Below are 127,747 nucleotides of genomic sequence, written 5' to 3'. Positions count from 1 at the left end.
GGCTGAAGGGCCTGTTTCCATGCTGTATTACTTGAGTCATTAAGTAATACAGCATGGAAACACCTTGGTAGAAGATCTTCAAAGAACATAAGGGACATGCATGTTTTTTCTAAAATCTTTTTTGGCTCTACAGAAGCAAGAGGATTGTCAAAGAGGTGGGAACATAAGAAGGTGCAAATACCATATTCTCAGAATTATACAATGATTATATCGAATGGCAGGGCAAGTTTGAGGGACCAGATGGCCTAATCCGAATCCTATCTTCTTGTGTTCACTCTTTATGTCACTCTGAGAGTGAAAGATATTTTGTCAACAGTGTTCTAAAATACAGAGAAAGGGAGAGAATGGAGAGAACGGACAGGGTGGAGACCAAGAATGTCCAGGTGATACAAATGCAGATTGTGCCATCCAAGACGGGCTTGTAAAGGCTTTTGTGGAGGGGATATCAATAGAGGAGGGCAAGTGAGGACAAGGGAGAAGACAAAACACACACAAACAGATGATGCTGGAACTGTGAAATGCAGAATCCTGCAGTTGACCTGAAACATTAATTCTGTTTCTCTCCCCACAGATACTGCCTGACCTGCTGAGTATTTTCAGCATTTTCTTTTTCAGATTTCCAGCATCTGTAGTTTTTTTTGCTTTTGGATATCATACTTAGCAGAATATTTACAATAACCTGATGAGTCCTTTAATGTTTCATATCTGCCACTCAAATGCTAACAGACTTTATAATAGTTCAGGATACATTTTTATTATATTTGTGTTATTTTCATGAATAAAATACTAAAGCAAAACTATATGTGACGGAGACACAAGAGGCTGCAGATGCTGAAAATCTGGAGCAACAGACAAAAAGCTGGAGGAACTATCACCTTTCAGCTTCTCACTTCATTCCCACTTTCCTATCACCTACCCCCTCACCTGGATCCACCTAATCCCTGCCAGCTCCTGCTCTACCACTTCCCCCCACCTTTTTGAACTGGCTGTCTTGCCTCTTTCTTTCCAGTCCTGATGAAGGGTTTTGACCCGAAATGTCGAATGTCCAATTCCCTCCATAGATGCTGCCTGACCCATTGAGTTCCTCCAGCTCCTTTGTGTGTTGCACTATATGTGATGGAGAATTCTAGTATTTATCTTCACTAAATATCTTTTCTTAGTATGTGATACATTTGCTGAAGATTGTTTGGAGTGATATTGTATGACAGTCAGCAAACCACAACTCATTTTAGTTGCATCACTTGGCATCACAAATTGAAATCACAAGGCTCCCTTCCCCAAGAGTAAATAACGTTCCAAGCTCAGTAAATACCCATTCATCCATCAGGGCTTGCACAAGTTATAAACCTCATCCTGATCTCCACGTTCTGTTCCAGGCATGTTGTCTGAGAGCAGCAGGACCTTTACTGCCCATCAGCCCACCCCTGAAATCCTTTGGAGGGCTGACAACACATGCAGTGTCCCACCCACCAGACTTTGCTCGCTGTAAGAGCAGTATGTGGTTTAGTGTAGTTCTTCATTCTCTCTGATATTCAAAACTGGTTTCAAACAATTAAAGCTGAAAAAAAAATACATATTTTGAAAATGTACAAAGCATAACTAAAGCACCTAAAATCTTTGGAAATAAAGTGAAATAATTTAAAGTGGTCTTTTTTTAAATTATGTCATAATTCTGCGCCCAACAATCCCCATTGAAGGTAATGGGGTCTCAGATTCTTCACCAGGTCAAACCTGGCACAAGATCCTAAAGGCAATTCCTGCAATAATCTCAGGAAGATTGCACAGGGAGTCCAGTGATGGTTCAGCCTTCTGAGTCTGTCAGTCACTCGCCAGTGTGGACATTTGACTGTGTGTGCACCAGAGTCCTGGACTAAGCAGCTGAATGCCACTAGTTCCAATTTGCCACCTTTCTTTGCTTCACACCCTTTTTTTTAACAAACCTCGCTTCATCTATGCTGGCAAAGGTACCACATCACTCTCTCCCAAATCCCACATCTCCAATCTTTCTGCTCGACATCCTCCGCCTATATGGTGCTGATACATCTTCCTACATAAAAAAAGTCAGAGCAGCTTACTATTTTTATAAAGTAACAGTACATATTTTTCACTTTTTCGGGTATTCAGGAACACAGGATTCAGCCTCTCAGGGCTCTTCTGTCAATAAATTAGACCATGGCTGATCAGAACTTCTGCTGATGAGGCAGAGCAGTGACCTGAAACTGGAGGAGTGGTGGGTGAGGACTGAGAGATAACGGCAGGAGAAGATTAACTCCAGAAGGACACACAAGGCAATGGAGTATGTGAGAAAGTTGAAAGTGATATGCTGGAGCATTAAAAGCCTAAAGGGTTTAGGTCAATGGCTGGTGGTGCAGAGTGCAGGATTCAAATATATTAATGAAAGTAGTAGGGTTGGGGAGAACACTTGAGAACCAAGCCTTAAAAGGGATCACATAGATGATGTTTTTAAGGATTAAAAGCTGACGTGGACTTCGCATTCTACTTGTACTATTACAAAACTGTATTACTTTGGAAATGTTTTTAAAAGGAATATATGTGATTGAGTTGTCAAAGGATTTTGCCTATTGAAAATATCTCACAGTCATAACCAGAGGGGAATTTAAGAGAAGTGGGCACTCAGGTATTACTCACCCTGTGATAAGTTTGCTGTTTGCAATGTCATTTATCTTAAAATCAATCATTGCTGACTGTTATCTGTAAAGCCCATGTGCAAGGCAGAATTATCTGTTGCCATAACAACAGAAAATTGTGGTTCCTTATACGTTGAAGCAAGGGACAGGTCCATAGAGACAGAATGCAATATTGCAGTTTGTTATATTATTAAGCCAGGAATTCTACTGACGTACAGGAGCATACTGATGCTGCATGAAACACCACCTCTCCTCACTTGTATCCTCCGTGGCTTCAGTGACAGACCTGTCTGTCCAGGCAAGATAATGTTCAAAGAGGCAACAAATGCAAAACGTTCTGCAGAGTTTGGACAGCTGCTGACTGGTGCCTCTCTAAATGCATCTGAGGAAAGTAATAATTTGCACAAACCTTTTCCTCGAGTCACACCGCATTATTTAATGCACTGGTATCAAAAGATTTTGGAGGTGGAATTTCTTAGCTGCTTTTACAAGGGCTGCCAATTATGGGAATATGGGAAAGGATCCAAAACTGCATGGCTCCATAAAGGTAATGGTCACACAAACAATCATCGTCCCACAGCCTCATCTCAACATGCTTTGGTAATGATGGAAGCAATCCTGAAGCTGTTGCCCCTGAGCTGCTATCTGTGATAGAGGTGCTAAAGCAGGATGCCACATCTTTATGGAGTATCAACTAGTTTTCCTACTCATAATAAAGCCAGGAACCTAGGAGCAGGAGGAGGCAGTCAGCCCCTCCAGCCAGAACCACAGTTAGAAAGTGGATTTTGGTATGGTAAATATCATCCAACAGACAGAGCAGTCACTGACACTCACAGACACTGCAGCTTGAGCAAATGTGAAATGATTCTTATTCTCCTGTCTGCCCTGGTCACATCTGGTAAACCGTTTATGATTCTACTGACAATTGTCCATCGAATTTACTGGGATGGGTTAATTATTTGGATACAAAAGTAATGCCTTTAATTGACATTTGTGTTTGGTGGGAACAAGAAAGAAAGATATTAAGGCAAACTAATCACCTCAGATGGGTTTAAACTAGTCTGGCAGGAGGGTGGAACCCAAAGCAGAAGTATAGCAGATGGGAAAACTGAAAGAGCAAAAATGAGCAAGTCCAGTAGGCAGGACGGGGAGCAAGGAAGCTCGGATAAGCATAACTGCATTTATTTTAATGCAAGAAGCCTGACAAAACAAATGAACTCAGCATGGATTGGCACATGGGACTGTGATTAAATAGTTATTACAGAAACATGGTTGAGGGAGGGGCAGGACTGGCAGCTCAATGTTCCGGGGTACAGATGCTGTGACGTGACAGAGGTGGAGGTATGAGAGGAGATGAAGCTGTGGTTTTGATTAGGGAGAACATCATGAATACTTAGAGAGGATATTCTGGGGGAATTTCCTGTGGGACAATATGGATGGAACTTAGAAATAAGAGGGGGTGATCAGCATAATAGTATTCTATAGGGCTGCCAACTATTAGCAGGAATTAGGAGAGCAAATATGTAGGAATATGGCAGAAAGGTGGAGGAATAATAGAGTTGTAATAGTAATGATTTTAGTGTCCCTAATATTGACTGGGGCTGCCAGAGATTAGTTAAGAGATTAGATGGGGCAGAATTTGTTAAGTGTGTCCAGGAAAGTTTTCTGCAGCAATATGTAGATGGGCATACCAGAGGAAGGGCTACACACGACCTCCTTTTGGGAAATGAGGCTGGACAAGTGGCTGATGTGTCTGTGGGGGAGAACTGTGGGACGTGACCATAATTCTATTAGTTTAAAGTAGAGGAAGATAAGCCTGGTCCACAAGTTAAACTCTTATATTGGGGCAAGGCTAATTTTAATGGCATCAAACATGAATTTGCAAAGGTCACTAGGACATCTGGCAAGTGGGAGGTTTACAAAAAGGAGAGTTCAGGCTCAACATGTTCCTGTTAGAGTGAAGGGCAAGGCGGGCAGGATTAGGGAACCCTGGTTAACAAGGGTTATTGAGGCTCTGATCAGGGAAACAAAAGGAGATGTTTTAGACCTGGGCAGCTGAGATCAAGTGAATCCCTTGAGGAGTGTAAAGGATGTAGGAGTACACTCAAGAATCAAGTTCGGAGAGCAAAATGGAGACATGAGATATCTCTGGCAGATAAGGTAAAGGAGAATCTGAAAAGATTCTGTAGCTAGATCAAGAGCAGAAGGGTAACTAAGGCCCCCTTAAGGATCAATCCATCGTCTATGTGTGGAGTCACAGGAGATGGGCAAGGTCTTAGATGAATAATTCTCGTCTGTATTCACTGTAGAGATGGTCATGGAAGCTAATCAGTTCAGGGAACAGTACAGTGACATCCTGAAACATATCATGTTGGCAGCCTTGAAGCACATAAAGGCGCATAAATCCCTGGAGCCTTACAATTGTATCCTAGGATGCTGTGGGAAGCAAGGGAGGAAATTGCTGGAGATTTTTGTGTCTTCGTTAGCCACAGGTGAGGTGCTAGAAGACTGGAGAGTGGCTAACATTGTGTCTTTATTTAAGAAGGCCTGCAAAGACAAGGCAGGAAACTACAGGCCAGTGAAAAACACTATGATGTTGGAGAAATTCAGCAGACCAGGCAGCATCCGTGGAGAAAAGCAGGTGGTCAACATTTCAGGTCAGGAACCTTCTTCAGGACTGAAGATAGGAAAAGGGGAAGCCCGATATACAGGAGGGAAAAGCAGAGCAGTGATAGGTGGGCAAAAGAGGGGAGGCAGGGTGGGCACAGGGTGGTGATAGGTAGATGCAGGTAAGAGACAGTGATGGACAGGTGCGGGGGAGGAGGGGAGAGCAGATCCACCAGGGGATGGGTCACAGGTAAGGAGAGAGAGGGAAAAGAAGAGAGAGAGAGAGGCTAGGAAGAAGAGAAGAAGCGTGGTGGGGGCGGGGGGGGGGGGGGTGTTGGTGGTTACTTAAAGTGGGAGAATTCAATGTTTATGCCATTAGGCTGCAAGGTTCCAAGACAGAAAATGAGGTGCTGTTCCTCTAGTTTGCATTTGGAATTCTCCTGGCAGCAGAGGAAGCCGAGGACTGACATATCAGTGATAGTGTGGGAGGGGAAGTTGAAGTGACTGGCAACAGGGAGATGCAGATCGCGGTTACGGACAGAGCGCAGATGTTCTGGGAAACGGTCACCTAGTCTGCGTTTGGTGTCACCAATGACAAGGAGGCCACACTTGGAGCATTGAATGCAGTAGATGATATTAAGAGAGGTGCAGGTGAATCTCTGCCTCACCTGAAAGGACTGTTTGGGTCCCCGGATGGAGGTGATGGGGGTGGTGTAGGAGCAGGTGTTGCACCTATGGCGGGGGCAGTGGAAAGTCCCCGGGGTGGGAGCAGGATGGGTGGGGGGCAGGGGGGGGGGAATGGAGTGAACTAGGGAGTTGCAGAGAGAGTGGTCCCTATGAAAGGCAGAAAGCGGTGGGGAGGGGAAGATATGCTTGGTGGTGGGGTCCCGTTGGAGATGGCAGAAATGGTGGAGAATGATGTGTTGGATACGTAGGCTGGTGGGATGAAATGTGAGGACAAGGGGGACCCTATCCCTGTTGGGTCTGGGAGGGGTGGGGGTGAGAGCGGAGGTGCGGGAAATGGCAGATACGGGTGCGAGCTCTCTCGACCACAGTCAGAGGGAAGCCCCAGTTAGAAAAGAAGTTGGACATCTCGGATGTTCTGAAGTGGAAAGCGTCATCATGGGAGTAGATGCGGCGGAAGCGGAGAAATTGAGAAAAAGGGATCGCGTCCTTGCAAGAGACAGGGTGGGAGGAGCTGTAATGGAAGGCGTCCGTGGGTTTGTAGAAGATGCTAATTTTCACCCTGCTCTGCAATTTACTTGGACTATCTCTGACGCCTCTCTCTCCTTCCTCGATCTTTCCATCTCCATCTCAGGAGATCCCTTATCCACCGACATCTTCTACAAAGTCAATCCTCGGCCTCCTCCACTGCCAGGAGAATTCCAAGCACAACCTGGAAGAACAGCACCTCATTTTCCATCTTGGAACCTTGCAGCCTAACGGCAACATAGTATTTTTCATCTAGATTTCAGCATCTGCAGTCCTTTGTTTCTCTACAGACCAATGAGGCTAACGTCAGTGATGGGAAAGTTGTTGGAGGAGATTCTGAGAGACAGGATTAATTTGCATATGGAAAGGTAAGGAATGTTAGAGATAGTCAGCGTGGCTTTGTGTATGGCAAATCATGTTTCACAAATTTGAGTTTTTTGAACAATTGACCAAGAGGATTGAGGGGGCAGGATGGTAGACGTTGTCTACATGTACTTTAGCAAGGCCCTGCCTGGTAGGCTGGTTTAGAAGGTTAAACCAGAGCAGGACACACACTGTGAATAACTGGGCCCTGGGGAGTATTGTTGAGAAGTACAAAGTTCCCTGAAAATGGTGACACAGGTAGAGAGGGTGGTGAAGAAGGCATACAGCATGCTTGCCTTCATCGGTAGGGGCAATGAGTACAAGAGTTGGGATGTCATGTTGCAACTGTGCAAGTTGTTGGTGAAGCCACAATTGTGCATTTGTCACCACACTTTGAAGTGGTGTGATTAAGCTAGAGGAGGTGCAGAAAAGGTTCATCAGAGTGTTACCTGGACTTGGGTTATAAGGTGTAGAGAGATATGGGCCAAATGCAGGCAAATGGGACTAGCTTAGATAGACATCTTGGTCAGCATGGATGAGTTGGGCCAAAAGGAAGGGTTTGATCAGACATGTGAAAAGGGTTTTTCCATTCGTAGGGACTTATAAACCGAGGACTATCAATATAAGACAGTCGCTAATAAATCCAACAGTAAGAGTGGTGGGTATAGGGGGTGATTGAGGCAAGTGATGAAGGAGAGGGGAGGTGGCTGGTGTGCAGAATAAACTCTTATCATTGACCAGATGGACTGAATGGCTTGTGCTAAAGAATCAACCCCTAATATACCTGTTTAATAAAAACCTAACAATCTCTATTTTTCCATTTCTTCTTACCTGATCACACCCCTTGCATGCACTTTCTGCCCACACCCCCGCCACGTCCCGCCCCTACAAGTAGGCAGGTCTGCAGTTTTTTGCCTTTAGCAAAGAAGCGCATCCTGACTTTGCCCCTGAACAGCCTGGCTCGAACATCTACACCTATTTGCTCTGGACTCTGTAAATAGCAGCAGGAGTTGATCTGGAGAGCCAGACTAAAGGCCAAGCTTGGAATGATCTTATGGAAACGCAAGAGACTGCAGATGTTGGAATCTGGAGCAGCATGAATTTCACTGGAGGAGCTCAGCGGGTCGAGCAGCATCTGTGGGGGAAAGGAACTGTCGATGTTTCAGGTCGAACCCTGCGTCAGGACTCAGAGTCTGTGCTTTTCACTCAGTTGCTCCAGCAGATTATTTGTTGCTTTGGTATGGTCTAATTTTTGGGAGCTGAGTTCCAAGCTATGTCAATGGAGAGGTCTGATTGTGGATTTGAGGAGTGAGTTTTAACAGATCATCATTCTCAAAATCTGATTTCCTGCAGAGTTTGCATTTGACTAAATCCTCATTGTGTACATTTATTAACTGGCCAATAAATGAACAGATAAAATAATACCCGAGAAAGTGTTGATAGACTTGTGAAAAATCTCTTTACTCATAAAATAATGTAAGTACACGCAGAGCAAAGCTCCAGCCTATTTACGTCTCCCATCACTACTCAGAGACTCCAAGAGCTGACCAAAGCCTCTGTGGACAAACCTTATCCTGTACACTGTGGGTGCAAAGCACCCTGTGTCAGTCAGAGCAGCTCCAGAGAAATTTAAACCAGCTTGAGGTCTACAGAGAAGCATTGGCCTGGAGATTGAGCTTCAGCAGAACTCTCATTCCAGAATTGTTTGTAAGGGAGTTTTGTTTTTAGATCAGGGACAGTTTTTTTCTGGTCCTCATTAAGGTGAGGTTTATCTTGGTAATTCTCATCTTAATGAGTTGAGAAATTGTGGCGTTCAGTGTTCTGCAGTTAGGTAAAGCATGGGGCAGGTGCAGACTAATGATCTCTCTATACTCTTGAGTGATATATCTTAGCCTCAGAAGGGGTGAGTGGACATCTCCACACTAGCCATAGACATCAATTGGAATTTGGTACTACGTCAAGTGGATTTTTAGGCTTGTCTGCCCAAAGTGGACAGGACTTTGGAGCCTCATTATTTAACAACCAGAGATCAGCAAGGGTGGGATTCAAATCAGGGTCCCAAGGGTGCTAATGCAGGCTTAATCAGAGAAAGGAAGCTTACGACCCTTTAAGGTAAGCTTAGTTTGGACCCAGAGGTGGAAGGTTAGTGAGCTAGAGAGAGAAAGCATTCAGTTTGGGATATGAACTCAGATCCTCCCTGGGAGATGACGGTGTGGTGGTCAGTTACATCACACCGCCTCCAGTGGTGAAAAGTCACCTCCATCAGCTAAGGGGTGACAGCTGCATTCAGCCTCGAGCCTGGGATAAGAAGACCGTGTGTGGATGCCGACATCGCACAGCCCTCATCAGTGATAAGGGCCATTCAGCCCATCAGTCTGAGGTAAATTGGAACAGGTCCCACCTCAGTGAGGATACATTTGCCCTGCCACTCTGGACATGAACTCTGGTCCCAGTGACGAAAGGAGTCTGCTGACTATCCACACATCTGTGAGGGAGGGTAAGTGTTCATACCGTGGGCCCAGCACCCTGGGCTGGATTGGATCCAAGCCCTGGAAGTTAAAGGACAGTGTTCTGGCCCATTACACCATCCCTTCCTGGATAATTTTAAGGAACAATGTAGATTTTCTAAAGAATGCTAAAATGGCTCATTTGTAACCACAAATACCAACAACTGCTGCACTGTTTTTTTGAAAAAGATTTGCTCTACAATAAAAGTCCAGCAGCTATTTATTGTCAAATGGCCCTCTGGAGCAGGTGGACGGATGGTGCACTCCTTGTGTTTTTTGTGGTATCTTCTCTTCAGCGATGGCCCATGCACAGCACGTTGAAGGAGACCAGCGGTATCATTGGTTATGCAAGGTTTCTGATGCAAAGGGACAATTGTGATTCAGGTTGGCTGCTTTGGTTCTATCCTCAGAGAAGCTTCATAAAGGCTTTCTTCATCCATGACATTGGACTGGACCAGTAAGTATCGTGCCACCTGATTGAAACAAAACAAGAAATTTTTATTAGAAATAGTCTGATAGGTTGTACAGTTGACTAGAGCACAGGTGAATTCTTCCTACAGTTTATGTCTACATCCTGACTAAAGTCAAGTTCAGCACTGCGATGGGACTATATTTACCAGCTCCCAGGTAAGGTATTCCATATTCAACACCCAGTTCACAGCCTGAGCCAGGAAACCTCATGGACATTACCATTGCCTTTCCTATTGGAAATCTCATATACTTGGAAACTTGGGAGTTCCCCTTCTCCGTACTCTGCAAGTTGTACAGGACTGAATCACAAACAGGAGGTCAGGTTACCTTCTCTGACAGGCATCAATGAAACAGTTGGATCTTTATGACCAGGGCCAATGTGCTGCCCTGGAAAATTAGCAGCTCTCCGAACCTCATCTGGAAATACGGGATTTGAATTGGCATTCTCTTCGTTATCTTACCCAAAAAGACACCTCATTATCCTTCATTGTTGCCTCAGTGATCTCACTCTCACCTCTGAGTCAGAAACATTTGCATTCAAACCTACTCCAGAGAATACAGTGCAGAAATCTAGACCAAAACTTCTAGTGCACACACTGTGGGAATGGTGCAATGTCAGATATACCTTCTTTTGGATGAGATGTTAAGTGAACCACATGTCTACTCACAAAGGTAAAGTTAAAAGATGCCATGTTATTATCTGAACAAGAGGTGAAAATAGTTATCCATGCTGATCTGGTCAAAATGTGTCTTTCAATCAACTTCACCATAAAGTGGTCTTCTAATCATTATCACATTGCAGATTGTGGGATTTTGCTGTGGACAATTTGGCTACCATTTTCCTTATTGCAATGGTGACTGTGTTTCAAAAATACTTCATTGGCTATAAAAAAAGGGACTTGGAGCCATGAAAGGTGGCGGAGAAACACAAAGCGTTTTGTTTTTCTCTGTTGGAAGCACTTTGTTCTTGGTTATCTGTAGGTCATCTGCAAAATACCCATTGATCACAAGGTGGTCAATTAAATGTAGTGAAACAAGTGATTTGTAGCCACAAAACAAAAGAGAAAAAGAAGTTTTTTTAATTTCCTCAATTTTAGGGATCCACTGATAAGACAAGCATTTGTTTCCCATGTCTAATTGCTCTTAAGAAATTATTGGTCATAAATGGCACAGAAACAGGCCTCTCGGCCCAACATCCATGCAGCCAAGGTGCCTACCTGAGCTACTCCCATTTGCCTGCATTTGGCCCATATCCCTCTAAACCTTTCCTATCCATGTACCTGTCCAAATGGCTTTTAAATGTTGTAATTGTACCCGTCTCTACCACTTCCTCTGGCAACTCATTCCATATACCCAACACCCTCTGTGTGAAAAACTTGCTTCCTCAGATCCTCTTTAAATCCTTCCCCTCTCACCTTAAATCTATGTCCTCATAGTTTCAGAATCCCCTATCCTGGGAAAAGACTCTGACAATCCACCTTACCTTTATAAGCATCCATAAAGTCACCCCGTAGCCTCCTTCATTCCAGGAGAAACAGTCCCAGCCTACCCAGTCTCTCCTTTTAACTCAAGCCCTCCAGTCCTGGCAATATCGTTGTGAATATCTTCTGCATCCTCTCTAGCTTAATCACATCCTTTCTGTATATATTGACCAGGACTGCAAACAATATTCCAGCTGCAGTCTCACCAATGTCTTGTACAGCTGTAACTTCTGTACTCAGTGCCCCATCAATGAAGGCAGGTGTACCATATGCCTTCTTCACCACCTTGTCCGCCTGGGTCTCCACTTCAGGGAACTATGTACTTGTACCCCTTAGCCTCTCTGTTCTACAACACTCCCCAGGGCCCTGTCGTTCACTGTGTATGTCCTGCCCAGCTTAACTTCCCAAAATGCATCACTTTGCACTTGTCTGAGTTCAATTCCATCCTGCCGCTCCATATCCCACTTTCCCAGTGGATCCAGATCCTGTTGCAACCTTAGACAACCTTCTTCACTGTCCACCACACCACCAAATTTGGTGTCATCTGCAAACTTCATAATTATTGATAGATATGACAAACAACCTTGGACTAGCACCAATCCCTGCGGCACACCACTGGCCATAGGCCTCCAGTCTGAAAAACCCTCCACTATCGCCCTCTGATTCCTTCCACTAAGCCAATTTTGTATCCAATTGGCTAGCTCAGCCTGGATCCCATGTGTTCTAACCTTCCAGACCAGCCTACCATGTAGGACCTTGTCAAAAGCCTTGCCAAAGTCCACGTAGACAATGTCTGTCACCCTGCCCTTGTCAATCCTCTTGGTCACCTCTTCAAAAAAAACTCAATCAAATTCATGAGACACGATTTCCCATGTACAATGCCACACTGACTATCCCTACTCAGTCCTTGCCTTTGAAATGTTGGTAGTTCCTGTCTCCAAGATCCCCTTCAGTAATTTACCCACCTCTGATGTTAGGCTCACAGGCCTGTAGTCCCCTGGCTTGTCCTTGTATCCCTTCTTAAATAAAGGCAAACATTAGCTATCTTCTTCAACTGCTGCAGTCCCAGTGAATCTAATTCCACAGTTCTGTTTGGGAGTGCGTTACAGGATTTAGACTGAGTAATGATGAAGGAATAGTGATATATTTCCAGGTCAGGATAATGTGTGACTTGGAGGGGAAACTGTAGGTGGTGGTGTTCCAATGCAATGGTAGCAGTGATAGTACTACCTGCTGAGCCACAGGTGACTTAGAGGTGTAGAACATAGATTCCCATGTGGGCATTCAGTGCAGATAGTTTTGGAGCTTATCTCCATCATCATGTAGCTGTTCTATAGCTTCAATGTCTTTGGTAATCCAAAGGTTAAGACTCTAATGATTTGGAGATATGAAATCAAATCTCAAATGCGTGGTAACCATGGAACTACTGGACTGAGGTAGAAGCAATCAGATTCAACCATGTTCTTTCAGGGAAGAATATCTTCCATCTTTAACTAGTATGACCTCTGTGGGACTTTGTTTAACTGCCTTCTGAAATGACCCAGCAAGCCTCTCATTTCAAACAAAATCAGAATGAAGAATAAATGCTGGTCTTGTTCGTGAATCCTATATCTCTTGGAACATTTTCTTTGAAGTGATCCTGCAAAGGTTAAAGGTTAATTAGTCCCCCTTTTCTCTCCCAGTCTCCATAGAAAATGAATCCTCTCTTAGAGAGCTTTCTCTCCTCCCAATTGGTCTTAAAAATAGCACCTTTGGTCAAATCATAATGCAAAAGATGTATAGAAATGGAGAAAACATTTTTAAAGCTCTGCAGGCCATAAAAATTTGATGACTTTGAGAATTATTCAGCATGATTTGACCGTAAAAATGATGTGATACATAAACCTGCTCCCAGCTGCAATTTTGTTCATTAGAATTGCTCCAACTATATTTATCTCCTTGCTCAACAGCGTGCAAGAACCAACTCTTTTGTAAGCTCTGCTGATCTTAAAGAGTTCTAGGGATGTGGTTAGGCCAGCATTTATTGCCCATCCCCAAATAACTGCAGCTGGTTCAGCGAAGGTGCTTTCAGTATCATTAGGTCAGGGGTTCCAAGATTTTGTCCAGTAACAGTGAAGGAACAGAGTTACATTTCCAGTTGGATTGGTGTGTGACGTGGACAGGAAGTAATCGGCTTGCAAATAAATGAGGGTAGGAGGACCTGTGAAAATTGATTATTTGGAAGAAAAAGATTTAAAAATAAAATCTAAACCTGAGCAAAAGATGTGAGTATTATATGACAATTACTGCAGTACCAAGGAAGTGCCGCATTGTCAGAAACACTATTCTTTGAATAAGACATTTAAACTGAGCTCCTGCCTGACGGATCAGATAAATGTTGTGGATCCCTCTGCGCTATTTGTAGCTGGAGTGGGATTTTTCTCACTGGCCTCACCCATATTTCCCACCTCACACAATTAATCAGAAACCATTTCCCTTCTTTCTGTCAGGGAAAGATTTGGTGAAGCCATTTAATTTACACAAAACTTAAAATGAACTGACCTTGGTTTGTTGCTCTATCTTGTAGGAGGTCTGCTGGAATTGCCTGATTTCTCGGATTATGTGAGATATCTGTTAAGGTAAATGGAAAGTGAAAATGGGTTCGACAATGTATGCTGTTTACAGAGCCTTCCAGGCACTTTTCAAAGACAGTTACACTGAATGAAAAATATAAGCTACATCTGAACAGCTTGTGTAGAATAATATTGGAATAAGAGAAAGGGCTATCCATTGTAGCTTACCCCTGTGTACCAGACCTATTACCAATTATCCACTATTCCATTGAGTCTGGAACCTCTTGTGCTTTCTTTTTCTTCTTCTTCCTCCTCCTCAGCAGTCCTTTGGGATTGAGGACAACTTATTTCCACTCCACTTCTGCGGGTTCTAAGGTGACTGACAAGTTCTACGTGAAACTTGCAAATTCAACCGCAAATGGTTTTCTCATGATTTTCGCTGCTCTTTGAAATCTTTATACAACTTAGAGACATTGCAACTTGTGCCCCAATTACCTCCATCATTCCTTCCTGTTCTGTAAAAGGCAATTGAATCCATATTTCTCCTGTGGAATTCAGTGAAAGATTATTTTTAAAAATATGGTTGACTTTTCAATGCCTGCTGAAATGGCTGAGTAATCCATTAAGTTCCAGGGCAATTAGGGATGAATAATAAATGCTAGCCTTGCCAGCACTACATGATTCTGAGAAATGAATTTTAAAAATATTCAACAGCAAAAAGTTGTAGATGCTGTAAATCTGAAATAAAAACAGAAAATGTTGGAAATAGTCAGAGGATCAGAGAGGTCAGAAAAAAGACCACCCACCTGAAACATTACCTCTGTTTCTGTCTCCACTAATGCTGCCTGTTCTGTTGAGTATTTCCAGTATTTTCTGTTTAAAAAAACGCCAATTGTGTGGATTTGTGTGTGATCCGTGTATAGCACTGTAACATGATCCAGTATTAAGTGCTTCGTGCATTAGTCAGTGACATGGAAAAGAGCACAGCTCTGATCTAGTCAGGCAAAGTGGAAAGTAAGAAATAGTAACGCTTTTTTAAACGTCCTGTATCTGCCAGCTCATAAATACTGCAAGTGGAACAAAATTAAACTGATCATTTAATATTCAGTTAGTATCTGCTATATTTGAATGGTATCAAAAATCCTATAACCAGCAACTCTAAGGAACAGAATTACCTGTCACAGGGAAAGTCATCGTAAGGTTCCTCCCCAACTGCTTCCCACCACTAGCCACAAAGACCTGCTCCAGAATCACAGAGTGAGATCCATTTATCTAGAGGCACAATGGACGTGATCCTCTTTGCTCGATGAGTCCAAGAGAAATGCAGGGAGCAGCATCAACCACAATACATGGTCTTTCTTGAACTCATAAAAGCCGTTGGTTCCATCAGTTTAAAGGGTCTGTGGAGAATTCTCCTCCGATTTGGCTGCCTTCAGCAATTTGTTTCCATCCTACAGGTGTTACATAATGGCGTAGAAGCTGTGATTCTAACCAAAGAGTCTGCAACAGATCCAGTCTCAGTGAATACTGGATAGGGCCAGGTTTTAGTGCAATGATCCTGTTAGTCAAATAGCCCTTTGCCAAACAGTATCCTCTGCAATCAATGCCTTCGGTATTGGAGAGGATTACTGGTGGTAGGTAGCATCTACCTCTTTGGATCTCTACAAGTAGTTTCACCTCCTAAGTCTCTTTAATAAAGTGGTTTGGGGAAAACTGGAAACTATTATTGTGTTGGGAGATGCCTTCCCCTGCACTCTGTATAAAAAAAAAACACTCGACCAAACTTTCTGCCAGAGAACAAAGTATATAGCGGAGGAGACATGATTGAACAAAAGAGATGACCTATCCAATGTCCGCTGACCTACCATTCTCATCTTGGAGAGTTGACTAAGCCATCTTCAGCATAATTGGGTGTTCCTTCCTCAATGATGCCAGGTCCGTCAGGTACATTCCCAAGTAAGGAACACACGGAGGGTCACAACTGCAAGACAGCAAAAGAAAAATGTTGATTAGACATTAAACCTTAGAATGTTAGTCATAAAAGAAAAAGTAGAAAGACAAGGATTTCATTGAGCGATAAATACTGACCAGGTACCTTGGACAACTGTATTGCTATTTTTCAAAATAAGACCATAAGATCTTTTATGTCCACTTAACAAACATGAACTAAAACTATGTTGTTAAACCTAAACATAGCTTTAGTTTAGTGTCTCATCTGAAAGATGGAATCTTTGACAGTGTATTTCTCTCTCAGCACTGTACTGGAGTATCAGTCTCAATCTTTCCACTCAAGCTCCTGGAGCAGGGCTTGAACCCACAACCTTCTGACTTAGAGTTGAGAATGCTACCTGCTGACTGATTCTTGAAAGTCAGATATCTAGAAAATGCATCTGGTGTCTGCTATTGCTTAGCAGAACTGATGGTTGGAAATGGATTGGGAAACTCTTACACCAAGGGCAGTATCAATACTTCTGCCCATAGGCAGGCAGGCTCCCTGGGCAAGAAATATATCACCATAAATTAAGAGGATGTCAAGGCTTGTGAAACACATTGTTCACTGCCAAGGTCCAGTCCTGTTTCCCAAGATTCAATGGGATAGCTGGTTGCTGGAGCCAGGAGTATTGTTGGGGGTATGATTTGTTGGTTCGTTAAATCAATATTCAATCCCACTTTCTGCACTGTTGGCTTGATATACAACAAAAGGGCAGCTCAAAGCATGGCTCCCATTTTGTTTTGCCACTGACTGTTGATTTCCTGTCACTGTATCCAACAGCTGTTTGGGAATTGAAACTTACTTTTTCAGTGCTTCCCGGAGATTTTTGAACCGCCCTTCAGAAGACACCAGTTTTTGTAGCTTGTCTATTAAAGCCTTGGTCTGAAACAAGAGAGAGGGAGGAGAATATGATTGGTGTTCCAACTGTTTCCACCTGAATCCACTAAATTACCAAGATAAGCCCCCACCCCCATCATCTCCATCTACCCACCTGCTTTGATACTTTCAGCCATGTTTTCTTCAGCCGGAAGATGGCACTCCTGTTCAATGCTGAAGTTATCACCAGCACTGCATTGTAATTGTGTAGACACTTACAGATGTCCGCCACTGCCACCCATTTCTCAATGGCTGCCGTTCGGATATTCACATCATTGCTCTTCAGAATCTCCGAAGCTATTAAGTTGCTGATCTGAAGAGAATAGTAAGAAGGTAACATTACCCTCAAAGTATCATATAGCTCCAGGCCGTGCACTTTAAAGTGGGTGTGAAGGCAGTACAGAGGAAATTACCTAGGCCCTAGAGACGAGGGACTTCAGTTCTAGAAAGAATGGGATTTGCCTTACAGCAGAGAGGGTTAAGAAGAGGTTTAACAAAGTCTTTCAAATTTGTTAATGAAATAAATAAGGAAAAACTGCTGCCAAGTGACAGTAAGGTCAATGATTTAAGATTACTGGCAAAAGAACCAGAGGGGAGGGCAGGAGAATTTTCTTACACAGCAAGCTGTTGCAATCTGAAACACACAGCCTGAAAGGCCAGAACTTCCAAAGGCAGTTGGATAAAAATTGACAGGAAAACATTTTATATTGCACATAAAGATCACAAGAGTGAGGCAAATTGGAGAGAACCACCACCAGCATGAAGGGCCAAATGGCTTCCTTCTGGGCTGCATGCCGTGACTCTGCGAAGTGGGACATATCATTTTCTTCTCAGGCTGCTGAAAATCTAACAGAAAACAGCTTGAACTGCAAGCCTTTCTGGAATACTCAGAAGGAGGAATACTGTGAAGTAAGTCAGGAGGAGGAGAATTCTCTGTTAGACATAGGGTAAAGGAGGTTTAAGACTACCCAGTGGTGGGAACCAGGATGGGCTGGCAAGTGTAAAACTGATGTCAAACTGACCAGTTTAGTAGTGGGATAGCTTCTTTACAACATGCAGAAGTTCTGGTCTCATTTATAGTCTTGTGAGCCCATATCAGTGGGGGATTCTAAAATAAGTATTTGACTCTTAGGAAGTTTCTATGACTGTTGACAATTCCCTTTATGGAATGTGTTGAGATTGACCCACAATCTCGAGCCTGCTCTGCTATTCCATTATATCATGTCAGATCTCGTACCTTTATCCAAGAAAGATCAATTCATCTCAACCATCAACGTGCCTTACACCAGTGACAAGAGGCACTTAAGTGAAGAAACACAACCTTCGTGGTTTATTGAATGGCTGCACTCACATCATTGAAATGTTTGGTGGTTTTCATAATGTACGGGGCTCTTTCATTCTTCTCAGGTTTCATCCAACCTTGACCAAAAAACTCCCTGCATGGAGAACAAATAAGTGAATATTTTACTTGGTGAAAGTATTGTCTGCTAACACCTTCCTACATCTTGTAACATGGAAAATATCTCACAGGCTGGGACTTCTTTTCTTTAAATAAGGAGAGATTAAGAGAGAACCCAAAAGACATTTTTAAATTACAAAGGATGGAGCAGAGAAGGTGTTTGTACTTGTTGAGGGAAGAGAAAAATTAGAAGCTATCTGCAGAGCCCAATCACCAGCATGATCCAGATGGGCCAAAAGGTCTGCCCCTGACCAGTAAGTTCTGTCACTCCATGAAAAGGCATTCAGCCCCTAATGTGCCAACAAAGCTTTTGGCCCTCTGAGTGTTTGAAGATCAAGACCTCCAGTCTTAGCATCAAGTTCATGATCAACTGGGCAGCAGTGGTCCCCACCCTGCTTAGGACATGGAGTACCGAAGCTGACACCTCAAAGCGCTGGAGAGGTACCACCAATGCTGCCTCTGCAAAATCTTCCAAGTCCATTGGCAGGATAGGTAAACTGATCGTGGGACTTCTCCCAGACCAATGTCCCCGGCATCAGGGCCTGGAGCTTCAACAGCAGGCCACTTTGTTCACATACTCCAAGTAAGAGATTGCCAGGAAAGAGAAAACGCTTCAAGGATGTTCTCCTTGGTAACATCCACACCGACTCATGGGAATCCTTGACTCATAACTAATTAACATGGAGAGGAAGGCACTGAGCACCTGGAGTCTCTTTGTAGGGCGTACATAAACCAGCAGAAGAGTGCAGCACCTCCCACACTACCCACCCAGCTGCCCTGTCAAACACCTGAAGCATAACCTGTGGATCCCATGTAAGCCTCATCTGTCACCTCAGAACTGAAATAAAGGAAGTCAACTTTCATTCCAAAAGAAAGAAGGAGAAGGAACAGTGACTTACTCATATGGAATGCACCCAAAGACCAGATGATCCAACAAAGTCAGCTCTTCAGCAATCTCCAGGGCAGAGAGATTCTCAAAAGTCTCTTCTTCCGTCTTTCCAAAGAGGAGGAAATAAGAAGGAATTTCAATATAAAGGTCATAAAACACAGCAACCTCAAACTGAAGAGAAAAATGGATACCAACCGTGTTCATAATCTCTTCCAGTGGGATTTGGTTATCTCCTGGGTCGTCTTCACTCAGTGTCCTGGGAATTGGAAATGCTGTGTTAGTAAGCAGAGGAATCTGGCAGGTCTTTAAAATACTGAAGGGATGGGCAAGGAAGCTATTCAGAAAGGACATTCAGCACAGAGACACATACAAAATCCAGCAAGACTTTCATAAGAACAAATTGTTTCCCCACGTAGAGAAGTCCACTGCCCTGACACTCACACCAGTGATGTGCCGCACCAACACCTTGGCCCTGCTGAAGTAGTGGCAGTTTGGGTAGTGAAGGCACTCTCACAGCAATATCTAGACGACCACTTGAATCATTATGACAAAGAAAATTATCGACCAAGTGCTGATAAATGGAATTAGTACAGATGGGTAGTTGATGGTCAACATGTACATGATGGGCTGAAGAGTATAACTCTGTGCAACATGACACTATGACTCTGTGACTCTCAGTTACATTAAGGAACAGGTTAGGTAAGGAGCTCAGTCTCAACACTGTGCTCTGGAGTCATTACAGGAGTGATGACATCAAACATGAATGAATAGGTTTTTCAGGTTATACATGTGTTCATTAGGATGGATATCAAGGCTTTTCCATTGTGAGAACACTGAAACTTGGGGTCATAAATATAAGACAGTCACAAATAAAATCTAATTGGAAGAATTTCTTTTACGCAGAAAGTGGTTGAAATGCAGAAGTTGTTTCCACAGGAAGTGGTTGAAACTAATGATCAAGACAGATTTAAGAGGAAGCTAGATAGACAAATGATGGATTAAAAAAAGGATATGGTTGTGTGGGGAGGATGAAAGATTGGCGGAGGTCTCTATGGAGCAGGAGCACCTGTAGAGACTAGATGAACCATTTGGGCCAAATGGGTAAGTTTCTGTGGAGACACAAGAGACTGCAGATGCTGGAATCTGGAGCAACAACAATCTGCTGGAGGAACTCAGTGGGTCAGGCAGCATCTGTGGGAGGAAAGGAATTGTCAATGTTTTGGGTCGAAACTTTGCATTAGGACTCACGCATGGTTTCAAGCCGAAACGTCGACAGTTGCTTTCCTCTCACAGATGCTGCTTGACCCATTGAGTTCTTCCAGCAGATTGTTTGTTGGTCAGTTTCTGTGTTGTAGGTTCAATGGAACACCACATGGAAGAGATATTCTTTCAGTCTGTGATTAGGATTCCATGGTTTGTACCTGAGCATTTTTGTTGGCATTTATCCCTGCTGAGGAAACTTGCCTGATGATATTGGCTGCTGCTTTCCTCTCCTGAGTCAGTAATTCAGGGTCATGAATGACTTCCTCGAGAAAACCAATCACTTTCATTTTCAGCTCAATGTTTGCTTCAAAATCCTTTGGGTGAAAGAGAATAAACAGTTAATGTTCCTGGGCTCCCAATACTGCAGCAACACTCCCTGACCCCTCTGGCAGCTCCCCCCATAACTGCTGCTAAATCAAAGCCGCTTACATTGCAGTGCCAAATGCATCGTATGGAGGATGGTAGACATTTATGAAGCACCTTTCACATTTTTGGAATGACGCAAATGGACTTCTCAGCCATTCCTTAAAAGGTAGTCACTGTTGTATTGCAGCATCACAACACTCAAACGACATGAACAAAGATCCCACAGACAACAATGAAATAAATTATTAGTCAATCCAGTTTTCTGGTAGACTTTTTTGATGCATACATTTCTGTCGAGGTGTGATGTTTTACAATTACTGTCAGGGATCTTTTACTTTGACCCAAAGGGGTGGCTGTGAGTTCTGTGTGGTAACTTATTCCAAGGACAGCAACTTTGAAAAATACACAGCCATTTCAGTACTGCCAAGAAGGTCTGGAAAAGGATGCAGTGGTCCTTGTTGAGGTTTGCCCCAAGCAGCTGTGTACAGAGGACTTTGTGATCTATGGGCTGTTCCCAGGGATGCACACTGAGATAAAACATTAATTGTTACTAGGAAGTCAACAACTTGGTGAAAGACACACATTGGTCTGCCCGAAACCAGTTGGTCTTCCAGTGTAAGATGTCCATAAGTGAATGCTGCTGACTGGCCCATTCCACGGTGCAGGAATATGTGCTGAAGCTCAGTGCAGCCACCACATAGGCTCTATGGAGGACCACAGTCTAGGGTCTGATTGCCACTGTGCACCCACGGGCTGTGTAATGATGTCTCAAAAACTCCACAGGTGCATTAAGGAGGGAACATGAGTGGCACTGACACATTGTAAAAGAATGTGTTGGATTGATGGTAAAAAGAATGTAGAGAAAGACATGTTTTACTGTGTATATATTAGGAATAAAGTATATTTTTGCAGAGTGTGCAAATTGGCTGGTAGATTTCCTACACTGCAACAGTGCTTAGACTTTTTTATTATGTTATTGGCTGTTCAATGTGAAATATCTTTCTGCAGCAAAGACCCTCTGAATGACTGCTCTGGCCTTGCAGTGCCCCACATTGGAGCGTTATACTCCTCTGAGGGTAGACAGTTGCACACCGGCATGCTGGATGTGCAGTTAAACATTGCCACCTTGATCATTTCCCAAACACAGAGTCAAAGGTTCTTGACAATGGCAAACATCAGACATTAGAAGGGAAGCCTGTCATCTGTTTAGCGATTGCATCATATCTGATCCAATGCAGCTTGTAAGGCAAGCTAAGATTGCAGCTCCAATCAAGGAATTCACCATCTGAGAGAGTCCAGTAATACACCTTGTTTAATAGCAGGGAACAACCCAAAGAACTGATCAAAAGTCTTATGAAACCAGTACCTAGACCGAACCTTCAGTGCAATACATTGGCACCCTGAATCAAATAAGGAAAATGTGACCCTCTTTTACACAGATGGAAACTCATGTCAATCTCATTGGCTACAAGGACATAATGGCCAAACACTACCTGGGAATGCTTTGAGACCCAATGCCTCAACACGTTGAGCACACGATTCGTAGCTGCTCTCCGAATGACAAATTCTTTGTCACAAATTCTCTGATCAGCAGGAAAGCCTGGAATCAATCAGAAATAATTAGACAGGGAACGACAGAGATCAGCTCAGCACATCGTCTAATGATAGCTGGCTACTCAGCTTTTGATTAGATCTCTCTCTCTTACTTGAGCTTGGCTTCCCAACTTGAGCCTGACAAAACCTGACTATATTAGGCTCACATAAGTTATGAAAAAACTTTATGCATCCTGTGCTCAGCTTGGTCACTACGCTGGGCCAACGCAGTACTACATGGTGGTGAGTAGTCTGTCACCATGCAGGCGGTGTGCAGTGGTTTCTGTTGGGGGAAGGTCTGCTCACGGAGATGGTGAGCATGTTGAAAGAGGCAGAGAGATCCGGTTTGGGTCGGGTGGTTTTCGGGATAGATAGCAGGTGAGTTGGGTGAAAGAGGAGAAGGTTTTGCTTGGTGACGGTTTTAAAATTTGGACATGTCCCTGGGGCCCTTCATTACTGAGTCTGGTAGATGCATACTGAGTGCCTGGAGCAGGTATCAGATCAGTGGCATGTTTGAACTTGTTTTATTAGGTCCAGAGTCTGGAATTGGGTTTGGGTTGGCCATGGTCAGGTCAGGCTCAGATCAGATTTTAATTTTATACCAAGGCAGATTTGCTATGTCTCACCAAACTTCCGACAAGATACGAAACCGAAGTTGTGCCTGCTCCATCATTCAATAAGGTCATGGCTGATCTTTTACCTCAGTGTCACTAACTCCATGTCCCTTTATTGCATCAACATCTATCTGGGATCGATTGAAGTAAGCAAGTAGGTCGAAAACGGTCCTCAGTCACACATACTCCATGTACAATACATTAGCAGCTACTTTCAAATTTCACTACTGAATTCACTAGAACTAATTTCAGCAGCAGAGTACAACCAAACTGTAATGTGCATTTGGTACATGTGAGTCAGGGCAAATTTCTTCCTCTCAGCTTGTTTTTTCAGACTATTTTCAGGTTTGGTGTCTGCTCCTTTAATATTCATTAATATGAGTGGAGTTACTGCTGCCAGGAAATTACCCTGGAATATGTCAGATCCATGCAGAAGCTCATAGATCCTGTCCAGTGGTATATTCCACACAAACCCATCTTCTGTAACCTTTGTTCCAGTTTAAAGGATGCAGGCAGTCCCCAGGTTACAACAGGGTTCTGTTCCTGACAATTGTTCATAACCCGAACTGCAGGTACTGTAAGTTGGAAATGAGCAGTAACTGTGTGGGGAAGGATCTCAGCAATGGCCGTGACAGGAGACTGAGCAGGCGCGGGAAGACCGGCCGCCAGCCGGCCTCACTGACAGCACGTGAGTCTGCTCAGCTCCACCCAGCCTGCAACTGTTGCGGCTCAGGGGGAGGGGAGGGGAGGGGTGGGTTGAGGAGAGAAGGCACACAGAAATGCCCCGTTCCCACCCAGCAGAAGATGCTGCAGCCCCCCAGCAGCCGGCAAATCCATCCCCATCCATCCCCATGGTAACCCGGAGAGGACCTGTATTGTGCCAGAAGCTCAGTCCTGCACAGCAGAGTGAATGAATTGCCACAGGGAACTTCTGCTTACTGCATCCCTCTGCAGAACTAGAAGCCTTTTGCAATATCATTTCTTTTCAGACTTGAGTACACGAAGCTTTTAAATAATAAAATATAAATAAATATTGGGAAACTGACCCGTACATCAATGTAACCAGTAAATGGTTTATTTAATTTCTGAATCATTTTTAAGTTATTTAAGATCTATTTCCTCACCGGTGTTGGATTAGACGCTGATTACAAAGGTCGATTTTTAATGATAAACTCATTTTCAGCTGTACTGGTAAAACTGTATGAGGTTACCACACCTCAATACATTTTCAATGCCAAAAATAAGAAATTGTGTTCTAAAATAGATTGCAGTGGGTCAGGAACTTTTAGGACTGAGACAATGGAAGTGACTTTGGGCTGAAATTTATAACTTCAGAAATCTGGTCGAATTTTAGACCATTAAGTTAAAGCAGACTTAAAAACAAATCTTTAGGGAATCAATGGGCACAGACGAGCCAGCACTGCAGAGTTTGTAGTGACTGTCTCCCTGGTGATCTAATTGATACCTTCAGGTATATTTTATATGCTCTTGATTGACTCTTTTTATATCTAGCTAACTTTTCATTTACAGGAGATTCTGAATGATAGATATTCTGGTAGCTCCACAATGGGAGATATAACTGGTGAATCAGACCAGCTGACTATTGTACAATGGGCCCAACCTGCAGGAGAGCTCAGGCAGAGATACACAGCAGAGAACAGTCAGGTACAGCAGTGGTAGGAGGGTGAGGAATGGAGGGAGGGGAGAGTTACCCACCCTGTCTTCAATGTCACAACCTCTCTTGGTAAGAGGGAATTTTTACTGGATTTCATTGCCATAATTTCTTCAAATCTGGTTTTGCTATAAATTAGCTCCTAAAAGTTATGGATTTGCAGGAATCTCCCAGCAGAATTACAGCACGGGTACTTTGAACATACCATTATCTAAATTAATAGTAAAAGCAGGCAGAAATGGGATTCTACTTGGCTACTTGACACATTTTCTCCCTCTGGATGTATTGATTAATCTTTGAAACATTCTGAACTGTTCCAGAGCCTGTGTACTTAATTTACACTCTTTGCGTTGTTTTCTGCATTAAAAAATGTCAATCCCATTTATGTCTTGGCTATGGTGAATTTAAATGCACAAATCAGAGCTCCCTTCTTGTGCTGGGTATTTTTAGAATCAATTACCAAGGGATTCTATCAGTAAAGATTCAGCATTGATAAATCAGACCCCATGTGCCAAAATCCAGAGGCTACCTGCACTGGCCAGGGACATCCGCCTGAACTTCTCCTTGGTGGGAGTGCCCTCGTTGGCACCTGCTGTCGCAATGGCAAAGGCTGAGGTCGCTGACAGCGCGCTGCGGTTGTTCTCCATCTCCCGACTGGACGTGACTACTACTCCATTATTGTAGGAAAACAAGGAGAATTCTGCAGAGTCAAAATAGACCACAGGTAATCCACAACCCCTGGCTATCTGCAACCATTAGTTTCTTACGTGGTTTAACTTATACTGGCTGTGAAGCTTTTATATAATGCAGATTATCATTCTCTAGAATATAAAACTGGAAGCAGGAGGAAGCTGTTTAACTCCCCACACCTGCTTCACCGTTCAACAAGGTAAGGGCTGATTTCCTCAGCACCATCCTGCACTAACCCCATATCCCTTGATCCCTTTGACATACAGCATTAATGGTTTTATCTGTCCCTATGCAATACAGTGGCTATATAATAATGTGGTATATCATTGTTGATACAATATTGTAATGGCATATTCATAAAGTAAGAGTAGACTTTTAAAAAAAGAAAGAAATGAAATAGATAAAGAATCCTCCCTGAAATACATCTCTGCAGGGCAGTCTAGTCAGACTTATAAAGAAATATAACCTTCTCAGAAAGAATTGTAAAGAATCTCTGGAGTTGGAGAAATGATATCTGAATACATCTATGAAAATGTCGTTGAACAGAATTTGACGCTGTTAGATAAGGTAATATTGGAAGGGATGACCAACTGTTGGTCAAAAAGGTTGGTTTTAAATAACATCTTAAAGGAGCAGAGAAAAGCAGAGTGCTTGACAGGGGAATTCCAGATAGTAGGACCTGAGGGGCTTATTAATAAATAAATACAAGAAGCTAGAATTGGAAGAATGCAGTGATCTCAGAGGTTGGGGCTGAAGATGGTGAAAATGTTACGGTTGTAGGTGGTCATGCCAACAGACAGAGTTATAGGGGCTGGAGGTGGTTGCGGTTTCTGAAAGTACTGTTGGAGCTGGAAGAGATTACAGGGACAGGGAGAGGTAGTAAGTCTGGAGCAGGATACAGAGAAACAACATTCCAGGAGTGTTTGATCTCCTAATTAGTTGATGACAGATTATTTGCTTCTTACCTGAGGAGTTCTTTGCTTTTAGTTTTTTCGGAGTAGTTGGTGATTTTGTTGGTGATGTTTCAGTCTCACCCTCATCGCTCAGGCCTTGCTCAATCTCAGAATCCTCCTTAACTGTCCTGGCTGCACCTACTTGCAAATGGGAGATTCATTATATGTTTGGAGGGTTGAGTGCTCTCAAAAAATCCATTCATTTCTTTGCCCGGATTCCAACCAGAAATAAAAGACATCTCTTTTCAACGGGGAGCTGTGAAATAATTGGCCTCTAGTTGCAGATTTCAATATCTTTCTTGACCTTAAAGGGGCTTGGCTGTAATAGGTGACTTGAGAAGTAACCAGTTTACAGTAAAATCCTTTTTGCCCTCACCAACTTTACTCATACAACTTCACAGGTAAGCTGTGAAGTGGCCATTATTTCTGTAGTAACTGATGTGTACACTGACTGACATCACACACAGCTGCAAAAGGAAACATTTTCTGTCACCTGGTGTTCACCCATATCATTGTACATAAAGTGCAAAGGAAAGCCAGCCCCTCCAATTCACGCACACCATCCCACCACATTGTCAATCATACATTGCGACTAAACCAGCATGAAGCAGTGCCTCCTTCTTGAACTGTACAGACTGCAATAGTTCAAGAAGGCACATCTTCATATTCTGAAGGATTATTAGAGATGAGAAGCAAATGTTGGCCAAACCAGCAACAGCTATACCCTGAGAACCCCAACACCAAGATACAAGTTGTAGAACTATCCCCTTCCTGATGTTGGTATCTAACCCAATGGCACTGACAACTCACCTCCTTTGCTGGGACCAGAATCTTCAGCTTTGTCAGATTTGGTTTCTTGCTCATCGGGGAGTTTGTTGGAATAGTTGCCGGATACGTAGAGTTTGTTGATATCCAGGCTGGTCTTGCTGAAGGGGGATGGTGAGGAGTACATGCTTGCATAGCCATTGGATGAGCAGGTCATGGTGGCAAGATCCAGGGCTTTCCCCCCAGTAATAATGGGAATATTAAGGGAAAGCTTCCTCCTCCGAATTGGCGATGATGTCTTAGAAATGGAAAGGGGCGGCGGAGAGGAAAATTTCCGACTCGCTCGTGGGGACTTTGGGGGCTCCCTGTACAGAAGCTTATTATTTTGGCTGCTTGCAAGAAAGAGTTCAAGTGACCTACATTTGAGAGAAATTCTAATGTTAATAGAATTGTTGAGATATAACTGCTGCATTTTATTTAACCAAAAGCATCATCACACAGTTAGGGCTGGCTGTGAAATCAAACACACTTTGCTGAGAGTTAATTTCATCATTATTTCTTTCAGACAATTGTAAGAGATTATGCTTGTGATTGCTGTAAAAGGGTACAACAAATGTCTTTACAACTTCTCAATAACTGCTCCAAGTTTTTCTTCTAAAAACATATCATGATAATTAACTATAATCTGTTGTGATTGTCTGGAAGAGATAATGATAAAGAAGTTAACACCCTTGTTGTGCAGACACAAGAGACCGCAGATGCTGGAACCTGGAGCAAAAAACAAGTTGCTGGAGGAACTCAGTGGGTCAGCCAACATCTGTGGAGGGAAATGGACAGTCAACGTTTCGGGCCAAGACCCTTCATCTGGACTGAAAGAGTAGAGGGGAGATGGCCAGTATAAAGCAGTGAAGAGGAGACGTGGGGCAAGAGCTGGCAAGCAATGAGGGGATCCAGGTGAGGGGGGGTGATTGGCAGATAGAGTCAGGTCAGGGAGGGAAGGGTAGAGATAGTGATAGAGATGGCGACCTTGGCTGTACCCATTTACAGGCAAGCAATGGGCCTGTCCTGGAAATCTGCCTCACCCTGCATCAATATTGGTAAATGCTTCCATGAGATGAGAACTCAACACATCGTTAGTGTAACCAATGAAGAAGCTTTTATGAACAAATTGTTGACATCACTGTACATGTGGTCAGAATAATTTTTTTACACACACACACACACACACACGCACACATGCACGCACACATTCACATACACACACACATGCACACACGTGCACGCACACATTCACATACACGCACACACACATGCATGCGCGCACACACATGCACACACACATTCACATGCACACACACACACATATGCACACGCGCACACACACATGCACGCACACACACATGCATGTGCACACACACATGCATGCACACATTCACATACACACACATGCACACACATGCACGCACACATTCACATACACACATGCACACAAATACATGCACACACACATTCACATACACACACTCACGTGCACACATATACATACACACACACACTTACACAAACACACACACACACACAAATAGAGTGGGCTTAAATGTGTCACACAATAACAGGGTCATGTGACACACACAGACGTCACCTTGCAGGTATTGCACTTATTGGCTTCTTGTAAATGGTGATGAGCTTGTCCAGCACCACATCGGCTGTAGTGAATACCCGGTATGAATGCAGGAATGTGTTGAGGAAGTCTATACTTAAGAAGCGCAGGTCAGTCAGGCGCTCCAGCAGACGTTCCACAGTTGCATAGCGAATCTGGAGAACTTTGCAGGAGTTGAGGGTTTTGCTGAACCTTATATCCACATCGTCACAGTAAAGGCTGGTGTCAGACCTGTCAGTTACAATAAAAACTGCATGAGGATCTTATTAGGAAAGAGTGGGCTATCGATGGAATGGAGATGACAGTTCCTTATAAAGTTCCGGATGACGTTTGACAGATTTTTGTTAAAATGTGATTTCAATGGATATGGAGCTGAGGCAAGTAGTTAACGTTAAGATGCAGATTGCAAATGACAGTTGATGTGGGGTTAACTGTTAATTTTAAGCCTGAGACTGGCGGATAACCAACAGTGGTGGGAAATGGGTAAAAGGAGGGATTTGCTCACTCAGAGTCATAGAACAGTCACAATTAGGCTGCAAAGGCTCACCTTTCCCAGTACTCTTAGTGACAGAAAAGGCTTGAAGAGCTGCCCCTACATACATTTCTTTTATGATAATATTGACAATCTAGTTAAAGTAGCTTCTTTTAAATTCTGAATCCAGATGTCAGCTCAAGTTCAGGTAGACCACTCTGCAGGGTGGAAATCCTCAGCAGGGACAGTCCTTCCATTTTGGTTTCAGCAATGGGGTTGTCCCTTTCTCCCTGTCCTCCAAATGGTGAACTTGCCTCTAAAGATCTGCAACACGCCGGTGTTATATTCCATTTCATTTTTGTCTTTCATCTCCAACTAGTTGTTGATCTGATTGCAGTTGAAGCTGCCACTTTGCAATGGCTGTGCCAAGTCAGCTGGAATCAGAAAGGAAATCACGTCCCTAGCACAGTGAGTGATAGCTGGTCATGTACTTTCACACAGGGAGATGCTGTGATCTGAACTGTAATGCCTGAAAGGATGGTGGTCACAGATTCAGTGGGAACTTTTAAAATGTCTTGGATAAATACTGGAAGGAAGAACTATTACCTGGGAATGGCAATAGTTGGTTAACTCAGTCTGGAATGGGTATCTTGCCATTGGTCACTGTAGTAGAAGTAGAGTATTTGCACAAACTCAACCCAGGAATCCCCAATAACCAAGGCAGGAAGGAAATCTTTCCCAGGATATCACACAGGTAGAGATGGAGCTGTATTCCATTGTCCATGACAGAGCGAGATCAAGGGTCCTACTAGACTTCTTTGGGACTGTTTTTTGTTCTTTCATGGCATGTGTGGGTCACTGGCAAGGCTGTCAATCATTATCCATCCCTAATTGCCATAGAAGGTGATATGACAACAGGGTGCTTGGTAAGGCGTGCTTGAGGGCAGTTAAGACCCATCCATAGTCTGTCATTGGACTGGAGTCACATATAGGCCAGGCTGGGCAAGGACAACAGACTTCCTTCCCTGAAGGGCATTAGGTTTCTTACAATAATGCAGCAATTTTTCTTTTAATATATTGTTTATTATTCCTGATTTATTGAATTTGTCTGGCTGGATTTGAAGTCATGTTTGCTGATTTCTAGCCCAGTAACTTAGGCATTACGTGGCCAAATTCTGATTGCATTAAAGTGGGCAAGGGAACATTCTTTGCATCCCATTGCCTCAGTGAGGCGAGTGGAAATGCAGGGAATTGTCACTTACTTAATCATCTGCGGAACTGTGACTTTGGAATTTTCTTCAAATGCATTCATCATCAGACCATTGCATCGAATATTATCTATGCACTAGAAAGAGAGAAATATTTCAGTAGGTAAAAATCGAATAGTGCAGATCTTAAGAAAAAAACAAAACGTTGGACAGAAATTTTTGAACAACTTGGTTGCTGACTTGAAATGTTAACTGTCTCTCTCTTCACTGGCACTGCCTGACCTGCTGAGATGCTTCCAGCAATTCAGAACGAAAGGTGCTCTCATGGGATCTAAGGACTGAAATTACTGCTAGAAAATTAAGCAATTGCATGTGGCGGTACAGCAATAATTAAAGACCCAAAACACCCAAAATATTTCACAGGAGCACCATTAAATAAAGTTTATTACCAAGCCACATGAGGAGATACTAAAATAAAACCTTTGCCAATGAGGCAGGATTTCAGGAACATTTCGAAGGAAAGAAAGGTAGAGAGGTTGCTGGAGGGAATTTGGGCCCAGTCCAAAAGACACAATCTTTTTTCACTACAGTACTTTGGAGCAGCGTTAATGGAGTGTGGTATCTTCAGCGGTCCCATCAATTGGACAAGACTTAAGAGCAAGTTCAAAGGATCTAAGATGTCTCATTTCACTGCAAAGGAGAGCAAGAGTCATTGTTCAATACTTTTCCTCAGCCAGCACCAATTTAGAGATCCTTTAGCTTATTAAAACTTTTCTGGACAAGCTGGGTGAGGGTTGGTTGTCATGATTTTCAGGATGTGGGCATTCCTGACAACGTGGCGCTCACTGTCTGCTTCCAGTTCCCTGATCCCATGTGGAAAATCCCAGAGATGAGAGCCAGGAACTGGTCAAGTACCTTGATGCAAGACCAGCAGGGTAAATGTGGAAAGGGCAGGAGGATGGGATTAAGTGGAGAGCCCTTTCAACAAGCTGGCACAGGGGAGATGGGCCAAGCAGTCTTTGTCCCATATGATTCTGTGAGGATTCACTCACCTGGCTGATGTCACTTGTCCATGCTGCTTTCTCCTGCCGTGATGAGGCCACCAGAATTACAGTGAACGACGGAGCATCTTTCGGTTCCACCACAATCTTGAAATCAAGGTGTTCCATGTCCTGACCTGCTCCCCGTGCTGGCAGATATAAAGAGAGAAGTTTCAACCCAGCAGTGGCAAGGCGACTGGCCCTTTTCATCTCCCACATTCTTGGACTTGCCAGGGGTCTCACATCATCCCCAGAAAGTCAAACCACTGCTGCCCAATCCATGGATTGTGCATCAGCCAATAGATTTCCCATCTTGGGAAATGGATTATTAAACCCTGGGAGAGTAGAGTGCCAGCTTGGGTCCTTATCATACCTGGCCTCTGTTCAAATCCTAATTGAGACTGAATGACCAATCTATCCTGAGAAAAGCTGGACCAACGAAGTACTTACACACAAGAGCACCACCCACTGCAGGTTCCCCTCCAGGTCACACACTATCCTGATTTGGAGGTGCATCATAGTCACTAGGTCATATCTCGGAACTGCCTCCTCAACAGTCCTGTGGGAGCACCTTCACAGGAAGGATTGTTCAGGTCAGGATAGTGTCACCAGGAGGGGAGCATGGAGATGTAGTTGTTCCTGTGCATGTGCTGCCTTCAGGACATCACCCTAAAGGCTGTCGGTTCAGGAGCTTTCTTGGTGGAAAGCTGCAATTCAGCATCAATTTTAGCCTTTAGTGCTGAAACTCTCTACCCATTTAACTGAGGCTGTGCCAAGGCACGGTTCAGCGAGAGCACGTAACAGAGTGAGACTGAAGTCAGCCTATGGCTCCAGGAGTTGGTCGACTGATCTACTGTACACACACAGACCCCTCACAGGCACACACAAGTACAGAATCATGAGCAGACTCACACATACAAACCCAAACTTAGACATACATACACACACACACACACACACACACACACACATATACACACACACACACACACACATACACTCGCAGATTCACATTCATGTGTGCTCACATTACACTCACGTACACACACTCAATAAATATTTTAACACTTTTTACATACTTTCATCTTCTGTAGTCTCTGGATCCTCCACCAAGGTGCAGTCAATGAGGGAGAGAACACCATTCTGGAATGCAATTACAACCACATGAGAAGGCAAACAAAATGTGACTTAAACATAAGTTCTGTTCTTTCTCACAGTGAGTTCATCCCTGTAATGGTACACATCATTAGTGAAAGGGCAGACACACAGCTGATGATAGTTAACAGAGTGCTGTGAAATGGCACATTTTTGTAACAAGGGTGAGGGGTGGTTGTATGAACAGTGATGAGGTCATAAAGAGGATGTGAGAAACAGAGAACTGGAGGCTAGATACATTAACATTGAAAGTTTAACTTCCCCAAAGGCAGCTGCTCTAGCCTAGAGCAGAGTCCCGTACATCACTCTGTTCAGTTGGTTGTTGGCCAACTAGATGAGCACAAAGGATACTGTAGTTGGATGAGTATCACTTGGGCAGGAAGAGGAAGGGGTGACTAGGTGTTCCTGATTGGTTAGCAGAAGCTGCTTCAGAGTATGACATTGGCCTGGACTTCAGCTTTCCGTGGTCTGAATCCCACCCTAGTACAGTCAGAACGTTGTGTCCTCCTTGCAGACCTACCCTACAGCTTCCTGCCAGGTGCTCTCTACACTCCAGGTTGCTGGTGGTGCAGGTGCAACAGGTTATCATGTTGGCCTCCATTGCCGGAGGGAGGTTGTGCTGCAGCTGTACAGGGCACTGGTGAGGCCGCACCTGGAGTACTGCCTGCACTTCTGGTCTCCTTACTTGAGGAAAGATATAATGGCTTTGGAGGTGGTGCAGAGGAGGTTTGCCAGGTTGATTCTGGGGATGAGGGGTTTAGCCTATGAGGAGAGATTGAGTCACCTGGGACTATACTTGCCGGAATTTGGAAGAATATCTCATAGAAGCATATAAAATTATGAAAGGGATAGATAAAATAGAGATGGGTAGGTTGTTTCCACTGGTAGGTGAGGCTAGAACTAGGGGACATAGCCTCAATCTTCAGGGGAGTAGATTTAGGAAGGAGATGAGGAGGAACTGCTTTTCCTAGGGTGTAGTGAACCTGTGGAATACTCTGCCCTGGGAAGCAGTAGAGGCTACCTCATTAAATATATTTAAGACACAATTAGATGGATTTTTGCAGGGAATTAAGGGTTCTGGGGAAAAGGCAGGTAGGTGGATCTGAGTCCACAGCCAGCTCAGCCATGATCTTATTGACTGGCGGAGCAGGTTTGACAGGCCAAGTGGCCTACTCCTGCTCCTATTTCTTGTTCTTATGTGCCAAGGAATGTTCTGCTCTCCCTCAAGCACTGAGAGTGGGGAGAATCTGGGCATACCTGGTAAAGTTTCCAGTGAGATCCCCAACATTGGGGCATACACACATCTCTAGTTCCAGTGATCAGAATTCCCTCAGTGGTCACCAGAGAGATGGCAGTTTTCATAAATTAACAGAGAGTTCCAAGACCTGTGAGGCCACTGGGAAGAGAAAGAAAAAGTAGTGGGGAGATCCTTGAATGGAAAGAGAAACGGGTGAAGATCGCATGGCTGTGGAACTGAGTCCGAGTGATCACATGGCTTCCTTGAATGGAAACTCTAGACTCTTGCTCTGTACAAATGCTGGGGCTTTGGGGTTCGGGGAAGCTTTAGCCCAACCCTAACCCTAAAGCCCCAGCCGTTCATTTCCATTTAGGCTCTCACCAGGCTGGCACCATGAAAGAGCCAAATTCCCTGAGTAGCTTCTGACATACTTACTCGTTTACTGTCAAACAGCATCTGAAAAACAAAACCAGTCACAGTGAGTACCACATGGTGGGACGTGGAGGCACAGAAATGTCTGAGTGGATGGGAGAATGCTCCATTACAGTGATGTAAAATTACATTTGAGAAGGTTGCAAGAGGGGGAGGCCATTCGTCCCTCTAGCCTGTTCTACCTTAGAATAGATCTTGAATGATCTGTGACCCAATTCCATTAACCTGGCCTTTCCTCCCTCCCTCAGTTCCACAGCTTATTAAAAATCCTTCAGCCTCAAAGTTAAAATTAAATTGTTCCTGAGCTGCACAGTTTGTAACCAGATTTCCAAGTTTGACCTGTGTGTGGATGGGAACCCCCAACTTCACTCCAGTCAAGCCTGATTCCAACACTCAGACTTTGCTCCTCTGCTGAGGTGAGGAATCCCTCAGGATCACAATTTTGACATTAGTGATAATGAGTGAAAGGTATCTCCAAAAGCACATTTCACCTTGTCACTGGCTTCACCATTCTGAACAATCTTTGAGACCAATGAAGAAAGACTTCACCTGATATGGGGTGGGGGAGAGAGGAGAAGCTGGGATTGTTCTTAGAGCAGAGAAATTGGAGGAGAGATTCAAAAGATGTTTTCAAAATCATGTGGGGTTTTGATAGAATTGGTGAGGAGAAGCTTCTTGCAGCAGAGTGAAGAGGAGGATTTATTTTTACACAGAAAATCTCTGTGATCTGGAACATGCTGTATCAAAGGGTGTTGGACTCGCTAGGATCTTTCATAGAACAATGCGGCACAGGAACAGGCCCTTCGGCCCACCATGTCTGTGCTGAACAAGATGCCAAATTAAACTAAATCTCTTCTGCCCGCACATGATCCCTATCCGTCCATTCCCTGCATATCCATGTGTCTATCTAACAGTCGTATCTGCTTCCACCAATGCCCCAACAGCCCGTTCCAGGCACCCACCATTCTCTGTGTAAAAAAACTTGTCCCACACATCTCCCTTTAACTTTCCCCCTCTCACCTTAAATGCATGTCCTCTAGTATTTGACATTTCTACCCCGGCAAAAAGATTCTGACTATCTGCCCTATCTATGCCTCTCATAATTTTATAAACTTCTATCAAGTCTCCCCTCAGCCTCTGACACTCCAGAGAAAACAACCAAGTTTGTCCAACCTCTCCTTATAGCTCATAACTTCTAATCCAGGCAGCATCCTGGTAAACCTCTTCTGTACCCTTTCTAAAGCCTCCACATCCTTCCTCGAATGGGGCGACCAGAATTGCACATAATGCTCCAAGTGCGGCCTGACCAAAGTTTTATACAGCTGCAACATCACAATGCTTCGACCAATGAAGGCAAGCATGCCATACGCCTTCTTTACCACCCTACCTACTTGCGTGGCCACTTTCAGGGAGCGATGGACCCCAAGAGAAATTTGATGGAGGGATGTGAGGACTGTGAGGAAAGGCAGCATTGACTGGAGAAGATTTCTTTCAAAGACCTAGCACATGCAGGATAGGCTGACTGGCTTCTTCTCTGTGTACATCTCTTGTTTCAGTGCTAAATCCAAGGATTTTCATGCTTTTATTAAGTATCTAGATGGAAGACTGGAAGTGAGCAATGGTCACCTACTTTTGTTAAATGGAGTTTCCCACCCGATCCTCTGGTGCAAATTATCAAGTGTTTGGAGAACAGGAAGCATTGTTTTTCGCCCTCCTTCTTCAGTGAGAGTGACCCCAACCGACCACGAGTGATTTTCCCTTTCTCTGTCATTGGTACTTGGATAAGCGATCCTAGGTTAGAGAGAATGTCAGCAGGTTACCACGTGCACCATAAAGCAAAGACAAACATATCACCCTCCACAGGAGATCACATGAGCTGCTACCTACACTGCAGTTTATTGAGCATGGTAAAATAGCGGTTATGTTTCTGGATTAATAACCTAGCAAATTTGAGTTTGAATCCCACCAAGGCCACAGGTGAATTTAAACTCAGCCCATTAAATAATTCCAGTTAATTAAATAAAAGTGAACACAATATTATTGTAATCTTGTACCCTATCTAATATCCACTAGGGAAGGAAATTTGCCACCTTACTTGCTGTGACCTAAATGTCTTTTAACTGCCTTCTAAAATGGGAAAGCTCCACTAGCAAGGCATGACACCACAACTGTGCCATGTGACTCGTTCTGTCCTGAAAAATTGTTTCACATTTAGTCCGCTGCTGAACCTCACTGCTGGCTTCATAAAGGGGTGTTGTAGTCACACTGAGTCTCCAATATTCAATATAAAGACAGCAGTTCTTGGATTTATAAAGCACCCTTCACATCAACAACTCTCAGAGCTCTTCATGAATGGAATCCTTTTCAAGGGCAGTGACTTTAATGGTCTGCTCATTCAATGGCTCATTCAAGATCCCTCAAACAGTCATGAGTTGAAGGAGCAGTTGGTCTGATGTTTGCCAGTTCTATGCATAGTCAGGATCTATCCACAGGATCTCCTTGCTTGTTTACTGGAGCAGCTTCTTTACATCCACCCAAGAAGGTTTTCAGCTTTACTCTTCACTTCAAGAATGTCACTTATGGTGGTGTATCGCAGTCTTATTCAGGGTGTGTAAGACATTAAACCCAGGCCCATTTCCCTGCAGGTGGACATACAAGATGCCATGGCCACTATCTGAAGAAGAGGAGCACGGTTCTCCTCAGTGCCCCAGTCAACATTCCTCTCTCAACCAATATCATTAAAACTGTTTGTGTGATCTTGCCAGGGGCATTTTCTTTAGCTGTGACAACTCATCACAGGGACTTAATTCGCTCCAAGCTGATTTAAGTTCATCTAACTGCATACACCTTCAAGCAGCGTGGCCTGAAATCAGCGTGTCAACTAATCCAACAGAGTCCACTTGCCAATGTAAATGCAAGTGAATGGCATGTGATCCGTTTAATTAGTGGTGTTTCAACAGCCAATCCATCTAAACTAAAGTGCACAAGTGCACTGGATCAAAGGTACATGGGCCTAACTCTAATACGAGACCATTTGCAACTCGTGTCTATGCCTATCATAGAACCAGACTGAGCTGTATGCCATGTGCCGTCAGTGCCGTCCTGAACAATACAATTTCCCATTACCTTGCCGTACAAATGTCTGACTGGTGTCTAAAAGAATCTCACAGCCCTCCACAATCAACCGCTCGATGGCCAAGTTCTTGCGAATGTTTTCTGTTTCACTCACTTCGTCGTGCATTATTCTGTGGTGAACACAAACAGGGTAAGTCTTACATTGCCTTACACACACAACACAGCTTCATGACAGGACAGTGGTAGAGCTCTGTCAGTCGTCATTAGTGGACATAAGCTGTCTCCTGGTGGGGGGTCGGTGATATAGGTGGGTGCTGCACTCCTACACCAGACAGGGGAAAAGCAGGGTGTACCTCACCCTGAACACTGTCCACCAACCCACACTGATAAGTGTATGCAAGGGTATTGGTCTCAGCTTCAATGGTCCCTTCGTGGAGCAGACTTTCAGCACTCACTGTCACAGTGAGGTGGCAGAGTGCAGCACGATAACCAGGACTAGAAAAACATTAACTCCAGAAGAAAGAAAATCGAGAAGGAGAGGGAAAGAAGGGGATGAAATTGGGAGAGATAAACTTGAGGAAAAAGTTTCAAATACCAACAACAAGTGTTTTAGAACAAGAACATAGAACAGTACAGCACAATGCAGGCCCTTCGGCCCACAATGTTGCACCGACCTTTAAACCTCGCCTAAGACTGTCCAACCCCTTCCTCCTACATATCCCTCTATTTTAAATTTCTCCGTATGCTTATCTAGTAATCTCTTGAATTTGACCAATGTACCTGCCTCCACCACCGCCCCAGGCAGCGCATTCCATGCCCCAACCACTCTCTGGGTAAAAAACCTCCCTCTGATATCTCCCTTGAACTTCCCACCCATTACTTTAAAGCCATGCCTCTTGTATTGAGCACTGGTGCCCTGGGAAAGAGGCGCTGGCTGTCCACTCTATCTATTCCTCTTAATATTTTGTATACCTCTATCATGTCTCCCCTCATCCTCCTCCTCTCCAAGCCCTAGCTCCCTTAGCTCCCTTTTAATTTATGAAGACAGATAAGAGGATGAAGTAGCAGACATTCAGCTGACATTTTTAAATCAAAGTTCTTTCCTTGTGATCTTGGAAAATGTAGGAGAAACTCTGCTGCTCAATTCAGCCGTGATCTTCAAATGCTGCCAAGATCGATGGGACTTTCCCCCATTAATCCCATGGCAGTGCCATATTAAACAGCTTACCCTGCTGTAGAAACCTTCTGATTTTCATATTCCCAAGTGGTGACACCGATGAATGTCCCACCCTCCAAACCCCCCGAGGACCCTCTGTGAGGGTCTCCTGTCGTCCACTATGGAACTGGAGCTTAAGAGGAAACTATTGTCACTTTATCTGGGGTTTACAATTGCGGGGGTAAGTAGAGCCTCCAGACCAGCAGTCAAGTTGTGAGAATCAAAAAAACTGCAGATGCTGGGTATCTAAAATAAAACCAAAGAATGCTGGCAGCATCTGTGGGGAGAGAAACAGAGTGAACATTTCAGGCTGAAACATTAAATGGCTGAATGTTTCTGGCATTTTCTGCTTTTTAGTATCAGATTGTGAGATTATGTCCTCACAATCGTCCCAGTTTCCTTCCTCCCACACTCAGGTCATTAATTTGTGTATCCTTTTATTCTCCCTTCCTCTTCTCACCATTTCTGTGTCTCAGTCTGTAAATCTTGGCCCTTTTAAGGAGAATTCTACAGATTCTCGGCCTCAGGAACAGGCACCAATCCCACACCAAACAAAGCCAGTGAGTGTTGGATTAGAATAACTGGGAATTTCAGGTCCTCCTTGGAGAAGGGTGGTGAGCGTTTCAAGCCCTTGCCGGAGGCGGCCATTGCTGGATGGCGTTACTAACCGTGAGAGTTCCTCCAGCTTTGACTTTGCATACTCCAGACTCTTCCTCTCCACATGCTCATGGGGTGTGTGAGCCAGTAACTCGTGCAGAGTCAGGATGTATCTGGGGATCTAAGGAGCAGAAGTCAGAAAAATCAAATTATGGATTAGAAATCCACAAGTTGATGTTGTATGTGCAGGCTGTTTTTGAGAGATCACCAAACAGATTTTGTTGTCTCGCGCCAGAGACCACAGAAATGAAATTTGTCGTTGACTGTAATGTACAATGGACAATGTAAAATCAGAATCCTGTTTAATACTGCACCTGATTGGACCAGTGGAAAACTGAATGAGCTGCAGAAGTGACTGCCAACTCACCATTGCCTACTTTGTGTTACTCTACTTCCCGACCAACATCTCTCTCTCATCTTTAATTTGTACCTATGTAGTATTCCCTATTCTCTGCATATTCAACACACATTCTTCATTTTGATAATCAAAGGGTCACATGGAATACGAAATCTGATAGAAGAAGATCAGTGTGTTACTGAAAATGTTGAGGTGTTCCCTGTTTATAAGGTTGACCTGAACTGGATCAGGACTTTGTAACTCGTCAGCTATTCGGGTAGTTTTGTTTGGACAGTTTTTGTAAATTGTTGCTAGCCACGATGTTGTCTTTGCAAATGTCCCTTAAAGGAACAGGACCCTTCCACTAGCACAGCCAGCAGTAAAGATGCCAGTAATGTGGTTCTACACCATAACCCTGTCAAAAGTGCAGATTTGAATAAAATCTCCCATCTAATCCTTACATCCTCAAAGCTTCACCCTTGTCACATTTGAAATTGTCCTGAATGTAAAGTATCTAATCTCAATTCTCACCTTGATAAAATAGTAACGATTGGGCTTTGACGCTGTATTGTTATGTTTCTGCACTGGTAATCCAGAGTCCGGGGTTAATTATCAGGAGATATGGCACCACAACGGCAGGGAAATTAAAATCCAGCTAATGAAATGCATGTCAGATAGTGGTATCCTTCAGGGAAGGAAATCTACCAACTTTGTGCTGTCCAGTTTATGTGTAACTCGAGGCTCATAGCAACGTGATTGCCTTAGCTCTCCCCTGAAAGGGACAATATCAAGCCACATCAAAACCAAAAAATTCTTTTATCATACAATAGTGGTTCAAAAAGATTCCTGGTCACCATGAACTCAAGGGCAAACAGCAAAGTAATAACTGTTGGCTTTGCCAGCAATACTTTCATCACCACATGAGAAAACAAAATTAAATGCACCAACAAGCAGTGGCTTAAAAAGGTTCCAAAAGTGGTGAGAATCCATTCATTTCCTATCACATCCTGACTCTGAAAACCTGGCTTCTCTCCAAAGACCCAAGCCTGTGACTTACAAGCAACTACAAGTCTAGGGACAAACTTCCTGAAGTATCAGAAATGAGGGAATGCTTGAATTGTCTAGTGCTCAAGAGCAAGCAAACAGATACAAAAGATCAAGATTTAGTTCTGGTGCAGAAAGTCCTTGAGCCAATTAACAGACAGATGCAGATCCACCTTAGCAGTGAAAGGCTCACCCACCCCAGAGAAGGAGGAGTAGGATATAAGCACATGTACCCCAGCCCCTCCTCTGAGCTCACCTGAAACATTGGATAGGTCAGGAATGTCTCCAGTGTCCTCTCTTCACAGTCCGGCTTTGCTTCATACTGTTTCAGAAGTTTGTCAAAGTCCCTATTTTGCTTGCAGCTGGCCAGGATCTGCAGACTGTACTGATGATTCCTTACAAACTCCTGATAGATGTTCAGCATCGGAAGGAGAATGTCGAACAGGTCAGCTGTGGGATGGTTCAGAATATGCATGGTCAAAAACTTGGTGTGGTCACCACCTATAACTCTCAACAATTCTGCTAGACTACAGATGGACTGGCAGTGGAGCGGTCGAACCTCACGTTACGCCTTGGCACACCGGATGGAAAGATCCGTTCATTGTGCGGATAAGGAAAGAAAATCTTGCCTTTCGTGAGCCCCAGATGACCCTTGCGGTGACTGTTGGAAACACACAGGCAATGTGCGCAGCGTGCTCCCACAAGTGAAATGAAATAATAGCAAATAATCAGTTTAGAGTTGTTGATGAGGGGATAATTCACGGCCAGGATACCAGGGAGAATCCCCCTGCTCTTCTTCTGACATACAGACACCTAAGGAGGCAAACTGGGGCTCAGTCTAACATTTCATCTGAAAAGTTAATAGTTTTGACAATGTAGCGCTCCCACTTAGCTGTTCATCAACAGTCAGTAGCCAAGAATTCTAAATTTAAACTGCCATGTGTAAAAATATTACTTTCCAACCACCTTCTGTGATTTTTTTTTGTTTGAAATTTTCCTTCTGTGTTTGCATCTTCTCAAGTCTACGTCCCAGACCTGAAACATTAACTGTTTCTCTTTCCACAGATGCTGCCTGGCCTGCTGAGTGTTTCCTGCATTTTCTGATTTTAGTTGAAATGACCTCATTGCAAATATTACAGTGACCTTAAAGAGCTCTATCAGATCATCTCTGAACTTTTTTAGTTTTATGTATGCAGTGCTTATGTATCCCAATAACTGTCGGTAACATCCCAGTGAATTTACATTACCACATCCATTCTATACAAGGTGCCCAAGTCTGTACACAACATTTCTACTGTGGCTTAATTATGGAACAGTACAAATTCAAGGTTACCTCTTCACATTATATGTTTCTTAATACTAAAACAGCAATTCTAGTTATTTTTATTTATGGGCCTTCTACACACATCATGACCTTTGAACCCTTGTGTGGACGTTGGACAGCATTTAAAGTTGTATTTTTTCCTCTGTCTTAGACTCCAAGTCACATTTACCTGCAGGTGCCACCCACCTGCTCCTCCAGTTCTGTCCTACTATAATCCATACAATCCTGGTCACAACCTGACGCTCCCAAAACACTGTAGAATAATTGGATTCCAACATGATTCTTAATTATTTTACTTATAATAAATGGAAGCAAGCCTGATGTAGCATTTTATGGAATTCTACTAAATGGACCATTTCTTTGGGTAAAACTTTTTAAGCAGACTCTTTGATTCCCTCCTGATGGGCATCTTCTCTCCATTGGACCGCATACCTTTTAATTCGTTGTTAAAGGTTTCTCAGTGGTTGCTTCATCAAAGGGAAAAAAACAACCAGATATTTTACCCTGGATGAGGAATTGACCTCTGATTGAACTGAGCTGTGTTTACTGAACAAACAGCTAACCTTGTTCTGTTAAAGAGGCATAGCTCCATCTTAAGAGTAGAGTAACATATTGCGGATTGAACAGTATAATTTTCACATCCTTACACAGGAGCCCATTATCTGAGTTACCACTGGCAATCCTGATGATATAATTAAGCAAGTAGTCACCATACATACCTAATACCAATGTGGGCCAGCTGGAAACTCGAGCCTTCAGTCCCTGGTAAAATATTTGGTGCAAGAACATAATTGTTTCACTGGAAAAGAGAAAAATATAAATATAAAGGAAGAGAATGGAATGCGTATTTATAGAACTTCTCTCTGTAATCATCCAGTATTTGTTCCCCTCATCTTATCTTAAATCCCTCTAATTGGTTGCACAATAAACCTTCTCAACATCAGTGAACAAAATGCATGTTTCTCACTCCTTAAGCTGGTAACCCCCTACTGATCACTTCTGAGCACATCCTTCCAAGCTTCAGACAACTCTATGGTAAATTGGTTTATTATCGTCACATGTCCTGAGGTACAATGAAAAACTTGTCTTGCATGCCATCCATGCAGATCATTTCATCACAACAGTGCATTGAGGCAGTACAAGGGAAAACAATAACAGAATGCAGAATAAAGTGTTACAGTTACAGAGAAAATGCAGTGCAGGCAGGCAATAAGGTGCAAGGACATAACGAGGTAGATTGTGAGGTCAAGAATCCATTTTATTGTAGTACGGGACCATTCAATAGTCTTATAACAGCGGGATAGAAGCTGTCCTTGAGCCTGGTGGTACGTGCTTTCAGGCTTTTGTATCTTCTGCCCGATGGGAGTGGGGAGAAGAGAGAACGTCCGGCATGGGTGGGGTCTTTGATTACGTCGGGTGCTTTACCAAGGCAAGTGAGAAGTGTAGACAGATGATGTGTAATTCACAAAGAAAAATTGCTTTGAAATGCAGTACATTTATTTTGTAAATCTTTCACAGTGTATGGCTGCATTTATTCCCCATCCTTTGGGAATATGGTGGGGAGCTGCAACCAGTCATGACACTTCGATGCAACTCACTGTCTTTCAGAATTGTTTCAGGGTGATATTGTCGTGAGTCTGAAGTCATACTTCAGCTAGAATGGGTGAAGGTCACAGAATTCCTTCCCTGACGAACATTACTGACCCAGATGAGTTCTTATCATAACATGGCCACCAATACAGTAATTGCAGGTTTATTTAATTACCTGAATTTGTTACCCACCTGCTGTGGTGGATTTGAACTCAAAGCCCAGGATTGCTAGTCCAACAACTATTGTAGTCTCTAGCTAGATACCTGTTTAGAAATATGCTGCTGACATCATCGTGGGCAATCGGAGGCTTCTTGGAGCTGGCTGCCATGCGGAGGGGTCGGAGGAAGCAGTTCACAAGGATGTGGAGCTGTTGGACATACTCAGCCTCAGCCTCCAGCATACTGAACACAACCTGATTCCTCTTCCTCATGCTCTCCGCGTGCGGAGAGCGGATGTAGTCCTGAATGATGGTCTTCCACTTCCTCCTGCACAGCCATCCTCGCAGGAAGCTTTGGACCTATCGGATACAGCAACGATTTTAACTGGAAAGTAGGAGCAACAGTTAAGGAACCAAAATTGCCCAGATGATAGATAGCGAGGAAGAAAGGCGTGGACTGTGGGCGGGTGTCAGTGGACTGGTCAGGTCAGGTAAATGGAATCCAGTTTGGAAATGTGTGAAACAACATATTTGTGGGGGGCAAACTAGGCAAGAAATGCATAATAAATAGGGGACGCAAGGGACAGAGGGATCTTGGAGCGTAATGTCCGCAGATTCCTGAAGGGCAGGTAGATAATGTGGTGGAGAAGGGCATGGTATGCAATAAAATCAACAATATCTTACTGCAGGATATCTCAGTGCCTTGGCTGTATGCCTGCCTTACCTTCTTAATTTTCTTTATATCAACATCTTCTTCATTCTGCGTCACCGGCTGGGTTAGTTGGATGCGATCGTTGTTTTTGAGCAGCGAAGCGATCTGTTAAAAGAAAGCAGAGTGAATACAATGGCCTGTTGCATCAGCTCTGGGGGCACTCAGCCAACGGCTCATGAACGGGAGTCACGCCAACATTCCCAAAGAGGGGTTCTCGGCAGAGTAATTAAGAGTGAGACTCCTGATTTACTTCCTGAGTTTCTTTGATCCATAAGGGAGTGACCTTGCAGAAGTGACATCCGGACACCAGTGAGCACAACCCTGGTCTGGATCGTATCCTACCTCAGCCTTCAGTCGCTCAACTTCAATCTCTTGATCCTCAATCTGCTGTCGCAGTCGTTTAGCGACTGTTTTCTCGGTCTCTACGATCTGCAGCAGGTGGAGGTATTTCTGCATCAGGGACTCGTGTTCTGTTGCAAGGTTCCTGTAACTGTTCCAAAAATGTAGTCGTTAACAGATGGAATAAAGGGAAGGGTGATGCTTGGGTTTCTAATCTCACATAAAAGCACAAGAACAGAGATTGCATTGGACCCAAGAGATTGTTGGGAAGACTATTGTCCATTGAGAAGGTCACATAACAGAATTACTGACTAATCCCAGCAATCAGTCTCTCTCTATCTATAAAACCAGGGCTTGACAGCATCCTGTAAAATTCCTGTAATGGTGAATCAGAGGTTAGGATGACAGAGCATATCATTTTCAAGCATTAAATGAATTAAATCTTCTTAACTGAACTGGTATCGAGATAGTTCCAGTGCAAGGCCAGTAATTAGCCTGCTGCCCACTGATTCTTCCTGACAGGGATCTCACCTGAAACGTGAACTCTCCACCAAATGTGGAGTGTAAGATGTGGAACTTGGTGCTGCATTGGGCCATCAGAAGGCTCTAGTCCAACATTTGCCGCCCAGACCAGGTTGTCACCAACTTGCTTCTTTGACCATACACAACAGTTTTGGGTGGGCAATCAGAAAACTTGTAAAATGTCTTTAAATGACCCTCTTTCTACCACTTAGCTTTGTTTCTTATGATGGTATTAGTCAATTAAGGTTCAATCCATTTTCATCAATAGCCAAGTCCCATTCTGGCTACTCTGGCTTCCAGTTAACCAAACAATGTTAAATTACTCACTCTGACTTTCTATCCCTGCATGTCCTGCCCTCCCCTGATCTCGGTAATCCTCTTCAGCCCCACTATCCACTGGGAACTCTGTGCTCCCCCAATTCTGTCCTCTTGCTCATACCTAAATGTTATCTCTGCACCATTGGCCACTTGATTCATATGTGAGGCAGTGAGGGCTGACTTCATTCATGGGCTTGGCAGGACAGGTCCTGGGAGACAAGAACTGGGTCCTTGGAAAGGATAACATGTTGCCCATTCATAGCTGCTTTGAGAGAAATGTCCTTACTCAGAAAATTGTAAATCTTCTCCAATCTGCAGAAAAGAAAGACTTGCATCCATATAGTGCCTTTCACATCCCTGCTGTATTAGAGAATATACCGATGCACAGCAAGATCTCACAAACAGTAATGTGAACACATTCACTTAATCAGTTTTAATAACTGAAGGGTACATATTGAAAGAGTGCCGTGGGATTTTTCATGTACACTCGAGAGGGCAGGTGATACTTCAAAATAACAGTACCTTCCAGTTACACACTGGGAAATTAGCCAAGACTTTTGTACAAGTCTCTGAAGTGGAGCATGAGTTCTTCTGTCACAGAGACAAGAAGGCTGCCCACTGACCACAGAGAACATAAGGAATAGAATTAGGAAACCATTCACCCCCATGTCTTCTCCACCATTCGATAACTGTAGATCAAGGTCATTGAGACTATTGGATTGATGGACACTCAGGGAAATATGGAAAATGGGGATAAAGCAGGAAGATACAGGTGGTAAGAGGATCAGCTAAAATCTTATTGAGTGGCAGAACAGACTTAAGGGATGAATGGCCTCCTTCTGGCCCTGCTTATGGTGTTCTGGCGATGGCTCTATGCACATTCACCTGGAACACTAAGTTTCATGAGGCTGGGAGCCAGCTGGGACAAACTAAAAAAAATGGTTTTTGTGCATTGCATCCAACAGCACAAAATAACCAGTTGAAATCTTTTGCCTCAAGTCCCTTACTGAAGACTTTTCAATCCTTGCTTCAACAGTTCAACGTCAAACACTGCCTCTCTGTAAACAGTAAACATAACAAAATGTCACAGAAATGAGTACTCCAGCTGTGTAAGGATCTGGATGGGTTAGTCAGCAAGGCTCTTGACTTGCTGATTGAAACCATGGAAGGCCCACTTTAGGGGCTTGTTCCTTGATGGCCTTTAGTTACTATGGCTACTAAAAGCCTTTCTGGACATTGTTTGTCCTACCTTCCAATAATTGGCCACTCAAGCAAGTAAAGAACATTCCAGAAGGAGAAAGTGACACCGATCTTAAGAAATAAACTTCAGCCTGCATACCAATCAAACCTCCAACCCAACTGCAACACTTCATCCTTCCTGTGTGTCACGTGGTCCGACAACCATGTTAAAAATGTAGCAGGGACTTACAATGGCCTCTTTAAAACAGGTCTGTTTTGGGATTGTGGCATTGCTGACTTTTCTCAACTTGTTTGGTCAGTTCAGTTAAGAGTCAAATATGTTGGTGTGAGCCTATAATGTGAGTCACATGTAGGCTCAGAACCACCTAAAGAAAACAGCTTTCTTGTCACAAGCAACACACAAAGTGCTGGATGAACCCAACAGGTCAGGCAGCATCCACGGAGGGAAATGGACTTCACACTTTGTACGCTGCTCCAGATTACAGCATCTGTAGCGTCTTGTGTCTGCAGCTTTCTTGTCACCGTGACTGGGAAAGGTATCGGAAGGGTAGCCATGGGACTTACAGCAGAACCCTCAGGAGAGGAGGGGAGGGAGAAAGTAATAAAGACATTTTCTTGAGAATCAGCAAGAGCAATCTGACAGGTGGTGAGACGACTGCAGCATATGGGCCGTCAAAGTGCCGATACTGTCTGTATGAGGTTTATAATTAGCACAATTAATATTTGTGTGAATTTCATTGCTAACCTGAGAGGATCTCAAAATGCAGTAATCAGTAGGTGTAAATTAAATGAGATTGTGAGGATGGCAGTGTTGTAATGAGGCGATGTGTTGCTCTACACACTTGTGCCTGGTTGTTTGTACCCTGCCTTAGAAGATAATTGTTGGCCTAAAGTTGCGGAAAGACCAAAGTCCATCTCATTCTCCTTCAGCAACTGAGCCGGGCAACTCTTAATGAACTGGCATGGATACCATGGGCTCAATGGCCTCCTTCCTCTATTTCTCTATCTTGGTGGTTATTTAGATAGATAGATAGATAAGTTTCTTTATTAGTCACATGTACATCGAAACACACAGCGAAATGCATCTTTAACGTAGAGCGTTCTGGGGGGCAGCCCGCAAGTGTCACCACGCTTCCGGCGCCAACATAGCATGCTCACAACTTCCTAACCCGTACGTCTTTGGAATGTGGGAGGAAACCAGAGCACCCAGAGGAAACCCACGCAGACACAGGGAGAACATACAAACTCCTTACAGACAGAGGCTGGAATTGAACCCAGGCCACTGGCGCTGTAATAGTGCTACACTAACCGCTACACTACTGTGCCTGCTCCATTAATGTTATCAAAGCAATCAATCTCTACCTCTGTCTAGACTGCACTTCCTGAAAGAAGCTGTTTCAAAATAACTTAACAAAGGGAAATAGCTATATAAAGCAAAAACTTGCTGGACATTAGATGTTCTGCAGGGATTAGTTGGTAGTTCTTTTGAGAGTTTGTATAGACATGATGGACTGTATAACCTCCCTCCGGGTAACCTCCCTCTGAACTGTATTGTTGGTTAATCTATGCTGGCAGTGACGTGATGCAACAATAATGGAGTAGTTGACTAATCACAGTGATGAATCTCTATTGATGTGGCTGCAACAGAGCCAGACCAGAGGTGAGCAAGCCCAGTGGTGCTGGATAGTGGAACTGAAGTCCAAGCCCACTGTTTCTCCTAAGGTGCAACACTCCCCCTTGTCTGTCTCATGTTACTCCTATACTGCAACCATTTTTTTTTCTGAGACATATTAAACATTATTGTTTTACACAGCAGAATAATACCTTGTTAGGGCTGTTTGCCACAGGAAATCTATTCAGAGCCTCCCGAGTGTGATTGATGCCAAGCTACCTCCTGTCACAATCTGCAGCCTTTCACACAAATTACTAACCTGGAATCACTCCCAATGTTCTCCAACTAATATTTATTGCAAGTATTATCATAAGAAGTGACACTCAGAAGACCTATTCGTATTGCCAACAGCTTAAAATCAACCATTCTGTGAAACAACCCAGTTGCTATGTCTGTCTATCCTAAGACTACATCTGGGATTTGCTGGATTTCCATCAGCCCACCATCAGTAGCACAGCGCCAGGACTCAGCCGTCTGTGTGACTGAAGGAAGGAAGGAATATATTGAAGTATTTTGAGGAGGCAACAGGGAAGGTTGTTGAGAACAGCACATTTGATGCAGTTTACATGGATTTTAGGAAAAACAAAAAAACCCAAACTGATCAGGAAAGTAATCCAGAGAATTTCATGCAAAGATTACAGCTGAGGGCAAGTACTGAGGGAGGGTCACACTGTGGGAGGGACGGTACTGAGGGAGGGTCACACTGTGGGAGGGGTGGTACTGAGGGAGGGTCACACTGTGGGAGGGGTGATACTGAGGGAGGGTCACACTGTGGGAGGGACGGTACTGAGGGAGGGTCGCACTGTGGGAGGGACGGTACTGAGGGAGGGTCACACTGTGGGAGGGGCGGTACTGAGGGAGGGGCACACTGTGGGAGGGGCGGTACTGAGGGAGGGTCACACTGTGGGAGGGACGGTACTGAGGGATGGTCACACTGTGGGTTGGGTAGTACTGAGGGAGGGTCTCACTGTGGGAGGGACGGTAGTGAGGGAGGGTCACACTGTGGGAGGGACGGTACTGAGGGAGTGTCACACTGTGGGAAGGACGGTACTGAGGGAGGGTCGCACTGTGGGAGGGACGGTACTGAGGGAGGGTCGCACTGTGGGAGGGGCGGTACTGAGGGAGGGTCGCACTGTGGGAGGGGCGGTACTGAGGGAGGGTCGCACTGTGGGAGGGACGGTACTGAGGGAGGGTCGCACTGTGGGAGGGGCGGTACTGAAGGAGGGTCTCACTGTGGGAGGGGCGGTACTGAGGGAGGGTCACACTGTGGGAGGGGCGGTACTGAGGGAGGGTCTCACTGTGGGAGGTACGGTACTGAGGGAGGGTCTCACTGTGGGAGGGACGGTACTGAGGGAGGGTCACACTGTGGGAGGGGCGGTACTGAGGGAGGGTCTCACTGTGGGAGGGGCGGTACTGAGGGAGGGTCACACTGTGGGAGGGGCGGTACTGAGGGAGGGTCTCACTGTGGGAGGGACGGTACTGAGGGAGGGTCTCACTGTGGGAGGGACGGTACTGAGGGAGGGTCGCACTGTGGGAGGGGCGGTACTGAGGGAGGGTCACACTGTGGGAGGGGTGGTACTGAGGGAGGGTCTCACTGTGGGAGGGACGGTACTGAGGGAGGGTCACACTGTGGGAGGGGCGGTACTGAGGGAGGGTCACACTGTGGGAGGGACGGTACTGAGGGAGGGTCACACTGTGGGAGGGGTAGTACTGAGGGAGGGTCTCACTGTGGGAGGGACGGTACTGAGGGAGGGTCACACTGTGGGAGGGGTGGTACTGAGGGAGGGTCACACTGTGGGAAGGACGGTACTGAGGGAGGGTCACACTGTGGGAGGGGCGGTACTGAGGGAGGGTCACACTGTGGGAGGGACGGTACTGAGGGAGGGTCGCACTGTGGGAGGGACGGTACTGAGGGAGGGTCGCACTGTGGGAGGGACGGTACTGAGGGAGGGTCGCACTGTGGGAGGGGCGGTACTGAAGGAGGGTCTCACTGTGGGAGGGGCGGTACTGAGGGAGGGTCACACTGTGGGAGGGGCGGTACTGAGGGAGGGTCTCACTGTGGGAAGGACGGTACTGTGGGAGGGTCTCACTGTGGGAGGGACGGTACTGAGGGAGGGTCACACTATGGGAGGGACGGTACTGAGGGAGGGTCACACTGTGGGAGGGGCAGTACTGAGGGAGGGTCACACTGTGGGAGGGGCGGTACTGAGGGGGGGTCACACTGTGGGAGGGACGGTACTGAGGGAGGGTCACACTGTGGGAGGGGCGGTACTGAGGGAGGGTCACACTGTGGGAGGGGCGGTACTGAGGGAGGGTCACACTGTGGGAGGGGCAGTACTGAGGGAGGGTCACACTGTGGGAGGGACGGTACTGAGGGAGGGTCGCACTGTGGGAGGGACGGTACTGAGGGAGGGTCACACTGTGGGAGGGGTGGTACTGGGGTCCTATATCGTCACCTGGCCAATATTTACTTTCTGAGCAACATCACAAAAATAGATGCTTTCTGTTGTCTGGGATCTCACCAGATCTGTTACTGTGATACGGAGACTACATTTCAAAAGTTTTCATTGGCTGCAGAATGCTTTGTTATGTCCTAACTTTGTGAAAGGCGCTATAGAAGTGCAAGTCTTTTGTCTCTTGCTGCCATTCTGTAGCTGTCAATGGTGAAACAAGATGGTGTCGGGCTTCACAACAACAGCAGTTTATACTCATGGATAAAGTCCCTTTAATATTGTCCCGCGTATTTCACGTCAGCATCATCAGACTAAACTGGCTCCAAGCCACACAAGGAAATATTAGTGTGGATGGCCACAGGTTGGTCAAAGTGGGAGGTTAAGGAGGAGAATTTAGGGTAGAGAGTCAGAGAGATTAAAGGAGGGAATTTCAGAAGAAGAGGCCTCGGCAGCTAAAGGTGCAGTCACCAAGAGGGGCGCAATGGAAGTCAGAGGATCAGGAGTCTGTAAGCGGAGAGGTGCAGATATTCCGGCGATTACAGAGGTAGGAAGGGGCGGATCCACAGAGGGATTTAAATACTAGAATGTTGCTGAACCAGGAGCCAGTCTAGGCCAGTGAGCAAAGTGGGCAATGGGCAAATGTGATTTGGTGTAAGTTGGATGCAAAGGTTAAGAGGAACTGCAGGGTAGTGTCAGAGGGTGGGGGGAGGGAGAGGGAGGTGGGAGGCTCACCAGCTGAGCTGCAACAACTGATCCTACCTTGCATGGCCGATTGCTGTAACCCAGTCATCACAATCCTTCATGTCCTCTGTCCTCAGCTCCAGGGCTTTCTGAGCGTCATGGCCAAAGTTAATGGTGAAATAATACTGTGGGAAACAAGGGAACAAAATACCTCAATGATCTCAGACCAACCCCACTGATCAGATGTACTCAAGGAAGTTTCATCACATCGCTGTCCGCTTCCAATCCCGTCATTGTCACCAAATCCCATCCTCCAACAGCCGTGGAAAGCCAGCAGACCCTTCATCCTGTTACTGAGGAATCCTGACCACCAAGCAGCCCCTCCTCCATAACCTCCTCCCCATATTTCTACAATTAACAAACAAACTTACATGCTCATTGCAATTAAAAAAAGTCCAAGCAGTTTTGTCATTGTCCTTGGATTTTTCAATTAAACATTAGCAACATCTGTAATCATCACTATAATAATTAAGAAGAGAATATAAAGTCAGCAATGTAAAGGAAAGACATAACAAGTACTCGAAGATATTAAGTTTTGCCGTAAATGACCTCTGAAAGTAATGAAGCATAAACAGTCCCAGTATATGATGGTGCCACTTCAGAGGAAGGTTAACCTGTTCCCCAGTATGATTCCATCGGATAAAAGGAGGGGTCATTTTCTGATCTCTGACTCAGAACTGTACTGAGGGAACATGGCACTTTGGGAGGGGCAGTGCTGAGGGGGCAACACATTGTCAGAGGGGCAATGCTGAGGGTGCATCACACTGTTGGCGAGCCTGTTGAGAGTATGCTGCACTGTTGGAGGGGCAGTGGTGAGGGGCACTGCTTTGTTGAAGGAGCTGTTCAGAGGGAGTGCTGAAGTGTAGAGGGGCAATACTGAGGGAGCACTACACTGTTGGAACAGCAAGACTGTAAGTATGCCAAACTGTTGCTGAGAATGTTGCCACAGTCTTAGGGAGATAGTCCTGAAGGAATGGAGCACTGTCAGAAAGGTAGTAAGGAGGGAATTCCACACTCTCAGATGTACAGTCTCTCAGATGAAGCATTAAAGCAAGGCTCCATCTATTCTCAGATGTAAAGATCCCAGGTACTATTTGGAAGAAGGGGTGGGAAGTTAGATCTGGAGTCCTGGCCCAAATCCATCCCTCACTCAGCATTAGAAGAATGAGCAGATTATTTGGCTGTTATGCATGTGATCTAATTAGTCTTGGGTTTCCTACATTACAACAGTGAACACACCTTTAAAAATCAGCTTTGTTGCTCTGTACTGTTTTGGGACCTCTTGAAAGGGGATGTGAAAGGTTCCTCCTCCAAGAGAGGTGTGGATTTGAAACAGATGCATCTATTTGCAGGTGAGAATCCAAACCCCAAAGCAATTACTGTTCTGTACCAATTGCCGTTAATACAGCGTTAATGCTGGAGACTTTGAAAAGGCCCTTTTAGGATTGGAACCTAAGAGAACAGTGTTCACCAAGGACCATTCTGGGCTTAAACTGTGCTCTTCCCAACGAAGTCATGCTTTACACCCACAGTGAATGGAGCAAGCAGTCAACATCTCAGCCCCAGTCTTCAACAAAACTCATTCCCGTCACAGAAGGATAACAGCTACAGAATCTCAGACATTAAGAGAGAGAGACACACATTGTATGAATCTAACCGTTCACTGCAAGGGAAGATTAGTGCTGTACTGATTAACTGAACAAATACAATCTGGGAAAAGCTTCTAGATCAGGAGATGTGGAGGAAAAGCACTATTCAGGGTGCAAAATCATTGCAGTGAGGACTGGAGTGAAAAACAACCTGCTGGAGAAACTCAGTGGGTCAGGCAGCATCTGTAGAGGGAAATTGTCAGTTGATGTTCCGTTTTTTGCTCCAGATACCAGAGTCAGCAGTCCCTTGTCTGCACTGTGGACTGAATTGTATTCAGCTATTAGTAAATCCTATTAGTAGATAGTGTGGATAATAGTAGGAATTTTCTATGGTACGTTGGGGAGTGGAAAGAAGAGTTAATCTAAAATTGGACATTAGCCTTTGATGCTCGGGGGTTAGAGTTTAAAAATAGAGAAGTATTGTTACAGGGTGTTGGTGAGGATGCACCAATAATTCTGTGGATAGTTTTGGTCCTTTATTTACAAAAGAATATACTAGCATTGGAGGCAGTCTGGAATAGATTCACACACCTTATTCCTGGGATCAGAGAGTTTTCCTATCACAAATGGCTAAAATAGTTATTCTCTGGAAATTAGAAGAATGAGGAGTGATCTTATAGAAACATATAAGACCCTAAGGGACAGGACAGAGTGTATGTTAAGATATTTCCATTAGTGGGAAAGTCTTGAACTTTACAAGTTACAAGATAAGGGGGTAGTCTCAAAACTGAGATGCATAGGAACTTCTCACAGAGGGTGGTGAAGGTCTGGAACTCATTTCTCCAGAGGGTTGTGCAGTCTAGATGTCTGAAGGCATTTCAAGAGAAGGTAGATACATTTTTAAAGATCAGGGAATTGAGAGCTATGGGGAATTGGCATAGAAGGGGAGCTGAGGACCGGGCAGATCAGCCCTGATCACATCGAGTAGAAGGACAGGCTGGAGAGGCCTGGTGGACTACCCCTGGTACTATTTTCTTGTGTTTTGGTGGAACATATTATAAAACCAGGACTGGAGGTGGAACTAAAGTATCACTGGCTTTTAACATATTACTAAGGCAAGATATATTTCACATCCTTCCAGTGAGTGGGAGCAAAGGTCTGGACCTCCACTACATTGCTATCTCTTGTAGGTCTTACATCGCCGCATGTTAAATCATCCTTCGATAATGTCAGAGCTGTCAACTGGAGAACCTCCGTCTCCCCCAGGAGGTTGTTGATGGACATTGACACATATTTGCTTGCATAGTCATCAGCTGTCAGTGTGGACATTGCCACCCTCTGCGAGGTGGGCTACCGGTCACCAACAACAACACCAGGCACTTGTAAACACAGGAGAGAAACTTCTCATGAGCATTATCAGACTCTGACCCACCTATGGAGACATTGGGAAATGTGATGAGGTAGGTTTTTAAGTGCACATTAGAGAAGAGAGAGGTCCAGATGTGAAAGTATTCACAGGAACAGCTCCTTCTCCTCCGCCACCAGATTTCTGAACAGTCCATGAACCCATGAACACTGCCTCATCGTTCCTTTTTTTTGCACTATTTATTTATTTTTGTAACTTATAGATTTTTATGCCTTGCACTGTACTGCTGCCGCAAAACAGCACATTTCACATCATATGTCAGTGATAATAATTCTGATTCTGAGAATTTAGGAAGAGAATTCCAGAGCTCAGGGACTAGGCAGTGAAAGCAGAGCGAACAGTGGCAGAACAATTAAATTCAGGGATGTGCGGGACTGGAGGAATGTGGAGATCTCAAACAATTGTAGGGGAGGTTAGTGGCAGATAACTAACCGTGGGAGGCATCCCTGCCTTAAGCCCTCTAATAGGAATAATCCGCACCAAGTACGAGATTTGCAAATGCTAATCCTAAGAAAGAGCACAGCTTGAAAGAGCTTTTGCTCACTTTGAACAACATTTTTCTTTTAACCATTGTAAAAATCCGTTTATTTGAGCTGCTAGAGAAAGCCCCATCAATACAATTCTTTCTGCGAAGGAGCTGGCACAAGAGTAGAGAGAAATCAATGCATTCGAAAGTTACTTGGGTGTGGGAAAGAACATAGGGATGTGGACGTGTGAGCAAATAGTGCAGAAGGCACTATTGAAACTGATTCTTCTTCGGAGAATCCAGTCAATATTGTGTGGCTGTGATTCACACTGCACATGAAAAGTTGAAAGGGCTCTTTACAGAAAGCAACAATAGCATCTTTCAGTCAGGAGGAACAATGTTTAGACCACAAAGCTGCACACTTTATATTCTCAAGGAGTGTGAAAGGAGAAATTCATGAATGATTAAAGAATTGCCTCATTACCGGCAGGGTTATTTGTAAGGGCCGATGTCTGTGACTGCCAATGTATCACAACTGTCATTGTAATTAGAATTATATGCAATATTCCACATAAGAAACAGAAGCAGAAGGCCATTCAGCCCCTCGATGCCGTTCCCCCATTCAGTAACTGACCTTCATCCTTAACTCGAGCTATTTCCTTGCTATCAAAAAAAATTTGGAAGGTTACATCCCTTTTCCTCCTGTCCCATCCACACACCCCCAACTCCTCATCCCCAACACCATCACCACGTATCTTTCATTCATTGGTACTTAGGCTTCAGGAACTAACTTAAACGGAGGACCTGTTTGCCTGTCAGGAAGACCCAAGTGGTGTTGATGCACTATTCAGTTAAGAGAAGGGGAGACCTCCTGCTCTCCAATACACCATCGCCTCATCTATCACTGCCAGATTTAATTAGTCATTTCCCTCATTGCTCTTTATGGGATCTTGCTATGCATTCATCTACATTCTAATGGTGATAGGACCTCAACAGTAACACTGGCTTTTAATGAAAATACCACAGAATAGGATATAATTTCAACTTCCATTCATTCCCTGTTGGAATGGAGATTCTTAGGGAGCACCTAAACCTGCCGTGGGTCAACATTTCCCTGGCACATCAGCCACTAAAGAGCTTCAGAAGTGGCCAGTTTGGGGTCTACGTTCATGCCTTCTTTATAATGCAGTTGAAGCACTAGTTGGGAATAACATCTTGTGGATTGTTAAGGGGCTGACTGACAATTAAATTATCTCGTTAATGAGACTATACTGCTGTTTGGGACTAGCATTTATTCTGCCTCTGCTAACAACACCCAGTGCGATAGGGAGTTGTCATTGCTGATGGTTTTGAGCACTCTTTAAAGGCACATTAAATACTATTATAGATCAGGTGGAAAGCTAGGCAGAGTGTTGGCAGATGGAACTTGTGCAAGGTGATGCATTTTGGGAAGTCAAATTGGGGTAGGACACTCAGGAATGTTGATGAACAGAGACACCAAGGAGTCCAAGACCATAGTTCCCTGAAAAGGACAACATAGATAGGCTGGTGAATAAGGTGCATGGATGCTTGCCTTCATAGGTCATCAAATATAAAAGTTGGCACATTATGTTGCAACTTTACAGAACACTGGTTAGACTGCATTTATAGCACTGTGTGCAGTTCTGGTCACCACACTACAGGAAGGATGTGGTTGCTCTGGAGAGAGTGCAGAGGAGATTCACCAGGATGTTGCCTGGATTGGAGGACTTTAGTTGTGGGGGGAGATTGGAAAGGCTGGGCTTGTTTATCCCAGAGCAAAGGAGGCTGATGGGTGACCTGACAGAAATATATCAAATTGTAAAAGGTACAGATAGGGGAAGTAGTCAGAATCTTTATCCCATGGTGGAGGTATCTAAAACAAGAGGGCCCAGAATTAAGGAGATAGAATGGAGATTTAAGGGGGATTTGAGGGAGAAGTTTTTAATGCTGAGAGTGGCTTATATCCCTCTGTGATAGAATCAGATACAATGACTACGTTTAAGAAACATTTTAGACAGGCAAGGCATAGAAGGATACGGACCTAATGCATTCAAATGGGATCAATGTCGATGGGCAAAAAGGTTAGCACGGACATAGTGGGCCGAAGAGCTGTACAACTACAACCCTGTGACTCCACTGACCACTTGCAGCTGGAGGTTTGAAGAAGATTTTTGAACACGTTGAGAGAGTTTCTAGGACACTTTATCAAGAGTTCTTCAACACTTGAGCAATATTTATTCAAGAAATTCACCAGAGGATTTCATTTTGAGAGTCAATCCTGTTCAATTCCTTATAGAACTCATGGGTCATTTGCACCTGGCTGGGGACCCAATGGGACCCAATGTACTAGTTCAGAACCTCAGGGTGTGTTAAAGCACCTTACGGTTAGTGAAGTATTTTTAGAAGTGTAGTCACTGATATAATGTAGGAAATTATGATTATTGAAACCATATGGAGGAAGGGTTTCACAACATTTCTTCAGAGTAATGCCCATATGATCTTTTACATCCACCTGGTGGACTCTGGTTTAATGTCTGAGGGTTAGCACTCCTAACACTGCAGCACACCCTCAGTCCACACTTTGTGTTACTCTGTCCAGAGTGGAACTTGATGCCACAACCTGCTAACCCAGAGGAGGGTGCTGCCCACTGAGTCACAGTTGTGGATATGTCTGCTGTTCAGTGAAGACATAATAGTTGTTGATAACAGTGAATGTCTTGTTTTATATTAACAGAAATTTTTCCAACAATATACTTTATTCATGAAATATGCAGTTGTACGAACAGAACCTGACATTTTCTTCACTCACTGTGCTAAGTACATCATTACATATGCCTATAATATTTTAAGTATGTCAGCTTGGAATCAATTTCTCAGTCCCAAACATGGGCAATGAGTTTGAGAGGTCATTACCAAGGCCTGTGTGCTGTGGTGGGAGGACCCTCTGCTGGCATTTTCCCCACAGAGTCTTTGCTGCAGCTATACTGAGCTTCAGTGCATCCCTCAGCAAATACTCCTGCACCTTAGAAGGTGCCAGGCAGCGGCATTCATTTACAGACGGTACTTGCACTTGGAAGACGGAAATGTTTCGGGAGGATCAAATTGCATCACTCACCAGGTTGATGATCTTTCAGCAGCAGTCAATGTTTGTCTTGGAATATTTAATCTTAGCATAATTTATGCAAAGAATGTATGGAGTTAGGAAGAGATTCACGTGGAATCTATGATCATAGCAAACATTTTTAAACAGGATCAGAATCGGATTTATTATCACTACTTAGGTGACGTGAAATTTGTTTTACGGCAGCAGTACAGTGCAAAGACATAAAATTACTATAAATGACAAAATAAATAAATAGTGCAAAACAAAAGGAATAATGAGGTAGTGTTCCTGGGTTCATGGACCATTCAGAAATCTGATGGCGGAGGGGAAGAAGCTGTTCCTGAATCATTGAGTGTGGATCTTCAGGCTCCTGTACCTCCTCCCCTTCGGTAAAACCAAAGTTCCGCAATTTTTAGAAGAAATATCTGTAACATTTTACACTGAGCACTGCTGTACTTAAGCATTTGACACTACAATGCACTTATTGACTTGTTTACTGAGTCTGGAGACAGAGTTTAAAATTATCCAGCATGGGGTTGATGACATCACCATAGAGCAAGCAGCACTGTCATGTATCCCTGGAGTTATCAGACCATACAACCCAGTTAAAGGGAAGATTCAAAGTGAGGGCACTGCCTCTGTACACACAACAGTTTGGTGAAGGGTTCTTCATCTCCCTTGATATGAGACTCAGTGCTCAGTGCTGAGGGAGCCTCAGATCTTTTGCACCATGAATTCCCAAATTCAGCAGACCGAAATTTTTTAGTCTATAGTTCCCAAAGCTCCTTACCACTGGGACTGTTGACAGAAAGTAATTGTTGTGAATAATTAGCAGGTCTATCACCATTGTATCATGTAACCTCACGGAAGAGTGAAGGTGAACTAGGTGAAACCATGTCTTTGATATATGTAACCAGTAATTTCACTGTTGCTATTGCACAGCCAATGAATTTCTTCAGAGAGGAGGGAGTAGAGGAGGTTGATGGATGATAAAAGTATGACTGTAAGCCACCAACACACCTGAGGACTTGGTTAGTAGTTAGTGTCCTTTCTAACTATTCCAAACTAACAATTGTGGTTCTGCAGAGTAACTCACTGTTCATGACCAACCTGGGACGTTTTCGAGCGAAGCATTAAAGCTCAAAATGTGTTGCCTGAGTTCAGTGCTAGCACTCGGAACCAGAGTGTTGTAGGTTCAAGTCCCACTCAGAGCTTTGAGCACAATAGTCCAAGCTGAAGCTCTGGTGCATGACTGAGGGAGTGCTGCACAAGTGGAGATGGCATCTTTGGGATGAGATGTCAAACTGAGGTTCTGTCTGCCTGCTTTTGTGAAAGTAACAGATTCCATGGCATCAGTTTGAAGAAGAGCTGGGAGATCTCCTCATTGTCCTGGCCAGTATTCTAACACCACCGAGACACATAATCTGGTCATCAACACATTGCTGCTTGTGAGGGCTTGCTATGCACAAACAGAATGCTATGTTTGCTACATTACAATAGTGACTACACATTGACAGCCATAAAGAGTTGTGGCCTGTTCTGAGATGGGAAAGGTGCTAATTGTAACCACTTCCTTCAATTACATCTGCTGTGGGAAATGTATTCCTCAGACTGAGCACTGATGAGGATTATCCATCAGGGTGAACCTCCTTTCTCACACCACCGTTACTGTGCACACAAATTGGGGCCCCTCTAACCTTTCTATTCTGTATCAAGAAAACAAGAGCAGGAATCAGATGGACATTAATGGAAAGTAGATTATTCCCAATGTAACAGCTTTCTCGTAAATTATCCTGCCTCACAGATTAGTATCTAAAGTGGGTGCATTTTATCCAGCAGCTTTCTCTTCTATCAGTATAATTATCGTTTAAGTACTTGACTTCCTGTGGAATTGTTCGATGGCAGTGTAGGGTCTATTGCACAGGTAGTAAGTTTACCTATTAAGGTTGAAGTGTGTGTGTGTGTGTGTATGTGTGTGTGTTTGTGTGTGTGTTTGTGTGTGATGTGTGTCAGTGAGTGAGTGAGAGTCTGTGTGTGAGTGTGTGTGTGTGTGTGTGTGAGAATCTATGTGTGTGTGTCTGTGTGTGTGAATGAGACTGTGTGTATGAGTCTGTGTGTGTGTGTGTGTGTGTGAGTGAGAGTCTGTGTGAGTGTGTGTGTGTGTGAGTCTGTGTGCGTGAGTGAGAGTGTCTGTGTGTGTCTGTGTGTGTCAGTGTATGTGAATGTGTGTGAGTGCATGTGTGTATGCGTGAGTGTGTGTGTGAGTGTGTGTATCTGAGTGTGTGTGTGAGTGTGTGTATGCGTGAGTGTGTGTGTGAGTGTGTGTATCTGAGTGTGTGTGTGAGTGTGTGAGAGAGAGAGAGAAATATCAGGGAGCATCACTTGTCTTGTCCGTGCACTTTCTCTGTACCTTTTGCTCCGTTTGCCCGGCTCTCTGTAGGTCCCAGTGTGGAGATGCTGTCCTGAGGGACTCACCAACTGTGCTGAGTTGATGCTGAGCACCAGCAGCCTGTATTCACAGCTCAGTAACAGCAGCCACGGTGTCAAGAACGGAGAGGAATGTGTCCAAATTACAGCCATTTCTAACAAATACTGAATTCTGGGTGCTATTTACTGTCATTGAGGAAATATTAATGAGTGAATTGATTAAAAACAATTTATTTATTTCAGTTACAAGATGTTCTAGTTAATTATAGTTCTGAAGATTTGTTTCCCTGGTAACCAATTAAAGATTTCCTAAATGCACTTTTATGTACTGGAGTGTATTCTTCTGGCTCCTTGTAAGTGGATAACATCAGGAGAAGCTATCTTTAGAAGTCAGATGGTGCTGGCACACTTCCACTGGTGGATACTTTGATTGATAGGATTCAAGCAAACCTGCTGGACTGAAGTCCATTTCAAGTTTCTTTGCATGTGCAGACATTATAATTGGGTCTAAATGAAATTATTTTGGCATAACTAATCCTTTATTGGGTCAGTGTTTGTTAGATTGTCCACAGCTCCTTACCTGTGTGACCCGGAAGAACTCTGTTGTCAGTCGAGCTCTGTGGTTGGCACTCCTGCTGCTGAGTCGGGGAGTGGGGCGGTGACTGATGTCAGGTTCTGCAACTAGGATTTAAGGACCTAATCTACTCCAGGTGGCACCAGAGATGTGCCATCTTTTAGCTGAGATGCTCTGAGGCCTCTTTCACTGTTCAGCTGGATGTGAAGATCCAATGAAACAATTTCAGAGGGCAGGTGAGTTCTCCCTGGTATCTGCGCAATAGTTATCCCTCATTCAACAGCAGGATAGACGGATTATTGGGTCATGATATCTCTGTCAGCTGACCTGTGCACAGATTGTCTCTACGGCGATGATATTTCAGGAGGAATTCACTGCCAGGTGTATTAATAGGGCATCCTGAGGATCTGACAGACTCCCTGCTGTACTCTCACCTAGCCTGCAAGTGAAGCCATCCATCAGTTGCTCAATCCCCACCCTCTGATTCTGCTCACTGATTCCCACTACATACGTGGATCCACGGCAGTGGATGTCTTCCCATGGACTAGGGAGTGCACAAAACAGTCACTCGGTGCTAATGTGCACACCAGCCTCCTCCCACCCCACCTCCCCCAACCCCCCCACCCCCATCAGCAGGTCTTCTCTTCCTTTCTCACATGTGTTTATTAAAATTCCCCTTTCTTGCTATTTGCCTGTAACTCTCTCTGTGACTTCTTTGTGACGGGAACTTTAAGGAACCTCTACTATTTTTCACAAACAAGGACAGTTGCCTAAAAACTGGATCTGTAAGGTCAAATGTGCTCTGCAGTATCATGTGTGCTTTCTACACCAGAGGTTAGGGCCCAGGGAGGTGAGCAGAACCAGAGTGTAACTAGCACGCACTCATCCCGATTGAACTGAGGAGGAGTTGATTCCTGTGTGTCATGTGGGGGCCCTGGCACTGGGGACATCACAGTCCACTCCGGTTGTGGTCTGAGATCACACAAGTTCACTCTGCAGCCACTTAAAGAAAGCTGAGTGAAAGAGATTCTCCTCTGAAGTAAGAACAGAAGATGCTGGAAATACTCATCAGGTCAGGCTGCATCTGTGGGAAGAGAAACCAAGCTAACGTTTCAGGTCAAAAGCCATTCCTCACCTTTTGCTGATGACCTGAAATTTTCACTCTGTTTCTCTTCCCACAGATGCTGCCTGACCAGCTGAGTATTTCCAGCATTTCTTGTATTTATTTTAGATTTCCAGAATCTGCAGGTTTTTTTTGGATTTTCACTCTTTTCTAACATTCTGTGGATATAGAGTGACCGATACATACAGCAGGAAAACAGGCCCTTTGGCCCACTGACTCTATGCCAACCAACAACTACCCATTTCTACTAATCCCACACTAATCCCATTTTTGTTTCTTCTCCGCACATTCTCACCAACTCTCCCAGGTTCTACCACTCACCTACACACTAGAGGCAACTTACAGTGACCAACTGTGCAGCCACCATTCAGCCTTCGTGTGATGGAGACAGAACCGTTAGCAAGGAGAGAGAATCCTTCAGTGATTAATGACAAGGATCTAAAGACACAATGAGGTTCAACTTCAATCCTTTATGCGCAATGTTTAATGAGGTCAGCCTTTCTGCAGTAGTTCATTTGCAGTTATGACCGATCAGTGCAATGTTAGGTGACTCTGCTGTCAGTTACCCTGAACCTGAATGGGGCTGTGTTCTAAACTGACGGGAATGGGAGAGAAACATTCTGAATCCAGTACACGCTCCCCATGATGAGGAAGTAGGTGATGGTTTCAAATGTTTTATTCCCGGGCAACAGCACTGTGAACCAATTGTAATAAGTACTCCTGGGCCACCGGAGGCCACTCAGCTTATTGACCCTGCTCTGCCTTTCTATCTGATACACTGACTTCCTCGACTCCATTCACTTGCATTTGCTCCACATCCCTTCGATCCAGGCAAGCCGCCTATCCATCTCAGTCTTGGATATTTCCTGCCCTTTGATTAGAAAAATTAATGGCACCTGACACTTTGCTTTCAGGGTATTCCAAAAAGCTTTTGAAATACGTTGTAAATGTGGTCATTGCTGTGATGCAGGAGTTGGTTTTGGGAGAGATCATTCCGGATATACCTACTGCTGACTGGCACAATTCTGATTGTGAGACTGTGCACTTACCATAAATGTTCATGTTTGGCAGAGAAAGCTGTGTCTATATAAAGGTTGTAGAAGGAGGGCAGGAGAACAAGGGTAGCAGGATCCCGAGCTCTGTAATTACTGCAGATTTCAACTGACAGTTACACAAAATGTTCAGTCTTTGCGTTTTTTAAAAGCTCTATCATGCAATGCTAATTCTTCATAAATCAGATGAAGAAATGCTCCTTGAAGCAGTGGTGAGTGGTTGTTTCTCAGACCGAGGGAAGTTTGCAGTGGTGTTCACCTGGTAGATGTCTATCACCTGGCTTGGGTACATAGGGCAAGATTTAAATGAAGGAAAGGTAATGAATGGTAATGTAGACAGTGACAAACTTCAAGGGGTCAGAGGACAGGAGAAGACCAACAGAAGTGTGAAATGATGGAGGGGGAACAGGGACGGAGAGACCAGACAGTGCGTCCACACACGGTTCACAGGATAGATTGAGGAGCATTGTATGCACAAGGTCAGGTTCCCAAAGGCATCCACCATGTGATCTCCTTCATGAAGACTTGAACCTGGGTATGGATTCCTTTCCACTAAAAATCCTTGGGTTTAATAATAGAAGCATAGTGTACACAAATGAGGGAATTGTACCCAACCATAAGAACCCTGATTTGACCCAAACTGATCAGCCCAATTCTGGCACTGCACTTTCAGTTGGATGGATGTCAAGACTTTTGAGGGGGTCATCAGGAGGTTTACCGGTATGGGCCGGGGTGTGAGGAACCGGCTCAGTGCACTGACCGGAGAAGCTGGGGTTGTTCTCTTCATTCAGGGAAGGTTTAGGAAAGATGTGTTCAAAATCATGAAGGGTTTGCTGAGAGTAGGGAAGAAAAACTAGTTTCTCCTGGCAGGAGGATCGATAGTTTGAGAACGTGGATTGAAGCTTTTATTGTATTCATTCTTTGGGACCTGGACATCACTGCAAGACCACAACTAATTGCCCTTGTAAAGGTGGGGGTGAGCTGCCTCCTTGAACCGCTGCAGTCCTTCTAGTGAAGGGGCTTTCACAGAGCTGTTGGGAAGAAATTCCAGGATTTACACCCAGCGATGCTGAAGGATTGGTGATATATTTCCAAATCAGGACAGTGTCTAACTTGGGAGAGGAAGCTGCAGATTATGGTTCCTAGGCATCTGCTGCCCTTGGGTCTTCTTGGTGGTAGAGGTCATGGTTTGGGAGGTGCTGACAGAGTAGCTCTGGTCCATGTTACAGATGGTACAATTACAGCAGAGGGAATGAACGGTTACAATGCTGGTTGAGATGCCAAACAAGTGGTCTGCCTTGTTCCAGATGGGGTTGAACTTCCTGAGAGCTGTTGAAGTTGCAGCAAGTGCAGCGTTCTGTCACACTGCTGACTTGTAGGTGCAGATTTTGGGAACTGACTCACCTACCACAGGAAACCCAGTCTCTGACCTGCTCCTGTAACCATTGCGGTTATGTGGCCGATCTAGTTGGGTTTCTGGCCAGTGGTAACCTCAGGATGTTTATGATGCAGGACTTGGCCTTTGAATATCAGGAGTAGATAGTTAGAACCTCCCTTGTTGGCTTATGTGCCAGTGATGACATCAGGAGGAAGCTGAGATGCATTATTCAGTCAGCATTTCTGCCTGAACGTGGTTTCTTTAGCCCTCACGTGTAGAACCCTGCCATTATTGTGAACCTTCTCCCATGAGTTGTTTCACTGTCCACACCAGTGGTAAGAATCAGCAGAGATTCAAGCCGATACATTGATTGTGAGATATTGTTCACATGTAGTCCTGTGTTGAAGCTCCATCAGGCTAGCATCATTCAGGTGATGCTGGTCCCACACCTGCACCCCTCATTGAACCAGGTTTGATCTCCTAACTTGTTAGTGAAAGTAGAATGAGGGAAATGCCAGACCTCAGGTTACAAGGCTGTGGTGGTATATAGTTCTGCTACAGCTGCTAGTGTCTACAACACTTCACAGAGGCCCAGTTTTGAGCTGCTCAGTATCTCATTAGCATGACAGAAGGTATTCTCAGTGTTAAAACAGGACTTTGCTCCACAAGGACGACCTAGTGCTCTTCCAGCAGTGCTTTCATGGACAGATGCATCTGCCAAAGGTAGACTGGTGAGGATGAAGTCAGCTATCCCTTGTGTTGCTTAGATCCAGTCTGGCAGCTGGTGGTAGTGGTCCCAGGGCCCTCAAGGTGAGGGGTGAAGTCCCCAGCCTACATCCTGTGCCCTTGTCACTTCCAGTGTTTCTTCCAAATGTTGTTGCGTATGAAGAGCACTAATTCATCAGCTGAGGGAAGACAGTAGCTGGTCATCAAGAGACACTTTGCTCACTCACATTTTACCTAATACCATGGGGTCTGAAGTCAACACTTGTCTACCACTTTGGTAGGTCTGGTGGAATCCCGGAACAAGGATGATTCTTTCAGTACCACTGTGTCAGACTGTGACTAGACTGTGAAGCAACAAGAGATGGTGCAGAGGAGAGCTGCCTGGATTAGAGAACATGTCTTATGAAGATAGGTTGAGCGAGCTAGAGCTTTTCTCTTTGGAGCAACAGAGGATGAGAGGAAACGATAGAGGTATGTAAGATTATGAGAGGCATAGATAGAGTGGACAGCCAGCACCTTTTCCCCAGGGCGGCAATGGCCAATACCAGAAGACATCTGTTTAAGGTGAGTGGAGGAAAGTTTAGGGATGTCAGAGGTAGGTTTTTCACACAGAGAGTGGTGGGTGCCTGGAACACACTGCCGGGGGTGGTGGTAGAGGCTGATACAATAGCGACATTTAAGAAACTCTTAGATAGGCACATGGATGTAAGGAAAATGGAGGGTTATGGGCTGTATAGGGGGGAAGGATTAGATTGATCATGGAGCAGGTTTATATAGGTCGGCACAACATGGTGGGCCGAAGGGCCTGTACTGTGCTGTACTGTTCCATGTTCTATGTTCCAACTCCCCCAATTCAGACACCAGTCCCCGAACGTTCACAAAGTCAACTTGGCGGCGTGTCCAACTTCAGTGCCTGGGTCAATGCTGTGTAGTTGGTCTGGTTTTATTCTCTGTTTTAGTGCAGCGGTCATGGTGCCCCTAAGCGACTTGCTAGGTCACTTCAGAGGGCATTTAAAAGTCACGCACGTGGGTCTGCAGCCAACTCGGCAAAGTGGCAGAAGAACCCGAGGGAAGATGAGGAGAATTCATTTTACACCGCGGGTTGCTGTGAACTGGAATGCTAAGCCTTACAGGGTGGTGAAAGCAGATTTAACAAAGTATTCCCAAAGGAACTGGATAAATAATGAGAGAAATCTGCAGAGCTCCTGGGAACAAGCGGGGGGGAGTGAAACTTTACCAAAGAGCCAGCACAGGAATGGCAGTTGAATGGCCTTGTTCTGGGCTGTGCAAGTCCCGTGATTCTCCGTAAAGTGATGGGTGGAGTTTGGCAGAGACCCGTTGTCTGCCAAGAATGAACATCGTAAGGAAGGTCCCTTGTTGTTACATAGATAGTAGGCAGGTAAACCATCAACCTGTACAGCTGTACACTGGTAATCAGAACCTAATTTGCGCAGTTAGATCCCCAGAGCCCACTCTTATCCGTTTATTTTGATGGCACTCAGTATGAGGTTTTCTTTTGTTGATTTGTCTGTTGTGGGTTTATCAGAGAACAGCCAGTTTCCTTCAGGCTACAACAGGCTGCAGGGGAATCTGATCTTCCACCATTTAAAGGTTCCCCACACACTTCTCTTCCCACGGTTTAGCCCCTCTGTTGCCGATCCCACAACCATGTCAGCATTATCCTCTGTGTCCATTATTGCTGATCACTTCCCACCTCCATAAATCTGAGCTCAGCTCACTCCCATCACCCGACACCCTTCATCCACTGACTTACACAAGCAATATCTCGATTTTAACATACTTATCCTTTTCTTTACATCCCACTCTGGCCTCTCCCTCTCTCTGTCACCTACAGCCCTACCACCCTATGGGATCACTGCAATCCTCCAATTCTATGCTCTTGATCATCCTGGATTGTGACTACCCCACTATAGGTAGCTGCACCTTCAGATGCCGAGGCCCTTGGCTCTGGTTCCCTCCCAGCTTCCTTTAAAGGATCTACTGTCGAACTTATGGTCATCCATCTTAATATCTCCTTACCTGGCTCAGTGTCTGATTTTGATTTAAATGCCCCTGTGTAGGGTGTTAGGATACTTTCTGATCAGGCTACATGACTGCAGTATTATCCAGAGGCCTAGATTACTAACTATATATAAATGTTGAAAGGCACCATTATTGCCAGTGGATAATTCACCAGCTGCTGGGCTGTCCCAGATCAGAGATCAGGGACCAGGGATATACACGCATTTATTCCCAGTCTGTGCTGCATTCACTGACTTTAAAACTGATTCTCGGGTGTGTTAGTTGCTGGCAAGGCCTCCATTTCCTGGCCACTCTCAGTTACCCTGAGCTGAGCCACCACAGTCCATTTGGTGCTTTTTGAACAGTGAGAACTTCACCAGGGGTTTACAGGGTTCAGGTATCTGGTAAGAAATTCCATGGTACTGGCCCGGTCATAATGAAGGAATGCCCCAGGTAGACCACCTCGGGATTCACCTGAACTTTGGAAGTGATGGAGTTCCCATCGGGATGCTGTGGTCCTTCTCAATTCGCAGGGGAAGAAGTGATGTCACAGCGATCTTACTGCGTTGCTGCAGAATAATAGAACGAAGCGATTCTAGATTCAATGAGACTGTTGCTGTGCAGAGTTCCTATACGTGCTTCACCATGGTAACTGCAGTGACATGGATTTCACTGTACTGGATGTAATTAAAATAAACTAGTCAGATTAACATTCCTGCCACGGAGTCCTGGTTAATATTGATCTGCTAGCACAGCAGTTACAAAATTCAAGTGGCTGTGGGGGCAGGAATTTCAAAGTTTGGAAGATTAGTTAATGGTTTCTCGGTTTCTGGTCTTGAACATGAAAGTTAAGAGGGTAAAACAAGGAAGAAGGCCATTCAGCCCAATGTGTCTATGCTGGTTTGCTGCAATTGGCCCCACTTGCTCAGCTCTTGCCCTCATCGGCTTACATCCAACTGAGAGCCTTTTGCAATCAGATGTTCATGTTACAGTATCGGTGCAAAACCTTTTCATGGTGCTCCCTAACCCTGAGCTGGGCTTGCAGCAGCTACTGGCACGTCCTGAGTCCTTGGCTCATCCGAGGTCGATAATGGAAATATGATCCAGGACTTTGAGGTTCTTGCAGACCAAAGCAGCAAGAGAATGCACAGATCCCATGAGCTGCACATGAGAAGAATGGCTTGGCCATTTCAGAAGGCAGTCAGGTGGTTGATAGGTCTGTAGTCTAAACTGTTGAACCAGACGGGTTTTACAGTAGCTCAATAGCCCCATGTTTACCATTACTGATACCAGCTTATTAGTTTTAGATTTATTTAATTATGGAAATGTTGGTCCTTCTGTTGCCACAGTGGAATTTGAACTCCCCTCTTTGGATCAATATTCCTGAACCACAATGTTGTGTCCTCCGTTCCTCTCTGAAGCCGAGGACTGTTGCGTTATGGAGGTACAAAGTTGTGGAGCCAATGTCATAGAATTTCCTACTGTGCTCCTCAAAAACCCTCTGCAACTGCCCAATGAACCTGTCAGTCTGTACAAAGCTCACTAGGTAAGAGTGGTGGTTCAGGTAAGCCCATTCCCACCAGTTTACCGGTCACCAAAAGTGGGCAACCACCACACCCCAAGAATGGGTCAGTCAACTCGGCACAGATTGGGAATCGATGCTTCTACACACCCAATCCCTGATCTGGTGAAATATCCACTGTCTGACAACCGAGCTTTTCCACACTTAGTTATAAGGGAAAACATAATTTACAATAATAATAGCAAATGACTGCTTGTGGAGAAATCAGACTTTGAACATTATGCAGTGACTATAAACGTATCAGGCTTGGTGCACTTATCACCGTGAATGTTGTCACCTCGTCGCTTGCTGCTCACAATGCGATTCAGTCATAACAAGAAAAACAAACTAGTCAGATGCGATAATTTCAGAGAGACAACACTGTCTGTTCCAAGCATTTAACTGCTAATATCAGAAAGTGACTTTACTCCCATAAGGATTAAAACCACTGAATATATTACAGTAACTAATAACACAACAAGGAACAAGACATTGATTTACATTTCTCTGGCACCTTTCTCTACCTCAGGATGTTGTAAAGTCCTTCACAATGATGTATCTTTGAAGCATTGTAATGCTTGAAATGCAGAAGCCAATATGCACAAAACGTGTTCCCACAAACAACAGTGATAAATGACCCAGTAATAAACTGTTTCAGTTCGGTCACTGTTGTTGACGATAAATATTGGCCAGATCTTCCTCAGTCTTCAAAATACCTGAGAAGGCAGATGAGGCTTCCAGTTAATCTGAAATCTGCACCTCTTACAATGCTGGAGTGGTTCTTGTGTGTAAATGCGAGTCCTTCTGTTTTATTCTTTCAAGCATGGTCTCCAGCTGACAGGCTGACTGGGAGAGAACACGGCCAAAATACTGCTTAAATTTTAAACTAATATATTCTGACCTTATTCTTAGATAATATTTTGATTTATGATTTGTTTTTTTCTAAATGGGAAAACCTCCAATGTTTTGGGAAGCAGAGAGGAAGCTGACAAGAGTACAGGCATCTCTCTGCAGACGAGCAGCCACAGTGACACCAAGGTCTGTTTACACAGAAAGCTCCCATTATAACTGTGCCCAGGAACCCAGATATGGGAGGTAAATATTTAGTAATCTGGAAGCCAGGCCAGTAAAACCACTCCCTTATTCTCTGCTTTATCAGCTGAAAGCTCTTTTAAGTCACACTGATATTGAAGGCACTACACGCATTCATGGGATATAAGGTGCCAATTTAGGTGCTAATAAGGTTGGACAGGGCTGAGGTACAATGTCACATCCATTGCCATGCACTGTCAACAACAACAACTGGCATTTATTTTGCAAGGACAAAGGCACTTCAGAGAAGTGGTTTTCAAGCAGGGATAAGCATCGATGCAGAGGCAGTCAGGAAGGTATGAAGGCAAACGACCAAAGGTCTGGTCAGAGACGGAATGGGAGGAGAAAGCAGAACAGAAGTTTAGAGATGGAAATCCAGAGCTCAGGGCCTTGGAAGCAGAAGACACAGGGACGCAGCAATTAAATTGGTGAGGAATCCAGAATTGGAGGAGCACTGTCGAGCTGTAGGAGGTTGTGGGGAAGGGAGAGGTGAGGCTGGGAAGTGCTATCACACTTCACAACCAATGAAGTACTTTCAAAGTTCTCTTTTTGTTCTCATGTAGGACACACACAGCCTACTTCTGCACACCAATTCCCAATATAACCAGTAATAGGCTTCACCGAAGCTGATTGCAAGGCGACTCCTCTTTATATAAGACCACAAGAGGCTGACAACGTAAACATTTGTGGTTGGTTGGGCAAGGCTCTGCATTCACACGTACAGTCCACTGTCTCATCCCAGAGAGCTAAAGCATCTAGGTACCAGCAAAGGCAGGCTGCACACTCAATGTAACATAATCAATAAAGATTGGTCAGGTGGCTGTCAACATGGCTCTGGTTGGATGATTTCCCAGAATTATCCTGCCCTCAACAGTCCCGCCCCTAACCTTTTGCTATTCGTCAGCTGACGCCCACCCTTGTCTCGTCCTGCCTTCCCACAGCCAATTAAAAAGTGAAGAATCTACATTAAGTAATTGGTTGATGCCTTGCCCTCAGTCAAACAGCCCTTCTCCCTTGGTCCAATAGTTTTGTAATGAATGATCAAAAGGGTTCAAAGAGAAGTGAAAAACCTCACTGCTCTAAAAGCCCCTGTGGTTGTTGCTCAGACCAGTTTTCCAGAGACTAATCATTAATTCCTGGGCACTACAGAGGTTAGCAATGCCACCCAGCTCTTGTGAATCCACGATGTAGCCCTGGTCTCGGAAGAGGGAAAGCAGAGGGGCAAAGTGGTGGAAGTGAAGGGAGGCCATCATTCCAGGCTTGTGTTCAGGGGCAGCCGGAGAAGGGAGCTGCAAATAGCTCGGCTGGGAGTTGGCACTGACTGGGGCACCATCCAGAGACACAAGCAGCAAGCCCCACAACCGAGCCTCCACAGTGTACCAGACAATGGGTGGGGCTGGAGGGGTGGGGGGGGGGTGGTGTGTGAGCTGGGGGCAGACAGGGGCACAGATTCCTTGATAATCATCTGATAAGCCCACCGTCACTGCTCTGTGTGGCTGTGGTGTACCGTCTACAGCAGTACCCCAGCTAAGGCTCTTTCACTTCACCTCCCACAATATCCATCACCAAAAAGACAGCAGGTGCATGGGAACATCACAGCCTTTCATTTACCCTCCACATCATACACCATACCGATTTGGAAATATATTGCTGTTCCTTATGGGTCTAAATGCCAGAACCCTCCACCCAAAAACACACTTGAAGCACCTTCAGCAGCTCAAGGTGGCAGTTCACCACCACCTTCTCAAGGGCAATTGGGGCTGGGCAATAACTGCTGACCTTTTCACCCACACATAAAGATAGTTACAGGCTTAAAGGTGACGCAAAATGGATGGTGAATTGTGCAGAATTACGGCAGATGGATCTGACTGTGGACAGGTGAGAATGACTGCACTTTGGGAGGATTAATAGAGTCATTGAGGGTTACAACACGGAAACAAGCCCTTCAGCCCATCGACTCCATGCCAACCATCAACCACCTATCTTCCATTTTTTATTCTCCCCACATTCTCATCAACTTCCCCCCAGATTCTGTCACCAACTTAACAACTAGGGTCAACTTACAGAGACCAATTTACATCCTGTGGGGGAAACCGGAGCATCCGGAAGAAACCCACATGGTCACAGGGAGAACGTGCAAACTCCACACAGACAGCGCCCAAGGGAGACAGTAGGGAAAGGAAATTTGCTACAAATGGCATGAATTTACAAGTATATTTGAGGAGGGAGGTGTTGTTCACCGGTGACACAAAAATAATAGGTCAGTTAAAAAAGCAATTGGATGCCTGAGTTTAGAAACAGCAGGATGGGATGTAAAAAGAAAAAGGAACCACAAGGGGAATGTATAAACCTGAGCTGTTGTGGACACTTCTGGGCACCACCCTGCTGGAATGGTACAGAGCATTTAAACAAGGAGTTCATCAGGAATAAGGGTCTTCAGCTGCGTGGCAAAGTTAGCAAATTAGGAGCATTTCCTTTGGTCTGTCAAGGTGACCAGACAGAGGGTTGGAACAGAGGAGAGGTTTTCATGGAACAACTCCAGAAACTCTCAGAAAGTGGGTCAGTCACCAGAGAGTTATAGTCACTAACACAAGATCTGGAGCAGAGATGGAGAGAATGGTCTGGATCCAGATATTTTAACTGAGGAGGTGATGGATGGCAATTCCATCAGTAATGTTAAGTGGGAGTTGCAGGGGTCCTTGGGGATCAGACATCTGCAGGGTTACAGACAGCAGCCATGGGAGGGAGAACAGCCCAGCGAGACAGCATGGGCCCAGGGGCCGAATAGCTGAGTTCTCCTGACACAATGAACTGTCAAGAAGGGAGTAGATGGGTTTGTGAAGATTTCCTTCAATACCTTTCGCCTTCCTTCACATTGCAAACTACACTCATTAGGAGTACAGTTGACAGATCACCTCTGCCGAGTTTGGTCTCCTTTGGATCTCCAGAGCTTCCCTGCAAGCAACAGACAGCGAGAGTAAATACTGACTAGGGAAGGATTCCTGTATTCTCCTCCATGTCAATTTCTTTGGAGACTGGGTTGCCCTGAAGAACTGTCTCATCTTGCAACCGCCAGTTCCAGTCGCTGATTTCCATCACTATATTCTAATCTGGTTACTCTGCTATCTCAGTACAACAAAATGGTAGTGACCAGATAAGATGTTGGCTTGGAAGTAAACACTGTCACAATGTTCCTCATCAAGGGGGTTAGCTGTGCCCTGTTTAGTAGCAGCTCTGTACTGAGACAGAGTGTTCGCCTGGAGTCCTGTTATCACAGTTGGTGCAGAACTGGATGACCTCCTGACCCAGCTGAAGCACAGCCTCGATCTCTGGGTGGAGAAGGGGGCCAGGACCCACACCAGCAACCCTGGAGAGTGGACCTGTACACCATCTGGGAAAAGGGGGAGAACTCAGTGGCAGGAGGCCATTCTTACCTTCAACCCTGTTCTATCATTCAATTAGATCATGGCTGCTTTGTATTTTAACTTTATTTACCTCACCATGAAAGCCCATACCCAACAAAAGCCTACTGATCTGAGTGTTGCGATGAGTCACTAGTTCAACATTCAGGAGATTTCCTGCACCTCAACCCCTGTCAGGAGGAGCTTCCTTGCATTAACTCTAAGCAGGCTGGATCTAAGTTGCTCGTTCTAGTCTCCCCCATGGAGGAAACTGTTGCTGCTTCTCTCTAACCCACAAAATTGTTTAAGCATTAAAAGTACCCTGATTAAATCCACACTTAATCACCTACATTCGAGGGGATGGGGAGAGCATTGAGCCAGGAGGGAATGTGGTGCAGTGATGACAGTGCCATTACTGTGCATCTAAGATGAACACCAGGGCTACACAGGCAGGGCACTGGCAACAAAAGTGCTGTGTCAATAAACACCCACTCCTATTTCAGTGGCCACACCTGCATCGATAGCTGGTGTACATCAGGTCTGTGAGTGTTTCTCAGTGCACAGGTTACACCACTGGCAGTGTCACCTGCCTCTCAGGGCTGCCCGGGGGTTTTCCTGAAAACATTCTCCATCACAGTCCTGAGCCCCACCCCTCAGTCCCCGACCCCATCCCACCAGGAACCAGCAGCACATCCCACATTCCCTTCACTGTCCGGCCACCCCCACAGCTCGGAGCCCCCGGCACCACCTTCTCACTCAGTCAGGGTCGGCTCTGGTACATTCTGCATTTCGTCCTCACTGAGGAGAATTCTCAAATTACCAAGGCCAGGGCAGGGGGAAGCTCCCTTTGCACAAGTACCTCTCTATGCTGTGACCTTGATCGCAGTGACAGAGAGTGGTACCTCTCTGCTGCTCAGCCCTGCTAACCTCACTGCTGGATTCCACTTATCTTCTTTGTGTGTGTGTGTGTGTGTGTGTGTGTGTGTGTGTGTGTGTGTGTGTGTGTGTGTGTGTGTGTGTGAGAGAGAGTGTGTGTGTGTGTGTGTGAGTGTGAGTGTGTGTGAGTGTGTGTGAGTGTGTGTGTGTGTCAGTGTGTGTCTGTCAGTGTGTATCTATGTGTGTGTTTGTGTGCGTTAGTGTGTGTCAGTGTGTGTTTGTGTGTGTTTTTATGTCAGTGTGTGTCAGTGCGTGTGTATGTCTGTCAGTATTTGTGTGTCTGTGTGTCTGTCAGCGTGTGTTTGTGTGTGTGTGTGTGCGCGCAAGTGTCTGTGTGTGTGTTATGTGTATGTGTACGTGTGTCTGTCAGTGTGCCTGGAGCTTTTGAAGAACAGAGCTGTACCCCGGTGGCCGCGACGCCCTGTTTTGTTAATCAGGCCGGCAGAGACGTTTCCTGTTCAGCACAGACCCCCTGCAATGATCTGATCTGCAATAACCCTGCGCTTCACTTCCCACGGACACCGCCAGACTGACAGCCCGTCACATTCACATTAATCAGAGCCTGTTTTGATTTATGTATGATATCTCTGCGGCGAATCCAGTCGAATATTTCAATTTTGTTTCGACTTCTTTGAAAACGAACGGTAATCCCTGAGCGGTAGTTGGCTGCAGTTTGGTGTTTCATTGACACTGCGGGACATTAATGTGTCAGAAATTGACACAAATATTGGAGCCTGGAATGAACACAAAATGTGAATAGTGAGGCTGCGGAGAACAGGAGATGTTTAATTTGGGAACACTTTTACCGCTGAGGCAAGGGCGTCATTGATATTTATTCAGCGGCACAGGGGATGTAGAGATTTTTGGCAACCGACCAGCACATTCCCACAGGGAAAGTCTTTTCCACATGAAGATGTTGCCGGTCCCCACCTCTGTAAATCCGGGATCTCAGCCCCCTCAAAACAAAAACACAGGCGTTGTTGATTTAAGTGTTTTGACATCAGTAATAAAAACGGGGGAAGAAATGTAATTGAGGATTGAAGAGATGTCATCCTGCTCGCTGGAGCGAGGGATTGCGAGGGGGCGCAGTCCCCTCTCGCTGCAAGAGGAGGCGCCGTTGAGCCCCCGCGCTTTCTGCCGCCTTTCACACGGTAAACAAGTAACCCGGGCGATACTCAGCGCTCACATTCAGCCACCTTGTCCAAGGAACGGTTAATTAACTTTGCCTATCGAGTTTGATAAACCTCACATCTGGCCTGTTGCATAATTTATTGATTTGCTCCTTTTTAATATTGGATTCTCAGCAGGAAGAGTCTTCACTTCAAAGATTAATTAAAATGTGCGGATGCCGGGCGCTCTCTCTCACTCATCTCGTTTTGCTTCATTAGCAGTCGCGTTGTGACTGATTAACCGTTAAAAATAGACTCTTACCAAGCCAACTACCGATTAATTATTTAGAAATTACAGGTCCAGGTAAACATTAGAAATATGAAGTCATGTGTGCAGAATAAAGTTGTTTTCACGATAATGTTTTAAGGTGGTTTGATTGGGGCTCGCCGTTAATGACATCCCTTTCCTGTAATAGACTTCGGCTCGATTTAAAATGTTGCATTTCCAACCTGCCCCTCTGGTCCACTCTCCGCAGTAATTGTACCAGGATTGTTAGGAAAATAGACAGCCCGATCATCCAGTTGAGGGATTTTACACAGACGAAGATCCCGATAACCAGGAGCCGTCCGCTCTCTGGCAGCGCTGTGTGTGTGCAGATGGGCGTCTTTCAAACAATAAAATACTAGCTTGGAGCCCATGGCGACCCAGGTGCTCTGGGCTGTGCTCTGGCGCTGTGAACTGGACACTGGGTGCTGGATATTGAGCACTGGGGAATGGGCACTGGACATTGAGTGGGCACAGCACTCTCTGGATACTGAGAGTAGGCACTGAGTATTGAACAGTGGGAGTGGGCACTGGATTCTGGATGTGGAACACTGGGAGAGGGCACTGGATAATGATCGGACACTGGGTTCTGATTACAGGCACTGGATATTATTCAATGTGCACTGGATATTGAACACTAGTTAATGGGCACCGAATGCCATGCACTGGGTATTGACCACTGGAGATTGAACAGAGGGCACTGCAGATCGAACCCCGGACGCTGGGCTACGGACGGTCAGGCTGCCTGGCTCCTACCTGTTTCTCCAAGGATTCCTTGGCGGACAGCGATGGTTTGGGAGACGGTGCCCTCTCGCACACGCATCCTTCCAGCAAGTAGAGACCTGAGGCTTTCGAGGCAGAATCATTCTCAAAATAAAACAGCATATTTTGGAGCAGGGCGAACCACTTGTTGTGCCATTTGGTGTTGTCCGAACTCCGCTTGCTCAGGTAGCCCTTCCTGCTCCCATCTTTCTTGGCCAGGAGCCCCAGGTAGGAGAGGTGCCCGTCGTTGAGGCGGATTCCTTTCTGCATGTTTCCGCAGCCGCCAGCGCCAGCCTCACATTAGCCGCCCGAGCAGCTCGCCGAGGCACCGACTGCAGTCCAAGCAGATTCTCGACAGAGATGTGTCTCTACATCATTTCCTTCCCACAGCCCGCTCCCTGCCCCTGCCTGCCGGCTCCCGCTTGGAACGGGGACTGAGCGCCCGTCTGCTCGGAGCCCGGGGACCGCCGGCTCCGCGTCACGTGGCGCCGCTGCGGGGCAACTTCAGCACCGTGGACAGCGCAGGGAGGGAGCGGGCAGGCGGGGGAAAGGGGTACAGAGGGAGGGGAGAGGGGGCAAGCGGGGGGAAGGGGTACAGAGAGGGAGGGGAGAGGGGGCAAGCGGGGGGAAAGGGGTACAGAGGGAGGGGAGAGGGGGCAAGCGGGGGAAAGGGGTACAGAGGGAGGGGAGAGGGGGCAAGCGGGGGGAAAGGGGTACAGAGGGAGGGGAGAGGGGGCAAGCGGGGGGAAGGGGTACAGAGAGGGAAGGAGAGGGGGCAAGCGGGGGGAAAGGGGTACAGAGGGAGGGGAGAGGGGGCAAGCGGGGGGAAGGGGTACAGAGAGGGAGGGGAGAGGGGGGAAGCGGGGGGAGGGTACAGAGGGAGGGGAGAGGGGGCAAGCGGGGGGAAAGGGGTACAGAGGGAGGGGAGAGGGGGAAAGCGGGGGGAAGGGGTACAGAGGGAGGGGAGAGGGGGAAAGCGGGGGGAAGGGGTACAGAGAGGGAGGGGAGAGGGGGCAAGCGGGGGGAAGGGGTACAGAGAGGGAGGGGAGAGGGGGCAAGCGGGGGGAGGGGTACAGAGAGGGAGGGGAGAGGGGGCAAGCGGGGGGAAAGGGGTACAGAGGGAGGGGAGAGGGGGCAAGCGGGGGGAAGGGGTACAGAGAGGGAGGGGAGAGGGGGCAAGCGGGGGGAAGGGGTACAGAGAGGGAGGGGAGAGGGGGAAAGCGGGGGGAAAGGGGTACAGAGGGAGGGGAGAGGGGGCAAGCGGGGGGAAGGGGTACAGAGAGGGAGGGGAGAGGGGGGAAGCGGGGGGAAAGGGGTACAGAGGGAGGGGAGAGGGGGCAAGCGGGGGGAAAGGGGTACAGAGGGAGGGGAGAGGGGGAAAGCGGGGGGAAGGGGTACAGAGGGAGGGGAGAGGGGGAAAGCGGGGGGAAGGGGTACAGAGAGGGAGGGGAGAGGGGGCAAGCGGGGGGAAGGGGTACAGAGAGGGAGGGGAGAGGGGGCAAGCGGGGGGAAGGGGTACAGAGAGGGAGGGGAGAGGGGGGAAGCGGGGGAAGGGGTACAGAAATGGAGAGGGTTAGAGGGGAAGTACAGAGGGAGGTGGAGACAGCAGGTGGGTTAGGGTACAGAGCGGGAGGGGCAGAGGGTAGGGGGACAAATGGGGTACAGAAAGGGAGGGGAAAGGGCAGACAGGGGAAATAGGGTACAGAGAAGGAGGGGAGAGGGTAGATGGTGAAAGGGAGCACACCGGGGGAGAGGGGACGGGGGTATAAAGATGGGGGGAGTGGGTAGAGAAGGAATGGGAGTACAGAGAGGGGGAGAGGGAAGAGGAGGTCAGAGGGGGTACAGAGAGGGGGAGAGGGTAGTGGGGTACAGAGAGGGGGAGGTCAGAGGGGCGGGGAAGGGGTACAGCGCAGGGAGGAAAGTGTATTGGGATTGGTTTATTATTGTCACTTGTACCGAGGTGCAGTGAAAAACTTGTCTTACAAACCGATCGTACAGATCAATTCATTACACAGTGCAGATACATTGAGTCAGTACAGCGTGCATTGATGTAGTACAGGTAAAAACAATAACATTACAGAGTAAAGTGTCACAGCTACAGAGAAAGTGCAGTGCAATAAGGTGCAAGGTCACAACAAGGTAGATTGTGAGGTCAGAGTCCATCTCATTGTATAAGGGAACTGTTCAATAGTGTTATCACAGTGGGGTAGAAGCTGTCCTTAAGTCTGGTGGTACGTGCCCTCAGGCTCCTGAATCTTCTACCTGATGGAAGAGGAGAGAAGAGAGAATGTCCTGGGTGGGTGGGGTCTTTGATTATGCTGGCTGCTTCGCCAAGACAGCGAGAGGTAAAGACAGAGTCCAAGGAGGGGAGGCTGGTGTCCATGATTTTCTGGGCTGTGTCCACAACTCTCTGCAGCTTCTTGTGGTCTTGGGCAGAGCAGTTGCTGTACCAAACCATGATACATCCTGATAGGATGCTTTCTATGTTTCATCAGTAAAAGTTGGTGAGAGTCAAAGGGGACAACCCAAATTTCTTTAGCCTCCTGAGGAAGTAGAGGCACTGGTGAGCTTTCTTGGCCGTGGCATCTACATGATTTGACCAGGACAGGCTGTTGGTGATGTTCACTACCAGGAACTTGAAGCTCTCAACCCTCTTGACCTCAGCACCATTGATGTAGACAGGTGCATGTACACCGTCCCCTTTCCTGAAGTCAATGACCAGCTCTTTAGTTTTGTTGACATTGAGGGAAAGGTTGTTGTCATGACACCATTCCACTAAGCTCTCTATCTCCTTCCTGTACTCCAACTCATCGCTGTTTGAGATACGGCCTACAATGGTGGTATCATCTGCAAACTTGTAGATGGAGTTAGAGCAGAATCTGGCCACACAGTCATGAGTGTATAGGGAGTAGAGTAGAGGGCTGAGGACACAGCCTTGTGGGGCACCAATGTTGACAATAATCGTGCTGGAGGTATTGCTGCCTATCCTCACTGATTGCGGTCTGTTCGTTAGAAAGTCAAGGATCCCGTTACAGAGGGAGGTGTTGAGTTTAGGTCTCGGAGTTTGGTGACAAGCTTGCTTGGGATTATTGTATTGAAGGCAGAGCTGTAGTCAATAAACAAAAGTCTAACGTAGGTGTCCTTACTGTCCAGATGCTCCAGAGCTGAGTGTAGGGCCAGGGAGATGGCGTCTGCCAGGGGAGAGGGCAGAGGGGGAGTGGGACGGCAGGGAAAAAGGGAGAGAAGGGTGAGAGAACAGAGATATAAGGAGGGATGGGGAGTGGGAAGAGAAGGAAAGAAACTGGATATAGGGAGTGAGGGGAGAAGAGAGAAGAGGCGAGGGCAGGGGGAACGGGACAGGGGGGAGAAGGGATTCAGAGAGAGGGGAGAGGGCAGAGAGGGGTGGGAAGAGAACAGTGATATAATGAGGGAGGGAGAGGGGAGAGAGAGGGAGAGAGGGGAAAGAAATGGGATATACGAAGGGAGGGAGGGAGAGGGGAAGAGGATGGGAAGGGAAAAGCAATATGAGGGAGAGATGGATATAGGGAGAGAAGGGGAGCAGCAGTAAAGGGTTACTGAGGGAAGGGAAGTAGGGATTGAGGGAGAGTGTTGGGAAGAGATTTGGGGAGGGAGAGGGATTGGGAGAAAGGGGATGGAGAGTGAAGGGGGATTGGCAGAGAGAGAGAGGGAGAGAGAGGAAGGGGAGAGGGTGACAGAGAGAGGGGTGCAGGAGAGGAAGGGGATATTTAGAGAAGGACAGAGATGGGAATTGGGACAGGGCATAAGGAGGTAGGGAGGGCGTGGAGACATGAGAGGGACACAGGAGAAAAGGGAAATAGAGAGAGGGGAGAGAGAAAGGGAGCAGGATAGAGAGAGACAGGAGGTAAAGGATGATAGTGAGAGGGGCCAGGATAGAGGGCTCGGACACTCGGGAGTACACAGGGCTTGATGCAGTTGTAAACACAGGTCTCCATCATCTCCCTGGAGATTCCTACATTGTGCTTTTGTGAACATAATCCATCTTCGGTCACCAGAGCTCAGTTAAGTGGTGCAGTGCAGAGGCAGGGGCTAAGCCATCATTGCCTGTCATTAACTGCCCTTATGCTCTGATTTGCTGGGCCACTCCAGAGTGAGGGTAAGAGAGTAACCTACATTGCTGTGAGTTTGGAGTCACACACAGAGAGTGGATCAAGCTCGGATGACAAGGTACATTGGCAAACCAGATGGGTTTTCACAACAATCTGGAGTTTTGTGGCCATCATTAATGAGACTATCATTTTTTTTGTTTAAATGTGAAACTTATTTAATTAAAATAAGATCATATTTTGCATGGAGGTCAGTGACCAGTGGTGTGCCTCAGGGATCCATTCTGGGACCCTTACTCTTCGTGATTTTTATAAATGACCTGGATGAGGAAGTGGAGGGATGGGTTAGTAAGTTTGCTGATGATACAAAAGTTGGAGGTGTTGTGGATCGTGTGGAGGGCTGTCAGATGTTACAATGGAACATAGGTAGGATGCAAAACTGGGCTGAGAAGTGGCAGATGCAGTTCAACCCAGATAAGTGTGAAGTGGTTCATTTTGGTAGGTCAAATATGATGGCAGAATATAGTATTAATGGTAGGACTCTTGGCGGTGTGGAGGATCAGAGGGATCTTGGGGTCCGAGTCCATAGGACGCTCAAAGTGGCTGCACAGGTTGACTCAGTGGTTAAGAAGGCATATGGTGTATTGTCCTTCATCAATCGGGGAATTGAATTTAGGAGCCGAGAGGTATTGTTGCAGCTATATAGGACCCTGGTCAGACCCCACTTGGAGTACTGTGCTCAGTTCTGGTCGCCTCACTACAGGAAGGATGTGGAAGCCATAGAAAGGGTGCAGAGGAGATTTACAAGGATGTTGCCTGGATTGGGGAGCATGCCTTATGAAAGCAGGTTGAGGGAACTCGGCCTTTTCTCCATGGAGCGACGGAGGATGAGGGGGGACCTGATAGAGGTGTATAAGATGATGAGAGGCATTGATCATGTGGATAGTCAGAGGCTTTTCCCCAGGGCTGAAATGGTTGCCACAAGAGGACACAGGTTTAAGGTGCTGGGGAGTAGGTACAGAGGAGATGTCAGGGGTAAGTTTTTTACTCAGAGAGTGGTGAGTGCATGGAATGGGCTGCCAGAAACGGTGGCGGAGGCGGATATGATAGGGTCGTTTAAGAAACTTTTGGATAGGTACATGGAGCTTAGAAAAATAGAGGGCTATGGGTAAGCCTAGTAATTTCTAAGGTAGGAACGTGTTTGGCACAACTTTGCGGGCCAAAGGGCCTGTATTGTGCCGTAGGTTTTCTATGTTTCTAACTGAATTGAAATTCCTCAGCTGTCTTTGAGGGATTGTCTCTAGGTGTTTAATCCCAGCCCTCTTGACTACTAGTCCAGTTACGCAGCCACCATACAACTGTACCAGATCACGGCTGGTCAATACATGAGCTCAGGGTTATACAACAAGTTTGAGCTTTTAAGCCACCAATTTAGAATCCATCTCCCTTCACAGGGAATTATCACTGCCTTTCCCCAGTCACTAATTCCTTTTTTTATTATGTCCAATTTAACATCTGAAATTAAACACTACTTCATTAATTAAAGTCCAGTTAAAGCAAATTGGCATTTGCTGCAGCAGATTGTGGAGATTAGAGAGTCTCTGAATTACAAACTGCAGACTGCACAAGTCATCACAGTACCTTGGCAATAAATGCGCCGTGTCATCGGTGGACAGCAAGTGAGGGTAGGAGAGAAAAATGACAAGTAGAAGGTTACTCTGATTAATCCAAGAATTGATTAAATGCATCTGATAAATGAAAGGACTGGAGGGAAGGGGAATTAGAAAGAACCATGTACATTATTGTTGATTAAGGAAGATTAAGGAAGGGGATTGAACTGGGGTTTCAAGGCAATGAATGCATCAGGTCCTGATGCAGGGTTTCAAACTGTCGACAATTCCTCTCTCCCACAGATACTGCTCAACCCGCTGAGCTCTTCCAGCGGATTGTTTGTTGCTCCAGAAATGAGTAGGGTTGGTGGGGTTGTTTGGGAGCAGGAGGGGCTGTTCGGGAGCAGGAGGGGCTGTTCGGGAGCAGGAGGGGCTGTTCAGAAAGCTGGTCTTCTGGAACCTCCCACCGAGGAACTTTTCAGGCTCGAGGTGGGGGATGTCAGTGGTAAGTTTCAAAAGTGAGATTGGTTAATTAGTGATGATTTTCCAATTACTAAAGGCAAATGGAAGCAAAGTACAGAGCAGGCATGATCTCATTGAATAGTGGAACAGACACAAGGGATCGATCAGCATCCCCCCCACGTCCTAGTAGTTATCCCTTAATTCAGGACACCTTCCGTTTCTGACACGTTACTACTCTTCGATGCTTCCCTATGTGAATCCAACTGGATGGATGTGGGTGTGATGTTTAAGGAAGTGTTTGACGTGGAGCCTTCTGGGTTAACGGGTATGAAGGGTAAATTCCCCTGTGCCTGGGATCGTGGAAGGGATCAGTACAAGGAAGGTGGCTGTATTAGTTGAAGGTCAATCTTCTCATCCCGGGACAACATTGGTGCAGGGATTGGGAAGCAGAAGGAAGCATTGATGCCACACAGGAGGCAGGCAATAACCATCTCCAACACGAGAGGCTCCAACCACCACGACTTGGCATTCAACACTATTATTGTCACTAACTTTCCCACCATTCAAAATCCACGGGTCATCAGTCAGCAGAGACTTAATTGGACCAGCATTGTAAACACTGTGGATAGAGGAGCAGGTTCGAGGAGCTGAGGGACACATTCGCACTCTCCCCAAAGCCCCTCTGTCTCCCAGAAGGCACAGCAGCCGTGTGATGGAATTCTCTCCACTCCGGGATTAGAGCAGCAATAACACTCACCACTGTGTGAGAGCAAGCAGACTGTTCAGCCAGCAACCCGTCCCCTGCCCCAGCACCATGTCCCCTACTCCAGCACCCCATCCCCTCCCTCAACACCCTAACCCCTGCCCCAGCACCCCGACCCCTGCTCCTGAAACCCGTCCCCTGCTCCTGAAACCCGTCCTCTACCCCAGCACCCTGTCTCCTGCCCCAGCATCCCGTCCCTGGCCCCAACACCCTGTCCCCTGCCCCAGAACCCGTCCCCTACCCCAGCATCCTGTCTCCTGCCCCAGCATCCCGTCCCCTGCCCCAGCGCCAGTGTTTAATGGCTGCAGCATTTACCATTGACAGGATGTTCTGCAGCACCACCTTGATGGGGGTGAAGGGGAGAGTTGAAGGGTCAAATCTCGATGTAAATATATTGGGGATGTCGAATCACACAGAAGGGGAGGCCAAGGGGTCTGCTGAAAGCAACAGGTTCTTCGGGGCTGACAACACCTTCTACAGCCAAACACCCAAGGCCACAGCCCACTGAGAGCCGGGGACAGAGGGTAACTCACCAAGAGCAGAGGGACAGTCACCATCTGCTGAAACCTCCTCAACCACAACTCAGTCCTTGATGTCAGTGCCCTTCATTCTATCTCACAGCAGTTTCTTCAATCCAGCCTGGACCAATGAGAAACCATGTGCCAACAAAAACACTACAAGGCCTGAGGACATCTTCACCAAGGTCCTTCTCAACTGCCAGTGGCTGACGAGCTGCTTCCTCGATCACAGTGTGGAGACCATCTACCTCATGAAGAATCGAATCCAGGTCACCGGAGCTGTGAGGCAGAAACACTACCTGCTGCACTGTTATGCCTCAGCATTGTTTCTGGGTTGTGGTTGCAGTGGGTGAGGGAGAGGGTGGGATTTGTCCTCTCACTGACCATCATTGGATATGCACTTGGTTTGATGCATGGCATGGTTCTTCCCTACCCACTGTTGTTGTATATTGGATGTTAATCACAGGTTGTAACTGAGCTTGAATAAGCCAGTTAGTTTGAAATGTGTACTTTTTTTGCCTTTAGTGTTTTGAGCAATTATGAAATTACTGTTATTGTAATATTGAGCTAATTGTTAATAGTGAAATACGTATTAATTTTGACTGCAATCATGAGACTCAGGCATATTTCACATCAGGTTACAGGTTAGTGAGGGTGTTTCCTCACAGCCATTTGAAACATGAGTTGGGTGAATATTTCACCATTGATAGAACTGTAGGTTCCAAGGAAAATAATTTACACAAATAGTGAAAAAGCTCGTGCAGTTAGAAGCTCAGGAGCATTCTGTAAAGCATTTTTTTTTTGGACGCTTTTTCTATTGGATGGATTGACTCAATGGACTACTGACCGTGATTTTGTATTTTCTTACAACACAGAAGGAGGCTATTCAGCCCATCGAGTCTATGCAAGCTCAGAGCTATCCCATCATACCTAGTGCCCCTTTTGTTTCTATATAACCTATTCTTTCTCAGGTGCCCCTTTACACAACACCCTCTCTCAATTCTCCAACCACGCATTTACACGAGGGGTAACTACAGCATGGGTTTGGATGTGGGAGGAAACCAGAGCACCTGGGAGAAACCCATGCGGTCACAGGAAGGACCTACAAACTCCACACAGACAGCACCGGAGAATTGAACCGGTGTTGCTGGAGCTGTGAGACAGCTGGGCTACCTGTTGTACCACTGCACCAACTAAATGTTTGTAGCTCTCATGAGTAGAGTTAAAAAGACCATTTCAGTATTCTGGGTAAAGGGGTGATGGTTGAAGAGTAAAACAATGTTTACCTGACACAGAATGTGTGAAGTTGCTGCTTCCTAGCCCATGATACTAAGGGTCATTCACTGGAGGATAACGTGTTGTATGATGCATGACACTAGAAAAAGGCACACCTTTCGTTCTGATCATTATCCCGCATCAACAAGGAAGAAAGACGTGGAATTTTACATCACCTTTCGCCACAAATACTTCAGACATGTGGTCAACGTTGTAATGAAAGAACAGGCTTTGTGTCCAGGCCCTTGGAGCAGGACTGAAGCCCACAACCTCTGGCTCAGATGCCAACATGTTACCGGCTGACCCACTGCCCGTAACTGGGGCACAGTCACTCCACCAGCTATGGCAACATTCCAGTGACCATGATGCTAAGCTCCACAACTTGTGGTGGGCTGCGGTGAGGAGCAATGGATTCATTGCAGATGACGCAAATGCTAACTACATTCTGATTGGCTAGTATCTTCCAGGAGGAATAGACCACCGACTGGTTGACTGAGACAAAGAAACGCGAGTAAACATTGCAGTCCGACTGTCACTCAGCCCTGTCTCATTCCTCTTACTATTTACCTTCCGTCTTCACCCCTTGCAGTGAGGTGATGGGACAGAGCCAGACTTTCCCATTCAGCCGTTTCCCACAAGGCATGTCAATCAAACCAGATATTTCCCTCTCAATCCCCTCCCCCTTCCCCAACATCGATTCTCAGCACATCCACTTCAATTATCGGTACGACTCTTCACTGAAAGTCAAAGGCAACGTAGCAAGTTAAATAATGTTTTCTGGAACATCTCTTGGTTGATGATCATTTCACTCCCGTTGCCTTAGTCACTCTGCCTTGAGAGCTGTAATCTCACTGAGCCCACTTTAATTGCAGTCATGTAATTTAAAATTAATTCTTTCCTGTGGAAAAATATTCAAACAGTGCTGAGGTGTGACATAGTTAACTGACAGGTGCTGAAACCGTCTCACCCCGTCCTGTGTCTGTGACCACGGACTTGCTGTGGAACTCAGGAGAGATTACTGGGCTCAGGTCGGTAAACTCCTCGGAAGGATTGTGTATTCAGTGTTTATGTCCATTCTGGTCATTTAAAAAAAATAATGAAAGCATAATTTCAGATGAGATTGGAATGCAGCTGATATAATCCCCTCAGGAACAGTGCAAGTGGAGGTAGCTTTTGTTAGCCATGTCAAGTTATGTAGTGAAATAGACATCACATTTCGTCTTCTGGCACGTTAAAGATTGTTGAGTGTCAGCACGATTCAAGCTCAAACCCATGCTGATGTGCCATTAGTAATTACATAACATGCCGGAAACACTCAGCAAGTCAGGCAGCGTCTGTGGAGAGCAAAACAGAGCTAATGTTTCAGGTCGATGACCTTTCAGTGGAATTTTCGGTTTTTATTTCTGATTTCTGGTTTTTTACTTTTAGCCCAGCAGTGATTACACGGCCAGGAGCAGGGTTGGTGCTTGACCTAACACCCACACAACATTTTAGCCTCTCATTTTATTCTGATATGTGATTGGCTGAAATTGCCACTGAGGTCTCACTGTCTTGCTGGGGCTTGTGAGTCTCAGGTGGTAAATGGGGTCCCCAGGTTTAGGGGTCTTGCTTCATATTGGCTGAAGGATGATAGCAGTGGTAAAAGGTTGCCTTCGCATTTGGCACTCGGGCAGCTGCTGCTTAGACGGTTATTGCTGAGCAGGGCAGCAGACGTCATTTCAGGATCTGCAAATAGTACAGAACTGAAAGATGAAGTGTTGAGGTTGGGGAAAAGATCAGGTGGGCACGGAGCATCGGTGGGGCATAACATTTCCTGTGGCAAATGATGATAACATGAAAGCTGATAACATTTAAGACAGTGTGAAATGACACTTTGTGGCAGGAGGGAGGAGGTAAGACAACAAGACTTCAAAGGGAGTCCAGGAACAGAGAGAATGAAGGTTAAAACAAAACAACTGGAGATGCTGGAAACCTGAAATAAAAATTAAAAAATGCTGGAAACACTCAGCAGGTCAGTCAGCGCCTGGGGAGTGAGAAACAGGGTGTTATGAGAAAGGTTCTTTTGGATCTTAAAGATAGAGGTATCTGGACACACAGTCTTTGTACTTTAAAAAGGAGGCGTTTATTTACAAAGACCAACACAGGAACAGAATGCGAAGGAACAAATGCATCCCCACACATTCACACTTGGGTGATCGCAAAACTTGGGGCAAGTCGCAACAGGGGTGAAGTACACACACACACACACACACACACACACACACACACACACACACACACACACACACACACACACACACACACACACACACAAGCGCACACACAACGAACAAGTACAAATGATCAGGCAACGAACAAGTACATTGTCTGAACCCCCTGAATCGGGACAAACAACAGCTCTGCGCTACTGGGAATCTACTTAGGACGCTCCTAGACCCCTGTGGAAGTGCACCGTCTCACCTGTGGTCTCGACCCCGGCAGGAATTGGAAAAGAGGGAGAGCTGCCCACGCGTACCATCTCTTATAGGGCTGGAACTGGGTGAAGCCCGTTCAGGTAATTCAAGCAAGCCAATGATTCAGGGTCAAGAACAAAAGTGTGTTACCAAGCCAATCCTTAGGTGTGCTCTTAATGGGTGGGGCGGAGCCGAACCCTTGTTTGACAGTGGTGTAGCTTCCGACCCGATGGGCAATGCTATCATCTGACCATGGGGTCAGTAGTGTTGTCACTGTCATCTAACCCCTGGCCTTTCATACTACACAGGGTCAATGTTTCAGGTCTGAGACCCTTCGTCAGATCTGGGAACAGGAGCTTTGAAGGTTGCAGGGCAGGGAAAGGAGCACATTGACAAAAGGAACCAATGTGATCCGTGTTTCTGTATGTGGAGGCATGGATTTCAACGGCAGGAAACGCATGCTAACCTTTCTCAAGTCACCGGCTAGGCCCCAGCTGAAGCCAGCTTTGGCCTGCACTTTTGGAAGGAGGTCGGAGCATTGGAGCGGACGCAGAGGAGATTTACCTGAATGGTCCCAGAAATAAGAGACTGACATATATGGATAGATTGTGGAAGGTGAAATGATTTATCTTATATCAGACAGGATTAAGGGCAGGGTTGTTAGAGGTGAACACCTATGGGAAAAGAGGAGCCCAAGAGCTACTGCAAGTACAGCGACTGTGTGACCGTCTTTTCTGCTGAATCGTTCCATGACTCTGCGGCATCTTTTGGGCCTGATTGCAATTCTAACCCAAGGATCCAGTGCGATAAGTTATACGTTTGTTGCCTGGACTGCGCAATTTAGCAGAAAACTAGAGTCTGGGCTGGAAAATTCCCAAAAAGGTGATTACCTTTTTTGTTTGCTACTGAGCCAGAGTGGGGGCATGGGAGTGGTGGCTGTGGTGGGGAGGGACATTACAGTGAGGGTGGCTACATCAATCCAAAACTTCCTTGCCAGGAGGAGAATTTCACTGTGCCAGGCTGAGTTGAATTAGAAATCTGGTTTACGTAATGAGAGGGCAGTTTTCGGTAGTGTAGCGGTTAGTGTGACGCTATTACAGCACCAGCGACCCGGGTTCAATTCCGGCCGCTGTCTGTAAGGAATTTGTATGTTCTCCCCGTGTCTGTGTGGGTTTCCTCCAGGTTCTCCAGTTTCCTCCCACATTCCAAAGACGTATGGGTTAGGCAGTTGTGGGCATGCTATGTTGGCGCCGGAAGCGTGGCGACACTTGCGGGCTGCCCCCAGAACACTCTGCGCAAAAAGATGCATTTCACTGTGTGTTTCGATGTGCATGTGACCAATAAAGATATCTTATCTTAAATCAGTTCACACTGCGGTCTGATGGACTCTGCGAACCGATACACAGTCTGTTGGAGCTGTTCTCTGTATCAGCTCGCAACACTCAAAAGTTCAGTTACCATTAAGTCTTTGAAATTTATAGTTACAAAATTTCTCTGGTATAAACATCCAAATGCAAATTTGAAGACATTTAGAAGTATTAAAGGAATGAACAGTTTTCACTGAAGAAATGATGCAGCTGATGTGTGAGTGTAGAGCAGAGAGCTCACAGGGGGTGAGCTGAAACTGCTCCAGGAACAGGGAAACACGATCATTTGAAACCATGCCTTTATTTAGCGACCTTCACATCCCCAGGGTGCCCCAAAACATTTCACAGGTAAAGAGGAACATTTGAGGTCCCTGGTCCTGCAGGTACAGGAGGATGAGGGGGGATCTCATTGAAACCATCCGGATACTGAAAAGCCTGGATAGAGTGGACGTGGAGAGGATGTTCCCATCAGTGGGAGCATCCAGGATCCGAGGACACAGCCTCAGAATAAAGGGATGTCCCTTCAAAACTGAGATGAGAAGGAATTTCTTCAGCCAGAGGTTGGTGAATCTGTGAAATTCGTTGCCACAGAGGGTGGGGGAGGCCAAGTCATTGGGTGTATTTAAGGCAGAGATTGATAGGTTCTTGATTGGTGAGAGGGTTAAGGGTTATGGGGAGAAGGCAGGGTTAAAAAAAAATCAGCCATAATGGTGGAGCTGATTCGATGGGCCAAATAGCCTAATTCTGCTCCTATGTCTTATGGTCTTGTGGTCTTAATGAGTGCTTTTCAGTGGTGTTGTCACTGTTGTAGTCTAGCTTCATGTTCCTAGGTGTAAATATCACCAACAATGTGTCCTGGTCCAGCCACGTTGAAGCTATGACCAAGAAAGCTCACCAGCGCCTCTACTTCCTCAGAAGGCCAAGTATTTGCCAATTTTTACAGATGCACCATCGAAAGCATCCTATCCGGATACATCACGGCTTGGTACGGCAACTGCTCTGCCCAAGACCACAAGAAACTGCAGAGAGTTGTGGACACAGCCCAGCCCATCACACAAACCGGCCTCCCCTCCATGGACTCTACACTTCCCGCTGCCTCAGGAAAGCAACTGACATAATCAGGGACCCCTCCCACCCCGGACGTTCTCTCTTCTCCCCCCTCCCGTCAGGCAGAAGATACAGAAGCTTGAAAGCACGTACCACCAGGCTCGAGGACGGCTTCTATCCCGCTGTTATCAGACTCTCGAACAGACCTCTGAAACACTAAAGATGAACTCCCAATTTACCTCGTCATGGACCTTGCACTTCCTCTGCAGCTGTAACACTACATTCTGCATTGTTTTCTATTTACTACCTCTGTGTACTTATGTATGGCATGATCTGCTTGGATGGCTTGTGAACAAAAGCTTTTCACTGTATTTTGGTACACATGACCATAATAACCCAATAAAACGATAACAATGTACAAGCAGTAAGTCCCCACAAACTGTGTTCTGATATTGACAGATGCCTTGTTGTTTCAGGGGTGGACAAGGTCAAGGAACACACTGGATTCTTTGTGTTCACCCAAGAACAAAAGGGGTTTGGGCTTAACGTTTCTCTGGAAAGCACTTCCTCATTCCCAGCAGTGGGAGTGTCAGTTAGTCCCTGCAACGTTCCGCACGGAACCGGTCAAATGACATTCCCTTCCAACAGTAATCTCGATCGACATCTGTTGGAGTTCAGGCCCAGACTTTGGCCTCCCTGCCGCTCCCTCAACACTCACCTGGGATTGAACCTGCAGTCAGGGACTCAGTTGCACACCGGCTGCAGATTGGAGCTGTGTGGTGGCAGCGGTCTGGGCTTCAGCAGACTCAGAATCCACTTCAGCCCTGGTGATTGAATTCACCACACACTGAACAGCAGCGAATGATAGATGACCTGGGTGAACATATGAATGAGGTAAATGGGAATTTTTGCCAGAGTGGAGTTTAAAGCTTTGAACATAGAACAGCACAGGCCTTTCGGCCCACCATGTCTGTGCTGACCATGAAGCCAATTTAAACTAATCCCATCTGCCTGCACATGGTCTGTATCCCTCCATTCCCTGCCTGTTCACGTGTCTGTCTAAATGCCTCTTAAATGTTACTGTCGTATCTGCCTCCACCCCCTCCCCAGCAGCCCGTTCCAGGCACCCACTGCTCTCCGTGTAAAAACAAAACTTGCCTCGTAAATTTCCTTTAAACTTTCCCCCTCTCACCTTAAAGCTCTGCCCTCTGCACGGAACACAGAGCTGGTGAGCAAGGAGGGGAGACAGATCTGAGGATGAATTGGAAGGTCAAACACACTGGCTGGCCTGTGGAATGACTTTATATTATGCTAATTTGAAACTTTACATTTTTAACAGGTGAAATAATAAACTGTTAACACATCTGCCCTGACATCTTTACCACCTGCCTTATGACCCCACTGATTCATGGGATTCCCCGCACCAAGACCACTCACACTGGAAGGCACAGAGCGTCTTCCCTGGCAGCTACCACGGTCAGGTGCCAACAGTGGAAGGAGCACGCCAGAGCCCAAACAAGCCACCCGCACCACCAAACACCACCTGCCTCATCTGCGGCAGACGCTGCAGACCCCACATCCAACTCACTGAGCACCTTAGAGCCCACAGAACCAGAAGCAAGTCAACCTCAAAGTGCAGGGACAGCCTAAGACAAGGTCACAGCCAAGGGGATGGGTACAAATCAGAGCCTTTACTCCTGGTATTGGACTATCCTCCAGTAACATCCCAGGGTTTTATCCCAGAACTTGAGGCAGCATGTGTAAAGTTGCAACAAGTCTCCTCGATGATTATTGAGGTGGTTTACGTTGGCTGCTCTGTGCTCAGGTCAGGTCTCGCACACTTTCAGGAGAGCGGCTTCCAACAACTCAGCTCACCAGCTGGAGCTCCCACCCTGGGTCAGAAAGAGGAGGGAGAAGGTTTGAAGTGCAGCCAGAACGAATCCTACAGACTGAAGGAGGCCATTTGGCCCATTGTGTCTATATTAGCTCTCCAGTCAGCCCCACCGCCCCTGTTCTTCCCCCAAATCCCTGCATGTTTTCAGCTGGGTATGAGTTTGACACATTTCTTGGTTGTGACAGGACAGTTGTTAGATTGTCCTGTTATAGATGAAAGGTGAAAAGTCTTGCATTTGTTAGGCTGTTCCCATCCTTCAGACGTCCCTAAGTCCTTTACAGTGATGTACTTTTGAAATGTAGGAAACATAACAGCCAATCTATGCACAGCAAGATCCCGCACACAGTGATGTGACAAGGTCCGGGTAACATCTATTTTTTATTTATTTTATAATTTATGGTAATTTTATGTCTTGCACTGTACTGCAGCCGCAAAACAACACACTTCACATCATGAGACAGTGATAATCAATCTGATTCTGATCATCATTAATGGTGGTGTCTGAGGGCGCCAGGACACCTGTAGAAACCCCCTGATCTTCTTTGAAGTTGAACATTGGGATCTTTAACGCCCGGTGATGAGGACAGTGAACAGTGATAGGTGAAAACGTTTGGGACAATCCTCCATCCAGACCTGGGAAGGAATTTTACAGATTGCAGAGGAGATGATCAGAAGGCAAACATCAATGACATGATCGTCAAGGCAAAGGTACCAAACTTAACAGTGGGAGAGAAGGAAGGAACAGGAGGGAGCAGAGGAAGGGGAAGAGAGGCCAGGGGATGCAGAGAGGGGGGGGGGGAGAGGAGATGAGGGTGGGAGGAGCAATGGAGAGGAGAGAGAAAGGGAGGAGCTGAAGGGAATAGAGAAGAGGGAGCAGGGAAGAGGAAGGAGAGGGAGGAGGGAGGGCAGGAGAGGACAGAAGCTGGGGGGGCGGGATCTGGGAGAGTGACGGCTTGAAATCGGTTTAATTTGAAACAACTTGTGCTTGTTGGGAAGATTGATAGTGGGAGAAACATGCGATTAGACATTCCTCAGTGTCTGTGCCAAATTTACACCAACCACTCCTTTAAGCATTTTCAAGCTGACAAGTTATTCATCATTTTTGTAACATGTTTTCCCAAATTGATGAGATGATTGCGGTAAGAGTTAGAGACAGATTACTTAAAGCAATTATTGGTGACAGAAAGAACTGAACAATTTCCCCTCACCGGGAAGCACAAGCTGGGACCTGGATGATAGTTCCTTGGGGACTACACGCTGAGGCTTCTCAATGCTCACTTATTCCAAGCCAGGCACAATAAGAACAAGAGGCCATTCAGTCCCTCAAGTACGTACTGCTATTCAATGAGATCATGGCTGACCTGTGACCTACCTGTCTTTGTTCTGCTTCCCTCAATGCCTTTGTCAAATAAAACAATCAAAAATTTTTTTGCAATTTTCCAATCTCTTTGCAGTTTTGCAATTTTCGGTTGACCACTAGCCCAACAGCTCCCTCGGGAGAGAGACGCCATACTTGAACCATCCTCTGTGTGAGGATGTTCTCCCTGGCATCGCCTGGCTCTGAGTTGTGTCCTCTTGCTCAGGACTTCCCCAAGAGGACAGGGTCAAGGTGAGGATGAAAGTCTGGCTACTTTAATGAGCTGGTTGGACATCACCAAGGCTGTGAGCTTAGGGGGGAGGCTGGAAGCCAGTGGGAGGCCTGGATGTCCCTCGTCATCTCATGCATTCGGGGTCACTGTGTGAGCTCTATCTGGTCCCTTGCACAGGCCTGGTTTCTGTGACTTCAGCTACTGAGGCCCTAGGTCTGGAATTCTCTCTCTAACCCCATCCACTCCTTCTCCTTCTTCACAATGCCCCTTGAACAAAGGATTGGGACGAAGTAAAAACATTAGCTGTTAAATATAATCCCCAAAACTAATAAACTCAAAGTGTGTGTGTGGCAATTTCCCAAACTCCAAGTCTAGGAATAGTTCTTAAAGTTCAGTTCAGCAAGTCATAAGGTGAAACGTGGGCAAAGGCTTTTGCAAAACCAGCGACTGAAGAGAAAATGTAGAGAGAATGTAGAGAGAAATTACAAAGTCACACATTCCACGATGGAACCCATACGACACCTCAATCTCCGATGATCTCCATTGCTTTGTTCCAAAGTGTCTGCCACCCCTAAGGCATCTGATAGGTGGCCACCAACAGAAAATACCTGTTTTCCAGGACAGGTTAACGACAAAGCAGACTCCACTTGTTTGCTCCAAAAATCCATACATGGATTGTAGTGACAGACACAGCTATTGTTCTTCATCCATTGATATGGAGACCAGCTCTCTCTCTCTCGCTCTCTCTCTCTCGCTCTCTCTCTCTCTCTCGCTCTCTCTCTCTCTCTCTCTCTCTTCAACTCACTGAGCAAAACAGTCAGCATGTTGCTGTCTTCATAACACCACACACACTACCACTCTACTGTCCAGGTGCCTTATTCACCAAATAGCAACCTGGATTGTAACAGTCTGTAACATCGCATCCCATCTCCCAGCGTCACAGCCTCTCCCAGCTTGGCAACACCTCACCAGTCCTTCACTTTTGGGTCGAAATCCTGAGAGCCTTGCCCAACTTCTCAAAGAGAGCACCTTTGCCAGATAGACTGCAACAATTCAAGAAGGAAGCTCACCATTAACATCTCCAGGGACCACCAGGAATAGGCAGCAAATACTGGCCTTAGCAGCAGTGGCAATAATCTGAAGAATAACTTCTAATAAGCTTGTTATCAGACCTAATTCAGATAGTGGTCAGCAGGTATCATTGTTGTATCATAAAATAATCCAGGCAGCAGTATCTAGCCAACTCTTGTCCTGCTTTTCTGTAAGATATCTTTCTACCCTAACTTGGTATTTCATAAAATACAAATAACCATTTATCAATAAAATAACAGAACTACATCCTGGACCATGAGAAATTGATCAATCCCTGAATTCTTGAACAGGAATGCTCTGCAGAAACTCACAGGATAGATATCTTGATACGTGGCATGAGAATTGGGTAATTAATGATTCATTCACCAAGAGAGCAGGAAAATGTCTTCAGAAATGTACAATGCTGGGAGTGTAATAATTTGTTTCTAACAACAATGATCCGACTGGAAACCAATATCAGTAGTGCCGGTCCTTCAACCCACCTTGGTCAATTTGCTGGGCCTCTGAGCACGCGATAGATTAGAAGGACAGTCCCTGAAGCTGAGTAATGAACGAACGGAACTTAAAATTCACCCAAGAGTTACTGCCCATCTCCTGCAAGGCTGACCTTATGAGCCCACAGTTACCCTGTTAGATCTGCAACATTTTGGTGGTGGAGCCTTGATACATGCAAATCAATGAGCCTCTCGTGCCAGGCAAAGTCCTTCCCCATCGTTTATTGGGGGAGTTAAAGGCCGGGGAGATCATAGTACATCAACCAAGTGATATTCTGAAGAACCATCTTACAGTGCAGGCAGTGCAGGTGGCTTCACAAATGTGCTGGATCACCTAGAGGTGAATATCCATTGAAGGGCAGGTAAAGACGTAAAGGGGGTGAAGTGGCATTGTTACCTAAGGACGAGATGGAAGAAATCGTGAGAAAGGACACTGGCTCGGAATATAGAATCACTCTGGGTGCAACTAAAGAGCAGCAGAGTGCAGAGCACATTGGTGGGAGTTGTCTATAGGTCTCCAAACAGTAATTCAGGTAATGGTATCAAACTGGAAGTTATCGATGAATGCTACAAGGGTACTGCAGTAATTATGGGTGACTTCAATCTGCCCATAGACTGGTCATATTGAATTAGCAATAATACTGTGGAGGATAATTCCTGGTGTGTACACAGGATGGATTTCTAGATCAGTTGATAAAGGAGCCAACTTGGGGACAAGCTGTCCTAAATTGGGCTCTCCCATTGACTTTGTTAATAATCTTGTTGTGTGATGTGTACAGGGAAGAGAGTCCATAACATTACAGACTTATATATAATTATATAAGAGTAGAAGATTGCAAGTGAAATAGTTCAACCCGAAGTGAGGATCCTGGATGTAAGGCAGGAAACTGCAAAGGCATGAAGAGTGAGCTGGTTCAGATGGACTGGAGAGTTGCACTAAAAGGTGTGACAGTAGACAGGAAAAAGCAAACACGTAAGGAACGAGTACAGGAAATGCAACAGTTATACTTCCCTTTCTGGTACAAAAATACAGAAGGCAGAAGTTAAGGATAGTGTTAGATCCAAAGAGGAATCAACTAAAGTTGCCAGAAAAAGAAGCAATCCTGAAGATTGGGATCATTTTAGAATTCAACAAAAATGGACCAAGAGATTGATTAAGACAGCAAAACTAGAACATGGGAATAAACTTGCAAAGAGCGCAAAAGCAGACTGTGTAACAAACAAGATGCTGGAGGAACTCAGCAGGTCAGGCAGCATCTATGGAGGGAAGTGATGTTTCGGTTTGAGAACCTTCATTTGGACTGAGAGATAGAGGGGGGAGGGCCGGTATAATGAGGTGGGGGGAAGGGGTGGAGCAAGAGCTGGCAGGTGAGAGGTGGATCCAGGTGAGAGGGGGGGGAGAGGGGCAGTGATGTCAGAAGCTGGGAGGTGATATAAGCTTCCACAAGTATGCAGAGAAAGAATAGTGAAGGCAAATGTCGTCCCAATCAGCCAGAGAAATAATCACAATAGGCAAAAAAAGGAGAGGAATTAAATGAATTTGGTCCTGTTTTCACGGAAGAGGTAACTCCCTGGACGTGCTGGGAGCCAACAGTCCAATGCAGCAACAATGAAAGGAAATTAGTATGACTGAATAAAATGGTGTTGTACAGCTGATGGGACTTAAAGCCCTTATATCCCCAGTGCCTGTTAACAGGCAAAGGCAGGAATCACTGAGGATGTTAGGTGGTGACCAGCAGGGTAACAGTGTTTGCGCCCCAGCGATCCATAGCACACACATCAATGATTTGAACGAGGGAACCAAATGTAATATTTCTAAGTCCGCTGACAACACAAAACTGGTTGGGATTGTGAGTTGTGACAAAGGGGCTTCGAGGCGATTTAGACATGTTTGAGTAAGTGGGCAGATGCAGTACCTTGTGATTAAATGTGAACTTATCCACTGTGGAAGGGAAAACAGAAAAGTGGTGTGTTATTTAAATTGTGACAGATGTACAGAGGGTTTGTGTGTCCACGTACACCAGTCACTGGAAGCAAATGCAAGGTGCAGCAGGCAGTTAATGGGGCACTCTTTGCAGGAGGTTTAAAGAACAGGAGCAAAGATGCCTTATACAGGCCCCTGGTGGTACCTGAAGCATGTGCGCAGTGCCAGTATCCTTACCTAGAGATAGGATATACTTGCTACAAAGGCAGTGCAACAAATCTTTATCCAACGGATTCCAGGTTGGTGGAATTGTTACTGGGGAGAATTTGGGTCAACAAGGCCTGTTTACAAAAGGGAGGATATCATTGAGACATTCAAATTCTGACAGAGTTTGATGGGAAGAATGTAGGAAGGATGTTTCTCTTGGTTGGGAGAGATGTCTGGAACCAGGGATCATATCTCAGGTTACAGGGCAGATGTTTAGGATTGAGATACGGAGAAATTCCTTCACTCTGTGAGTGGTGAACCTGGTAGCAATCTCTGGACAGAAGACCATGGAGGCCATGGACTGAATATATCTAAAAAGGTGAGCTAGAAAAGGCATCAACAGGCATGGGGAGAGCAGGGCTGGGCACTGAGATAGAGGATCAGCCATGATCATATTGAATGGTGTAGCAGGCTTGGAAGGGCCGAGTGGTCCATGCCTACTCCCGGTTAGCAGCTGAAGTGTTGAGTCCAATTCCAGGCACAATACGTTGGAGAGATGCCAAGGGCTTGGAGGTGTGCAGAGGAGAGTTACTGGAATGGTGCAGGTCATGAAGGACCAGGTCGTGCAGAGAATGACGAAGCTGGAACTGTTCTCCATCCAGCAGAGAGGGTTAGGGGCACATCTAACAATGGCAACCTTCAGCAGATCTCCAGATAGGGCACTCCACCTGGATATTCAGTGTTCCTGGATTCTGCCAGCAGGACAATGCAGGGAACGTACAGTGATAAGAGCTTACATTGCCTTGAGCTGTGTGAGAATTACGGCAGGGAAATGGAGAGGAGGTTATTTAAACAGTCAGGTGACAAGTCCTACAATGTTTTGACCTGAAAAGCTGCCGATAATTGGGAAGGTGACAGAGCCAACACAGATAATGACATCCACCCACAGAGCTCGCTTGAAACAAATGCAACGTTCCACTTTCTGTCCTGGTGAGAAGATTTTACAAAGGGTGCTATGGTTATACAGTCTTACTTTCTAACGTTCAAATGTGACACGTCTCCTCACTCACCAGTCATGGCGTATCATTCCGCTGCCTGCTTCCTGGGTCTGGGGCAAAATGCAGGGACATGGGAAGACTCAGGGATGGTCGGCTCAGGATAATTCCCCACACTGGGAGAGAGCAAAATAACTTTAAATATGGATTAATCTGGATCCATTATTAGCAACACTGCTTTGAACAGCCAGATTGTACCAGCCTAGCTAGTTTATCTCTGATGTTTGACGTCTCTAAATATTTCCTCCTGGTTGGTAAAGTTTTTGGGCTAAAAATCTGTCCTTGGCTGCTGGGGTTAAACACTCGATACAGCAGCAGTATCAGTGCACTGATGAAAAACACGATGATGCTGGAGGAACTCAGCGGGCCAGGCAGCATCCGTGGAGAAACACAGGCGGCCAACGTTTCGGGTCAGGACCCTTCTTCAGGACTGTTTCTCCAGCATCAGTGCACTGTGCTGTGCTTCAGAAATCTGCCACTGTTTGAAGAGCAGTACACAGCACACACTCACTGCAATGTCGAGTGATTTGTGAGCTGCCAGAGGAAGTGGTTGAGGCAGCTACATTGACAATGTTTAAAGGCACTTGGACAGGAAAGGTTTAGAGGGATATGGGCCAAACGTGGGCAAATGGGGATGGTATTAGATGGACATCTTGGTCAGCATGGACCAGTTGGGCCGAAGGGCCTGTTTCCTTGCGGTACGACTCTATGACTCGGTTGGTTCCCCGGTGCCAGACTCCACGGTATGGACAGAGCTCAGGCAGGGCCATTGTAAACAGTGACATGTGGTGTGAGGATCTGAGACTGCTCACAGACACTGCCTCCACATACACAGGTCACAGAGGTGTCCAGATGTGCATTGCTTGCTGTTGAATACCATTGCTCACATCTGTGTGTTTCCAGCTGTTGCACAGAAAGTCAGTCAGTGCAATCCATGCGGTTAATCCCTGATCAAAGTTACAGGTCATTTTTCTTAGAAATTCAGCCATGTGTTCCATGCAGAGGTCACACCAGCTGACACGTCCAAGGCTCCAGAATCCCTGTGTCCAGGCGCTGAAGATCAGACAATATTTTGGAATTTTAGAGGGAATCGAGTAGCTGGACACCGGGAGAGCCATACATGGTCTGTAAAGTATCATTTTATACACGAGAATGGGGGATTTGGTCCTTGATACACCAGCCAAGGAATCACAAGCTAATTGGTTGCAGCATTTTTGGGAGGATTTGAGGTAATGTTGAAAGTTGGTTTTGTACATGGGAGAGAATTGTTATCTGACAGCAAGGGAGGCTGCAAATCACAAATATGTTTCAGAGCTCTGACTCTGGGGTTGTTTTCTGGATTTTACATTTAATTGGCTCATTCTGAGACTTCCTGAGAGTTTGTCAGCTGTCACTGGTGGTGAGCAGGTCACTGCTTGTTCCCAGAATCACTGTGCATGCTGGGAATGTTGGCAGAGCATTAGATGCCAAGGATGATCCAACGACAATCTGTCACGTTGCCATGTGGTGGCTTGCTTTGTTCTCCTGCTGACCCAATTTCCTCTCTCACTCAGACACACTCTGGCAGTCTTGGCAAGGAACCCGAATGCCCACAGCTTGGTCCTTGGTACCAAGTCAGAAACCACCAGCGTCATTCTCCGCCAACCCGCTGCTCCCTGCACAGATAACAGAAAATCAATCTCACCAACAGAGAGACTGCCCGCAAATTGGTGCAAACTTCACTGTGAGAGTTGATCGACACACTTTGAACTTAACTGTTGGAAATCATTTATTTTAATGCTTGTTGTTAATGTGTGAGTGTGAGTGTGAGTGTGAGTGAGTGAGTGAGCGAGAGGGAAGGGCAGTGGCAAAAGGCCAAAGACATCCTATAAGAGGAGCCCCTGTTCACCTCGAGACCAATTGGCAAATCACAGTTGAGACTCAAAGATGTTTGCAAGAGAGACACTTGTGTGGAGGGAGCAGTGTGGAGAGAACCATATGGCATCAGGCAGTGAGCAGAGGGCCACAGTTTAGCCAGGGTGAATGCACACAATGAGCAAAGGCAAAGAGTTCTGCACGGAATTAGCCCCTCTCGAGAAGACACACCAGAAAACTGTACTGTCTGCAGACTGTAGGCGGACCTCATCTCCCATGTTGGAGGTTTGATGGCCAACTTAGGCAGAGCAAGTCCAATCAATAAATGTCATTCATCCCCTTGAGCTAGTTCCATCAATCAGTGAAATCACAGCTGATTTCAGCCTCATTTTATTTACCCTCTTTGTTTCAGACCCCTTGATACAACTGCAGAGACCTGGCAGACCTGGTGTTGAAAGCTCCAGTTATTCCCCTGGGTGGAAACGTATATGGAAAACAGCAGCAGGTACAGCTTGAGACCCAGAGACACAGAGATTGCAGGTGCTGGAAGATGAAGCTGAACCTAAGCTGCTGGAAGAGCTCAGTAGGACCTGAAACCAACCATCCCTTTGTCCCCACGGATGCTGCTTGACTGCTGAGACTTCTTCTTACACCTTGAGACTTGCTCGGTGCTCAGTCCCTCAACAGATATAAACTCACGGAATCTTACAGCACAGGAGACTGCTTGCCAGTGCTGGTTCTTTGTGGCCGGGTCCTGTTAACTGCAGTTTCTTCACATAATCTGGTCAATTGCTGAGAGTCGGATCCTTTGCTTCAGGCAGGGAGTGTTCAGGATACTCTGGGGAGATGATACCATTGCTTGACTGAGTTATCCTGCAGTGTGAGAAGGAAGCAAGGGCATATTCAAACCCAAAAATGTCTAAGAAATCTGTTTATGGTGTTGAATCATTTAAAGTTTAGACACTATTTCTTAATATAACACTTGTTTATTTCCTGAGACTTTCTCCTCCGGTTCAATGTATTTATCATCAGTTAAAATTAGAAGTACAACAGTGGGGACACAGCATGTGTAGTTGCCAAATCCAGCTGCAATGGAGACCTCAGCTTCTCTAGGGGAGCCCACGTTTCAGGAATCCCAACACTGCAGTCTCTGGATAATGTGTTGTTAAATGTCATTGCTAATTAATCGAGATCAACGTTACAATTTAGAGAATTAACCATGTGGCATTTCACAGTAGCACTGACCCATGTCAGAATGGGACAAGTGGATGAAAGTAGCCTGATCACTACAGTTCAGCAACACCATGTCCACTTTCATCACTTTGCACAATGGGCTTTGTTCTTGTTTTTTCTTGTGACACGGACTCACAATCTTGCCCACCCGACCAACCCTCTCCCCATCCCTTCCCTTGTTGAGTCCTTTCCCTGAGTTTCTCTACCCCCGTCTCTCCTCACTCTATCCCTCTCCCCGCCCCCTCCCTTTCAGCTTCCCCCTTCTTAATTCACCTCCAAGATGAGATCAGATAAGTAAATGTGAGGAAGAGGGCGGGTGAAGCGGGATGTGGTAGAAGGAGGATTTGTTGTCGTAAAGCATAAGCGCTGTCCGAGGCCGGAAAGGCCTAACCAGCTGTCTCCATGTCGGGCCCTGTGTGGGAAACCTGTGCCAGGTACCGGCTCCTGCAGCCAGTGGCCAGGCTGAGACAGTTAACTCACTCTGTGAGAGTTCAGTGTGCAGTGGTGCAGTTTCAGTTCACAGTGTGTGCACCTACTGGCCTCCCACCCTCCTCCCACTGGGCAAACCTTCATCGATTGGTTGGGTGCAGACCTGTACATCAGTTGGTAGCTCACTGCCTGTTGTTCTGATGGCTGTGGGGTCAGTGGTCCATTCCTAGGACTGGATCAGATGGAGGAAGAGAAAAGGATCCAGTAGAAAATCTACCACTAACTCCCACTCAGTCTTAGTGTCCTCACACTGCATCTTCACTGTTTCAGTTCCAGCTCCATAATGTCTTTGTTCAGGTTGGAAAATGTAGAAGTATAAAAAGTAATTTAGAGTGGTTGTACTATTTGGTTGGTTCCAGGCAAGACCTCTCTCCGTTCTGGCCTGTTGGGGTTTTTCATTAAAGAAGGCAGCGGGTAAATATCCAGTCCTAGTGCCAAAACCATCAACCACCTCTTTGGCATCTCCAGGCTCGACTATCCCAACACAGTGCTGGCACACTCCTGGCTCTCACTTTGCATAAACCACATCTCACCCAGTGCCCTGGTGCCTGTGTCCCAGCTCACACCACCAGGCCACCATCCCATGACACTGGTTCCTGCTGGAACACCCATCAGGCTCTGTAAACACTATCCAGGTGCATGAATGAGCAGGGAATTTCTTTCAGACAGGTTTACACAAGTGTCCCTAATTTAACTATTACTAAACTTACAATCAAACACTTGTTTCTATTATTAATATTGAGTGGAATCACCTAGGAAACATCTCATTTGATTCAATCCCATAGCAACGCTGTGGTAACCCTCCTGAAACCAGAAGACAGCAGAGTTTGAAGCAACCTAATTAATTGAGGAGTGTGGAATGAAATTTGCAATATTATTGCACAAAAAGGCCAAAATCAAACAAACATTTCAATTTATTCAGACAACCTGTGCAATAAAAGAGAGCTGCCTCTGATCCCAGCTTTGCCCACACTGCTTGCTTTGTGTATTGCAGTCTGAAGAAGGCAGCTGAGAGCAAAGGATCCATCTAAATTTACCAGATTTATATTTCCTTCTGCATTCTGCCTCGAATCAATGTGACATATTGAGTCAGCCTTTGAGAAGCAGTGACTGCTTTTGGCTAATCCAGCGGTGTAATGAAAGGGAGTGTTAGCCATAAAAGTTTACACACGTTAAAATCCCACCATTGCATTGGGGGAATTTAAATTCATTAAATAAATCTGGAATAAAAAGGTAGTGTCTGTAATAGTGACTGTGAACTTGCTGAATTGTAAAAAATCACCTGATAATGCCCTTCAGGGAAGAAACCTTGGTACCAAACTGGATTATATGTGACTCCAGACCACCAACAAGGTTAACTCTTCACTGCCCACTGAAAGGTTTAGGAGGGCAGATAATGGATGCCAGGGACCTCCATATCCTGTAGGTGCGTAAAAAAACCTATCGACCAATGACTATAATCACAGCTGAGGGTGTCCCTCCAACCCTGAGCAGCAACAGCTCACACCCAACAGCTGCCTGAGCTCTACACAGGAGTATCATCAGATGGGAGTCTGAGAACAAACATGGACAGGTGACCAAACGTACGATTATAGAGGGAGCTTGGAAGGACCATTCTTCAACAGGAGATAGGGGTAATGAGATGAGGGGGAAGGGAGGAGATTCCAGAGCTCAGGCAGCTAAAGACGCAGCTGCTGTTGGTGGGAGGGAATAGAATCAGGAATAACGAAGAAGCTGGGAACGGAGAAACAGAGACCTCGGAGAGTTGCAGGACTGGTGAAGGTTGCAGAGGGAAGGAGGGATGGGACCATGGAGGGATTCAAAAACAAGGATGAAACCTTCAAGGTCAGGAGGCGGTGATGGTTAGCAAGCCCCAGGAGTGATGTGTGAATGGGACGGTGTGAGTTAGGTAGGGGATGTGCTGAAGCTTATAGTGGGAGGAGATTGCCAGACCAGAACCTGGGGGAGTAGTTACTCAGTGCCTCTGTCCCCACCTTCTTTAACTGAGCAGGTCAGAATGGAAGTAACACAGAAACTACAGCTGCCCACACCAGGCAGGGGCAGGGAGTGTGAACTGATGGCCAGATCTTTCATCTCATTGTCACAGGGTTGTTCTGAAAGAAACTCCAAGCCTCCCACTGGAAATGGATTTGATGTTAAGGAGCTGCTGTGTTTGCTGCATTCACAGTGATATTTGCATTTCAGAGCTCCTGGATACTACTCACAACTTTGAGTTGCGATTGTGTGGCAAGCAAGATTCACAGTCTGAAACCATGGCGATGGATTTGGACCTGTCTGTGTGAAGTCACTAATCACACAGGGAGGCAGAGAGTGATCGGAGGAACCTCTCAACGTGACAACAAGCCGCTGGCCCGGTTTGATCAGTGCCTCTGTAGAGCCGGCTGATCCCAGCAAGAGAATATTAGCAGAATTAGGGAGAAGGAAAGTAAATCAGGTCACTGGCATTTCCTGCCTGCTGCCTGAGGACGTGTGTGGAGAGCGTGGGCTGGTGATGTTGTTTGGACCTGACAGTGGCAGTGAATGTGAAGATGCTGGCATACTGATTATACCACCAGAAGAACAACCCAAAAATCTACAGTAACAACTCTCAGTTATTCTGACGATGTGGGCTTGGCTGGTGAGGGCAACATTTCTTGCCCATTTCTATTGCTCTTGAGAAGGCGATGGAGAGCTTGGTCTGGTACAGTGATGGTACTGTCAACGTACTTAGATTCAGATGCAGACCTGGTGAAAATAAGAACCAGATTAATATTTCCAAGTCAGAATGGTGGACTTGGAGGGGAACCTGCAAGTGGTGGCGCTCCCTGTGCTTATCCATTATTGCTCTAGGTGGTAGAGGTTGTGGGCATGGAAGCTGGTTGCAGAGCAGCCCAGGTGAGTAACTCCACTGCATCTTGTAGATGGTACCCTCTGCACCCACAGTCAGCTGGTGGTGGAGGGAATGTATGGGCAGTGCGGATGGGCTTCTTGTTAAGTGGGTTGCTTTGTCCTTGATGGGTTTGAGCTTCTTGAGAGTTGTTCGAACCGCACTCACCCAGGAATGTAGAATGTGTTCTACCACCATCTCGACTACAGTGGTTGTGCTGCCAGACCAGGAAGTCAGGACTAATGATTTGGAGACCATGGTAGCTTGGGAATTTAATGCAGTTAACCATTTTTACAAGTAGAGATAACCATGATATCCCCAAGCCTAGTGCTGTGGAGGATGGAAGCAGGTGAAGTTGGTGTGAGGAAGAGAGCGGTCAGTCACCTCAGGAGAAGACGGGAGTTTTTAGATGGTGAAAATCCAGTAAATGTTAATGTTTGGAGGGAGCCATGAGCTGCTTCATCAGACACAGAAAGGAATCATGGACATACAACAAGCCAGGTTGTATGTCAGCCTTTACTTCAAGGGCGATGGTGTACGTCACGTTACCAAGTGTTGCTGAGATCTCTTCACAAGTCCTGCCTGCAGTTTTGGTGTCCATATCTATGGACCGTTATGGGACTCAGCTCCCCACAAGTTTCAGAGCAAGCAACCTTTGAAAGTTAGCGGATAAAGAATGGACCAAATGGCTTCCTCCTGTGCCAGGTCATTCTGTCACTGCCTGAGTGTAGTGACTGTTGTAAAGCAGATACATGATGGCTATAACCGTGGATACTTATCAGATGGTGATAATTGTGGATATGTGTCAAGCGGTGATAACCATTGATACATGTCAGATGGTGATAACCGTGGATACGTGTCAGGTGGTGATGATCGTGGATACGTGGCACATGGTGATAATCATGGATACATGTCAGACGGCGACAATCATGGATACGTGTCAGATGGTGATAACCATGGATACATGTCAGGCGGTGATAATTGTGGATACGTGGCACACGATGATAATCGTGGATACGTGTCAGACGGTAATAATCGTGGATACATGGCACATGGTGATAACCGTGGATACGTGTCAGCCGGTGATAATTGTGGATACGTGACAGACGGTGATAATTGTGGATACATTTCAGGCGGTGATAACCGTGGATATGTGTCAGGCGGTGATAATTGTGGATACATTTCAGGCGGTGATAATCTGGAAGTTGCTCAGTTCTAAGCCTGAATGGCAGCTGTGCTGGGCATTGAGGATTGGGCATCAAACTCTGTTATTGGGAGGGATGCCCAGATCTGTACACAAAATGTTTGAGTTCCCGTCTGATCTAAGGTTAATACTCGTGTCTGACGGACAGACGGAATTACGGTAGTGTGGCTCTCTGACAGTCTTGTCAAACTCTAGATTGAAAATTCCTCAGACTCATTTTCTCTTTGACCTCACAGCTGGCAGCTCGTGGAGTGGTTATAAATCTTCACCACAGAGGTGACAGGCAGTTAAACTGTCAAACTGACTGTGCCACTCAAAATCCAATAACTTGGAGCTACCCTGAACGTTCTGGTTTTGCTGCAGATCAGAGGCAGCGGCAACCTGGATATACTGTGGACAGATGGCACAGCACGGACCGATTGGCCTTTCTGCAAGTGTGAGGTGCTGCACTTTGGGAGGTCAAATATAAGGGGAAAGCACACAGTTAATGACAGGACCCTTAACAGCATTGATGTGCAAAGGGATCTTGGGGTCCAAGTGCATAGCTCCCTCAAAAATGGCTACACAGGTCGATAGGGTGGTAAAGAAGGCATACGGCATGTTTGTCTTTATTAGTCAAGGCACTGAGTTCAAGAGTCAGGAAGTTATGTTGCAGCTTTATAAAGCTCTAGTTAAACCACATTTGGAGTACTGCATTCAATGCTGGTCACCCCATTATAGGAATAATGTCAAGGCTTTGGAGAGGGCGCAGAAGAGGTTCACCAGGACGCTGCTTGGATTACAGGGCATGTGCTATCAGGAGAGGTTGGACAAACTTGGGTTGTTTCCTATGGAGCGCTGGAGGCTGAGGGGAGATCTGATAAAAGTTTATAAAGTTATGAGAGGCATAGAGTAGACAGCCAGTTTTTTTAAACAGAGAGCGGTGGGTGCCTGTAATGTGCTGCCAGGGGTGGGGGTGGAGGCAGATACGACAGAGGCATTTGAGAGGCTCTTAGACAGACACATGAATATGCAGGGAATGGAGGGATTTGGGTCATGTGCAGGCAGAAGGGATTAGTTTAATTTGGCAAATTTAGTTTAATTAGTTTGGCACAACATCTTGTACAACTTTTTTTTAAGACAAGACCTTTATTAGTCACATGTACATCGGAACACACAGTGAAATACATCTTTTGCGTAGAGTGTTCTGGGGGCAGCCCGCAAGTGTCGCCACACTTCCGGCGCCAACATAGCATGCCCACAACTTCCTAACCCGTACGTCTTTGAAATGTGGAACCGGAGCACCTGGAGGAAACCCACGCAGACATGGGGAGAACGTACAAACTCCTTACAGACAGCAGCCAGAATTGAACCCAGGTCTCTGGCGCTGTAATAGTGTTACGCTAACCGCTACACTACCGTGCCTGCCCTTAGGAATAGTAAAGGGAAAAAATAACTGGTGGGTGTTGTCTATAGCCCACCGAATAATAACATTGCAGTGGCACAGGCAATAAACCAAGAAATGGATGTAGCAGAAGATGCGGAGAGGCTGCAGAGAGATATAGATGGGTTAAATGAGTGGGGAAGGGTCTGGTAGATGGAGTGCAATGTTGGCAACTTAACTGATTGGTAGAAATGTTTTGATGCGTGCAGCAGGTTCCAGCTCCTGTCCTTATCGAAACAGTTGTTGTTACAAGTGGGAGAGTTATACAGCATGGAAACAGGCCCTTCAGCCCAACTCATCTGTGCTGACCTAGTTGAGCTAGTCCCATTTGCCTGTTTTTGGCTATATCCCTCTATCACCCTTTCCATCCATGTAACTGAGAGAGTTAAGAAGGAGCCCTTTCAGCCCATCGAGTATATGCCTGCTCGCTAATTTTCCCTGTAACCTGTTATCCCCACATTCTCATCAGCTCCCCCAGATTTGACCACTCAGCCACACACTAGGGGCAACTCACACTGCCCGAGGTGAGGGGTGGTGTTATCGAGACACGTTGCGGACTCTGCAGGTTAAAGAAATGGGAAAGTAGAGCAGAATTATAAATTGTTTTGCTCAATAAGTGATGACATTGTGACTCATTCATTAACTCAGAGAGGGCGACAGACGAATTAGGAGCAGGAGAGGCCACTCGGTCCCTCGAGCTTGCTGCCCCATTTAATAAGATCATGAACTGTTACACACAGACCACAGATGAAGCACAATAAAAAAACAATCTAATTGTAAAACCCAAACCTAAAAATAAAGATCATGGTGGATTAGTGGATGAATATTTAATGGTTGGAATTTTATAACTTTCTCTCATGGATCTCTGGAGCATACTGCATCTGATCCAGGCCATTTCAGAGGTAGTTTTCATACAAATGGCGTGAAGATCAGGAATTCGTTCCAAGGACTGGCCAAGGACTCTGGAGTCAACTGATGTTATCAAGACTGAGATCAATAGATTTTGTTGGGTATCAAAGGGCATGGAGTAAAAGAGAGGGAGTATTGGTACAGATCAGTCAAGATCGAACTGAATGGTGAGATAATCTTAAAGGGCTTCCTCTCAGTTCTACATTAACCAAATTTGGGACTTCATCTCTACACCTCTCTCTGTCTTTCTCTCTCTCTCCTCTGTGTCTCTCTCTTTCTCTTTCTGTCTCTCTCTCCCTCCCTCTCTCTCTGTCTCTCCCTCTCCCCCTCTGTCTCTCTCTGTCTCTCTCTGTCTCTCTCTCTCTCTCTCAGTCTCTCCTCTGTCTCTGTCTCTGTCTCTCCTTCTTGCTTCTCCCCTGCACAACTGGGAGAAAGTATTCAGTGTTCAATATTTAGGGTACTTGGTTTCCTTCCTGAAATATATTATTGGATATTCAGCACAGAGTTCATCTTGCTTATTTTGTGTGGTAAAGTTTTGCTAAAATAATAAGAATAAAGGACTTTGATCTTTAGTGGAGAAACCATGAAAACTGGCATTTATATAGCACCTCTAATAGTCTCAAACTTTTCAGGCTGGATTTGATTCCAAGCAACACGACATAACAGGATTGCAATTGGTTACGGTGCAGGAGGCTATTCAGCCTGTTGTGTGTACCAGCTTGATGTAGGACTGATCCCACAGCCACATGTTCTTTCCTTTCAGGTGCCTGCTAAGTTCCCCATATGATGCAACATCTGAAGCTGCCTCCCCTGACCTCAGCCATCTGATGCACACAAAGGTTTCCCACACGTCACTTTTGGTTCTTTTGCCAATCACGTTCATCCTATGTCCCCTGATTCTTGATCCCTTCACCAATGGGAACATCCTCTGTCTGTCTATACCCTCCAACATTTCAAATACCCCTCCTTGAGCATTCCAAGGAGAGCACTGCTGGCTTTTCCCGTCCATCCATGTAACTGAAGACCCTCACCCCAACTACTTTTATAAATCTCTTCTGCGCCCTCCTTTTGTACTTTTCCTCAGGTGTGGCACCAGAACTGGACACAATGCTCAGTACACAACACTGGAAACATTAGAGAGAGATGGTGGACTCAGTGACCAAGGTTTGGTAAAAAGAGACGTTTTCATAGACTGTGGTAAAAGGGGAGAGAGAAGTAGAGGGGTGGGGAGGTTTAGAGTGGGAACCCCAGAGCTCAGGGCCCAGGCAACTGAAGGTGTGTCTGCTGATGGGGGAGCAATGGAAATCAGGGACAATCACGATACCACAAGTGTGGGCAGGTAGAGGTTCCAGAAGGTGACAGGACCTCAGGAGATAACAGATCCAGGGAGATGCTCGCAAAGAAGAGATAAGAAACTTTAACAATAATTTCTGGTTCCTAATCATCTAAAAATATGCTTACTGCCCCCACTGAATGAAAATAAATAAATCCGGGGCTGGAGCTTCCTGTGTCAGGGTGGATCATATTAATGGTGTTTAAATGAGACCAACAGCAGAATAATTCATAGATTCAACTGAAATGTCTGTGCTGTGGGGATGAGGAGCTCTTGTGGACTGCCCACACAATGACAGGTGCAACGGATCACTTCTCATAATGAGCTCTGAGGCACTCAGCCAGATATTCCTGCCTTCAGTCACACACCAACTCCTCCTTATCGGTACGATTCAAAATAAACGCTGGCATTAAAAATCCATCCAGGTGGGATTGCAGTGAGTATTGCTGGCTCCAAGTACTGACTGGGAACTAGGAGAATGACTGCAGATAGAAAGCACAGCGAGCAGTGATCCGGGTTTGGTGGTCTGTGATTCACTGGAAGGTCAGGGGCTCTTGAACAGGTGGATTTCCACTGGACCTGTTTCCAACAGGTATGTGTCCCCGCCCACCCTATATTCTCCACTTGGAAAAACCGGCCAGAGACTATTTCCTTTTATAATTGGGACCTCTTCCAAGTTTACGCCTCCCACCCTCGGCAGATTGAAGAGTCCAGGCAGAGAAGAGGAGACATTATTTCCACACGGCAAGTTGCGATCTGAAAGGGCAGTGGAAGGAAACTCCACGAGGACTTTTCCCAGAGGGAATTGGAGGGATACTGGCAAGAGAAAGTTGCAGGGATGTGGATAGAGCACGGAGGAGTGGGTCTACGGTGAGCTCTCTGTACCTCACTGTGTGCTGTCCAGCCTTGGGTTTTTGCCCCGTGCTTGCGTGACCTCTCGTTTATTTTTAGTCTGCTCCTGGCTGAGGGACAACCTGATGCAATGAAGGTGAACGGAGCAACGTTTCCACATGGAGAGGATGTCAGTGTAGAATAATCCTAAATCCGTTCAGGAGAAAGTGTGGAGCTTACTCCCACAGGGAAAGCTGAGATGAACGGCAGGGATGTACTTAAGGGAAAGTGGGATAAATACTAGGGAGAGAGGGATGTGGAGAAGGTGCAAGCAGAAGAGGGAGGGAAGAGGCTGGTGTGGAGCGTGGACATCAGCCTGAATGGCCTGTCTCTCTGCTGTAAACTTGGGTTAATACAAATCCTGAACACGCAACCAGTCAGGTAGCATCTGTGGAAAGAGAAAGGGAGTTCATTCAGTTTCCCCCTCCACAGATGCTGCCTGATCTGCTGAGTGTTTCCAGCATTTTCTGTTCTTATTTCAGATTTTCAGCATCGGCAGGTTTTTTGATTTTCTAACACAAATCATCATTGTTGCTTCCAGCCTGATGTCGACGGCTGGATCTTACAATATGAACATTTTCAGTGCTGGGCACAGTATCGGCGAACTTCTAATAACAGGAAGATTGACGTTGGTGACTTTCAGCTTCACGTCTCTCAGGAACAGAGCAGTGGTTGGGAAGGAGAGCACTCAGTCTGTGATCATCTGAGTCCTGTGGTTCCAGCATAATGCAGATGTTTTCTGGTGGATGCTACTAGCTGGGGGCTGACTGATATTCAGTAAATAACCTGGAGATTTTGTTGATTATCTGCGGGGCTTAGATCTCCTGGGGTTTCACCTTCCTACAGATATACGAGCTATGTTGGTTCTCTGTCCCTGAGAGACTCAGTTATCCGTGGACATGCACTGATAGAACAAGTCCTTATACTTTGTGACGAGCCTCGGTACAAGGTTTGTCATTGGCTGGTTACGTTTCACACACTGGAGTTTGACGGGGCTGTAAAATCCGGAGTCCTGCTGCCTGGACACGGCGCAGCCTGAGGAATGACCGGGGCAGTGAGGGGTCAAGGGGCAAGTGCTGCTGGACAGTAACAAAGGGTAGAGAGAGCTGCATTTCAGTAGCAACTTCTGCCACCCAGAAATCTTAACCTGCTCTATAGCTGGAGACTATAATATAACAGACCCAGCAGCCAATCTGTGCACAGCAAGCTCCCACAAATGGCAATGTGGAGCTGCACACAATCTGCCGGAGGAACTCAGCGGGTCGAGCAGCGTCTGTGGGGGGAGAGGAACTGTTGGTGTTTCGGGTCGAGACCCTGCATCAGGACTGAGAGTGGGGGGGGGGGGGGGGGATGGCCAGTATACAGAGGGGAAGGGGAGTGGCGAGAAAGGATTCCGAGGCGATTGGTGGATTGGGTAGGGGTGTAAGATGACAGGCAGGTAGTGCCACGTAGGGGAGGGGAGTGGGGGTGGAGTTGGGAGACAGTGGCAGGTGAATGATAGATGGAGGCTGACAGAGAGACAGACGGAAAAGGAAAGCTGGTGGGAGACGGCTGCTGGAGGGAGATAAGCGGGAACACAAAGCACTGCCGGTGCTGGACTCCGGACTCTGATAAGTAGCGGAGGTGAGGATGGGAACCGTTAGCGGAGAGGTGTATGGCTGTTGGTGGTGGCCAGAAAATTAGCTTTTAGGGATTGACCAGCGGTTAAACATCAACCAGTCACCAAGAATCATGCACTGATCACCTTCAAAATAGCATCAGGATCATTTATATCCATTTGAGAGGGTAAAGAGGGCCTCAATTAATGTCTCATCTGAAACACAGCACCTGTGGCACTGCAGCATCCCCCAGTACTGCACCGCACTTTGTGCTCAGCTCCTGGGACGGGACTTGAATGCGCGACCTTCTGACTGAGGGGCAGCTGGGACCATGTGACTGATCTGGTGCGGAGGCAGGCAAATGGAGTTAGGATTCATGTGTGATCTAATGAGCCTACTGTAGGGCTGCTCCCGGTCCCAGAGTTGTTGTGAAGAAGCAGGTAACTTCTTTGTGGGTGGGACTAAGCTTCGCTCTGTGTGGTTGGTGGGGCGGGTGCGAATCCACTGCCCACTGTGGTTTGCTACCCTTCCCTGCTGCCACACTTTGTTGGGAACACTCCCAAAGTTTTCCAGCAGGAGTTTCTGGCTGTTCAGGCCGCGCTGTGAGGTCTCACTGCCCACCCCTGTGGATCCAGTGACCCGCATTGTCAGACCAAATCATCACCCCACTCCAGGCCTTCAGTGTGAAGCGACTGCTGCAAGAATTATTTGAAAGTTCCTTCATGCAGAATCAAACACAAACATCAATTCATCATTTAGTGCATTGTTTAATTAGTTTGCAATTGATTTCTAATTGCAAGCTAACTGCCCCGGAATGTTAATGTCTTGACTGAGGAAGGGTGAGTGAACTGATTTGCTGAAGTAAGACAGACCCTAAAGTGATGGCTAGTTTAGACAATGAATCTAACTACAAGATGTTCCCATGATTAGTTGGTCACGTGTGAAGCACACATCTTTGTCAGCAGCAGGAGACTGGTCGGAGTAGCAGCAACTGAGCACAGGCAAACACAGAGGAAACCCATGAAGTGAAGGATTCTGTCTGAGAAAGTTAGGGATAGTTCTCAAGTCTGGAACCTAAACCAGTCCATACACATGTTACAGGTTATTGGTATTGGTTTATTATTGTCACTTGTACCGAAGTACAGTGAAAAGCTTGTCTTACATACCAATCGTACAGGTCAATTCATTACACAGTACAGTTACATTGGGTTAGTACAGAGTGCATTGATGTAGTACAGGTAAAAGCAATAACAGCACAGAGTAAAGTGTCACAGCTACAGAGAGAGTGCAGTGCAATAAGGTGCAAGGCCACAAGGTACATCATGAGGTCAGAGTCCATCTCATCGTATAAGGGAACCGTTGAATAGTCTCATCACAGTAGGACAGAAGCTGTCCTTGAGCCTGGTGGTACGTGCCCTCAGGCTCCTGCATCTTCTGCCTTATGGGAGAGGAGAGAAGAGAGAACGACCTGGGTGGGTGGGGTCTTTGATTATGCCTGCTGCTTCACCAAGGCAGCGAGAGGTACAGACAGAGTCCAAGGAGGGGAGGCTGGTTCCCGAGGAACCAGGGGACAGCTCAATGGACGATGCAGAAACCTGAAGCTTGTCACCTGGAAGGGTGGAGTCTAGAGGTGTGAAACAGTAACTGTTGGGAAAGACACTCACGCAATGTCTGATCCAGATAAAGCCTGAGCTCAAAAGTGTAACGTGCTTGAATTTCCTGATTAGAACCCATGTGGTTTCATCAGAAGAATCGCTGCAGTGTGTGTTTAGTTGCTCAGAGTAATTATGATTGTGTGGGTGGTAAGTGGTGCCAGTGACTGCACCTTGCCCCAGTGGGGAGATGCAACTTTACAGTTAACACCCATTGGCCTTGAACTGATGCATGAACATCAACCAGAAACATTAACTCTGTTTCTCTCTCCACAGATGCTGCCTGACCTGCTGATCTCCTACTGCAGCTGTTTATATTTACAACAGCTGCAGTAATGAGCTCAAACCCCACCAGGGCAGCCAGGGAATTTGGAGTGATTACCTAAATCTGGGATTTAAAAGAGTCGTAGAGTTATACAGCTTGGAAACTCGTCCATGCCAACCAAGATGCCCATCTAAGCCAGTTCCATTTGCCTGTGTTCCTAGATCCCTCTGAACCTTTCCTATCCATGTGCCTGTCCAAGTGTCTTTCAGTGCTGTAATTGTACCTGCCTGCTGATATTAGAACCAGTAACCCAGCAAACATGAGGCTACCTGATTGCCTTAAGAACCCACCTGGTTCATTAATGCTCCCAGTGGAGGTTATACACAGGACGTCCTTACCCAGTCTGGCCTGTTTACAACTCCAGGCACACCAACATATTTATTGTTAACTTCCTTACAATGGGCAGCTTAGGGATGGACAATAAAGGCTAGCCTGCTCCCCAGGTTAAAATTAACTCAGCCCTTGGGAAGAGGCAAAGAACCTGGTCCAACAGGAGAATTGTTGCTGGATCTGCTGGGGGTGATCGCCCAGGGTGAGGTCCTCTCCTCCAGCCTGCACCAGGGCCTCCCACCCTATGAACCCCAGAGGCCGAGGGGGAACTGATAAACCTCTTTAGAAATTCTTGTGGGGGTGGAGAGATGGTTTTACACAGGGCATGTCCAGAACTGGGGGCATAAATAAAGAAAGCCATGAGTAAATCCACTGGGGAGTCTGGGAGTACCCTGAGCATATGAGGGTGGAGAGGGGTTTAAGGGGCTGGATAAACACAGGGAGAGAGGATATTGTGGGAGTAGAAGCAGATGAGATGAGATGAGATGAGATTTTCTTTATTGGTCACGTGTACATCGAAAAACACAGTGAAATACATCTTTTGCATAGTGTTCTGGGGGCAGCCCACAAGTTCCGCCACGCTTCCAGCGCCAACATAGCATGCCCACAACTTCCTAACTATGTCTTTGGAATGTGGGAGGAAACTGGGGTAGAAACATCAGCATGGATCAGATAGGCTGAATGGCCTGGAGCTATGCTGTTAACATTGCAACATGAAATATGTCTATTGATATTTTTTTTAAATCCCACTTAAATATTTCTTTTCTAAAGCAAACTATTGAGCATTCACCTCCAGAATGAGTAAGGCTGACAAAGTGGAGGCTCGAACACCACGGGGTCTGATGTTTTTGTCCACGTTGCTCATGAACAAATCACAGCATCCTATTCACGGTGTAAGTGGGAAACTTGTGCAGTCAGTGCTCGCTCTGGGCCCGGGTAGGCGGTTGGAATGGTTGCTCCCCGGCAGGGAATTACGAGCATCAACATCACGGCAGGTCGCGGACAGTGAAGGTGCTGCAGGAGTCACTGTTGGTTCATCGGTCATCAGCCGGGGACCGCAGGGGTGCGGGAACATGGGCTACAGCTGACGGTCTGCTGGTAAAGTGGCGGGAAGATCGGCCAATTGTTGGACTGACTGGAGTGAACCAGAGAGAGAGAGATACTGATGCAGGGCCTCGACCTGAAACATTGACCATCCCTCTGCTTCGACAGATGCTGCTCAACCTGCTGAGTTCCTTTTGCTTCACATTCCAGCATCCGCAGCCTCTTGTATCTCTGGGTGTTGCTGTGCTGGGGTAGAGCAGAGTGCTCTCGGTGGCCATGAGCGGAGGCACCAGAACTCCAGATCAGAAGAAGCTGTTCTTCAGGATGAGAATCAGGTATATTATCACTGACACATGCTGTGCAATGTGTTGTTTTGCGGCAGCAGTACAGTGCAAGGCATAAAAATTACTGTATCTTACAAAAATAAATAAATAGAGCAAAAGAGGAATAACGAGGTGGTGGTCATGGGTTCATGGACCATTCAGAAATCTGATGGCGGAGGGGAAGAAGCTGTTCCTGAATCATTGAGTGTGGGTCTTCAGGCTCCTGTACCTCCTCCCCGATGGTAGTAATGAGAAGAGGGCATGTCCCGGGTGGTGAGGGTCCTCAGTGATGGACGCTGCATTGAATGGAATCCTGCTGCTGGGCACAGCGGTCCAAACCACCTCACCGCCACCGATGAACGGGCCGACTCCTGAAGGTGAAAGAGGGATCTGTAAAAACAACTTAACCATGTTTTTAATTTGGAAATTCTAATAATACATCCCCTGCCCTTCCCATGATCCTCTGTCTCTGGTCTGAATGATTGAAACCTGGCAGAACCATTTCATGAAAACCTTTACAGTAATTACCCCATAAAAGCTCCAGCTTTGAGCGGTGCCTGTAGTGGAATTTGTGTTGTACACCTGTCACACTCTCAGTGTGGCCTCCTGCCAGTGGGGACTCGGCAGCGCCTCCACTGATAGGAGGAAGTGTGACCGGTGGCGCTGGACAGTCCCAGTGCGAACACAGACATTGTGACTCTATGGAAGTGGTAAAGCAAGGGCCGGGTGCAGGAGTGTACCACAGGGAATGGGTCAGGGCTGCAGTCCAGCCGGGTTATCCTTACCCTCTACCCCACTTCATTTCAGCCACAGACTGCACGGTTTAACCTTGTCTGCATCAGGAGACGATACTTGCCCCACAGGGAATTCTAAAAGGGCTGCCAGCCGGAGTGGAGACAGAGACAGCAATGGGTGGTCTTGCTGCTGTCAGCAAACTGGCCCTGTTCCTGTGTTGAACTACACACCAAGCATCGGTTTGACCACAATGACATCCAACCATGTCTAATCCCAGCTTCAGGAAGAGCATTGGGATGGAGCTGGAGTCAGACTTTGCCTCTTGTCATTGGAAGTGTAAGGGGACATTTCTCAGGAAGGGTTTTGAAGGAATAAATAAAGAGAGAGAAATTCATGTTACACAAGCTAGGAAGGGTGTGATTGCACTGGAGGTGCAGAGGAGATGCACCAGGACATTGGAGTGTCTGTTATGAGGAAAGACTGAATAAGCTGATTGTTTTCCTTGGAGCAGAGGGGGGACCTGAGTGAGGTGAACAAAATTATGAGGGGCAGATAGGTTAGACAATAAGGAAACTTAAGCTGTGTGGCTCTGTGACATGTTTTAGGAGCAGAACACAGGTGTGTACGAGGTTACATGTGGAGTTTAACAGCCGTGTTCAGTGATGTTTCTCTGTTTACACTGGGAGAAACAAGGTCACCAGTGAAGAGCGACTGAATGTGATCTGCAAAACCGCACTGGGGACAGGAGAATGTGTTTATGCAGCCAGACCTTAAACTGAAGCCCCATCTGCACAGTCAGATCCCACAGCCAGTATCTCAAAGAGGAGGGGGGGAGCTGCCCCCAGTATTGGGGAGGTTGGGTTTGGGTCTGGGTCAGTGATGTTTGATGGAGTGCACCTTTGGTACCGGATGGTGTCTAATCCTCAACAACATCACCACAAGATTATCTGGATCGCCTTGCCACTTGTGGGAGTTTCCTGCACAAACTGGCTGCTGTGTTTCCTACATTACAACAGGGATTGCACTTCAAAAGGGCTCTGTTTTCAAGGCTCTGCAAGCTCCAGGACTTGGCCCCAGTGACCATCGACATTGCAATGTTACACAGAGTACCTCCCAGGACGAAGCAGATATCACAGAGGACAGTATCCTTGTCTCTAATCCTCCTCCTCACGTCCCTTGTCCTAGAAAGTCGGGCATCTCGGGAAAGATTGTCTGCTCCTGCTCCTGCTCCCTGCCCATGGCAGCCATTTCACCACCAGAACCATTGACCCAGATCCAACCGCGTCGGCTCACCCCCACAGAACTGTCGGCCCAGCTCTCAGCCCCACGCCCTAACCCAGTCATCTGATCAATCTCAGGGATCCAAATTAGCACAAAGTAAAATTCAGTTATGGCTTGAACAATGGGGCTGCACAGTTTTTGCGGTTGCCATGGTAATAGTTTGTTCTATTAATATAACTGGTAATAAATAGATTTGGTTACGTAATTAATGCACGGAGTTATCACTTGCTCAGCAGACAGGATGGTGGTGTGGGCCTGCAGTGATCACTCTCCTGTCTGTGTCATCGCACTGAGGGCCCCCCACTGTAGGTAGCAGGTGAAACCCCGTTCCACCCCAACCATCTCAGCACCTCCCCAACAGGGCCAAGCCAATGGTGTTCCAAACTTGCTGATGCTCCACCCTCACAATACCACCACTGGTCGCTCCACATGCCTGTCAATGTGGTGTCCGACCTTCCCATGGCCTGCTGCAAAACAAGATTCCTTACACCTGTTGTCAGTAATTTTACAATTAACAGCAAAAGTATTCAAAATAAATGAAAAACGCACAGCGGCCCAGAAGTCGCACGGCCCCCTAAAGGGATCACAGTAGGAGAAGTCACAGTAATGAAGCACTGTTGGAAGTGTCCTGACTGGCTGCATCCTGGTCTGGGACAACAATTCGAATGTGCAGGAATGTAAGAAGCTGCAGAGAGTAGTGGACTCAGCCCAATACATCACGGGCACATCCCTCCCCACCATCAGTAGTATCTACAGGAGATGCTGCCTCAGGAAGGCAACGTCCATCATCAAAGATCCCCACCATCCGGGCCGTGCCATCTTCTCACAGCTCCCGTCGGGCAGGAGGTACAGAAGCCTGAAGTCCCACACCACCAGGTTCAGGAACAGCGACTTCCCTTCAACCATTCAGTTCTTAAACCAACCGGCAGAACCCTAATATCTGCAGTTTAGCAACACTGTGACCACTCTGATCAGTTTGCACTAAAATAGACTTCGATTTTTTTGTTCTAATTGTGTTCTTTATTGTAAAAGTGGTGTATAATTTATGTTTAATTTATGTTTTTCTTGTGAATGCTGCTTATCTGATGCTCTGTGCCTGTGATGCTGCTGCAAGTAAGTTTTTCATTGCACCTGTGCACACATGGACTTGTGCAGATGACAATAAACTCGACTTTGGCTTTGACATGAAACAGGAGCAGGAATAAGGCACTTGGCCTCTCCACCGAAAGAAAGCTCCAAAGACCTTGTCTGTCTTAAATAGTAGCCCTCTTATTATTAAACAGTGACCCCCTAGTTCTAGATTTTTCCACAGGAGGGAACATCTTCCCCACATCCACCCGTCAAGATCCCTCAGGAGAGTAATGTTTCAATTAAAGCCTCACTTCACTCTTCCAAACTCCAGTGGATACATGTCCCACTGTACAACCTTTCCTCAAAGGAAAACCCATCCATTCCAGGTACTAGTCTGGGAAACCTTCACTGAGCACCTTCCTCAAGTGAGGGCCCAACACTGTATACAGTACTCCAGATGTGCTCCCACCAGTGTCTCCTTTGGTTACCAGTTTCCCTTAACAATAAACTATTGTCATTCAATATGCGTGAGTTTTTAGGAGAGTGTAGAAAGGTGTGTTAAGGTGTGTTTATGAGTGTATCGCAGTGTCAATATTTAGGTGTGTTATAGGAATGTGTGTGAAGGTTTAGGAGTATTTGAGTGAGTTATAGAAGTGTTTGCTAGGTGCGTAGGTGTGTATGTGAAGGTGTGCGTGTGAGTGTGTAGATGTGTGTAAGTGTGTGAGTGTGAGAACGTATGTCTTGGTGCAGGCCACACACAGTGTAACCCTGGACAATGTGACAGCCTGCAGTGTGAGGGGGACTGTGGCTCCACAGTGGGGCAGTTCCGTGCCAGGTGGGCTCTGATGGGACAGGGGCACTGAGGCACCAGGGGGACAGTGGGGCTCTGTGTAAGGGTGGGGTCTGTGTAAGGGTGAGGATTGTGTAAGGGTGAGGACTGTGTGTGGGGTCTAAGGGCGGGGACTGTGTAAGGGTGGGGTCTGTGTAAGGGTGAGGTCTGTGTAAGGGTGAGGACTGTGTAAGGGTGGGGACTGTGTAAGGACGGGGACTGTGTAAGGACGGGGACTGTATAAGGACGTGGTCTGTGTAAGGGTGACGACTGTGTAGAGGGGGGACTGTAAGGGGGGGCAGGGTCTGGGCCCTTGTTTCTGAGGCAAAGACCGATGAACCTGACTTTTTGACAATCCATGTATTGTGTGTAGGAACTAAATCATCTTCAAAGAAAATGTAATTTAAGAAAAGATACAATTTGGTCTCCAACTAAAGCATAAAGGATTCTGTTTATTTATTTATCCCGTTCTTCAAAGAGAATTTTATTAATGAATGCACGCATTTCAATTGCAAATCTAGACCCTTGGTTGAGAGGGAAATTGATTCTAATGGTTTACAAATTAAAATATTGCCGATAGACCCTGGTGCGCAGGAGAGATTAATTTGCCCTGCAGTAAATCCATTGTAGCAGTCTGTGTCGAACACAGCGCCTTTCATTCAGACCATAAATAATGAGCTTACATAAACTGTCCTCACAACCACTTTGCTGTGCACATCTACCAGGCAGAAGACTTGCATTTAATCCAATGCCTCATCACAGAGAAAATGCAAGCGATGCCCAGTCAAAGACCCACTGTCACACCTCATGTCATTGGGACTCCATGGCTGCTGACCGCAACCAAAATCCCCCAAAACCACTCGAGGGAGGAACAGTCACCTATCTCTGGGGCAGGTAGGGGTGGGCGGGGGTCTAATGTTAGACAGCATTCTCCAAATGAAGCCATAGGCTCAGACCAACCACGGCCACGGGAACAAGGCCGTAAAACATGAAGGTGTTGATGGGGAGTCCTGGGGTCTGTGTCAGTATTTCGGGGGGCTCAGGGAATGTGTCCAGTTGTGGCAGAGACCAGAACCAGAGAGCTATAGGCCCAATTTCTGTGCTGTAGACCTGACGTGGGCACAGAGTCATTGTATGGCCTCACCTGGAGAAGGTCCACACAGCCTTGTATCACGGCTTGTCTGGACATTTCCCAGTGGTGACACTCCCTCCAAACCTGCTGTCTGCCTGCCCACCTTTCTGGCCATGGGTGGTGTTTCCCTCGGACATGGACCCAGATGTGTCCCTGGTACCGACCCCAGTGAAGGTCACATGTTCCCAATCTCACTAATCACCAGCCCCCAGCAGAGAGAGTGAAGGTATTTGTGTCAGTATTTATAGGGGTCCTGGGGAGTGTGTCAGTATTTACAGGGTATTGATATTGGTTTATTATTGTCACTTGTACCGAGGTACAGTGAAAAATTTGTCTTGCATACCGATCGTACAGGTCAATTCATTACACAGTGCAGATACATTGAGTCAGTACAGAGTGCATTGATGTAGTACAGGTAAAAACAATAACGGTACAGAGTAAAGTGTCACAGCTACAGAGAAAGTGCAGTGCAATAAGGTGCAAGGTCACAACAAGGTAGATCATGAGGTCAGAGTCCATCTCATTGTATAAGGGAACCATTCAATAGTCTTATCACAGTGGGGTAGAAGCTGTCCTTAAGCCTGGTGGTACGTGCCCTCAGGCTCCTGAATCTTCTACCTGATGGAAGAGGAGAGAAGAGAAAATGACCTGGATGGGTGGGGTCTTTGATTATGCTGGCTGCTTCCCCAAGGCAGCAAGAGGTAAAGACCAAGAGGTAGAGTCCAAGGAGTGGAGGCTGGTTTCCGTGATGCGCTGGGCTGTGTCCACAGCTCTCTGCAATTTCTTGCAGTCTTGGACAGAGCAGTTGCTGTATGAAGTCATGATGCATCCAGATAGGATGCTTTCTATGGTGCATACTGAAGGGGATATACCGAATTTCTTTAGCCTCCTGAGGAAGTAGAGGCGCTGGTGAGCTTTCTTAGCCGTGGCATCTATGTGATTTGACCAGGACAGGCTATTGGTGATGTTCACTCCCAGGAACTTGAAGCTCTCAACCCTCTCGATCTCAGCAACATTGATGTAGACAGGTGCATGTACACTGCCCCCTTTTCTGAAGTCAATGACCAGATCTTTTGTTTTGTTGACATTGAGGGAAAGGTTGTTGTCATGACACCATTCCACTAAGCACTTAATGGTGGTATCATCTGCAAACTTGTAGATGGAGTTAGAGCAGAAAGTGGCCACGCAGTCATGAGTGTATTGGGAGTAGACTAGGAGACTGAGGACACAGCCTTGTGGGGCACCAGTGTTGAGAATAATAGTGCTGGAGGTATTGCTGCCTATCCTCACTGATTGTGGTCTGTTGGTTAGAAAGTCAAGGATCCAGTTACAGAGGGAGGTGTTGAGTCCAGGTCTCAGAGTTTGGTGACAAGCTTGCTTGGGATTATAGTATTGAAGGCAGAGCTGTAGTCAATAAACAATAGCCTAATACAAGTGTCTTTACTGTCCAGAAGCTCCAGAGCTAAGTGTAGGGCCAGGGAGATGGCGTCTGCTGTAGACCTGTTTCGGTGGTAGGCAAATTGCAGTGGGTCGAGGTTGTCTGGGAGGCTGGAGTTGATGCATGCCGTGACCAGCCTCTCAAAGCACTTCATGATGGTGGATGTCACAGCCACTGGTCAGTAGTCATTAAGACACGTTACTTTGTTTTCCTTCGGTACCGGGATGATAGTGGCCTTCTTAAAACAGGTGGGAACCAGAGATTGAAGCAGGGAGAGGTTAAATATGTCTGCAAGTACTTCCACCAGCTGATCAGCACAAGATCTGAGCACCATGGCCAGGGGTCCCAGGGAGTGTATCAGTATTTACAGGGGGTCCCAGGAGTGTGATGGTATTTACAGAGGGTCCCGGGCGCGTGTCAGTATTTACAAGGGGTCCTGGGGAGGGTGTCTGCATTTACAGGGGGTCCCAGGGAGTGTGTCGGTATTTACAGGGGATGCCGCAGAGTGTGTCAGTATTTACAGGGGGTCCCAGGAGTGTGTCAGTATTTACAGGGGGTCCCGGGGAGTGTGTCAGTATTTACAGGGGGTCCCAGGAGTGTGTCAGTATTTACAGGGGGTCCCGGGGAGTGTATCAGTGTTTACAGGGGGTCCCAGGGAGTGTGTTGGTATTTACAGGGGGTCCTGCGGAGTGTGTCAGTATTTACAGGGGGTCCCAGGAGTGTGTCAGTATTTACAGGGGGTCCCAGGGAGTGTATCAGTGTTTACAGGGGGTCCCGGGGAGTGTGTCAGTATTTACAGAGGGTCCTGGGGAGTGTGTCAGTTTTTACAGGGGGTCCTGGGGAGTGTGTCAGTTTTTACAGGGGGTACCCGGGGAGTGTTTTAGTATTTACAGGGGGTGCTGGGGAATGTGTCAGTTTTGTGACCAGTGGGTCTGTGGGCGATAACTCCGCCTCAGGTGAGTTATTTGTTTATTTTCATGCGGATGAGGAGACCTGCTCCAGATGGGAAATGTCGGTCCCAGAGAGTGTCTGGACCTCTGGCCCGGAGCTGGGACTGTCCGCAGCCTCCTGCTCTGAATTCAGTGACTGCCTGCAGTGTTGGTGCAGATTCAACCGCAACCTGGTGCAGGGCTGAAGGAAGCTCTCTCACCCCCTCTAGAGGAGTCTCCTCACTCATTGCTGGAGTAAACGGCACTGAAACCCACTCTCAGAGAGAGAAAGGAATTGACTTTTTTTTCTTTTATCCCTTTTCCAAAGGAGGTTTATTCAGTGATTACAGCATCACAACATTACAATATTGCAGAATTCCACGATCCACACTATTTACAGTCAATATCTTCAAATTATAACACGGCCATCTCTGTCCAGAATGCATCCAGCCCCTGTGGTGCCCACCTGTCCCGGAAAGCCCCCAGTGTACCCGTGGATACCGTGTGCTCCTTCTCCAGGGACACACGGGCACGGACGTAACCCTGGAACAGGGGTGGGCAGTCGGCTCGGCCAGAACCCTCGACTGCCTGCCGCCCGGACCTGTGAATGGCCACCTTGGCCAGGCCCAGGAGCAAACTGACCAGGAGACCCCCCGAGCGACCCCCACCACCAGGTGACCGAAGATCAGGAGCGTGGGGCTGAAGTGCAGCCAGAACTTGGGGAGCAGCCCCTTCAGGTACTCAGATACATGGAGTAACACGGAACACCACATCAACTTCTGTCAGCCATCCTCTGTTCACCCCGGTATCTAGGGGCAACACATCTGTAGCAGGTAGCAGGGTAACTGCCTCACAGCGCCAGAGACCCGGTTCAATCCTGACCTCGGGTGCTGTCCCTGTGGAGTTTGCACATTCTCCCTGTGACTGAATGGAGTTTCCCCTGGGTGGTCCAGTTTCTTCCCACGTTCCCAAAGACATGCAGGTTGGTAGTTTAATTGGTTGCTGTAAATTGTCCTCAGTGTGTAGGTGAGTGATAGAATTTGGGGGGAATATAGAAAAAGGAATTATGTAGGATTCGTGCAAATGGGAGGCAGGTGGTCATCACGGACTTAGTGGGCCAAAGGGCCTGTGTCCCCGTGTATGATTTTATGACTTCCTTCGTGTTCCCAAAAGAAGAAAATGTCCAGGCTCTTTCCTTTCGCATTAGCAATTAAAAACCAGGTATCAGGGCAGGAACCCAGAGATTGTTCTGCAGGACATTTCAGGAGGAGGGAGAGCAGGTGGTTAGGGAGGAAATTCTGGAGCTCACACCCACCCCATCTGCCATCACCCACACACCCCTCCCACTGGGTCCCCTTCTCCCCGCCCCCCGACTGCCCTCCCCGCCTCCCTCACTTGGTTCCACGCTCCACCCTCCTCTCCTGTCAGATCCCATCATCTGCAACCCTTTGTTGCCTCCCCTATCCCGTCCCAGCCTATTTCCACCCTTCCCTCCTCCATCTGCCTATAACCCCCCTCACCTGGATCCACCTATCACCCCTTCCCCTCATCTACATTGGTTATCACCCCTCTCAACCCAGAACGTCAACTGTCCATTTCCCTCCACAGATGCTGCCTGACCCGCTGAGTTCCTCCAGCATCCTTTTTCTTGCTCCAGATTCCAGCGTCTGCATATGTCGTGTGTGTGATAAGGCAGTCGCACGTTCAACTAGCAAAGGATGGTCTCCTCCCCATGGTCTTCCATGTGGTGTCTTCCCTGGGATCTGCTCCTTGCCCCCATCTGAATAACAAGGACAGAAAGCTGCCGTGACGTCACTCAACTCCATATTACGCACTCCATCAGAAACAATTGAACTAGCTGAGTCTGATCTCAGCCAGCAGAAACTGGGTAACGCAATTACACTTGACAATGTCTCTTTCTGGAGACAATCAATGCAATCTACAAAATATTCATTAGATTGCCCAAGTGGAAGTCCCACGGAACAGCCTGTGATGCTGCCGGCTGAAGCAACTCCCCTAATTGTCACAACGGGGCCTGTCAGCTTCTGTTGTCCAGGAGACCTCAGCTCAGCCAAGCACGTTCATCAGTCTTCCTCTTGCATTTCAGCAAAGAAAATTCAAGCAAAATAATCTCATGGCCACCGTTACTATAAATAATAAAGCCTTCAGGCATCGTTCAACTTGCAAAGAAAGATGACTGTGGAATCAGGGCTTGAGCCGAGCCTTGCACCAGTATCCAGGTGACAGGAGCTGCTGAAGGAAGCTGCAATGAGATTGGCCCCTGTGGAATTTCAGTAAACTCGGTTTTTGCACAGATTGCAACGAGGCTGCTTTAAATTCAGCATCCTAAGAGGATCCTGAGATTGTGTGTGTTTGTGAGCCTACAAACCCTGCATTGTAGGCAGACTCCCTGTCATGTACACAAAGCTGAGAGGGAACAGGCTCGGTGGGCAGGAAGAGGCAGAGGGAATGTTTGGTCATGTAGTTAACCTTCCCTGGGACACTCGTGTCCAGTACTGACCATACAAAGACTGAAAACCAACATGATTATGAGTAGGTTACAAGAGGGGTGCTAGTGATGGAACCCCCATTATTTATCATCTATACTAGTGACTTAGACAAATGGACAGAGTGTGCTGTCTCCAAGATTACTGACAATACAAGGATCGATGGGGAGTTTGCACAAAAGCAGACAGATCTTTCCTTAAATGAGACCAAATGAATAGAGTGTGCTCCAAGTGTGGCCTCACCAACACCCGGTAGAGTTGGGGTAAGACTCCTTGCTCTGAGATTCACTTTCACTTGTAAACAAAGGCCAATATTCCATTCACCTCAGTAATTAAAGTGTTGTATCTGCGTACTAACTTCTGGTGTTTTGTGTTTGAGGACACCCAGATCTCTCTGAACACAACATTCAATAGTCTCAACCACTAAAGCAAATCTGGTTTTCTGTTCTTCCCACAGCTGAATAACCTCTCACTTCCCGCCACTGTATTCAATCTGCCACCTTATTGCCTGTTCTTTCATCTCCTTGCAGCCCTTCTGTGCTGCTTCATTGCTCCTGCCTTTGGATGTTTACTTATTGGAATTCAATGTTACTTTAGTTATCTGCAGAAAACGGAGAAACCGGTTCCTCTCAGAAGGTTAAGGGGACATTTAATGGAGGTGTTTTCAAAAGTCAGAGGAGTTTTGATGGAGTCAGTAAGGTGGAACTGTTTCCAGTGGCCGGAGGGACACAGGTCTAAGGTAATTAGCAAAACAAGAAATGTGTCGTGGCTGTGGTCTGGGACGTGTGGTCTGAAGGGGGCAGATGGAGGCAGATTCGACAGGAATGTTCAAAAAGGAGTGAGGTGAATTCTTGGTGCTATCAGGAAAGCCCAGCGGACAAATTAAACACCTGCAGTGGATGGTCTGCCTCCCAGCTGCAAAATGCAATGATTTGAAATTCATCCTCAATAGTGTATGCTAAACATGAGATATGGAAATGGTTCTGGCAATTGGTAATTGGTTTATTGTTGTCACATGTATCAAGATGCAGTGAAAAGCTTTTGTTTGCGCGCCATCCAGGCAGATCATTCCGTACACAAGTACCTCAAGGTACTAAAAAAGGGAAAAACCAGAATGCAGAATATAGTGTTACAGTTGCAGAGAAAGTGTGCTACAGTCAGACAGATAGTGTGCACCTTCCTCCTCTTCCAAATGTTGATTCTATTTACTTCATTGAAACCAAGTTATATTGTGCAGCACACTCTCTGCACTGAGGTGTAGTTCCTTCAGTACACAGTTCCAGCAATACCAATGTTTCCCAGACACAGTCTGGCACAGGTGGCTCTGCCTATCCCAGGAGATCTCTGGTTCCTCACACCCCAGCAGAATGTAGCGTTACTACACTGTGACCAACAGGGATTGTAGGTGTCACGTTCCAATACTTTCTGGGAATGCTAGGTCTTCGGGGATACTCAATGCCTGATACCAAACATACCTGGAGGATTCAGACGAAAACACAGAGGAAAGCCCAGGGAAACCGAGTGTCAGGATTGCAAGCGGATTGGACAGATTGTGGCACTGCTGGAAAAAGGCTGTCTGTCAGACTCATTATAAAGCTCGAAGGTATATCAGCAAGAATATCAACAGCTTGCCTTTTAACAGCACCTTTAGCACAGTAAAACATCCCGCAAAATATCGCAGGATTGATTGTCAGGCTAAGCCATACACCCAGCCACATGAGGAGGTATCAGCAGTGGTGGCTGGGTGTAAGGCTTAGCCTGACTCGGTCAGTGTCAAGTATTAAAGAGAATCTTCAGTAGGAAAAATTGGTAAAGGTGTTGGGGGGTGGGGGGAAGCTCTGGAGATCAGGTCCTTGGCAGCTGAAG

The 127,747-nt window shown here is 46.3% G+C and overlaps 1 protein-coding gene across 1 annotated transcript; it reads right to left on the bottom strand.

Moving 5' to 3' along the window:
• Positions 1-8,272: 8,272 nt before the first annotated feature.
• Positions 8,273-77,045, bottom strand: rasgrf1 (Ras protein specific guanine nucleotide releasing factor 1). Its single transcript, XM_052040662.1, is given in 30 exon segments — positions 8,273-9,810; positions 13,831-13,899; positions 15,707-15,723; positions 15,726-15,770; positions 15,773-15,822; positions 16,637-16,716; positions 16,826-17,023; positions 18,062-18,146; positions 19,069-19,163; positions 19,254-19,314; positions 20,523-20,635; positions 22,181-22,287; positions 25,096-25,266; positions 26,222-26,347; positions 27,020-27,390; positions 28,617-28,865; positions 30,369-30,451; positions 31,367-31,503; positions 32,434-32,497; positions 34,182-34,202; positions 35,809-35,969; positions 37,305-37,423; positions 39,138-39,247; positions 40,764-40,957; positions 42,551-42,630; positions 43,686-43,939; positions 44,304-44,396; positions 44,634-44,781; positions 51,555-51,661; positions 76,624-77,045. Coding segments are annotated over 30 exon segments (3,777 nt in total). The 5' UTR covers positions 76,900-77,045; the 3' UTR covers positions 8,273-9,717.
• Positions 77,046-127,747: the final 50,702 nt, after the last annotated feature.

Source organism: Pristis pectinata, chromosome 28 (genome assembly GCF_009764475.1).
Source record: "Pristis pectinata isolate sPriPec2 chromosome 28, sPriPec2.1.pri, whole genome shotgun sequence".
Classification (NCBI taxonomy): Eukaryota; Metazoa; Chordata; class Chondrichthyes; order Rhinopristiformes; family Pristidae; genus Pristis; species Pristis pectinata.
Note: the sequence above shows the minus strand (reverse complement) of the source record. Positions and strands in the feature narration are given on the sequence as shown.